At 45.8% G+C, this 121896-nt stretch overlaps 5 protein-coding genes and 1 pseudogene across 8 annotated transcripts; 4 read left to right on the plus strand and 2 right to left on the minus strand.

Moving 5' to 3' along the window:
* Nucleotides 1-16584: 16584 nt before the first annotated feature.
* LOC131421539 (cytochrome P450 2D14-like) lies at nucleotides 16585-20499 on the plus strand (annotated as a pseudogene).
* An 18170-nt stretch (nucleotides 20500-38669) lies between these two features.
* Nucleotides 38670-44619, plus strand: LOC131421544 (cytochrome P450 2D14-like). The gene is made up of 9 exons (XM_058568233.1): nucleotides 38670-38922; nucleotides 39627-39798; nucleotides 40451-40603; nucleotides 40694-40854; nucleotides 41206-41382; nucleotides 41567-41708; nucleotides 41937-42124; nucleotides 42590-42731; nucleotides 42823-44619. Exons 1-9 carry the CDS (start codon nucleotides 38734-38736, stop codon nucleotides 42999-43001), a joined length of 1503 nt encoding a protein of 500 aa, XP_058424216.1. The 5' UTR covers nucleotides 38670-38733; the 3' UTR covers nucleotides 43002-44619.
* A 27959-nt stretch (nucleotides 44620-72578) lies between these two features.
* Nucleotides 72579-79657, plus strand: NDUFA6 (NADH:ubiquinone oxidoreductase subunit A6). Its single transcript, XM_058568255.1, has 3 exons — nucleotides 72579-72738; nucleotides 78583-78698; nucleotides 79451-79657. The coding sequence occupies exons 1-3, from the start codon at nucleotides 72600-72602 to the stop codon at nucleotides 79580-79582; spliced, it is 387 nt and encodes a 128-aa protein (XP_058424238.1). The 5' UTR covers nucleotides 72579-72599; the 3' UTR covers nucleotides 79583-79657.
* Nucleotides 79658-80506: 849 nt separating this feature from the next.
* Nucleotides 80507-84538, minus strand: SMDT1 (single-pass membrane protein with aspartate rich tail 1). The gene is made up of 3 exons (XM_058568256.1): nucleotides 84252-84538; nucleotides 82574-82714; nucleotides 80507-80988 (listed from the first exon to the last, which is right to left on the minus strand). Exons 1-2 carry the CDS (start codon nucleotides 84435-84437, stop codon nucleotides 82577-82579), a joined length of 324 nt encoding a protein of 107 aa, XP_058424239.1. The 5' UTR covers nucleotides 84438-84538; the 3' UTR covers nucleotides 80507-80988; nucleotides 82574-82576.
* Nucleotides 84539-84712: 174 nt separating this feature from the next.
* On the minus strand, nucleotides 84713-87928 carry PHETA2 (PH domain containing endocytic trafficking adaptor 2). The gene is made up of 2 exons (XM_058568248.1): nucleotides 87860-87928; nucleotides 84713-87110 (listed from the first exon to the last, which is right to left on the minus strand). Exon 2 carries the CDS (start codon nucleotides 87040-87042, stop codon nucleotides 86263-86265), a length of 780 nt encoding a protein of 259 aa, XP_058424231.1. The 5' UTR covers nucleotides 87043-87110; nucleotides 87860-87928; the 3' UTR covers nucleotides 84713-86262.
* Nucleotides 87929-91359: 3431 nt separating this feature from the next.
* NAGA (alpha-N-acetylgalactosaminidase) lies at nucleotides 91360-99814 on the plus strand. Of its 4 annotated transcripts, none has more exons than XM_058568240.1 (10): nucleotides 91361-91461; nucleotides 91878-91969; nucleotides 93099-93234; nucleotides 93755-93926; nucleotides 94409-94586; nucleotides 94922-95016; nucleotides 95776-95937; nucleotides 97254-97451; nucleotides 98416-98667; nucleotides 99158-99814. In XM_058568240.1, exons 2-10 carry the CDS (start codon nucleotides 91954-91956, stop codon nucleotides 99290-99292), a joined length of 1344 nt encoding a protein of 447 aa, XP_058424223.1. In that variant the 5' UTR covers nucleotides 91361-91461; nucleotides 91878-91953; the 3' UTR covers nucleotides 99293-99814. The 4 variants fall into 4 exon arrangements, with proteins under 4 accessions (XP_058424225.1, XP_058424223.1, XP_058424224.1 ...); XM_058568241.1 differs by having other exon boundaries at nucleotides 98524-98667; XM_058568243.1 differs by lacking the exon at nucleotides 99158-99814 and having other exon boundaries at nucleotides 98050-98507.
* Nucleotides 99815-121896: the final 22082 nt, after the last annotated feature.

Below are 121896 nucleotides of genomic sequence, written 5' to 3' on the forward strand. Positions count from 1 at the left end.
AATCCAGTGGGTCATTCTCAGGCCTCGGCTCACATCACTTCTCTGTAGGGCACTACAGCATCTCCCTTCTGAATCACCTTCTCTGAGAACACTGATAGCAATATATTCAACAGTAAGCTTTGTTATTCATTAATAACTGGCTGTGAGTGAAGTTATTAGGCTTTTTCTGAGATGAGGTACAGTGGAGGAAAGGAGAGAAAATGAGTCCTGAGGGAGAGGAAAAGAGGGGAGAAGGGGATGCCAAGTAGGAAAAGATGCAGAAAAGGTACGCTAGGAGTCATAAACACAATTTTCACCTGCTTGGGTGGTTTACTGAGGGCAGCCTTTAGAGCCTGATTAGCAAATATGCCAACCCTGATGACGTTAATAATTTGTAGAATATCCTTTGACCATATCAGTGTTAAGGCAGCCTGCTCACCTCCCCTCAGGCTCCAGGACCAAGCCTGAGAAGGGCACTAGAGCCCAGCTGAGTCTGGAAGTCCAGTTCACAGCCCCTCCCTTTCACAAGGAGAGTGGTGTCTATGTGTGACATCATGTCTTAGGGGGCTTTATGACAGAACAACCTCTCAAACCTTCACCAGAGCACTTTATCACTTGCCTCAGGGTGGGTTTAAATCCACACCAGTCAGAGGCAGCACCTTTGTAGGTATCTCTTCAGTTCCATTCAATGCCATCAACATTGTCTGAGCACCTACAATGTGCCAAACTCTATGCAAAGTCCTGTAGGGACATAAAAACAGAAAGGTGTAAGACTTGGTCTTGTCACATAACAAATAAGCACATTTTCTGAATCCAAAACAAGACCACAGCCTGACAACTTCTAAGTGTCATCCATTCATCCATTGATTCAACCAGTGTCTGCTGAGCTTCCATTTGGAGCTAGGAACAATGCTGAGGGAACCGAAAGCTAAGCAGGACACAGAGCCTGCCCTTGAGGAGCTTGAAGACATCAAATAGACATCGTTTGACTCAAGACAATAGTTTCTACCATCCTCAAATTACTATAAACATAACCAAATAATAATTACAAAACTATGGATGGTTAAAACTGAGGAATGCCTTAGTTTCACAATCACATGAAACATTTACCAAGACAGACCTTATTCTCAGCTGTAAAACAAGCCTCAATAAACTTTAAAAGATTCAAGTTATTTCCAATATGTTCTTTAACTACAGTGGATTTAAATTAGAAGTCGGTAAGAGAAAGATCCCTGGAAAATCCCCAAATATTTAGAAACAAAACAAAACACCTTTAAATAACATATGGGTGAAATAAAAAATCAAAAGGAAAGTTAGAAACTATTTTTAACTGAATAAAAATGAGAAAACATCAAAATTTTGGGGATGCAGCTAAAGCAGTACAGAGAAGGAAATTCATAGCACTAAATATCTATATTAGAAAATAAGAAAGGTCTCAAATTGATGACCTCAGTTTCTACGTTAAGAAAGTAGAAATAGAAAAGCAAATGAACCCAAAGTAAGAACAAGAAAGAAAATAAAAAAAATCAGAGTGGAAATAAACAAAACAGAAAACAGGAAAGCAATAGGAAAAAAGCAATAAAACCAAAAGCTGGCTTTGTGAGATCAACAAAAGGTATAATCCTCTGGAAAGAAAAGATCAGGAAAAAAAGAAATAAGAAACAAATGATCAATATCAAGAATGATAGAGGTGACATTGCCACACATTCTATACACACTCAAACGATAATAAGGAAATATTATGAACAACGCTATGCCAATAAGTTTGACAACACAGATGAAATGGAGAAAGTCTTTAAAAGACACAAAGTACCAAAGCTCATGCAAGAAGAAATATATAACCCGAATAACCCTATATCTATTGAAGACATTGAATTTTTTTAACTTTCTCACAAAGAAAACTTCAGGCCCTTAAGGCTTCACTAGTGAATTCTACCAAACTTTTAAGGAAGAAATAATATCAATTCTACACAAACTCTTCCAGAAAAATAGCAGGAAATATTTCCCAACTCATTCTACGAGGGCAACATTATCTGATACCAAAACCAGACAAAGATAACACAAGAAAACTGCAGATAAACATCCTTCATAAACATAGGTGCAAATATTATTAACAAAATCTTATGAAAGTGAAACCAACAACATATAAAAAGGATAATACACATAGTTACAGAGACTAGACTGGTGTTTACCACAGGGGAAGTAGGGAGGGAGGAGGGCGAAAGGGGTGACAGGACTCATGTATACAGTGATGGATGATAATAGGTCTTTGAGTAGTGAACATGATGTAGCGTACACAGAAATTGAAATATAATGATGTACACCTGAAATTTATATAATGTTATAAACCAATGTTAGCTCATTTTAAAAAAGGGTTGCAGGGGGAGAAGAAGGTATAACTATCTAAATTCAGGAATTAAAAAGTGGGGGATCCTTACTTTATATCCTAATTCACCATTTGGCAACCTATAGTAATATTAACAATGTCATGTATTGTGGCTTAATTTTTTATTGTATAATAAAATAATTGTATTGTATATGATGCTCAGGTATATAACTTAGAAAAACAGATACCAAAATAAAATATAGTTCCACCACTTAAAAAAAATAAAAGGATAATACATTATTACCAAAAGAGTTTGTCCTCAGAAATGCAAGGTTGGTTCAACATTCAAAAACCAAAGAATATAATTCACCATATTAACAGACGAAAACAGAAAAACTATACAATTAATAGATGCATAAAAATCATTAGACAAAATCAACATCTGTTTCTGAAAAAAACTTTCAGCAAACTAGGTCTAGCTGGGAACATCCTCAACCTAATGAAGGGCATCTATGAAAAACCTAGAGCTAACAATATACTCAATGGTAAAATACTGAATGCTTTCCCCCTAAGTTGAGGAATAAGGCAAGGATGTTTGCCCTCATCACTTCTATACAACATTGCACTCCAAGTTTTAGACAGTGAACTAAGCCAAGAAAGAGAAGTAAAAGGAAACCAATTGGAAAGGGAGAAGTAAAATTGTCATTTGCAAACAACATGATTGTGTATAAAATCTTATGAGGTCATCCAAAAAGCTACCAAAGTATAGTAAGGTTGAAAGATAACAAGATCAATATGTGAAAATCAATTATATTTCTGTGAACCTAAAACCACTCTGAAAACTAAAGTCTGTTAAAAAATCAATTATATTTCTATATAAAAGCAATGAAAAATTGGGAATTGAAATTTTAAAAAATACCATTTATAATAGCATCAAAAATATGAAATACTTAGGGGAAAATCCGACAAAAGATGTGTGCAAGATCGTACACTAAAAACTATAAAACACTGCTGAGAGAAATTAAAGAAGATCTAAATATATGAAGAGATATTCCATGGTCATGGATCAGAAGATTTAACATTGTCAAGATGTCAATTCCACCCTCAAATTGATCTGTATATTCAGTGTAATTGCAATAAAAATTCCAGCAAATTTTGTTGTTGTTAAAATCAATATGGTATTTCTAAAGTTCATATGGAAATGCCAAGGACCTAGAATAGCCAAACAATTTTGAAAAAAATAAAGTTGGACAGTAATCGAGACAGTATGAGATTGTTGATGTCAGGACAGATGGAACAGAATAGAATCTAGATATAAACCCTTATATTGTTAATTGATTTTAGACAAAGGTGCAAATATGATTCAGTGGAAGAAATATAGTCATTTCAATAAATGGTCCTCGAATAATTGGATATTCATCTAGAAAAAAATGGACTTCAATTCATATCTCGCACCGTATACAAAAAGTTACTCAAAATTGATCATAGACCTAAGTGTAAAACCTAAAACAGTAAAACTTCTAGAAGAAAACATAGGAGAAAATCTTTCTGACCATGGATTATGCAAAGATATCTCAAATATAACATTCAAATCATGACCCATAAGAGAAAAAAATGGATAAAGTGGACGTCAACAAAATTAAAATCTTCTGTTCTTCAAAAGACATTGCTAAAAAATAGAAAGACAAGCCACAGACTAGAAGAAAATATTTGCAAATTATATATCTAATAAACAACTTGCCTAGAATATATAAAGTACTCCCAAAACTCAGTAATAAGAAAACAACAACCTAATTTTTAGAATGGGTAAAGATTTGAACAGGTACTTCACCAAACAAGATAAACAGATTACAAATAAGCACATGAAAAGAGAATCAACATCATTGTTCATTAGGGAAATACAAATTAAAACCATAATGAGACATTACTACACACGTATTAGACGGGATTCACGTGAAGCCAAAAGATGACTGGCTTCCCCTTTCCCCACCTGTGCCAGCAGACAAAAACAGATGCATCAACCACCAGGTGAGAGCAGTGAAGGTGAGACTCCTTGGCCAGAGAAGGGCTGGATGACTGGTAACACACAGCAGGAATGGGGACCCGCAGTGCCCAGAGTCTAACCATGAGTACCCCTTGCCTAGCAATGTCTTATCATGACCCTGCGTAGACTAATGGCACTCCACAGTAAATAAAATCATTCAAGGAGAGTCCAGCAGAGAATCTCAAATACAGACCTGAGCATTTAGCCAGAACTCACCAAACTTTTGAAGAAAACCAACACTCAGAAAGAGAGGCACCAAACTGTACAACAAACAAAACAACTAATGACTAAGGAAAAGAGTTAATAGAGAAAACCAAAGGAGACTTTAAAGCAAATATAATTAAAATCCTCAAAAAGATAAGAGAGAACATGGTACACATCAAATGTGAATTGTCTGTTAGGGAAAAGAAACAATTAGCTATTGTGGAAATGAAAATATAGCTGAAATGTTGGCTTCCCATTACACTTAGGCCCTTTGAGGACTCCAGGTTTCAGCCATGAGGGAGTAGCTGGTATTGGATTTACACTCCCGCAATAAACAAACGTAAAAGAACAAAATATGTACAACCACAACTATTTATAGGCATGGAGAGGAACCAATGCAGGCCTGTGATTCTTGAGAGGTGAGTCCCACATTCACCCAGGTTTTCTGCTGAGGATATTTTCCTCGGTGTGACCTGGAGAGGTGAAGCCAGGACAGAGATCAGCACTCTTATTGGGTACAGGAGGCAGTGATTAGAGTTCAGGGGCTACTAGTGTGACTGGGATTTGAGAGGCAGGGAATCAAAGTGAAGGCAATCACAGGCAAGGAGCCTGAAAGATCTGCATAAAGATGTTCCTCAGATCCCCGGCCGCTAGGTTGAGCAGATGAGACAGCCCAGCAGACAATAGCTTCTGGGAGCTGAGAGCTGAGAGGGAAATTCCAACTTCCCCAGTGCTAGAATGACACTGGAGATTGGGCCTGGCCAGAGTAAAGAGATCTTGGCGCACAATCCCTGCATTCAGTTGAGACTCCAGAAAAGCACCACCCTAGGAGTAAGGACTACACCTAGAAGTCTGGGCAAAACTAAAAGAGTTCCAACTGATTCAAGCCTAAATTCAAGCCTCAAAGCCTGCCAAAACAAAACTTACTATTCCTTTAGAAAATTAATGTAATGCACAACATATCCATGTTGTATAGCTTACAATAAAAAGTTACTAAACTTGTAAAGAAGCAGAAAAAATTACCCGATAGTTAAGAGATAAAATAGTCAAAGCTAACCCAGGGATAATCTAGATATTGGCGTTAGCAGCCCCAATATTCCCCACTTCCTAGTATTATCGCCCTGTGGAATGCCCTCCTTTTGGGTGTGGTCTGCATTTACTGACTCACTTCTAAAGAACAAATTTGGTAGAAGTGAGATGTCACTTCCAAAATAATATTACAAAAAGATAGTGGCTTCCATCTTGGATTCTCACTCTCACTCTCTGAACACTTGCCATGCAGGAAAACAGTTGCTATATAATGAGACAACCCTGTGGGGCGACCCACGTGATAAGGGACCAAGGCCTGCCAAGAATCATGTGAGTGAGCTTGAACGTGGATACCATGTGACACCACCATCACCCCTGCATTGCACTCTCCTCCCCTACCCCAGTTCACCCTTCAGTGAGATCACAGCACCAGCTGACTGTTTGACTGCCACCTCATGGGGGACCTCGAGCCAGAAGCACTCAAATAATCAAATCACCTGGATTCCTGGCCCACAGAAACTGTGACATAATAAATGTTTGTTGTTTTAAGCTGCTTAATTTTGAGGTAATTTGTTCACAGCAATAGATAAAATAGACATTCTAGAATACAAAATACAGTATCTGACATTAAGAACTCACTGCATGGGTTGAACAGTAGACTGGACACAGCAGAAAATAGAATTCATGTGGGGAACAGGTACAAGATGCTCTGTGAGTAATAAATGCTCTGTTCCTGAACCAGAGGTCTTGTGTGTCTGTTAGGGTCTGAATATACACGCACATGCTATGTGTAAAACACGCTATGTTCCCTGTTTGGAAGACTCAACAGTAGAAAGGTGTCATTTCTATATTCAATGCAATCTCAATCAAAATCCCATTCAGATCATTTTTTTTTAATTTTTTGTTTATTGCAGTAACATTGGTTTATAACATTGTATAAATTTCAGGTGTACATCATTATACTTCTATTTCTGCATAGACGACATCATGTTCACCACCCAAATACCAATTACAACCCATCACCACACACATGTGGCAAATTATCCCTTTCACCCTCCTCCCTCCCCTCTTCCCCTCTGGTAACTACCAATCCAATCTCTGTCTCTATGTGTTTGTTTGTTGTTGTTATTGTCTACTACTTAATGAAGGAAATCATACGGTACTTGACCTTCTCCCTCTGACTTATTTCACTTTGCATAATACCCTCAATGTCCATCCACGTTGTCACAAATGGGTGGATTGCATCGTTTCTTATGGCTGAGTACTATTCCATTGTGTATATATACCACATCTTCTTTATCCATTCGTCCCTTGATGGACACTTAGGTTGCTTCCAAGTATTGTGAATAACACTGCAATGAACACAGGGGTGCATGTATCTTTATGCATTGGTGTTTTCCAGTTCTTTGAATAAATACCCAGCAGTGGAATAGCTGGATCATATGGTAATTCTATCCTTAATTTTTTGAGGAATCTCCGTACTGTTTTCCATAGTGGCTGCACCAGTTTACACTTCCACCAGCAGTGTATGAGAGTCAACAAGACCTGCCGCCCACAGGTCCACACAAACAGTCAACACAGTCCTGCCCCGTGTGTGCGCCCTGACCTCCCAAAGTGGACGCAGTCTCTCCACGGTGGGAGCCCCACACACTCCACCACCGTCCCACGCTCTCCACCTGCTCCTTGTTCACGCCCTGCCCCACTGAAGTGGGCTCAGTTGCCAGGCTGCAGAGAATCCAGTCACCAATCTATGCAGGCCCACAAGTTGCCTTAGGGCTTGTTGTTCGGTGGGGCCAGTCTCTAGGGTGGGCTGCCTGCCCTGGCTGAGCTGGATTAAATCGGTGCTCTAGTGGGTGCGGCAGACCCTGGGCTAGCAGGCCCCAGGGAGAACGCCAATGGCCTCTGTGTCAGCACGCCCACACTAGGCCACAACAATGGCCGCCGCCAATGTCCCAGTCCCTGAAGTGGTCTCACCTCTCACTGCAATGCACTCAGAGCCTATCAGGTGAGTCTCTTTTCACCAAAGCACTGTGCACCTTTCTTTCTGGTGATTTTAGGTTGCTTTCTGAAACGAGTGAGTTTGTGCGTGGGCCCTTTAAGAGCTAGTTTTAATTTCTTTGTGAACCAGCTTTTCTGGGGGTACTCCCCAATGTTTTAGCAGCAGGCAAAGTCAGATATTATGCAACTCATCTCAATTGTGCTGAGTCCCCAAAATGCCCACAGCGGGGGCGCTCCAGTCTCAGGGCCCCGCTCCTCCAGGGAGGGCTGCGTACCTTTGGGCTGCTCCCTGGCGGCCGTGAAGTGCTGCTGCTTGTGAAGGCGGCGTTTTTTTCTCTCCAGAAGGGAGTTTCTGCCTCTTCCACCTCAATTAGGATTGTCGCTTGTTGCAGGAGTTCCTCTTATCCAGTTTTCAGTTCTGTCTCAGGGGTAATTTTTCCACAAGTAGTTGTAAATTGGCTGTGTCCACGGGAGGAGGTGAGTTCAGAGTCTGCTTACACCGCCATCTTGACTTGGAACCAAGATAATGTTTTTTAAGTGATAAGCTGATTTTAAAATTATTGCAGTTTTAAAAATGCACAAAATTGCCTAAAATATTTGAAAAATAAGACTTGTTCTAGGGATGTCAAAACATACCTAAACCATTAGAAATTAAAAGTGTGTGGTATTGACAGAAATAGACAACTCAATGAAACGGAAATTGATCCATGTGTCTTTAGACCCTTAGAAGATGATAAAGACATATTTTGATTGTGTGAGAGAAGATGTTAGGATAACTTATTATCCATGCAGAAAAAAAAAACTTTGATTCCTATTTACAACATTCAAATGCACAAAAACAATCTAGATGGATTAATGTAAAATGCTAAATGCTTTAAAACATCAAAATATTAATAAGAGAAAATATTAGTAATCTTGGGGTAGGAGAGACCTTCTTAAATATGACACAAATACTTATAATATATAAATATTCAAATTTCTATATGACAAAGCCATAAACAAAGTTGAAGCCAAACAAGAAATGGGGTAAGTATTTGAGGTACATATAGCAAAGGATTAATATAGAGACTATAAAAAAGCAGTCCTACAAATCAAAAAGACAATGAAACAGAAAAATGGGCAAAGAATGTGAAGAAATATATGTGGCCACATAAAAAGAAGCTCAATTCCATTGGTAATCATGAAAATTAAGTCAATACAAATGAAAATGAAAATACAACATGCCAGAATTAATGGGATACAGCAAAAGCGGTCCTAAGAGGGAAGTTTATAGCAATACAGGCCTATCTCAACAAACAAGAAAAATCTCAAATAAACAATCTAACAATGCACCTAAAGGAACTGGAAAAAGAAGAACAAACAAAGCCCAAAATCAGTAAAAGAAGGGAAATAATAAAAATCAAGCAGAAATAAATGAAATAGAGACTAAAAAAACAATAGAAAAAGTTAATAAAACCAAGAGCTGGTTCTTTGAAAAGATCAACAAAATTGACAAACCTTTAGCTAGACTCACCAAGAAAAAAAGAGAGAGGGCACAAATAAGTAAAATCGGAAATGAAAGAGGAGAAATTGCAACAGACACCTCAGAAATACAAAAGATTATAAGAGAATACTGTGAAAAGCTATATGCCAACCAGTTCGACAATCTGGAAGAAATGGATAAATTCTTAGAATCATACAACCTTCCAAAACTGGATCAAGAAGAAATAGAGAATTTGAATAGACCAATCACCAGTAAGGAGATCGAAACAGTAATCACAAACCCCCCCAAAAATAAAAGTCCAGGACCAGACGGCTTCTCTGGTGAATTCTACCAAACATTCAAAGAAGACTTAATACCTATCCTTTTCAAACTCTTCCAAAAATTGAGGAGGGGGGAAGCTCCCTAACTCATTCTACGAAGCCGACATTACCCTGATACCAAAACCAGAAAAGGACAACACAAAAAAAAAGAAAATTACAGGCCAATATCACTGATGAACATAGATGCAAATATCCTCAACAAAATACTAGCAAATTGCATACAACAATATGTTAAAAAGATTATACACCATGATCAAGTGGGATTTATTCCAGGTATGCAGGGATGGTTCACCATTCGCAAATCAATCAACGTAATACACCACATTAATAAAATGAAGAATAAAAATCACATGATTATCTCAATAGATGCAGAGAAAGCATTTGACAAGATACAGCATCCATTTCTGATAAAAACTCTGAATAAAATGGGGATATAAGGAAAGTACCTCAACATAATAAAGGCCATACATGACAAACCCACAGCTAATATCATCCTCAATGGTGAAAAACTGAAAGCTATCCCTCTAAGAACAGGAACCAGACAAGGATGCCCACTGTCACCACTCCCATTTAACATAGTACTGGAAGTCCTAGCCAGAGCAATTAGGCAAGAGAAAGAAATAAAAGGGATCCAAATTGGAAAGGAAGAAGTGAAACTGTCACTATTTGCAGATGACATGATTTTGTATATAGAAAACCCTAAAGAAACCACAAAAAACTTTTAGAAGTAATAAACGAATACGGTAACGTTGCAGGATACAAAATCGACATACAAAAATCAGTTACATTTCTATACACTAACAACGAAGTAGCAGAAAGAGAAATTAAGAATACAATCCCATTTACAATTGCAACAAAAAGAATAAAATACCTAGGAATAAACTTAACCAAAGAGGTGAAAGATCTGTACACCGAAAACTATAAAACATTTCTGAAAGAAATTGAAGAAGACACAAAGAAATGGAAAGATATTCCGTGCTCTTGGATGGGAAGAATTAACATAGTTAAGATGTCCATACTTCCTAAAGCCATCTATAGATTCAATGCAATCCCTATCAAAGTTCCAACAACAGTTTTCACAGAAATAGAACAAAGAATCCTAAAATTTATATGGAACAACAAAAGACCCCGAATAGCTAAAGGAATCCTGAGAAAAAAGAACAAAGCTGGAGGTATCACACTCCCTGATTTCAAAATATACTACAAAGCTATAGTAACCAAAACAGCATGGTACTGGCACAAAAATAGACACACAGATCAATGGAATAGAATCGAAAGCCCAGAAATAAACCCACACATCTATGGACAGCTAATCTTTGACAAAGGAGCCGAGAACATACAATGGGGAAAAGAAAGTCTCTTCAACAAATGGTGTTGGGAAAACTGGATAGCCACATGCAAAAAAATGAAAGTAGACCCTTACCTTACACCATACACAAAAATTAACTCCAAGTGGATTAAAGACTTGAATGGAAGACCTGAAACTGTGAAACTTCTAGAAGAAAACATAGGCAGTACGCTCTTCGACATCGGTCTTAGCAACATCTTTTCAAACACCATGTCTGACTGGGCAAGAGAAACAATAGAAAAAATAAACAAATGGGACTACATCAAACTAAAAAGCTTCTGCACAGCAAAGGAAACCATCAACAAAACGAAAAGACAACCTAACAATTGGGAGAAGATATTTGCAAACCATACATCTGATAAGGGCTTAATCTCCAAAATATATAAAGAACTCATGCATCTCAACAACAAAAAAACTAACAACCCAATTAAAAAATGGGCAAAAGACCTGAACAGACATTTCTCCAAAGAAGATATACAGATGGCCAACAGGCACATGAAAAGATGTTCAAAATCATTAACTATCAGGGAAATGCAAATCAAAACTACAATGAGATATCACCTCACGCCCGTCAGAATGGCTATAATTAACAAGAGAGGAAACAACATGTGTTGGAGAGGATGTGGAGAGAAGGGAACTCTCATACACTGCTGGTGGGAGTGCAAACTGGTGCAGCCGCTATGGAAAACAGTATGGAGATTCCTCAAAAAATCAAGGATAGAACTACCATATGATCCAGCTATTCCACTGCTGGGTGTTTATCCAAAGAACTTGAAAACACCAATGCATAAAGATACATGCACCCCTATGTTCATTGCAGTGTTATTCACAATAGCCAAGACTTGGAAGCAACCTAAGTGCCCATCAAGGGACGAATGGATAAAGAAGATGTGGTATATATACACAATGGAATACTACTCAGCCATAAGAAACGATGAAATCCACCCATTTGTGACAACATGGATGGACATTGAGGGTATTATGCAAAGTGAAATAAGTCATAGGGAGAGGGTCAAATACCGTATGATTTCCTTCATTAAGTAGTAGATAATAACAACAATAAACAAACCCATAGAGACAGAGATTGGATTGGTGGTTACCAGAGGGGAAGGGGGGAGGGAGGAGGGTGAAAGGGATGATTCGCCACATGTGTGTGGTGATGGGTTGTAATTAGTATTTTGGTGGCGAACATGATGTAATCTATGCAGAAATAGAAGTATAATGATGTACACCTGAAATTTATACAATGTTATACCAATGTTACTGCAATAAACAAAAAATTAAGAAAAAAAAGAAAATTAAGTCAATAAAGAGGTATTACTTTTCTCCCTTTAAATTGACAAAAAATTGAAACTGATAATATTAAGTGTTGAAGTGAGTGTGACAAACCAGTACTTTCAATCACCAATGAGAAGCCCCCTGCCATGCTTTCTGCTGTCCGCACCCTTACAATTCACTGTCTCTGGACAGAGCACAAGGGCAGTGCCCAAGGGTTTCTAATGACTGTTGCTTACTTGAGTCTTGGGTAGACCTCCCAGTGCATTGAGGTAAGAGCATGGGGACACTCAGGGAAGAAGTAGCCCCTCCACACCACTTTTGCCAGAGGAACGCCACCCAACAGCATCTGTGTCAGGGGTTTCACCAACATCTTCCAAGTGCCCTCATGACACAGATCTCCCAATTCCAGTATTCAGGGAACCGAGTCTGTCCGTTAGCACTGAGTAGGCAAGCCAGCCAGGGTCCCCTCAGCCTCTCCAGAGTACCCAAGGTCATGTCAGGGCTTGGTGGCAGGATGGAGTGTTTATAGTTTCTCAGAAGAGGCAGTGTGGATGGGTCCACACTGGGTTTGGGAAGACGTGAGGCCCCTGAGAGGAGGGAGGTGGGCCCAAAGAAGCAGCAATTCTGTGGATTTATTGGATATTTTGTCATTCGTGGGTCTGAGTCTTGGGGATGTCAGAGGCTGGGAACCAGCCAATCCAGAGCTTCTGCAGGAGCTGGGAGACCCAGCCATTGGGGTTTTATTCCACCCTCTCAACCTCGGAGGCCTCTAAAAAGCACAAGCAGGCATGCAAGGTGGATCCTTTGCTGGGAGGACATTTACCCTGGGCCAGGGTACCACATGATGTCAGGGAAGCAGATCAGCATGATAAAACGCTAGGTATTCCTGCAGCCCAAGAGGAATGGCCTCACTTCCTCCCAACCAGGAAGGAAGCAGGAGGAAGGGGAGGCTCATTAAGGAAGGTTGGAGCATCTGGCTATCTGGGCTTGTTCCCCACTCCAAGGGGTGTGACTCTATTTTTTGATGTTTGACTTCTGACAGCCGTTAAGCATGTTCTCCTTCTCTTCCTTTGACCCCCACATCCGGATAAGCTGCTAATAAATCCTGGTGCTCTCTCTTTTGGTTCTACTAGAGTTTCAAACCACCAGACCTCCATCCTTACACATGAGCCCTGACTCCAGCCCATCACCTAACCACAGTAAATATCCTGGCCAATCTCCTTTCCTGGCTCTACCAGGACATTATGGACCTGCTTGAGAGGTCAGTCCTGCTCTGCCCAGAGACCTCAATGACGCAAGTAGTAGAACTTTTCATACCCTCTTGTTGTGGGACTGGTGTCATCAGTCCACATCCACATCAAATTTTGTGTCTGGGAGTTCTCTCCTGCTTTTGCAGTGTGACCATAACAAGAACCTAAAGACTTGCAGGGTTATAAAGAAGAAAGAATTCTCAGTTTTAGAAATGCAACTATCATCAGACTTCTTAACATCAACTCATGAGGTAGAAGACAATGAGGAAGCTCTTTAAAATTCTGTGGGATAGTTATTTCCAATCTAGAATTCTATATCCAGCTGAACTATTACTCAAGTATGAATGGAGACATTTTGAGACATCTAAGCTCTCAGAACACCTCTCAGGAGACAGTGACATCAGCAAAAATGATAGGCCTATGAAAATTGGCCACTCTAGAAGAGAAATGAAAAAACGGGTAAAACGATAGACAACTTTTTCAGAAGTCTGAGCAATAACCAAAATCTCATGGCTACTCAGGAGCACTTTTTCAAGACAGATGGCTGAATCTCAGAATGAACAGCAAGTTCTGTGGCATTTCCACTTCTCTGGTCCTATTCTCCACTCTCCAGCTCAGCAGGAGCCTTGAAAATAACCGCCCACACCCAGGGAAGCCTCCTGAGGGAGCACAGGGCATGGAGCATTTTCAAAGCCTCATTCCCAAAGAATTGTTGCTATTTCCCTGGCTGGGGGTTCCCTGGAAGACCCCATGTGCAGGGCTGTCTGTGTGACCTGAGAGCTCCCCTCATGCAAACAACCTTTTCCTCAGGAGAGTTTGTTGAAGGTAATCAGAAGCCACTGTGGAAAATTAAAGCTTCCTGAGGGAATGGATAACAGTTGGCGCAAATGATACACTAACCACACAGCTTAAAAGGAGAACCTGGGCTTAAGGTGTCCACAGGGGCTTTGAAACCCTCTGACACATTTCTGGGCCATGCACATGTGTAGGGCTGTGTGCAGCTGTGTGCATACTCAGGAAAGACCTGGTGGGGGTGGGCCTTATCTCTCACCTCTGACTGACCTGGAGGTTCTGTGAAAACAGGAAGTGAAGGCTGAGGGAAAGTTGTAAACTCTAAAGCCAGTGCATGGCTGAGTGTTGAAAGTATGTCCCAACACACACAGAGAGCACCTCTGTGCAGCAAAGACTGGGAGAGTGATCAGTTCCAGGCATTTAAGGAAATTTCTAACCAATCTTCAGCTGACCACCAAGCTAACTGAGTATAGACTTCAGTTGCCACACACAACAAGGAATAGAGACTTTATAGAATTAGTTCAGAAAAGTCACTAAACAAAGAAACAACTACGATGACGACAAAAACCACAACACCAACCCTGGGGAGCAAAGAGAATCTGATTTCTGGAGTTACCACATTATCTGATTTGAAATGTCCAACTTTCAACCAAAAATTACAAGACATTCAAAGGAACTAGAATGTATGGCCTATTCACAGGAAAAAAGCAATCAATGGAAACTGTCCCTGATGTTGGAGCTGCTGGAAACAGACTGTATATCAGCTAATTCAATATGTTCACAGGAGTAAAAGAAAACATGTCTAAAGAACTACAGGGAAGTGGGAGAATGATGTGTCACCAACTAAAGAATGTCTGAAATGAGATAGAAATTATAGAAAGAAACCAAGGAGAAATTCTGGAGTTGAAAACTGCAATAACTGAAATGAAACTTCACTACAGGATCTCAGGAGCAGATTTGAACAGGCCAAAGAAAAGTCAGTGAACATGAGCACAGCTCAGCTGAGATGATCCAGGCTGAGGAACAGAAACAAGGATGAAGAATAATGAGCAGAGATTCAGAAACCTGTGGGGCACAATCAAGCATACTTCACACAAATAATGGGAGTCCAAGCAGAACAAGAGAGAGTTAAAGGACTAGAAGGAATATTGAAGAAATATTGAAAACTGAATACTCCCCAAATTTGATGAAAAACATTAATCTACACGTCCAAGAAACTCAGTGAACCCCAAGTAGGCAAGTAGGATAAAATCAGAGATCTATAACTACACACATCACAATCAAAGCGTCAAAGACAAAGAGTTTTGAAAGCAACAAGAGAGATGCAAGACGTGCATCATTATTACCCAAGGATCTGTCCTCAATAATATGTTCATCAGATTTGTAATCAGAAACCATAGAGGCCATAAAGGAGTAGGATGACAATATCCCTCAGGAAGTCACTGGAGGATGTCACAAGCTTGGGAAAGGGCCTCTGGGCTCCACCAGTTGTCCAGTCAGGGTAAATGGGGAGCTCAGAGAACAACCCTGTTGTCCCCCCGACACCCAGATTTAAACTTGCCACAGCTACACCAGAGTCTAGGAATCTGGGCTGTGCTGTAAGCCAGTGAGGACCCTGAGCCTCGCAGGGAGCAGCCTCCACCAGAAGAAGCCCCGCCCAGGCATCCAGAGCCCTCGCTGAGAACCAGGGCACTTGGTACTGGGTCTGCGTGTGTGTGTGTGTGAGAATCTGTGCGCCTGAGTGTAGTGTGACTTTCTGTGTTCATGTGAGTGTTGTCTGAGAGTGGCTGGCTTTGTGAGTGTGTCGATTTCTGTGTGGGGGTTCTGTGGGTGTGTGTGCATGTATGAGCATGAAGGTAAGAGTCTGGGAATAGATGAGTGGTTTGTGTGTGATTAGGTGTGTCTGTGTCTGTGCATGTCAAGTGGTCAGGGTGAGGTGAAGGGGACAAATGGAGACCCTCAGCCCCCTCTGTCTCCCTGCCACCCTCTACGGGTGTGGTCCTTCTCATCGTCAGGCAAGTGCCAATGACCTCCCAGGTGAAGGCCTCTCAGGAGGAGGCAGGTGAGGTAGATGAGCTCAAGAACATGTCGTCTCTCTGGAGACGAGATTGTGACCACATTAGGTAGTGTGAGGCTAATGTGACAGGTGGGTGGGAGGATCAAGTCCAAAGACCCCTGGTCCTCCTTGGAGCCTCTATAATGCTGAGGAGACAGGCTGGGGGTGGACACATCTCTATTACCCCCAACTCCACCCCGGGTAAGGACTTGAAGAGGGGGAAGGGACAGGACTTCTGTGGCCACCCCTGCGCTGACCTTCCCTAGCCCCTCACTGCACCCTCTGGCAGGACAGTCTTCCTGTCAGGTTGGCTTAGGGCAGAGGGCAAGGGCCAGTTTCAGCTTCCTTTATAAAGAGGACCCAGGCTTGTGAAACCCTCAGGGCTGGTGCGAGTGCCCTCCCTTGCCTGGTCCTAGATGCCTGGTGTGGTGAGTGTGCCAGTGTGTCCAGAGGAGCCGAGTGCCCACTGAGGAAGCCATGGGGCTGCTGACCGGGGAGACACTGGGGCACCTGGCTGTGGCTGTGGCCATCTTCCTGCTCCTGTTGGACCTGATGCACCGGCACCAACGCTGGGCCCCACACTACCCACCAGGCCCCTTGACTCTGCCTGGGCTGGGCAACCTGCTGCAGGTGGACCTCTAGGACACTATGTCCTGCTTTAGCCAGGTGAGGAAGGTGGGGGGTGGGCACAGAGGTTCTAGGGACCCCATGTAGCAGAGAAAGTGGGTGGTGATGAAGCCACAGGCTGGACAAGGAGCTGGGGGAAAAGGAGGAGGCAGATTTGAGAGGCCTCCTGGGGGAGGGCATCTGTGCAGGGCCTGAGGACAGTCTGAATTTTCCAATCAAAGGTCAGAGAGGGCAAAGGCCTGGAGGGGGTGAAACTTGACAGTGGGTTTGGGATGCAGTGAGACAGAGCTTAAGTTATGTGAGCCTGAGTCCCTTCTGAGGACATCAGGAGGAAAGGTCTTGAGATTGGGGGGTAGGGGGGAATCTGGTCATGAGCCCCATTTAATCAGGAAATCGAGGTTGAGAGGGACAGTGACCAGGTTCAAATCTTTTGCTGCTGTGAGACCTTGAGCCTCACTGCTCACCTCTGTGAACCTCAGTTTCTTCCTATAAATGGGATGCTAATTTGGCCTTCTGACAATGTTCGTGACATTTGCAAAATCATAGCTAGGTGATCTGGTGCAACATGAGGTCCTCGACCATAAAGGATGTGACCCTCAGGGTTACGAGGCAGGATCAAATCCTTGCACTTACTGCTGGTGGTCCAGGGGTCAACCAAGGCTAGCACCAGGAGACTGGGGCCTGCAACCTGGCAGGGGCCGGACTTCACCAATGCCCTTGACCCTCGGCCTGCAGCTATGGCGCCGCTTGGGGGCCGTGTTCAGCTTGCAGATGGCCCGGACGCCCGTGGTCGTGCTGAACGGGCTAGTGGCCATGCGCGAGGCGCTGGTGCACCGCAGTGAGGACACCTCCAACCGCCCACCAGCATCCATCTTCAAACACCTGGGCTTCGGGCCACAAGCAGAAGGTAAGTGGAAGATGGGGCAACACGGTTCAGTGGTCACTGGGCCCGCAGTGACCCGAGACCCGCCAGGGCCTGGCGGAAACAGGGTGGTGGACCTGCGGTGCAGAGAAGAGTTAGCAAATTTTAAGGGGTGGCAGGTGGAGGAAGGTGCCTGCGCCAAGGCTGGGGAGGTGGGTGTGTGCAGAGTGGAGGGCAGGGCCTTATGGGGAATGGGCAGGAGACAGTGCACTGTGAGCAGGAGGTGGATGTCCGGATGGCGGGAAGTAGGAGCACCAAAACAGTGTGAGCGAGGCAAAGGGCCGACAAGGGCCTTCAGTAACCCTGGAAGGGGTTCACAGTGGGCCGAGCCAAGGGTGGGGCCGAGACTTACATCCAGTGGAGAGAGCTGTGGATGGGCAGAGAGTGGGACCTGTCCCTAGCCGGATGGGGGTGTAAAGTGTCCTGGCCTTGGCGGGAAGGAGAACGAGGTTAGAGTGGGCAGAACAGGCACGAGGCTATGGGAACAGGGGCGGGATGCGGGGCATGTCGCTGGCTAAACGGAAGGGCAGGCGAGCCCTTGAGCTAAGTGTGCTCACAGAGGCAGGCCCAGGGCACACCCGAGCCACACCCACTACCGCCCCACGGCTAGGGGTGGTCTTTGCCCGCTATGGACCCCGGTGGCCGCAGCAGCGGCACATCTCCGTGTCCACCCTGCACAGCTTCGGCCTGGGCAAGAAGTCACTGGAGCAGTGAGTGACCGAGGAGGCCTCGTGCCTCTGCGCCGCCTTCGCAGACCAGGCCGGTGAGTGCTGGGCTGAGAGACAGGAGACAGGGATGGAGGCTGGCAAGAGGAGATGGAGGCGACCCCCTGACCTGCACCTTCCCCTCCCAGGACGCCCCTTTAGCCCCAATGCCCTCCTGAATAAAGCGGTGAGCAACGTGATCGCCTCCCTGACCTTCGGGCACCGCTTCGAGTACAAGGACCCGCGCTTCCTCAAGATGTTGGACCGAACACAGGCTTTGCTGAAGGAGGAGTCCCGCTTCCTGCGCCAGGTGCGGGGTGGAGGGGGCCAAGTAGCCCCATAGACGAGCTCCGTGGAGGAAGCCACCGCCCTGCAATGGGCCTCCGCGGAGGAGATGTGGCAAGAGGCATGTTGGGTCAGCTGGCCCCAGGAGAGCCTAAGGAACCTGTACTTCCTTCATTGGAAGCCACCAGAACCCATAAGATGTAGATTTTATGTTTATTCTTTCGGGGCCCAGGCGTGGAGAGAGGGTCGAGATCTGAACTTGGAGAGGAACCGCATCAATGGTGGGGACACCCTGGAGGATGCTGGGAACTGACTGGCCGAGGTGTACACTTGAGCACGAGGAGGACCCAGGGCCCCACATCTGTGGCCCACACAGGTGCTGAATGCCATTTCCATGCTCCTGCGCATCCCCAAGCTGGTCGCCAAGGCCTTTCCAGGGCAGAGGGCCTTAATGGCCCTGCTAGATGAGCTGGTTGCAGAGCACAGGGTGACCCGGGACCCGGCCCAGCCTCCCTGAGACCTGACCGATGCCTTCCTGGATGAGGTGGAGAAGGTGAGCTGACAGGGACAGGGACAGGGTTGTGGGTTGAGGGCCCCATGAGGGGAGCCCAGGCAAAGTGGCAACTATACCTGGGCTGATGAGTGCAGACTGGGAGGCCATTTGGGGTTTCCTCCCTCTGCCCCTGAGCCCGCCCTCTCTGCACGGCCCAGGCCAAGGGGAACCCCAAGAGCAGCTTCAATGATGTGAACCTGCGCCTGGTGGTGACTGACCTGTTCTCTGCCGGGATGGTGACCACCTCGACCACGCTGGCCTGGGCCCTCCTGCTCATGATCCTGCACCCAGAAGTGCAGCGTGAGCCCAGCCTGGGGGCCCAGTGGGATGGGCCAGGGAGGAGAGGGACAGGCTGGGGGCCCTGAGGTTGGTTGGCCACCAGGAGCTCTGAGCAGAGGCTGGGCCCTGGCTCAGTGATCAGAGGGACCTCCTCCTCCCCATGGGCACAGCCCCTGCACAGGAGTCAGGAGGAGGTCGGGGTCCAGCCTCCTGGGTTCTGACCACTGTGGGGATGCTTGTCTGTCCAGGCCGTGTCCAACAGGAGATCAATGAGGTGATAGGGCAGGCGTGGTGACCAGAGATGAGGGACAAGGCCCACATGCCCTTCACCATGGCCGTGGTCCATGAGGTGCAGCCCTTTGGTGCTGGGAAACTTCTTTGACTGAGAGTAACTTGAAAGAGTCCAGGTGTGTATCAGGCAGAGAGTGCGGCCCAAGCGAGTTTGGTCGCAGGGGTCCAGATGTCCCTCACCCTGGACGCCACTCATGCCAGGAATCTCCTGCCAGGGGACTATGCTCATCACCAACCTGTCCTCAGTCCTGGAGGATGAGACTGTCTCGAAGAAGCACTTCCGCTTCCACCCCGAGCACTTCCTGGACACCCAGGGCCACTTCCTCAAGCAGGAGGCCTTCATGCCCTTCTCAGCAGGTGCCTGTGGGGAGCCTGGCTTGCTGCCCCCTCCTGAGGGAGTCTTAGGGGCATGGAGCCCAGGACCCCAGGCTCACTGAGCCTGCTATACCCACCCACAGGCCGCCGCTCGTGCCTCGGGGAGCCCCTGGCCCGCATGGAGCTCTTCCTCTTCTTCACCTGCCTCCTGCAGCGCTTCAGCTTCTCGGTACCCACTGGACAGTCCCGCCCCAGTCACCACAATGTCTTTGGACCTCTAGTGAACCCATCCCCCTACCAGCTCTGTGCTGTGCCCCGCTAGAGGGGAACACTAACCGCCCAACCTGCTCCTCAGTGGGGGTCCTGATGTCCAATAAACCAGTCTGAGGGCTCCAACCTGGCTTGAGTCCCACCTGATCCCCCTGATCAGTTCTTGGCAGTGATGAAGCATTTTTTGGCTCCCCAGGGCCAGCTCCTACCCCTGCCTGATCCAACCTTACTTGGCATTTGACCCCATTTGAGAAGCAGATATACTGAAGATCAGAAGATGACAGCTTACCCTCTAGTCTCCCATGGAGACCCAGCACTGGCTGCCCTTGTTGGTGACTAAGTCCATGTAAAAGTCTTGACTCCTGGGTGTCAGGGAGCAGGAGGAGTGTGAATGGGCTTCTGATAGGAATCAAGCCCAATCCCTGGCTGGGTGAGCACCCTCAGCTTCAGGGATTCACTACAAGGACTCACAGGAATCAGAAAAGCTGTTATACTCATGGTTATGGTCTTTCCAGAGAAAGATCCAGACAGCATCAGCAGTGGTCAAAGGCACATAGGTGGAGTTCAGGAAGAGCAGGCACAAGCTTCCAGCAGTGTCTCCGGAGGATTCGTGCTGACAGTTCTCAGTTCTCCCAGCAATGATGTGTCACACAGCAGAGAGTATTGCTCACCAGGGAAGCTCACCCAAGTCTGGGTGTTCAGGGATTTTCTTGGGGGTCAGTCACTTATACTTGAAGAGTACATGGCTCAGTTACTCAGTCTTCAGCCCCTCTCAAGGTCAAACTGTCTGGCCTGAGGCCCCCCCCCATAAATCATATTGTTGGCATAAACTATGTGATGTTTATGCTCTGTACCCAGGCCCCAGGTACAGAGACACTCTTATCAGGCACGTCATCCCAAGAGTTTAGGGGATGTTTTCCCAGAGCTTGTCAAGGGCCAGGATTTTTTTTTTTTTTTTTTTTTTTTTTTTTTTGGAATGTGCAGGGATTGAAAACCCCAAACCTACTGAGTAAAGTTTTTACTGCACAGGCCACCCCCCTGGTTTGGGCTTGTACAGCAAAATGGTCTTATTTGTTTGAGTATCTACATTTTGTGTGTGTGTGTGTGTGTGTGTGTGTGTGGTAAAATACACACAACATAAAATTTTCCATCTCAATCATCTTTGAGTTTACATTTAGTTCAATGCTATTAATTTCTCGTATTGTTATGCAACCACCACCCCATCCATCTCCAGAACTCTTTTCAAAATCTTGTAAAACTGAAACCCTGTCTCCATTCAACAATAACTCCCCATACCCCCTCCCCTGGCTCCTGGCAACCACTGTTCTACTTTCCGTCTCTGTGAATTTGACTACTCTAGGGACTTCACATAAGTGGAATCATAAGTATTTGTCGTTTTGTGACTGACTTATTTCACTTAGCAATGATGTCCTCAGGATTCATCGATGTTGTAGCATGTGTCAGAATTTCCTTCCTTTTTTAAGCTGAATAATACTCCATTGTATGTATAGACCACACTTTGCTTATCTCTTCATCCGTTGATGGACACTTGGGTTGCTTCTATCTCTCAGCTATTGTGAATAATGCTATTATGAACATAGGGTACAAATATCTTTTTGAGACTCTGCTTTCAATTTGTGGATATATAAGCACCGGACTGTTTTCCACAGCAGTTACACTACTTTATTATCCCACAAGCAGTGCACAAGGGTTCCAATTCTCCACATCCTCGCCAACGCTTACTATTTTCTGTTATTATGATAGTAGCCACCCTATGGGTGTGAGGTGGTATCTCATTGTGGTTTGGATTTGCATTTCCCAAAAGGTGAGTGATGTTGAGCATCTTTTCACGTACTTATTTTCCATTTGTTTATCTTTTTTGCAGAAATGTCTATTCAAGTCCTTAGCGCATTCTAAAATTGGGTTGTATGTTCTGTTGTTATTGTTGTTGTTTTGAGTTTTAGGAGTTCTCTATATATTCTAGATATGAATTCCTTATCAGTTGGAGTCATGTGCCACATAAGGACCTGTCAGTCAATGACAGACCACATGTATGACGGTGGTCCCATACGTTTAGTACCATATGGCCTATGTGTGTAGTAGACTATAGCATCTAGGTTTGTGTAAATATGCCCTATGATGTCAGACAATGACAAAATCGTCTAAGGACACATTTCTCAGAATGTGTTCCCATCGTTAAGCAACGTGAGACTGCATATGATTTACAAATCTTTTTTCCCATACTGTAAGTTCTAGCAACAGGGTTTTACTCTGTTGATAGTATATTTTGGTGTGCAAAATTTTTTAATTTTCATGAAGTCCAATTTGTCTATTTTTTCTTTTGTTGCCAGTGCCTTTGGTGTCATATCTAAGAAATCACTGCCAAATCCTTTTTCTCCTATGTTTTCTTCTACAAATTTTCTAGTTTTAGCTCTTAGATTTAAGTGTTTGATACATTTTGAATTAGCTTTTGTATATGGTGCTAGGTGAAGGTCCAACTTCGTTCTTTTGCATTAAGATACACAGATTTCCCAGCTCCATTTGTTGAAAAGACCGTCCTTTCCCCACTGATCAGCCTTGGATCCATGTCAAAATCATTTGACTACATATGAGGGTTTGTTTCTGGGCCTTCTTTTCTCTTCCATTGGTCTATATCTCTGTCTTCATGCCGGTACCACAGTGTGTTGATTACTGTAGCTTTGTAGTAAGTTTTGAAATCAGGAAGTATGAGTTATTTTTCTTTTTCAAGATTGTTTTGGTTATTTGGTGTCTCTTGAGATTTCATATGAATTTTAGGATTGGTTTTTCTAGTTCTTTGAAGAAGTCATGGGGATATTGATCAGTCTTGTATTAAATCTGTGAGTCACTTTGAGTAGTCTTGACATCCTTACAACATTGTCTTCCAATCCATAAACGTAGGATGTCTTTCCATTTCCTTGTGTCTTTAAGTTCTCTCAGCAATGTTTTGTAGTTTTCATGGTACAAGTCTTTCACCTCTTTGGTTAAGTTAATTCCTAAGTATTTTATTCTTTTTGACACTATTGTAAATCAAACTGTTTTCTTAATTTCATTATCACATTGTTCATCAATAGTGTATAGAAATACAGCCAATTTTTGTGCATTGTTTTTGTATTCTGCTACTTTCCTGAATTTGTTTATGAGGTCTAAAATGGTTTTTTGTGTAATCTTTAGGTTTTTCTACGTACAAGATCTTATTATCTATGAACAGAGATAAGGTTACTTCTTCCTTTCCATTTGGATGCCTTTTATTTCTTTTTCTTTCCTTATTGCTCTGGCTAAAACTTCCAGTACTATATTGAATGGAAGTGGCAAAAGAGGGCATCCTTTCTTTGTTCCTGATGTTAAAGGAAAACCTTTCAGTTTTTCATCATTCAGCATCCTCTTTGCTGTGGGTTATCATATATGGCTTTTCTTTTGTTGAGGTAGTTTCCTTCTACTGCTACTTTGTTGAGTGTTTTTAACATGAAAGAGTGTTGAATTTTGTCAAATGCTTTTTCTGCATCAATTGAGATCATGTAGCTTTTGTTCTTCATTCTGTTAATTTGGTGTATAACATTGATCAATTTTCATATGTTGAATCATTCTTGGTTTCTATTAATAAACCGCACCTGCTCATAATCCTTTCCCACTTGTATAATCCTTTCAATATGCTGCTCAATTTGGTTTGCTAGTATTTTCTTGAGGACTTTTGCTTCAATGTTCATAAGGGATATTGGTCTCTAGTTTTCTTTTCTTGTAGTGTCTTTGTCTGTCTTTGATATCAGGATAATGCTGGCCTCCTAGAATGAGTTAGGAAGTGTTCCCTCCTCTTCAATTTCTTGGAAAAGTTTGAGTAGGATTGGTGTTAGATCTTCTTTAAATGTTGGGTAGAATTAAACAGTGGAGTCATCAGGTCCAGGACATTTCTTTGTCAGAAGATTTTTGATTACTTATTCAATCTCCTTATTATTTAAAGTCTATTCAATTTTTCTATTTATGATTTAGTCTTGGTAGCTTTTGTGTTTCAGGAATTTGTCCATTTCATCAATAGGTTATTCAATTTGCTGGCTTATAATTGTTCACCGTACTCTCTTATAATGCTTTTCTTTTTTCTGTAGAATCAGTAGTATTTCCCCGTGTTCATTTCTGTCTGATGTTAGTAATTTGAGTCTTCTCTCTTTTTTCTTTGTCCATCTGGTAAAGGTTTCCCAGATTTGTTGATCTTTTTGAAGAACCAACTATTCATTTAATTGATTTTCTCTATTATTTATCTAGTCTCCATTTCATTTATCTCTGCTCTATATTATTTCCTACTAGCTTTGGATTTAGGTTCCTCTTCTTTTTCTCGTTCTTTAAGATTCAGAGTTAGGTAATTGACTTGAGATCTGTTTTAATGTAGGCATTGACGGTTCTGAACTTCCCTGTGAACAGCACTATTGCTAGATTGCATAAGTTTTGGTATATTGTGCTGTCGTTTTCATTCATCTAAAGCTATTTTCTACTTTCTTTTATGATTTCTTCTTTGACCCTTTGGTTATTTAAGTGGTTATTGTTTAATTTCCACATATTTGTGAGTTTTCCAGTTTTCCTTCTGTTATTGATTTCTAGGGTCTGGTGGACGAATATCTTGATCATTCTCAAGTCAGTCCAGCATGACTTGCATGCACAGGCTATATATCAACCGCTTAATCTGGAAAGTTCTACATGGCGTTTAGAAGAGGGGAAGAATAATCCCCTTTCTCAGGTTGAAAGAAACTTTTCAGTAGTTTTCTGATTTTGCCCTTCCCCTACTTGGACTACGTTCTTGGTGACCAGATCATACAGGTGCCTTCTGTTGTCCCAACATAATCTTCCCCTTGAGCATGTTATGAGAGGTCCGGGGATTCGATCAGAGATGTAAAAGACACTCTCCACTCCAAACAAATGAACTGAAGGTATATTTTATTATATAGAGGATAGTAAAGGTGATAGTCTGCAAACAGATCCGAATAGGTCAAATATTAAGAGGGAAAAAACATCAGCTCGACTGGAAAGGGAAAACATCCACATCGACTGAAGAGAAATGACACAAACCAACCGGAAAGAGAAACACCAGGTTGACCAAAAAGAGAACACATCAAATCAATTACTTCACATCAAATCAATTACTTCACATCAAATCAATTACTCACAACATCCACGCCCCACTGCCGGGAGAGCCCTGTCAATCGACGCGGCTGGGCAAGGATCACTCGTCCTGGGCAAGGCGTCCCTTCCACAGGTGGAACTCTCACCAGGTCTCAGTTTCCAGCAGTTTTTATACCATCAATAATTTTCAGAGTAAGCAATTACAGAGTTTGCAGAGCAAGCATTTAGTGTTTCCATGCACAAATGGTTATCACTGGCGTATGTGCTCTGAGCCCCCTGGCTAACGTCCCAGCCCAGTAATTGTGTACGTGCATTGTTCTCTCTGGTTATCATCCTAGCCCGGCACAGATGGCCAGTCCATCCCACGCTACGACGCTCCAAGAGCCTTGAAATGTTACAACTTGCAACTCTCTCCGTGGGAGAAAGGCCAGTTCCCAGGAAAAGGCCAGTTCCCACCACACAGAAAGCAGCTTTATATTTCTTTGTGTGCTGGTGGCTATAGGTCAATGGAGCAGCCAAACATGGCTGTACTCATGTTAAGACAGAGCATCCCTGACACAAGTTGCCATAACTTGGGCCCAATGAAATCCCAGCTTGGTGCAGCGCCAGCAAGCCCCAAACTCTCCTCTATTTTCTTTCTAGCTAAAAACACATAGGAATAGCCTCAGGATTGTATATTAGCCTGTTTCATGGATTTTTTTTTTTTACATTTCCTTATATATTCAGTGAGCCAGCCCTCAGAGGTTAGCTTTATCATTTCCCGATTCCATTGGTAACTTTTACCTGCAGTAACTGACCACAGTGCAGCTGCTGTGTCACACCACAAGTGATGCAGTAACTATTCAGGAAAGAAGATTTGTCAGCCACCACCCCCCATTCTTCCTTTTCCTGAACTGTACCTTCACTACGTTCCAGTGAGGCAGGGTTATTCTAGTGAATGCCACTGTTGAAGCCAACTGTGTCGGGGGTCCCCAAGACCATCCTAGGTTCAATGATTTGCTGGAGGACTCACAGACTTCAGAAATGCTGTTCTATTCACAGTTACCATCCTAGTCTGTTGGGATGCTAGAACAAAGTACCATAGATCGAGTGGACTTTAAATAACAAACATTTATTTCTCACAGTTCTGGAGTCTGGGAAGTCCAAGATCAAGGCTCTGGCAGACTTGATGTCTGGTGAGGGCCTGCCTTCTGTTTCATAGACGGTCACCTTTTCACTGTATCCTCACCTGGTGGAAGGATCAAGGGATCTCTCTGGGTTCTCTTTTATAAGGGCACCAATCCCATTCATGAGGACTCCATCCTCATGACGCAGTCACCTCCCAAAGGCCCCACTAACAAATACCATCACACTGGGGATGAGATTTCAACATATAAATTTTGGGGGGACACAGACACACCATCTATAGCAGCTATGGTTTATTACAGTGAAAGGTTACAGATTAAATAAGCAAAGGTAAAAGACACATAGGACAGACAGACAGACACAGGAGAGCATGGCACAGGTTTCCATTTGTTCTCCTCCAGTGGAGTCATAGGGACAGTGCTTATTCCCCACCAACGATGAGTGACACACGCACAGAATATTGCCAGTTAGGGAAGCACAAAAGAGCCTCAGTGTCCGGGGATTTTACTGGGGTTGGTGTCGTAGGCATGGAGCACGTGGCAGTGTGGCTGCCAGGAGTGACTAAGTCTCCAGCCCCTCCAGAGGCCAGACTGATACATGGAGACGTAGTGTCCCTACCACATGTCACATTGTTAGCATGAATGATCTGGCATGGCCTGAGGCTCCAGGAAAACAAAGATGTGGTTATCAGGCAGAATATTCCCAGTGCATGAATGTCATCTCCCAGGAGCTGGTCAGGGGCCAGTCACTGCTTTACAAGGCGCAGGATGTGAACCCTCCAAACCTGCAGACTCTACCCTTTACTGAAAGGGACTCACTCGGCCTAGATGCCCACATCCCAGACCTGACTCCACCTACCCCACCATGGGCCAGCATCTCAGCCAGCACCATCAAGTCTGCTGTCCCACTTCATCTACGACACCCCCAATAGGAGGGGAACTCAGGGCACTGGGAAGGGATGTGCCAGGTTAATACCCAGGCTCAGTCTTCAGGTGCCAGAGCTCTCCCTGGGAAGCCTGATGGCAGTCCAGGGGTGAGCCACCTCCCTGAACCTTTCAGTCACCCCAAGATACAATGATCCCCCTTTCCTGGTCTCTTAGGGATGTTCTGTCCAGGTGCCTCCCCAGTATGGGTTGCCTCATGGCCAGGCATGCTGGAGGTGGACACTTGTATGAGCTCCATCCCAGGGCACTGTCCTCTATGAGCTGAGTCAGGCTGGGCTATGTGGAGGCTTGGCTAGGGGCAAGGAATGCTCCCTATGGGCTGCAGGCATGCCTGGGACCCATGTGACAGTGGAATGGCCATAAGAGGACAGGCCACATGGGGACCTTGGAGGAGGAAACTCTGGCTCTCCTCCTTGCTCTGCCACTACACTCTGTGACCCTGGGCCAGGTCCTCCCTGCCCTGGGCTTTGGTTTCCCCTTCAGCCAATGAGATGGTGTACCAGGTGACCTCGAGGTCCTGCCTTCCTCTTCTGATTCTGGGGCCATCACCTTGTTAGCCTGGAACCTCAGCCAAAGACAGGGACTGCCATCCTCCACCTGTCCCCACCCCCACAATTGACTGGCTCTGGAACGAGCATACAGGCAGTGCCCAAGAGTTTCTAATGACTGTCTGCTTACCCGAGTCTTGGGCAGACCCACTGGTGCATTTAGGTAAAAGCTTGAGGACCACCGACAGGGCGGAAGCACCCTTCCCTCTAGGCCTGATTTTCCAGAGGAGGCCCATCAACAGCATCTGTGACACAGGTTCCACCAGCGTCTTCCAAGTGCCCTCATGACAGGGAGTTCCCAGTGCTCAGGGCTCAGGGAACTTGGTCTGTCCCTGGGCACTCAGTTGGAAAGCCATCCATGGCCCCTTTCAGCCTCTCCAGAGTATCCACTGTCGTGTCAGGGCTTGGTGGCAAGAGGGGGTGTTCCTGCAGCTTTTCAGGACATGGCATGTGGATGGGGCCACACTAGGTTTGTGAAGACGTGAGGCCCCTGAGAGGAGGCAGGTGGGCCCAAAGAAGCAGCAACTCTGTGGATTTATTGCTACTTTGTTATTTGTGGTTCGGAGACTTGCGGATGCCAGAGGCTGCTAACCAGTCCAGCCACAGCTTCCTCAGGAGCTGGGGACCCAGTCCTGGGGCCTTTACTCCTTTCTCTCCACCTCAGAGGCCTCTAAAAAGCACAAGCAGGCATGCCCTGTAGGTCCCTTGTGGGGATGAACTTTCCCCAGGGCCAGGGGACCCCTAATGCCCAGGGAGCACATCAGCATTGATAAAAGGCTAGATATTCCTCTAGCCCAAGGGGAGTGGCCTCGAGTTCCTGCCACCAGGAAGGAAGCCAGAGGCAGGGGAGGATCATTCAGGAAGGTCAGGGCATCTGGCTTTCTGGGATTCTTCTCCACTCTGAGGGGTGTGACTCCATTTTTTGATGTTTGACTTCTGACAGCTTTTAAGCGTCACCTCTGTCTCTTCCCTGCTCCCTCATATCAAGACCAGCTGATGATAAATCCCTGGTGCTCTTTCCTTGATCCATAATAGAGTTTCAAACCACCAAGGTTCTACTCACACAAGCGAGCCCTCTCCCCAGCCCATCACCAAACCACAGTAAATATCCAGGTCAGTCTCCTTTCCTGGCCCTCCCAAACCACTTTGGACCTGCTTGAGAGGCCAGTCCTGCTTTGCCCACACACCTCAATGATGCATTCAGTAAAATATTTCATACCCTCTTGGTGAGGGAATGAATGGTGTCAACAGTCCACATCTAAATGAAATTTGGAGTGGGTGGTCTCTCCTGCCTCTGCAGGGTGACCATAACAAGAAGCTAAAGACTTGGATAGTTATAAAGAATAAAGACATCTTGGTTTTAGGAATTCAAGAGGCATCAGACCTATCAAAACCAACTCGTGAAGTAGAAGCAATGAGAAATGTCTTGAAAATTTTTCAGGAAAGTTATTTCCAATCTAGAATTCTATATCCAACTGAACTATTCTTAGTCAAGTGTGAATGGAGACATTTAAGACATCTAAGTCTCATAAACACCCTTAAGGAGAGCAAAGATATCAGCAAACATGGCAGAGCTCTGAAAATTAGCCACACCAGAAAAGCAATGAAAAAACTGGCAAAATGACCAGATACTTTATCCAAAGTCTCAGAATTAACCAAAAGCCCACAGCTACTCAGATGCATTTTCATGACAGATGGCTAAATTGCAGAATGAACAGCAAGCTCTGTGGCATTTCCACTTCCCTGGTCCTATCCTCCACTCTCCAGCTCAGCAGTAGCCTTGAAAATAACAGCCCACACCGAGGGAAGCCTCCTGAGGGAGCACAGGAGATGGAGCATTTTCAAAATCTCATTCCCAAAGAATTGTCATTATTTTCCCTGGCTGGGGGTACCCTGGAAGACCCCACATGCAGGGCTGTCTGTGTGACCTGAGAGCTCCCCTCGTACAAACAGCCTTTTCTCAGAAGAGTTTGTTGAAGGTAATCAGAGGCCACTGTGGAAAATCAAAGCTGCCTGAGCGATGGATAGGAGTTGGCGCAAATGATACACTAACCACACAGCTTAAAAGGAGAAGCTGGGGCATGAGGTGTCCACAGGGGCTTTGAAAAGCTCTGACACATTCCTGGGAATCTGAGGCCGTGTACGTGTGTAGGGCTGTGTGCAGCTGTGTGCATCCTCAGGAAAGACCTGGGGGGCCCTAAGGTCTCCCCTCTGACTGACCTTGAGCATCTGTGCAAACAGGAATTGAGGGCTGAGCGAAAGTTGTAAACTTTAAAGCCAGTGCCTGGCTGAGTGTTGAAAGTTTGTCCCAACACACAGAGAGCACCTCTGTGCAGCAAAGACTGGGACAGTTATTGGTTCCAGACATTTAAGGAAATCTCCAATCATTAGCTGACCAGCAGCTAACTGAGTAGAGACTTCAGTGACCACACACAACAAGGAATAGAGACTGTATATATTTAGTTCCATAATGTCACTAAGCAAAGAAACAACTACAACAACAACAAAAAACCACAACACAAAGACTTGGGAGCAAAGAGAATCTAATTTCGACAGTTGCCACATTATCTTGTTTGAAACGTCCAGTCTTCAACCAAAAATTACAAGACATGCAGAGGCACAAGAAAGTATGGCCCATATACAGGAAAAAGGCAACCATGGAAACTGTCCCTGTTGGTGGAGTTGCTGGACACAGACTGCATATCAGCTAATTCAGTATGTTCACAGGACTAAGAGAAACGTTGTCTAATGAACTAAAGGAAAGTAGGAGTATGATGTATCCCAATAAAAGAATATCCATGATGAGACAGGAATTATAAAAAGGACCCAAGTAGAAATTCTGGAGTTTAAATATAAATTAACTGAAATGAAATGTTACTGCAGGAACTCAAGAGCCGATTTGAACAGGCAGAAGAAGAATCAGCAGACATGAGGACAGTCAACTGAGCTGATCCAGGCTGAGGAACAGAAACAAGAGGAAGAACAGTGAGCAGAGATTCAGAAACCTGGGGGCACCATCAAGCATACCACAGACATGTAATGGGAGTCCTAGCAGAAGAAGAGAGAGATAAAGGAATAGGAGGAATATTGAAGAAATGTTGAAAACTGAATACTCCCCAAATTTGATGAAAAACATTAATCTGCACATCCAAGAAGCTGAGTGAACTCCAAGTAGGATAAAATCAGAGATCTACATCTACACACATCATAATCAAACCATGAAAAGACAAAGAGAATTTTGAAAGTAGCAAGAAAGATGGGAGGTGCACCTCACAATGAACAAAGGATCCGTCCTGAATAACATTGACATCAGATTTCTAACCAGAAAACATAGAGGCCATAAAGCAGTGGGATGACAATATCCCTCAGGAAGCCACTGGAGGATGTCACAAGCTCGGGCAAGGGCCTCCAGACTCCACCAATTATCCAGTCAGGGTTAATGGGGAGCTCAGAGAATAACCCTGTTTCCCCCCGACACCCAGATTTAGGCTTGCCACGGTTACACTAGAGTCTAGGAATCTGGGCTGTGCTGCAAGCCGGGTGAGGACCCTGAGCCTCACAGGGAGCAGCCTCCACCAGAAGAGGTCCCGCCCAGGCATCCACAGCCCTCGCTGAGAACCAGGGCACTTGGTGCTGGGTCTGTGTATGTGTGAGAGAGAATCTGTATGCCTTGAGTGCAAGTGTGAATTTCTCTGTTCACATGAGTGTTGTCTGAGTGTGGGTGGTTTGGTGGGTGTGTAGATTTCTGTGTGGTGGTTCTGTGGGTATGTGTGCATGGGTGAGCATGATGGTAAGAGTCTGGGAATGGAAGAGTGGTTTGTGTGTGATTAGGTGTGTCTGTGTCTGTGCATGACAAGTGTGCAGGGTGATGTGACAGGGAAAAATGGAGACCCTCAGCCCCCTCTGTCTCCCTGCCAACCCCTGCAGGCCTGGTTCCTCTCATCATCAGGCAACTGCCAATGACCTCCCAGGTGAAGGCCTCTCAGGAAGAGGTAGGTGAGACATGGGAAGTCAAGGATGTGTTCTGGGGACGAGGCTGTGACCACATTAGGGAGTATGAGCTTGTGACAGGGGGGTGGGAATATCAAGTCCAAAGACCCCTGCTTCTTCCTTGGAGCCTGTACAATGCGGAGGAGTCAGGCTGGGGGTAGGGACAGCTTGTCTCCCCCACCCCCCTACCCAGTGTAAGCACCTGGAGATGGGGGAGGGACAGGAGTTCTGTGCCACCCTTCCACTGACTTTTCCTTGCATTCTCTGCACCCTGTGGCATCACAGTCATCCCAACAGGCTCAGGGCGGAGGGCCAAGGCCAGTCTCAGCTCCCTTTATAAGGAGGGCCCAGGTCGGTTGACTCCTCAGGGTTGGTGAGAGTGCCCTACCTGGCCTGGTCCTAGGTGCCTGGTGTGGTGAGAGGTGCCAGTGTGTCCAGAGGAGCCCTGAGGCAGCCATGGGATTGCTGACTGTGGACAGAGGGGACCCTGGCCGTGGCTGTGGACTTCTTCCACTCCTGGTGGACTGACGCACCGGCGCCAGCGCTGGGCCCCACTGGACCCACCAAGCCCCATGCCCCTGCCTGGGCTGGGCAGCCTGCTGCAGGTGGACTTCCAGGACACAGTTTGCAGCTTTAGTTGGGTGAGGAAGTTGGGAGTTTGGCACAAAAGCCCTGGGGCCACCACTTAGCATCAGACAGTTGGTGGTGGGTAAAGCCACAGGCCGGACAAGCAGCTGGGTAGAAAGGAGGAGGCAGGTTTGAGAGGCCTCCTGGGGGAGGGCATCTGTGCAGGGCCTGGAGGACAGTCTGAATTTTCCAATCAAAGGTCAGAGAGGGAAATGCCTGGAGGGAGGTGGGACTTGGCAGCGGGTTTGGGATCCAGTGGGACAGGGCTTAAACTATGTGAGCCTGAGTCCCTTCTGATGACATTCAGAGGAAAGGTCTTGAGATTGGGGGAGGGGATTCTGGTCATGACACCCATTTAATCAGGAAATCGAGGTTGAGAAGGGACAGTGATCTTTTACTGCTGTGAAAACTTGGGCCTCACTGCTCATGTCTGTGAACCTCAGTTTCTTCACCTGTAAAATGGGATCTTGACTTGGCTTATTGACAATTTTGGTGACCTCTGCAATGTCATAGTTGGGTGGTCTGATTCCTCAACCTTAGAGGACGTGACCCACAGCATCATGACACCAGATACAGTCCATGCACCCACCTGCTGCTGGTTGCCAGGAGTCTGCCAAGGCAAGTGCCAGGAGCCTGGGGCTGGCAGTCTGGCAGGCGCCTGGCTTCACCAACACCCTCAAACTTCGGTCTTCAGCTGCAACACTGTTTCGGGGAGGTGTTCAGCCTGCAGCTGGCCTGGATGCCCGTGGTCGTGCTGAACTGTTTGATGGCCGTGCTGGAGGCGCCGGTGTACCACAGTGAGGACTTGCCCACTGCTCTTGGTTCCCACACTTGGGCTGGGGCCATACCCAAGGCATGAGGAGAAGGGGCTGACTGAGTCCTGCTGGGGCCTGGGCCCGCAGTGACCCGAGACACAGCCCGGCCTATCCCACACGGAACTCAAACGTGGGGCAGAGAGAATAACGATCGAATGTGGGCCCAGGGCATGGAGGAAGGAGTCTGTACCAGAGCTGGGGCAGGAGGCCTGTGAGCACAGCGAGAACCCGGCCTGTACTGAAAGGGGGCGGGACTGTCTGAGCAAGGACAGGAGGGCGGGCTGGGACCTGTTGGCAGTGGGACAGAGGGTCAAAGTGGGCGGGATTGGGGGCGGGGGAGACAAGACATAGGGGAGTGGGACCAGGTGGTGGGGCGTGTACCAAAAGAAGTGGGACTGTTTAAGCAGGTGCAGAAGGCAGGGTCTGCGTCAAAGAGGGTGGGACTGTGAAAGCTGGGCAGGGGCAGGGCCAGGACATATACTGACACATCAGTATCACCCAGAGTCCACAGGTTACATCAGGGTTCACTCTTAGTGTTGTACATTCTATGAGTTTAGACAAATGTATACTGACATATATCCACCATTATAGGATCATACAGAGAAGTTTCATTGTCCTAAAAATCCTCTGTGCTCCTCCTATTCATCCTTCCCTCCACCCAGCCCTCAGCAAACACTGATCTTTTGTCTGTCTCCACAGTTTAGCCTGTTCCAGAATGTCGTACAGGTGGATCACACAGCATATACCCTTTTCAGATTGACTTCTTTCACTTGGTAATAGGCATTTAAGCTTCATCCATGGCTTTTCATGGCTTGAAAGCTCATTTCTTTTGAGTGCTGAAGACCATTCCATTGTCGGGATGTACCACAGTTTATCCATTCACCTGCTGAAAGGCATCTTGATTGCTTCTGAGTTTGAGCAATTATGAACAAAGCTGCTGTAAACATCCCTGTGCAGGTTTTTCTGTGGACATAAATTGTCAGCCTCTTTGGGTCAATATCAAAGAGTGTGACCTCTTTGAGTCAGCATCAAGGAGCGTGATTGCTGGATCATATGATGAGAATGTTGAGTTTTGTAAAGTACCCCCAAACTGACTTCCAAAGTGGCTTTGCCATTTTGCATTCTCACCAGCAATGTATGAGACTTCCTGTTGCTCCACATCCTTGCCAGCATTCGGTGTTCTCCGTGTTCTGGATTTTGACCATTCTAAGAGGTATGTAGGGGAGATTTTTTTTTTTTTTTTTTTAAATCCTGGTTAAAAAAAAAAAACATAGAATTTGGCATCTCAACCAGTAAGTGTACAGTTCAGTACTGTTCAGTAGATTCTCATTGTTGTGCAGTGGGTCTCCAGAACCTTTTCCTCTTGCCAAGCTGAAGCCCTGCACCTAGAAACCAACTCCTGGAGGCGGGCCATGCCTAGCTACCCCTCCTACCCCTGTTCCCTCCTCCGCCGCGGCCTCCTGCGCCCCCCGGCGCCCGCCTGCGGAACTGCAGACGCGGCCGCCCTCCCTGGGCCCACACCTGGATCCTAGCGCTGCGCTGGGCGGGTCTGCACTGCGAGTCAGGTGAGGCGGCCCGGCCCGCGGCCCCACAAGCTGCACGCAGCTTCCCCTCTTCCCCTGTGTCCCCAGGGAAGAGCGAGAATTGGGAGTTTCCTCCGCGGGGCCTCCATACCGCGGGGTGAGGGGCAAGGCGAGTAAAATGTCACCAATTTTCCCAGCGCCCTGGCTGGGGCTGCGGTTCCTACCTGCTTTCTGGGGCTCTCTCCCAGGGTTTGCTCCGCATGGCGTTGGGGACCCAGGGCCGGCTCTTCCTGGTCCACCACCGTGCTGACGTCAGCCCTGGACTCTAAGTCTCAGGGCCCAGTGTCGAAAGGACCCTTCCCTGCTGGGTGAACACCTGTGACACGCGTGGTCCTTGGGGGGTGCTCACCCCTCCACCCCAGCAGCTTCACCAGAGCAGAAGTACAACGAGGGCGGGCTGAGTGTGTTTCTAAAATAAGAGATCTCAGTAACTACATGTAGAACAGCAGCTCAGAGCATGCGTTTTGAGATGGACCCGAATGCTGCTCTGTGACTTTGACCTCCTGATGTGACCCCTGAGACTCAGTCTCCTCCATGCCTTGGGGACCATAAAGCCACCTGCCTTACAGGGTTGTGGGGAGAACACGCAGAGTGAACCACAATGCCTGGCACTCAAGTGCCTGATCAATGGAAGCTGCAATTGCACAATGGTGGCAAAGGCCATCAGCTTCACAATTGTACTGTGTGCTCATTGTACTCACAAGGTTTCCTCAAGGCCATCCCGTCCTGGATAACAAACCCCTAGTATCAGGGGCTCTGCTTGAATTACAGGCATGTCTGTCCCTGCCCTTCGTATCCACATTAGGGTGACTGCTTGGGAGGTCGTGACACATCCAAAACAAAGGGTGGATAAAGACAGTTTATCTAGGGCCACTGTGTGACCAATACCCCGACCATCCTGCCTCCTGCTGACACCACCTGATTCTCTGACAGTCCTAAGCAGAGAGTTGCTGCCCAAAGGACAGGACATTCAACTGAGGCCAATGAGAAGCCACAGGCTGGATCTGGGATTTCCACAGGGAGCCTGTAGTTCTTGCCCATCTCGTCTGTTGAGTGGCCTCAAAACTGGTCTCCCTGCCTCCTGGAGGCCCAGTGACCACAGTTCCACCAGTCCATTCCTTGGCCATACTTGCAAAGCTGCCTCCCTGCCACTTCCCCTCACCCCCTGCACAGGACTTTGAGGTAGCCCTTTGGTCTCGCTGTCAGATCACCGTGGCTTGCAATGCCAAGCCAGCCAAAGTCCTCCAGGAAGTCTTCCCAGAAAGTCCTGCTCCAGCCTGGGGTAGTGTCCCCGCACTGCTAGCCTGGCATGTCAGCTCTCTGGCTTCCAACTCCTCCTCTTGGTCATGAGCACCTTGCAGGAGGTGCCCACCATCGTCTTTTGCTAGGCTGCAAGTGCCTAGCCCAGCACCCAGCACATGGTCTGACCAGTGGGGGTGGAACAGAATGCAAGGCCTGACCAAGGCAAGATGGAGGGAAGGCCGGTCAAACTGAGGAAGGCCCAGCTGGGCCCCAGCAAGCTATACCCTCTGGCCCTGCACCTGGCAGGAGTGTGGGGATATGGGAATTCAGAAGGGGAGGAGCAGCTTTCACAAGCCAAGCAGGAACTGCAAACATTGAAAGCCAATACCAAGAAGCCACAGCCCTGGGGAGCCATCTCTGTGTAGCCATCTCTGAGTCAGAGATGTCCAGAGGCACCCTGGGAAGAAGCTGGTCCTCTTACTGTTGGGAGTAATTGAGGGAGAGAACTGGGGGACAAGGAGATGGGGAGTTCCTCCTGCAGGCCCTGCTTCAGCTGGGGAGAGAATACTCCAGCTGTTTCCAGAATGGGAGCTTGCCTCAGATACCCCTGGGATGAGTTGAGGAGGCCTGACCCCTACCCAGGAAATGTCCCTTCCCCACCCTCTGGGCTCCTGAGTCTTCCCATTTGAGTGGGTTTTGGCCTCAGAGTTCCCATAAGCTTCACTGATTAAAAAACTCAGCATCAAATCCCACCCCTTTTTTTTTGTTGAAGTAGGAGGGTGGTGAGGCCAGTGGGCAGCGGCCCAGCCACGGCATGGTGTGGTCACCCCTGTGCTTGGAGGCTGAGCAAGAGGCTGAGCAAGAGGGAGGGCCTCGTAGCCGTAATTCCAGCCAGACAGTGGCATGCCCTGGAATGGGGTGATGCAGAGGTTTGAATCATTCCTTGAGGGACCACAGAGTCAGGGTTGGAAGGGATGGTGCTGGAGCACGGGGCACCTGGCCCAGGGAGAGGGAGGAGGCCAGCAAAGGGGGAGGCCTGAGAATCCATTCCTTGTGGTCCTCAGCAGACCTGTTGGGGTGTAAAGAAATTACATCATCCCCACTTGCTGTCCACTCCCTTGTCTTCCAGAAAGAGTTGGAGCAACTGATGTTCAAGGACAAATTATAATGAGGAGGAGGAAGCAGGCCCCCTCCTCTGGGGACAGGGTCACATCCTATGCTAAGCCACCCTAGTACCCTGAGCTTCCTGGCAGCTCAGTCAACAAGGGCAAGTGCCCACCCCACAATTCTCCAGGTCAGGAAAGTGGACAGAGGCACGAGGAGATTCATCACCAGGGTGGCCTCAAGAGTAGGAGACCCAACGACCAGTTTGTAATCAACTTAGGGTCTCCTGGTCTTCGAACTCGCTGGTCGGGTGACTAGGGAGCTCTGAAAACAGCCCTGCTGCCTCTCCATCCCCAGATTCAAATGTGCAATGGCCACGACCACATGGAAACCATGGAAGCTGAGCCAGCAGCCAGCCAGGTGAGGGTCCTCAGCATCACTGCCAGCAGCCTTCCAGCTGGGAGAAGAGGGGTCGAGTAGAGGCAGCCACTGAGAACAGTTGCCCTCAGGCTGGGTCTGCACGTGCACGCATGCAAGTGTGTGTAAGTGGTACATGTAATAACGTGTGTGTATACAGTTTTGTGGCTGTGTAAATGTGTGCATGTGCTGTGTGTTAGTATGTGAGCATGTGGGTAGTGTCTGATTGTGCGAGTGGTTTGTGTGTGATCTGTGTCTGTGTGTATTGAGTGTACTCATGTGAAGTGAGGGACAGAGAGAACCTCATACCCCCACCCCCTGCCTGTGATCCCTCTGATCATTGTGACCTCCCTGAGAGTGCCAGTAACACACCTGGGAAGTGAAGGTCACTGAGGAGGAGGCAGGTGAGACATGAGAAGTCAAGAATGTGTTTCAGGCATGAGGCTGTGACAACATTAGGAATGTGAGCCTTCTGTGACAGCTGGGTGGCAAGATCAAGTCCAAAGACCCCTTGTCTTCCTCAGAGCCTGTACAATGCTGCGGAGTCAGGCTGGAGGTGGGGCTTTCCCTTTTCTCTCTCCCTCACGCAGGATATGCACCTGGAGAGGGCAGCAGGGACAGGACTTCTGTGGCCACCCCTGCACTAATCTTCCCCGGCCCCTCCCTGCACTGTCTGGCAGCACAGTCATCCCAACAGGTAGGTTCAGTGTAGAGGGCAAAGGCCAGTCTCAGCTCCCTTTATAAAGAAGGCCCAGGCAGGTCAAACCCTCAGGGTTGGTGAGAGTGCTGGTCCTAGGTGCCTGGTGTGGTGAGGGGTGCCAGTGTGTCCAGAGGAGCCCAGTGCCCACTGAGGCAGCCATGGGGCTGCTGACTGGGGAGACACTGGGGCCCCTGGCTGTGGCCACAGCCATCTTCCTGCTCCTGGTGGACCTGTTGCACCGGCGACAACGCTGGGCTGCACACTACCCACCAGGCCCCATGCCCCTGCCTGGGCTGGGCAACCTGCTGCAGGTGGACTTCCAGGACACGGTTTGCTGCTTTACTCGGGTGAGGAAGGTGGGGGGGTGGGCACAGAAGCCCTGGGGACCCACCCGGCAGCAGACAGTAGGTGGTGGGTGAAGCCACAGGCTGGACAGTGAGCTGGGTGGAAAGGAGGAGGCAGGTTTGAGAGGCCTCTTGGGGGAGGGCATCTGTGCAGGGCCTGGGGGACAGTTTAAATTTTCCAGTCAAAAGTCAGAGAGGGTAAAGGCCTGGAGTGGGTGGGACTTGGCAGAGGGTTTGGGAGGCAGTTGGATAGAGCTTACATTATGTGAGCCTGAGTCCCTTCTGATGACATCAGGAGGAAAGGTCTTGAGATTGGGGGAGAGGAGTCTGATCATGAGTACCATTTAAATCAGGAAATCGAGGTTGAGAAGGACAGGGACCAGGTTCGAACTTTTGCTGCTGTGAGACCTTGGACCTCACTGCTCACGTCTATGAACCTCAGTATCCTCACCTGTAAAACAGGATGCTAACCCCGCCTTCTGACAATGTTAGTGACTTCTGCAAAGTCATAGCTTGGATGGGCTGATCCAACATAAGGTCCTGAACCATAGAGGTTGTGACCCCCAGCGAAACAAAGCCAGATAAAGTCCTTGCACCTGCTCCCTGCCGGCGGCTCAGGGGTCCCCCAAGGCTAGTGCCAGGAGACTGGGGCACGTAACGTGGGCGGGGGCCAGTCTTCACCATCGCCCTCGACCGTCGGTCTGCAGCTTCGGCGCCGCTTCGGGGACGTGTTCAGCCTGCAGCTGGCCTGGAAGCCCGTGGTAGTGCTAAACGGGCTGGCGGCCATGCGCGAGGCTCTGGCGTACCGCAGCGAGGACACCTCCGACCGCGCACCTGCACCCATCTTCAATCACCTGGGCTTCGGGCCGCGCTCCGAAGGTAAGCGGAGGAGTGGGTGACCACGCCCCGGTGGGGACTCCGCCCGCAGTGACCCGAGATCCGGCAGGGTCAAGCGCAGGCAGAGTGGTGGTGTTCCGGCCCAAGGAAGAGTCAACAAATTTGAAGGGGCGGCAGGTAGAGGAAGGAGCCTTTGCCCAGGGTGGAGAGGTTGGCGTGGGCAGGACGGAGGGCGGGGCCTTACAAGGAGTGGGCGGGCCCCTGGCCGCTGCGAGTAAAATGGGGATGTCGGAGAGGCAGGAATGAGGAGGACGGAGTGAGTGTGGGCGGGGCGACGGGCGGAGCGAGACCTTCCCTGAACTGGAAGGGTGTTACGGTGCGGAGAGCCGAGAGTGGGGCCAAGAGCTGCCGGCTGTGAGTAGAGCTGTCGAGCAATGTGGGTGGACAGAGGGTCGTACCTGTCCCCAGCCGGAAGCGGGTGTGAAGTGCGCGGGATTTGGTGGGGTGGGAGCGATGTGGTTTGTGCAGTGGGAGCGGGTGCCGGGCCTTCACCACAGCAGGCAGGACTGCGCGAGTATAGGGCAGGGGGCGGGACCGGGGCATGTCGCTGGTGTAGACGGAAGGGCAGGCGAGACTGTGAGCAAGGTATGCACGCAGAGGCGGGGCCACGACCACGTGCCCGCTTCGCCCGCAGGAGTGATCTTTGCCCGCTATGGACCCGCGTGGCAGGAGCAGCGGCGCTTCTCCGTGTCCACCCTACGCAACTTCGGCATGGGCAAGAAGTCACTGGAGCAGTGGGTGACCGAGGAGGCCTCGTGCCTCTGTGCCGCCTTCGCAGACCAGGCCGGTGAGTGCTGGGCTGAGGGACAGGAGACAGGGATGGAGGCTGGGAAGAGGAGATGGAGGCGACCCCCTGACCTGCACCGTCCCCTCCCAGGACTCCCCTTTAGCCCCAACGCCCTCCTGAAGAAAGCGGTGGGCAACGTGATCGGCTCCCTGACCTTTGGGCAGCGCTTCGAGTACAACGACCCGCGCTTCCTCAAGCTATTGGACCTAATGGACGGCTTACTGCAAGATGAGAACGGCTTCGTGCCCGAGGTGCGAGGGTAGAGGAGCCGAGGGAACCCTGCAGGCGAGCTCCATGGAGGAGACTCCCGCCCTGCAATGGGCCTCCGGGGTGGCGGATTTGTATAGAGGGGAGTTGGCTCAGCGGGCCCCACAAAAGGGCTAAGGAACCTGTACCTCTTTCGTTGGAAGCCACAGGAACCCAGGAGATGTAGATTTTAGATTTGTCCTTTTGGGGCCCAGGTGAAGAGGCAGTGCCGAGGCCTGAACTTAGGGAGGAACCAGGTCAATGATGGGGACACCCTGGAGGATGCTAACAGCTGACGTGGGGTGAACACCTGAGCACAGGGAGGATCCAGGACCCCACATCTATGGCCTGCACAGGTGCTAAATGCGATCCCCCAGCTCCTGCGGCTCCCGGGGCTGGCTGCCTCGGTCTTTCCAAGGCATAGGGCCTTCATGGCCCTGCTGGACGAGCTGATCACCGAACACAGGATGACCCGGGACCGGGCCCAACCACCCCGAGACCTGACTGACAGCTTCCTGGACGAGGTGGAGAAGGTGAGCTGCCAGGGACAAGGACAGGGACATGGGTTGTGGGGTGAGGGCCCATGAGGGGAGCCTGGGCAAGGTGGGGCCTGTGTATCACTTAGTGATCAGTCACCCTGGGTGATGGGTACAGAGAGGGAGGACATTTGGGGTTTCCTCCCTCTGCCCCTGAGCCCACCCTCTCTACATGGCCCAGGCCAAGGGGAACCCCGAGACCAGCTTCAATGATGTGAACCTGCGCCTGGTGGTATATGACCTGTTCACTGCCGGGATGGTGACCACCTCGACCACGCTAGCCTGGGCCCTCCTGCTCATGATCCTGCACCCGGACGTGCAGCGTGAGCCCAGCCTGGGGACCTGGTGGCATGGGCCAGGGTGGAGAGGGTCAGGCTAGGGACCTGGAGCTTGGGTTGTCCACCAGGAGCTCTGAGCTGAGGCTGGGCCCTGGCTCAGGGGTCACAGTGATCTCCTCCTCCACGTGGGCACAGCCCCTGCACAGGAGTCAGGAGGAGGTCGGGGTCCAGCCCCCTGGGTTCTGACCACTGTGGGAACACTTGTCTGTCCAGGCCGTGTCCAACAGGAGATCGATGAGGTGATAGGGCAGGCGCGGAGACCAGAGATGGGGGACCAGGCCCACATGCCCTTCACCATGGCCGTGGTCCATGAGGTGCAGCGCTTTGGGGACATCATCCCAATGGGTGTGCCCCACATGACATTCCGGGACATTAAAGTGCAGGGCTTCCTCATCCCCAAGGTAGGCCTCCGGCCCTCCTCACCCCAGCTCAGCAACCCCTGTCCCCTGGTAGCCCCAGTATGGCCACTGCCAGTTGGGGCCAGGCCTGGAATTCAAAGTACCTAATCCTCATTTCCACGGGCACCAACTGTCCAGCCTGGGTGGGTATGGGGAGGAAGCAGAGGCATGACCAGCCCTGTCTATTCAGAGCCCCCAGTGAGGGAAGGCTGTAAGACAAACTAAAATATGCTGCAGTGTGTTGGAGGAGCTGTTATGCAGGGACAGGTGGCAGTGAGGGTGCCCACGGGAGGCCTGTCACTTGGCCCTGCCATGGGGACAGGGAGGGTGCCATGAAGCTTCTTGGGCTGAGACTGACTTGAAAGAGTCCAAGTGTGTGGCAGGCAGAGTGTGGCCGATGCATGTTTGGTAGCAGGGGTCCATGCATCTCCCAGTCCAGACCCACCCATGCCAGTCATCTCCTGCCAGGGGACGACGCTCATCACCAACCTGTCCTCGGTGCTGAAGGATGAGACCGTCTGGAAGAAGCCCTTCCGCTTCCACCCTGAGCACTTTCTGGACGCCCAGGGCCGCTTCGTCAAGCAGGAGGCCTTCATGCCCTTCTCAGCAGGTGCCTGTGGGGAGCCTGGCTCGCTGTCCCCTCCTGAGGGAGTCTGGAGCCCAGGCCCCCAGGCTCACTGACGCCCCATACCCACCCACAGGCCGCCGCTTGTGCCTCGGGGAGCCCCTGGCCCGCATGGAGCTCTTCCTCTTCTTCACCTGCCTCCTGCAGCACTTCAGCTTCTCGGTGCCCGCTGGGCAGCCCCGCCCCAGTGACCACGGTGTCTTTGGCATCCTGGTGACCCCATCACCCTACCAGCTCTGTGCTGTGCCCCGCTAGAGGGGGACACCAAGCCCCCAACCCTATCCTCAGCAGGGGCCCTGATGTCCAATAAACCAGTGTGATGGCACCAACATGGTTTGAGTCCCACCCAGGCCCCCGACTAGCTCCTGGCGGTGATGTGGCCTCAGTAGCCTCCCCTGGGGCCAGCTCGTACCCCTCCCTGATCCAGCCTCACCTGGCATTTGAACCCATTTGAGATACAGACATACTGAGGTGAAGAAGGTGACAGCTTACCCCCTAGTCACCCATGGAGACCAAACACTAGCTACTCGAATTAGTCACAAAATCTACACATAGGTCTGGGCTCCTCCCAGGAGGAGCTAGAATAGGCTTCTGAGAGACATCATTGAGGCCCTGGTGGGGCTGGGGAGGGCCCCACTCAGTCTGGATACCCACATTTCAGGCCCAATGATACCCAATGCACAGCACATGCCAGCAGCTGAGCCAGCACCATCAAGTCTGCTGCCTCATTTCATCTAAGACACTCCAATAGGTGGGGAACTCAGGGCACTGGGAAGGGATGTGCCAGGTGAACACTCAGGCTCAGTCCTCAGGTGCCAGTACCCTCCCTGGGAAGCCTGATGGCAGTCCATGAGTGAGCACCTCCCTGGGCCTCTCGGTCACTCCAAGATAAGATGGTCCCCCTTTCCCAGCCTCTCAGGCATGCTCGTGTCCAGGCCCCTGCCCAGTAGGAGTTGCTCACGGCCAGGCTGGAGGTGGAGGAGGGCTGACTCAGGGCACTGTCCTCGGAGTGGCAGGGTCAGGCCAGGCTCTCCAGGAGGATCGGCCACAGGCTGATCCACAGGGAATTAGCCCTGTGGGCTGCCGGCATGCCCTAGGGACAGGGGTCAGCCTTGGACCCCTGTGATAGTGGGATGACCAGAGGAGGAGGTGGTCACGTGGGGACCTTGGAGGAGCACACCCTGGCTCTTGTCCTTGCTCTGCCATTCCAGTCCATGACCCTGGGCCAGTCTCTCCCTGCCCTGGGCTTCTGTTTCCTCTTCAGCCAATGAGATGGTTGTACCAGATGGCCGCTGGGGCCTGTCATCCTGCTCTGACTCTGTGGCTGTTACCTTGTTAGCCTGTAACCCAGGCTGAGGGCAGGGACTGCCATCCTCCGCCTGTCCCCACCTCCACAATTGACTGGCTCTGGACTGAGCACACGGGCAGTGCCCAAAGGTTTCTAATGACTGTCTGCTTACCCCAGTCTTGGGCAGACCCCCTGGTGCATTTGGCTAACAGCTTAGGGACCACCGACACTCAGGGCAGAAGCAGCTCCTCCAGGCCTGTTTTTCCAAAGGAGCCCCACCCAAGAGCATCCCTGTCAGGCGTTCCACCAGTGTCTTCCAGGTGCCCTCATCACAGGGAGCTCCAAACTCTGAGCAATCAGGGAACTTGCTCTGTCCCTGGGCACTGCATCAGAAAGCCATCCATGGCCCCTGTCAGCCTCTCCAGAGTATCCACTGTTGAGTTAGGGCTTGGTGGCAGGACAGTAGTGTTCCTGTAACTAGTCAGGACAGAGAGTCTGGACGGGGCCACACTGTGTTTGCGAAGACCTGAGGCCCCTGAGAGGAGGCAAGTGGGCCTGCAGAAGCAAGAACTCTGAGGATTTATTGATACTTTGTCATTTGTGGTTCAGAGTCTTGGGGACGTCAGAGGCTGAGAACCAGCCCATCGACAGCTTCCTCAGAAGCGGGGGCACCTAGCCCCCGGGTCTTTCCTCTTGCTCTCGACCTCAGAGGCCTCTGAAAAGCACAAGCAGGCATGCCATGTGGGTCCCCTGCTGGGAGGACCTTTCCCCAGGTCCAGGGGACCCCTGATGCCAGGGGAGCAGGTCAGCATTGATAAAAGACTAGGTATTCCTCCAGTCCAAGGGGAGTGGTCTCGAGTTCCTGCCAACCAGGAAGGCAGCAGGAGGCAGGGGAGGCTTATTCAGGAAGGCCAGGGCACCTGGCCACCAGGGGTCTTCCCTTCCCTCCCAGAGGCAGGAGCATCTGAGAGGAGGTGGGCTATCTGTGACCTCTGCAGGGTCACTGAGATTAGCAAGGGGGCACTCCTGCTACAGCAGGATGGGGTCCACTGTCTCACCAGAAAGATGTACAGCAATCTCCTTTCGGACCTTTTCACCTTCCTGGGAAGGAAGAAGGAACACAATGGTGGGATGAGACGGGTTCTACATTGTGCTGATGGGGAAACTGAGACCTCACTTCACGAGAAATCAGAGGAGGCTAGGATTCAGACCCTCTCTCTGCTCATACCATGTTTAGCACCTCTCAGCTCCACATGGAGCTCCTTCCTCCAATGAGATGGCAGTTTGGGCCAGCAGTCTGGGGGGTGCCCCCCGAACGTCCTACCCCATGGCCTCCCTGCCCTGCACTGCTCCCGGGCTTCTCACTAGGCCCCAAGCAGGGGATGTTCCAGTTGAGGCGCCAAGCTGCCTCACCTCTCAGCTTGGGGTCCCTGCCACCTCTTCCTCCTAAGCCACCTCCTTCCCAGCAGGAATGGAGCTGGCTGCTCCCTCCCCTGGGGACCTCACCTCCCCCTCATCCTGAGACAAGATGTCAGTCTCCTCCTTGGTGACAGCATCATTCAGTCTTCCCGTGGCCTTGGGGGTCATGACACGCAGGGAGGAACAAGATTGCGGAATATAGGCAGAAAGGCCCTCAGCATGCCTCCTCCCTCCCCCTGTGCTCCAAACTTGGACTATAAAAGCAAAGAACTATACAGTTCTTTGCTTTTAAAGACCTATACAGTTCTATACAGGGATGTCCTTCCCTTCTCAGCTCCAGCTGTGGTACAGTTGCGAGTTTCCTGGGGGGGCGAGGTGCCACTATCTCTGGGACTCGCTGCCATGAGCTAAGGTGTCCCTGGGTCTCATGGAGCTCTGACAGGAGACAGCCCCAGCCCTGGGCCCTTACAGGGGAGGCCTCACTTACCTCAGAGGCTTGCTTCTTCCCGCTCTTAACTCTGCGTCTCTACAGAGGGAAACAGGAGAGGTGACACACAGCTATGAGTGGCTGGGAGTCTTTCCCTGGCTGGCCCGTCCTCTTACTGTGCCTTCCAAGGGTGCCCAGGACAGCCACCCCACTCCAGGGGAAGAGGAGACCCCAGCCCTTACCCACCTGAGTGGTCACAGGGTAGCACTTATCCATCAGCCCCCACACTGGCCTTAAGGTCTCCCCTATGGGCTGCATGACAAGGAGAGAGAGGAGGGAGGGAGGGAAGGCTGAGGTGACATCTAAGGGCTCAGCTACGCACTAGCCCACCATCAATGCCTGCATCTGCAGACACGTGAAACTACCAGAGATTTAAGGAAAACTTCAAACAAGCAGTAATTGATGTCTTTAGAAAGATAAAACTTTGCAGTCATAAAACAAGAATAGGTTCTAACAGGGGCCAGCCCAGTGGCGCAAGTGGTTAAGTGCGTGCACTCTGCTGCAGGGGCCCGGGGTTCGCTGGTTCAGATCCCGGGCACACACCGACAGACCACTTGTCAAGCCATGCTGTGGCGGCGTCCCATATAAAGTGGAGGAAGATGGGCACGGATGTTAGCCCAGGGCCAGTCTTCCTCAGCTAAAAAAAAAAAAAAACAGGAGGATTGGCAGATGTTAGCTCAGGGCTGATCTTCCTCACACACATACACAAAAAAGAATAGCCTCTAACATAGAAATATTCAAACAACAACCTCTAATTTGCGAAAAACAAAAATATGATATGATAACGGGAATGAAAAATCTCAAAGTGTAGAAGATAAAAGTTGAAAAAAATATTTCCCAGAAAGAACAGAGAGAGATAAAGAGCTCCAGCAGCTAAATCACAGATCTTTCTGAAAGAGGGAACAGAGACTGGAGTGGCAGAGAGAGATACCAAATAAAAACATTGCTTTTTTATCAAGACAATCTCCCAAAGATGAGGGCAAATGAGTTTCCAGATGAGAAGGAATCACCAAGTGTCAAGGACAATGGATGAAAGAAACCCATCCCAGACTATGGCATAAATAATTTCAGAACACTTGAGGACAAAGAAGAACCTAAAAACTTCCAGAGATGCAAAGAAAAACGTCTGTTTCAGGAATTCAACTTTCACCAAACTTTTCAACACCAACCTGTGAAGACAGATTCTGTCTTCAGAAGACAATGAAGATCTTCAAAATCTGTGAGAAAATTATTTCTAGTCTAGAATTCTATACCTAGCCAAACTCTTAGTCGAGTATGAATTAAGACCTTTTCAGACATGTAATATCTCAAGATTAGCCCTCAGGAAGCAACTGGAGGTTATGCTCTACCAAAATGAAAGAGTAACATGGGCTCCCACACATGAGAGAAGTGAAGTGGTCCCCAGAACAACGGTGAAGGGAGATCCCAGGACAGCTGAGCATCCCATCCAGATGGAAAGAGGAGGATGGAGGGCTCCATGAGATGCTTCCATGAAATCAATCATACTGATAAATCAACTAATTTGTCTAAATGTATTGCAAGGATATTTATATTTCTGGCAGAGAGCTTGGATGAATTAATTATAGATACAGAGGAAACTAAAATTTAAACAAAGAGGCAAAACCAAAATTATACACAAAGAAGAGTAATCATGGTACACTACATGACTCAGCTAGGAATACTATTTACATTGTTTTAAAATGTAAACCTTCAATATTGGTCTAATAAAAATTATGACACACACCTACAACCATGCATCATTTAATGATGGGGATACGTTCTGAGAAATGCATCGTTAGGCAATTTCTTCATTGTGCGAACATCACAGAGTGTACTTACACAAACTAGATGGTATAGCCTACTACACACATGGGCTATATGGTATTATTCTTATGGGACCACTGTCATGTATGCAGTTGGTCGAAATGTCGTTACGTGATACATGACTACATTAGAATAGCTAAAAAAAAAAAAAAGGCAAGTGAGAGTGGATGTGGAACAACTGGAACCTCTCTTTCATTGCTGGTGGGAATGCAAAATGGGTACCAGCCACTTTGGAGAAGTTTGACAGTTTTTTACAAAACTAAACATACACTTACCACATGACCCAACAATCCCACTGCTAGATATTTACCTAAGTGAAAGGAACACCTATGTTCATACAAAAATTATACAAGAATATTTATAGCAGTTTCATTTATAATTGCTAAAAACTAGAAACAATCCAAATGTCTCAACTGGTGAGTGGAAAAACTATTGTACATCCATACAATGGATAACTATGCAGCAATAAGAATAAACAAATTACTACTACACTCAACAATTGGATGGATCTCAGATGCATTGTGCTAAGTGAAAGAAATCAGACTCAAAAGTCTACATAGTGGATGTTTTCATTTATATGACAATCTTGCAAAGGTAAAACTATAGGAACAGAAAACTGTTCACTGGATGCCAGGGGCTGGGAGTAGGGGAAGGGTTGACTACAGTGAGTACAAGGGAATTTTTTTAAGTGATGGAACTGTTCTGTGTCTTGGTTGTGATGGCAGTTACACAACTGTATACATTTATCAAAACTCACAGTACTATACACTGAAAAGGATGAATTTTACTCTATATAAATAATACCTTAATTTTTTAAAAAACTGAATAAAAAGCACCTACTGTGGGGGAGGGAAATTTAAAAGCCAAAATTATAAAAATCAGCAAAAATGATACTTAAAAAAGTTTAACAATTGAAGATGTCATTACTCAGATTTAAAAATTGACAACACCAAAAACTAGGATATAACTGTATTGGAAGACTGGAGAGAGGTGAAATGTGTATTGGAGGTGGCAGTAAGTGTACAGTTGTTACAAGAGTTAAATCCTGGGGCCGGCCCCGTGGCATAGTGGTTAAGTGCAGTTAAGTGCGCTGGCCGCCCGGGGTCAGATCGCAGGCGCGCACCAATGCACTGCTTCAAGCCATGCTGTGGCAGCGTCCCATATAAAATGGAGGAAGATGGGCACAGATGTTAGCCCAGGGCCAGTCTTCCTCAGCAAAAAGAGGAGGATTGGCATGGATGTTAGCTCAGGGCTGATCTTCCTCACAAAAAAAAAAAAAAAAAAGAGGGGCCGGCCCGGTGGCGCAAGCGGTTGGGTGCGCGCGCTCCGCTGCGGCGGCCCGGGGTTCGCTGGTTCGGATCCCGGGCGCGCACCGACGCACTGCTTGGTAAGCCATGCTGTGGCGGCGTCCCATATAAAGTGGAGGAAGATGGGCACGGATGTTAGCCCAGGGCCGTCTTCCTCAGCAAAAAACAAGAGGAGGATTGGTGGATGTTAGCTCAGGGCTGATCTCCTCACCAAAAAAAAAAAAAAAAAAAAAAAAAAAGAGCTAAATCCTTATGTTCCATTGTAGGAATTCATTGGATAATGTTTAAATCTAAAAAACCAAGACAAAGCAGGATAAGCTTTCTATTTAGAAACAAAGAGGCAAAATCAAAGGCTACAGCTGGAAAGGATGGAAGCTGGAAAAATTCCCCCCTGGGTTGCAGGAATCATGGGTGAGGAGGGGTGGAGCAAAAGGCAGCTAGTTTTTTGTTTCAAGTCTTAAAACTTGGACTCATCAAATTATGTACATGCATATATCTTTGATGAGAGTATAACTTTATAAAATGGAAATTTGACTGGTAAATATTAAAAAAAAAGGAAGCAGCATGGGACTCAGTGATCTTCAAGGCACCTGCCAACACGGACCTTTTTTTTTTTTTTTTTGTGAGGAAGATCAGTCCTGAGCTAACATCCATGCCAATCCTCCTCTTTTTGCTGAGGAAGACTGGCCGTGGGCTAACATCTGTGCCCATCTTCCTCCACTTTATATGGGACACTGCCACAGCATGGCCCGACAAGCGGTGCATCGGTGTGTGCCCAGGATCCGAACCCTGGCCACCAGCAGCGGAGCGCGTGCACTTAACAGCTACGCCATGGGGCCGGCCCCCAACACGGACCTTCTTAGTGGCTCCCCAGCCTCCAAACAGTCACTCCCACAGGTGCAGCCCACACTTCTCAGTGTTGCTGGGTCACAGACAATTTTGTCCCCACAGGAATCTCCTCTTCCCAATAGCACTGGACGGAGAGCAGGAGGCCTCCAGAGACCAGGTATGTTGTTCTGTCACTTGGGCAGCCTGGGTATAGTCACTGTCCCTCTGGGAGCCTGTTTCCTCATCTATAAAATGGGAGCTGCTGGTTGCCATGAGATTTAAATGACATTACAGATGGGCAGCACCTAATACAGCACATGTCACTCAGTGGGCATCCAGTCGGCATCCATTTGTGTTCTCATGACCAAGGGCTGGGAGTAGGGGCTTCTGCCATAGGTTCTTGCGCCTGACACATCAAAGAGGGTATGCAACACCAGGCAGGTGTCCTGCTCACCACCACTCCATTCACACAGGAGTGTAGAACTACATTCCAGGGCTACTCACATGCATTAGGGATCATCTGTTCCTTCAGGTTTAGTCTAGGCCACTGCCATGGAGCTCTGAGGTGACCACATAGTCAGCCCATGAGGGGTGGTCCTCTGTTTTGACACTTTGCCAGAAATACAAATTTACCAGATTCCTCAGGGAATTTCCCCAGAACCCTCACATTCACACACACACACACACACACACACACACACACACAGTTGGTTGACCATATGAGGTCAAGGAGCATGACCCCTATTCAGGCTACAGTGAGACTGTCCCAGCCTCTAGGCCCTGACAGAGGTCCCTACCTGTGATGATTCCCCAGCAATCTCATGATCAGGGGCTGTTTTCCCCACAGACCCATGAAAATAGTAGTACACCACTCCTGCAGGAAAGTGAAGAAAGTCTTGTTAAACCATTGAAAAGAGTGATGTAATTATTTTTAAACACCAATATTTATAATATTCCAGAAATCATATCCTTTTAAACTATTTAAGCTTGTGATGAAAGATATTAGGTATTAACTTAAAATGTGTGAGAGGATATATAGTTTTTCCAAATGTATGCAAGCAAAAATTTGAAGATCACTACTGTAGGACGTTATTAGATTGTGTGGGTTTTGTGGTTTGTTTGTGGGGGGTTTTTTGGTGGGAGGAAGTATGCGTTTTAGAGTTAGACATGGGTTCAAATCCCAGGTTCACTACGAAGGTTCAGAGGGAAGGAAGGGAGAAAGAAGGCCAGCTTTGGCTCTGAGCAGAGTGGAGCCCCTGGGGAGCTAGGTACATGGCAACCTCAGGAGGGGGCCTCTGGGAGCCCTGGTGGCACCTAGAGACTGAGGTAGCTCTGAGGGGAGAACCAGTTTCATCCCCAACTCACTCCAGCACCCAGGCCCTTACCTGCAAGAAGGGAGATCTGTACTACATACAAGGTCTTGTAGAGCCTGGAAGGAAAGCAGAGCTGAGTGGGAGGCTGGGGTCTCCCGTGCCCTCACCGGTGGTCCTGGCTTTCCTCCCCAATCTGAGCCCCAGGACCTACTCCACCAGGGCGTGTCCAATCAACACTGTGGATGAATAAATTCGTCAGCTGTAACAGGACTCAGCCTGGGCTCTCTGCTGACTGGCTGGCATGACTGTGTGTCAGCCTACTTCAAAAGCCAGACTGGGAGCCTGGAGCACACAAGGACCCCCTGATCCCCTCCTGTCTCCTTTCCTCCTTTACGTGTTTACATGGGTCCAGGTTAGTTGCTCATTCAGCACTGTATTAGCTCTTCCCCCTCAGCCCTCCAAAGCCCTCTCTACTCTGGAGTGACAGATCCCACAACCAGATTAGAAATAATATCCCATGACCCAACCTCCTCTTCTGGGACCCCCTCCCTCGGGACAAGCAGAGCATCTTGGCACTACCAGGATAGTGGCTACCTGCCTACACGCACACACAGGCATGTCCCACCTGCCAGGACCAGGCCCTCCATCCCGACCCTGAGACCCAGACACACCGTAACAGTCATGGAAAGGGGAATAGAAAACCCTATTTTCCCTGCCTCTTGGGCCCAAGTAGGGGTCCCCCTTTCTGATCATTCCAGGCATGGTAACAGGGCCCAACCACACTTTACCTCTCTCTCTGGCAGCATAGACCAAACACCATATTCTAAGAAGAGAAGATGGGCCACAGTCAGTGCATCACATGGGCCCAGGACCCTGGTGTTCCTCTACCCCGTGGCTTGAAGGGATCCCAAGGGGCCAGAGGCAGCTGGGGTAATGGCAAGGACCTCACTGGCAGGGCTAAGCCCGGGGGTGGCCTGCTGGAGGTCAGACTCAGGATGGAGTGGGACAGCACTAGGAGCTTGGAAAATGCTCAGGAATTTCTCCCAAGACCTCAGAGCCCCAAACAAAAGATGGTTTCAATACCCTCAGAGCTAGAGAGGTAGAGTCCAGGGAATCAGGATGGGAAGAGAGGGTCAGGATAGGATTAAGGGAAAAGATATAGTTCTATTGAACATTTGGTGTAAAATGTCCCCAGGTGTAGGTGGCTAATTATAATAGTAAATAATCATGATTAAAAACTGCTAACATTTTAAAGTATTTTCTGTGTTATGCAGCATTTTTGGAATAATTTTGGGAGTATTGGGGGAGATTCCCTAGCCTCTTCAAAATACCCTCTGTGTCTGGAATCCCCCAATCACTGTCAGAATTCCACACAAACTGACACCGTTGTTAAGTCCAGGTCTCCAATGTGAGCTGGACCCTCAGTGTGGCCTACCAAGCCTCCATTTCCCAAGTCATCTTCCCATCCTCCACAGGGACTATTTCAGAATCTCTCTTTAAACCTCCAACCCCATCTCTGCCTTCCTCACTTTCGGCAAAGAACACAGGCACCATCAGATGAGAGTTCCCTTGACTTTCTGCCACCAAATCCATCCCTTTTCTGCTTTCACCAGCCATTTCCTCTTCAGGGGAGGGGGATTCCCTCCCCACTCTGAGGCTAGCCCCACTCCTGCCCTCCATTCCATCTGGTCTTCTCACAACCTGGGTGCTTGAGGGGCCCCTCTCTCACTTGTGTATTCAGCCTTTCCTTCTCTTCTGGCTCCTTCCCATCAGTATTTAAACACATTGCTTGTCTCTTCCATTAAAAAAAAAAAAAAAAAAAAAAAAAGCCTTCTCCCTTGAACTCAAATCCCTTCTCCAGCTACTGTCTTAATTGTCCCTTACCCTTCAGACAACTCTCCTTGGGAGAGCTGTCTACCATGGATGTTTTCACTCCTCTCCACCTCTCTCTCACTCCACAACCCACTTCAGTCTGTCTCTGTACCTGTCAACCTATGAAACCTCTCTCACCAAAATCACCAATATACTTCTAGGTCATCAAATCCAGTGGGTCATTTTCAGGCCTTGGCTCACTTCACCTCTCTGCAGGACACTACAGCACCTTCCTTCTGAATCACCTTCTCTGGTAACACTGCTAGCAATGTATTCAACAGTAAGCTTTGTTAGTCATTTATAACTTGGTATGAGTGAAGTTATTAGGCTTTTTCTGAGAGGAGGTTTAGTGGAGGAAAGGAGAGAAAATGAGTCCTGAGGGAGAGGAGAAGAGGGGAGAAGGGGATGCCAAGTAGGAAAGGATACAGAAAAGGTAGGCTAGGAGTCATAAACATAATTTTCACCTGCTTGGGTGGTTTACTGAGGGCAGCCTTTTGAGCTTGCTTACCAAATGTGCCAACCCTGATGACGTTAATGATTTGTAGAGTATCCTTTGACCATATCAGTGTCAAGGCAGCCTGCTCACCTCCCCTCAGGCTCCAGGACCAAGCCTGAGAAGGGCACTAGAGCCCAGCTGAATCTGGAAGTCCAGTTCACAGCTCCTCCCTTTCACAAGGAGAGTGGTGGCTATGTGTGACATCATGTCTTAGGGGGCTTTATGACAAGACAACCTCTCCAACCTATGCCAGAGTAGTTTATCACTTGCTTCAGGGTTGCTGTCAACCCCCACCAGTCACAGGCAGCACCTCTGTAGGTATCTCTTCAGTTCCATTCATGCCATCAACGCCGTCTGAACACCTACAATGTGCCAAACTTTATGCAAAGTCCTGTAGGGACATAAAAACACAAAGGTGTAAGACTCAGTCTTGTCACATAACACAATAAGCACATTTTCTGAATCCAAAACAAGAACACAGCCTGACATCTTCTAAGTGTCATCAATTCATCCAACCAGTGTCTGATGAGCTTCCATTTGGGGCCAAGAATAATGCTGAGGGAATAGAAAGGTAAACAGGACACAGAGCCTGCCCTTGAGGTGCTTGAAGACATCAAATAGACATCTTTTGAATCAAGACAATAATTTCTAACATCCTCAAGCTACTATAACTAAATAATAATTACAAAAACTATGGATGGTTAAAACTGAGGAATGCCTTAGTTTCACAAACACATGAAACATTTACCAAGACAGACCTTATTCTCGACTATAAAACAAGCCTCAATAAACTTTAAAAGATTCAAGTCATTTCAAGTATGTTCTTTGACTACAGTGGAATTAAATTAGAAGTCAGTAACAGAAAGATCCCCGGAAAATACCCAAATATTTGGAACTAAACAACACACCTTTAAATAACATATGGGTGAAACAAAAAATCAAAAGGAAAGTGAATAAAATGAGAACTGAATAAAAATGATAAAAGTATCAAAATTTGTAGGATGCAGCTAAAGCAGTACAGAGAGGGAAATTCATAGCAGTTAAATACCTATTTTAGAAATAAGAAAAGTCTCAAATCAATGACCTCAGTTTCTTCCTTAAGAAACTAGAAATAGAAAAGCAAATAAACCCATAGTAAGAACAAGAAATAAAATAAAAAAGATCAGAGTGGAAATAAATGAAACAGAAAACAGAAAAGCAATAGAACAAAACCAATAAAACCAAAAGCTGGCTTTGTGAGATCAACAAAATGTATAATCCTCTGGCCAGAAAAGATCAGGGAAAAAAGAAATAAGACACAGATGATCAATATCAAGAATGATAAAGGTGACATTGATGCAGATGCTATAGATACTAAAATGATAGTAAGGAAATATTATGAACAATGCTATGCCAGTAAATTTGACAACACAGACAAAATCGAAAAAATCTTTAAAGGAAACAAAGTACCAAAGCTCATGCAAGAAGAAATATATAACCTGAATAACCATATATCTATTGAATTTATTTAACTTTCCTACAAAGAAAACTTCAGGCCCATATGGCTTCACTAGTGGAGTCTATCAAACTTTTAAGAAGAAATAATATCAGTTCTATACAAACTCTTCTAGAAAAATAAGAGGGACTATTTCCCAACTCATTCTATTAGGGCAACATTATCTGATACCAAAACCAGACAAAGATAACATAAGAAAACTACAGATAAACATCCTTCATAAACACAGATACAAATATTAATAATGAAATCTTATCAAAGTGAAACCAACAACATATAAAAAGGATAATACACATAGAGAGAGACATTAGACTAGTGGTTTCAGATGGGAAGGTGGGAGGAAGGAGGGCAAAAGGGGTGACAGGGCCCATGGATATGGTAATTAGTCTGGTAATTAGTCTTTGGGTGGTGAACATGATGTAGTATACACAGAAATAGAAATATAATGATGTACACCTGAAATTTATATAATGTTATAAACCAATGTTACCTCATTAAAAAAAAAGGGTGGGGGGGAGAAGGCATAGATAAGCAAATTCAGGAATTAAAAATTGGGGGATCCTTACTTTATATCCTAATTCACCATGTGGCAACCTATAGTAATATTAACAGTGTTGTGCATTGTGGCTTAACTTTTTACTGTATAATAAAATAACTGTATTGTATATGATACTCATGTATATAACTTAGAAAAACAGATACCAAAATAAAATATAGTTCCACCACTTAAAAAAAAAAAGAAAAGGACAATACATCATTACCAAAGGAGTTTATCCTCAGAAATGCAAAGTTGGTTCAACATTCAAAAACCAAACAATATAATTCACCATATTAACAGACTAAAAAAGAAAAACTATACAATTATCTCAATAGATGCATAAAAAACATTAGAAAAAATCAACATCTGTTTCTGAAAAAAACTCTGAGCAAACTAAATCTAGCTGGGAACATCCTCAACCTAATGAAGGGCATCTATGAAAAACCTAGAGCTAACAATATACTCAATGGTAAAATACTGAATGCTTTCCCCCTAAATTGAGGAATAAGGCAAGGATGTTTGCCCTCATCACTTCTATACAACCTTGTACTGGAAGTTTTAGACAGTGAATTAAGTCAAGAAAGAGAAGTAAAAGGAAACCAATTGGAAAGGGAGAAGTAAAATTGTCTTTATTTGCAGACAACATGATTGTGTATAAAATCCTATGAGATCATCCAAAGAGCTACCAGAGTATAGTAAGTTTGAAGGATAACAAGATCAATATATAAAAATCAATTCTATTTGCTGTGAAGCTAAAACCACTCTAAAAAATAAATATTAAAAAATCAATTATATTTCTATATAAAAGCAATGAAAAATTGGGAATTGAAAGTTTTAAAAATACCATTTATAATAGCATCAAAAATATGAAATACTTAGAGGAAAATCCGACAAAAGAGGTGTGCAAGATTGTACACTACAAACTATAAAACATTGCTGAGAGAAATTAAACAAGATCTAAATAAATGAAGAGATATTCCATGGTCATGGATCAGAAGATTTAACATTGTTAAGATGTCAATTCCACCCTCAAATCGATCTATATATTCAGTGTAATTGCAACAAAAATTCCAGTAAATATTGTTGTTGTTGAAATCAATATGCTATTTCTAAAGTTCATATGGAAACGCCAAGGACCTAGAATAGCCAAACAATTTTGAAAAAAGCAAAGTTGGACAGTAATCAAGACAGTATGAGATTGTTGATATCAAGATAGATGGAACAGAATAGAATCTAGATATAGACCTATATATTGTTAATTGATTTTACACAAAGGTGAAAATATGATTCAGTGGAGGAAATATAGTCTTTCCAATAAATGGTCCTCGAATAATTAGATATTCATATAGAAAACAATAGACTTCAATTCCTATCTCTCAGCATATACAAAAAGTAACTCAAAATTGATCATAGACCTAAGTGTAAAACCTAAAACCATAAAACTTCTAGAAGAAAACATAGGAGAAAATCTTTGTGACCATGGATTAGGCCAAGATATCTCAAATATAACACCCAAATCATGACCCATAAGAGAAAAAATTGACCCATTGGACTTCATCAAAATTAAAATCTTCTGTTCTTCTAAAGACACTGCTAAAAGAATAGAAAGATAAGCCACAGACTAGAAGAAAACATTTGCAAATTATATATCTAATAAACAATTTGCCTAGAATATATAAAGTACTCTCAAAACTCAATAATAATAAAACAACAACGTAATTTTTAAAATGGGTAAAGACTTGAACAGATACTCCATCAAAGAAGATAAATGGATGGCAAACAAGCACATGAAAAGAGACTCAACATCATTGGTCATTAGGGAAATGCAAATTAAAACCATAAGATATTACTACACATCTATTAGACTGTCTCAAATTTAAAAAGGCTGACCATACTAAACACTGCTGAGAAGGGGAATAACTGAAACTCTCAACCACTGCTGATGGGAATTTAAAATGATAAAACTACTTCTTGAAGTTTGGAAGTTTCTTTAAAAATAAAACTATATACCTACCCCATTAACTAGCCATTCCACTCTAGGTATTTACTGGAGAAAGAAAGCATATTCCATACAAAGACTTGTACACAAATATTCATAACAACTTTATTTTTTTTATTTTTTTGTGTGTGAGGAAGAGCAGCCCTGGCTAACATCCATGCCAATCCTCCTTTTTTGCTGAGGAAGACTGGCCCTGGGCTAACATATGTGCCCATCTTCCTCCACTTTATATGGGATGCCGCCACAGCGTGGCCTGACAAGCGGTGCATCAGCGCACCCCCAGGATCTGAACCCTGACCACCAGCAGTGGAGCGCACGCACTTAACCGCTACCCCACAGGGCCAACCCACAACTTTATTTTTAATAGCCAAAAACTAGAAACAACCTAAATGACCATGAACAGGTGAATAAATAAACTGTGGTATATCATTATAATGGAATATACTCAGCAATAAAAGGAATGAACTATTGATATCGGTAACAATAAGGATGAATATCAAAATAATCTTGCTGAGTGAAAGAAGCCAAACAAAGAATAATACACACTGTATAATTCCATTTACATAAAATTTTACAAAATGCAAATAAATTTTAGTGACAAAAAGCAGATCAGTGGTTGCCTGGGGATGGGGGTGCAGTAGGGAGAGAATGGATGGAGGGATTACAAAGGTGCATGAGAAACGTTTTAGGGGTGATAGATATGTGCATTCTCTTAATTGTGGTGATGACTTCACAGGTGTAAAATATGTTAAAACTTATCAAACTGTACATATTAAACACGTGCAGTTTGTTGTATGTCAATTATACATCAGTAAAGCTGTTTTTTAAAAAAGAGTAAAACTATATGAACTCTTTTATTTTCTCTTTCTCCAGACTTCAAACATTTTAAACATTCTTTAAACATTTAAACAGGTATTCACATAATCCCTAAAAGAACCCACCTCAACTCCCAATATAGAACAAACATGGATATTCTTTGTAAGGAGAAGAAACAGAGAAAAGGCCTGTGAAAAGCCATGGCGGTCCAAAAGGAGGAATTCAGCCTGATGATTCAGAGCAATGGTCTCCTATGTAACAGTTACAAAAAAAAAAAGAAGAAGAAGAAGAAAACTAGAAACGTTCTATTTTATATTCCCAACAATATTCAAGAAGACATTCTATTTATGAAACTGGAGCAGGCAGTAATAAAAATACAGCCAGATATAGGACAATAACTAAATTTTAAAATGGAATGGAAACAGTGCATAGCAAGTTGGATACTGCAAATAACTGAGTGAATTAAAAGAGAAGACACAGAAATTCTCCCAGAATACAGAAGCAAAAGATAAACAATAGAAATGTTGAGAGAAAAGATGAGTGATATGGAGGACAAACCTAGAAGACTGAATAGACATATAAAAGAATACCAGGAGGAGATATACAGATGGCCAATAGGCACATGAAAAGATGTTCAACATCAGTAATCATCAGGGAAATGCAAATCAAAACAACACTGAGATATCACCTCATGCCCGTTAGAATGGCTATAATCACCAAGACAAAAAACAACAAGTGTTGGAGAGGATGTGGAGAAACAGGAACCCTCATACACAGCTGGTGGGAATGCAAACTGGTGCAGCCTCTATGGAAAATGGTATGAAGATTCCTCAAAGAATTAAAAATAGAGATGCCCTATGACCCAGCCATCCCACTACTGGGAATCTATCCAACGCACCTGAAATCAACAATCCAAAGAGGCTTATGCACCCCTATGTTCATTGCAGCATTATTCACCATAGCCAAGAAGTGGAAGCAACCTAAGTGTCCCTCGACTGACAATTGGATTAAGAAAATGTGGTATATATATATACAATGGGATACTACTCAGCCATAAAAAAAGACAAAATCGTCCCATTTGCAACAACATGGATGGGCCTGGAGGGTATTATGTTAAGTGAAATAAGCCAGAAGGAGAAAGACAAACACTGTATGATCTCACTCATATGTGGAATATAAACCAACACATGGACAAAGAAAACTGTATTGTGGTTACCAGGGGCCATGGGGGTGGGGGGGTGGGCACAAGGGGTGAAGGGAGTCATATATATGGTGATGGACAAACAAAAATGTACAACCCAAAATTTCACAATGTTAAAAAAACTATTAAAACATCAATAAAAAATATCTTCTGATGTACATTAATGATGTACATTGTTAATGAGTGAGTTATTCTTAAGTTAAAAAATCAGGTCAGATATTATCTGTTTAAGGGAAATAAAAAGACCTGCAAAAATAAAAAATAAAAGAATACCAGGAGGAAGAGAGTTGTGGGAGAAGCAGTAAAAGAAATAAAAGAAAAATGTTCCTTGAAACAAATCACACGCTTTTAAGTTAACGTAATGAGGCAAAAGTAACACAAAGCGTTCCATATGTATACATAGCCAGGTGAGATTTTTTAATTTTAAGAATAAGGAAAGCATTAAGGCAGGAAAAAAAAAAAAAGAACAGGTTGGGACTGGCCCAGTGGCATAATGGTTAAGTTCATGCACTCTGCTTCAGTGGCCTGGTGTTCGCAGGTTCGGATCCTGGGTGCGGACCTACGCACCGCTTATCTGGCCATGCTGTGGTAGCATCCCACATACAAGATAGAGGAAGATGGGCACAGGTGTTAGCTCAGGGCCAATATTCCTCTGCCAAAAAAAAAAAAAAAAAGAGAGAGAGACTAGGTCACCTAAAAAGAATATAGAATCAGAATGGCATCAGAATTACCACATGAAACATTAAATGTCAGAGGACAATGGAATAATGTTCTACAGACTTCTGAGGGGAAATGATTGTGACTCAAGAATTCCATGCTGAGCCAAGCCAGCTTTCAGTGTCAGGACAACAGAACGGTTCTCAGGAGCCACTGAGTCCAGATGTCAGACTGCTGATTCTCTCCTACCTCAAACCACAAGATAAAAGAAAGTAGATCTTAAAATAAATCCATAATAGGGCCGGCCCCGTGGCTTAGCGGTTAAGTGCGCGCGCTCCGCTGCTGGCGGCCTGGGTTCAGATCCCGGGCACGCATCGACACACCGCTTCTCCAGCCATGCTGAGGCCGTGTCCCACATACAGCAACTAGAGGGATGTGAAGCTATGACATACAACTATCTACTGGGGCTTTGGGGGAAAAATAAATAAATAAATAAAATCTTTAAAAAAATAAAAAATAAATAAATCCATAATAGTACTGGAAAACAAAAAGTGGTGCCCTGTTGAACCAGAATAAAAGGAATCCCTCTAAAATGGAAGGCAGACAGGATGAGTTTGACAGAGGAAACCAATGCACAAAATGCAGGCAGGAGAGCATCATTGTGAAAGATGGAGGGTCTCTGACTGTCTCTGAGTGATCATCTACGTGACATCTGGGGAGGAGGAGAGAACCCTCTCAGGATGATTGATTGGGGGATTCACATGAAGCAAAAAGATGACTGACTTCCCCTTTCCCCACCTGTGCCAGGAGACAAAAACAGATCCATCAACCACCAGGTGAGAGCAATGAAGGTGAAACTCCTTGGCCAGAGAAGTGCTAGATGACTGGTAACACAGAGCAGGAATGGGGAGCCTCAGTACCCCAAAGTCTAACCACGAATAACCTTGCCTAGCAATGTCTTATCATGACCCTGTATAGACTAATGGCACTCCACAGTAAATAAAAGCATTCAAGGAGAGTTCAGCAGAGAATCTCAAATACAGACCTGAGCATTTAGCCAGAACTCACCAAACTTTTGAAGAAAACCAACATTCAGAAAGAGAGGCACCAAACTGTACAACAAACAAAACAACTAATGACTAAGGAAAAGAGTTAATAGAGAAAAGCAAAGGAGACTTTTAAGTAAATATAATCAAAATCCTCAAAAATATAAAAGAGGATATGGTACCCATCAAGTGTGAATTGTCTTTTGGGGAGAAGAAACAATTAGCTATAGTGGAAATAAAAATATAGCTGGTGAAATGTTGGCTTTCCATTACACTTAGGCCCTTTGAGGACTTCAAGTTTCAGCCATGAGGAGGTAGCTGGTATTGGATTTACACTCCCGCAATAAACAAACGTAAAAGAACAAAATATGTACAACAACAACTATTTATAGGCATGGAGAGGAACCAACGCAGGCCTGTGATTCTTGAGAGGTGAGCCCTACATTCACCCAGGTTTTCTCCTGAGGATATTTTCTTAAGTGTGGCCTGGAGAGGTGAAGCCAGGACAGAGAGCAGCACTCTTATTGGGTACAGGAGGCAGTGATTAGAGTTCAGGGGCTACTAGTGCGACTGGGATTTGAGAGGCAGGGAATCAAAGTGAAGGCAATCACAGGCAAGGAGCCTGAAAGATCTGCATAAAGATGCTCCTCAAGTCCCCGGCCAACCACTAGGTTGAGCAGATAAGACAGCCCAGCAGATAATAGTTTCTGGGAGCTGGGAGCTGAGAGCTGAGAGGGAAATTCCGAATTCCCCAGTGCTAGAATGACACTGGAGATTGGGCCTGGCCAGAGTAAAGAGATCTTGGTGCACAATCCCTGCATTCAGTTGAGATTCCGGAAAAGCACCACCCTAGGAGTAAGGACTACACCTAGAAGTCTGGGCAAAACTAAACGAGTTCCAACTGATTCAAGCCTAAATTCAAGCCTCAAAGCCTGCCAAAACAAAACTTACTATTCCTTTAGAAAATTAATGTAATGCACAACATATCCATGTTGTATAGCTTACAATAAAAAGTTACTAAACTTGTAAAGAAGCAGGAAAAATTACCTGATAGTTAAGAGATTAAATAGTCAAAGCTAACTCGGGGATAATCTAGATATTGGTGTTAGCAGCCCCAATATTCCCCACTTCCTAGTATTCATGCCCTGCGGAATGCCCTCCTTTTGAGTGTGGTCTGCATTTACTGACTCACTTCTAAAGAACAAATTTGGTAGAAGTGAGATGTCACTTCCAAAATAATATTACAAAAAGATAGTGGCTTCCATCTTGGATTCTCACTCTCACTCTCTGAACACTTGCCATGCAGGAAAACAGTTGCTATATAATGAGGCAACCTTGTGGGGCGACCCGCTTGAAGAGGGATCAAGGCCTGCCAACAATCACGTGAGTGAGCTTGAACGTGGATACCATGTGACACCACCATCACCCCTGCATTGCACTCTCCTCCCCTACCCCAGTTCGCCCTTCAGTGAGATCACAGCACCAGCTGACTGTTTGACTGCCACCTCATGGGGGACCATGAGCCAGGGGCACTCAAATAATCAAATCACCTGGACTCCTGGCCCACAGAAACTGTGAGATAATAAATGTTTGTTGTTTTAAGCTGCTTAGTTTTGAGGTAATTTGTTCACAGCAATAGATAAAATAGACATTCAGGAATACAAAATACAGTATCTGACATTAAGAACTCACTGGATGGGTTTAACAGCAGACTAGACACAGCAGAAAATAAAATTCGTGTGCGGAACAGGTACAAGATGCTCTGTGAGTAATAAATGCTCTGTTCCTGATTCAGAGGTCTTATTCCTCTGTTACGGTCTGAATATACATGCACATGCTATGTGTAAAACATGCTATGTTCCCTCTTTGGAAGACTCATCAGTAGAAAGATGTCATTTCTATCTTCAACACAATCTCAATCAAAATCCTAATGAGATTGTTTTTTAAATGACAAGCTGATTTTTAAAATAATGCAGTTTTTAAAATGCACAAAATTTCCAAAAATATTGGAAAAATAAGACTCATTCTAGGGTTGTCAACATATACCTAAACCATTAGCAATTAAAATTGTGTGGTATTGTGTGGTAAAATTGTGTGACAAAAATAGACAACTCAATGGAACAGAAATTGACGCATGTGTTTTTAGGTCCTTAGAATACAATAAGGACATATTTTGATTGTGTGAGAAAAGGTGTTAGGATAACTGATTATCCATTTAGAAAAAAAAGTTTGATTCCTATTTACAACATTCAAATGCACAAAATCTATATGGGTTAATGTAAAATGGTAAATGCTTTAAAAAAATCAAAATATTAAAAAAAGAATATGTTTGTAACCTTAGGGTAGGAGAGACCTTCTTAAATATGACACAAATACTTATACTATATAAATATTCAAATTTCTATATGAAAAAGCCATAAACAAAGCTGAAGACAGACAAGAAATGGGGTATTTGCAGTACATATGGCAAAGGATTAATATAGAGACTATAAGAAAGCATTCCTACAAATCAAAAAGACAATGAAATAGAAAAATGGGCAAAGAATACGAAGAAATATAAGTGGCCACATAAAAAGAAGCTCAATTCCATTGGTAATCATGAAAATTAAGTCAACAAAGAGCTATTATTCTTCTCCCTTTAAATTGGCAAAAATTTGAAACTGATAATATTAAATGTTCAAGTGGGTGTGAGAAACCAGTACTTTCAATCACCAGTGAGAGGGCAATTTGGCAATATCTTTTAGAAATGTACATACATTTTGCTTCAGCAATTCTACTTCTAGTTATCTGTTCCAGAGAAACACTCACCCAAGTAGGCATAAAGGAGACATGAATGAGGATGTCCCTTGTCTTTAATAGCATAGAGTTGGAAACTAGCTAGATCTATGAATAGGGAAACAGTTAAAATATGATATATCCATATTACAAATTCTTTCTAGAAATAAAATGAGGCAGATCTATAAAACCTGACAGAATGATCTTGGAGACATTTAGTACAAAAGATAAGTTGCAACACAACAGGTATGGTAGGATAGATAGATACAGATATAGATAGATACAAATATAGATATATAGCTATAGATATAGATAAAATCTCAGTCCTCCCAAAAATCTCAGTCCACAAACTCAAATGTGCAAGAAACAGTGAAACAGCAAAATTCTTTATTGTTACTTAAAACATTTTTTAACTCCAAGCCCTCTACTCATCAAACTGATGGGAAATGATTCATAAATAATTCTTGAGGACTTGTTGCCCCTCATTCCCAACCCAGAATTTTGTCCAGATTCCAGGAGTTTACGTATTGTCAAGGCTTATGAGAGTAAAGACTATGTCTCCCTCTTCTCTATGTCCTCTGTATTTGGCTCAATGGCTGACAGAGAACATCACTCAGGAAATGTCTGGGAAATACACGCCATGCTCACACAGTGGGTATGGTCAAAGACCCAGATTCCCATCCACTGCTCTCTGCTCCTGACGACTGTGATTTAGGCCCATCCTTTGTAAGATCTCCCATCTCCAGGCAGCAACCTGGAGTGATAAAGTTATTTTCAGGGCCAGCTTTACAGGCATGCAACCTCTGCAGTCACACAGAGCCCCGTGCTCAGAAAGGCCATACTTGGTACACCTCCCTCTCCTTACTGGGGAATATCAGAGGAGATCTAGTAGAGAGTCAATACTTTCACCTTTGACCATAGGTGAAAAGGCAACCTCCCTCCCACGGTGTCAGTGGAGACAGGGGAGGAGGAGAAGTAATAAGGCACTCCTGCCTCTGCCAACCAGAGAGGTATTAGGGGAAAACTAGTGGACAGCAGGCACTCCCACTCCTGCTAATTACCATGAGGGGCCCCCAGCCCTTAGTGTCAACTGAGGCTGAGTGGGGAACCTGGACTTCAACCCCCGCTTGCAGTAACAAGGAAGCTCTCCCACTTCCCCTGCTGGAGTGCTGTAAAAGGAAGCCAGCTAAAAGAGAAAGTTTAAATAAGATCCAGGGTCTCATAACATAATACCCAAAACGTCCAGGTTTCAATAAGAAATCATTTATCATACCAAAACCAAGGAACATCTTAAACTGAAGGAAAAAAAGACAATTACTAGGTACCAACAGCAGACAATAGAGATGGTAGAATTATCTGACAAAGATTTTAAAGCAGCCATTATAAAAATGCTTCAACAAGCAATTATATGAACATGCTTGAACCAAATCAAAAACAGAGTCTCAGCAAAGAAAACATTAAATATAAGGAAAAACCAAATGGAAATTTTAGAACAATAACTGAAATAAAAAGCTCAGTGAATGGGTTCAAAAGTAGAAAGGAAGGAAATAACCCATGAACCAGAAAATAGAACAGCAGAAATTACCCAATCTGAACAAAAGAAAACAGACTGAGGAAAAAATGAACAGAGCCTCAGGGACCTGTGGGACTATTTAAAAGATCAAGCATCGTGTCATCAGAGTCTTGAAAGGAGAGGAGAAAAAAGGCAGGGCTGAACAAATACTCAAAGAAAACTTTCCAAATTTGGTAAAAGGCATAAAATAACAGATCCAAGAAGCTGAGCAAATCCAAAAAAGACAAATCCAAACAAGTCCACATCAAGACACAGCATAGTCAAATTTCTAAAAACTAAAGAAAAGAAGAAATCTTGAGAGTAGCCAAAGAAAAACAAGACCTTTCCTATAAGGGAAAATCAATTCAAATGACAGCTGATTTTTCATCAGAGGCCATAGAGGCCAGAAGGAAGTGACACAACATTGTTCAAGTGTTGAACTGTCAACCCAGAATCCCATATCCAATGAAAATATCCTTCAGGAATCCTTGGGGAAATCAAAAAAATTCTCAGATGAAGGAACTAATATGTTCAACTGACTTCTTCTTTTTCTTTTCTTTTTTTTTTTTTTGTGAGGAGGATCAGCCCTGAGCTAACATCTGATGCCAATCCTCCTCTTTTTGCCAAGGAAGATTGGCCCTGGGCTAACATCTGTGCCCATCTTCCTCTACTTTATATGGAATGCCTCCACAGCATGGCTTGACAAGCAGTGCATCGGTGCGCACCCAGGATCCAAACCTGTGAACTCTTGGGCTGCTGCAGTGGAGCGTGTGCACTTAACCGCTGCGCCACCAGGCCCACCCCCTCAACTGACTTTTGATAAAAGTGCAAAAGCAATTCAAGGGAAGAAAGCTGGCTTTTCAACAAATGATTCTGTAGTAATCAGACATCCATAGACAAAAAAAAACAAAAAACTTAACCTAAATCTAACACCTTATACAAAAATTAACTCAAAATGGACTACATACTTAAATGTAAAACATAAAACTTTTAGGAAAAAAATCAGAAAATCTTCTGGACCTAGGGCTAGGCAAAGGGCAAAAAGCACAATCCATAACAGGAAAAAAAAATCTGATAAACTGGCTTTCATCAAAATCAAACACTTTTGCTGTGTGAAAGGCCCTGTTGAAAAGAAAAAAGACAGCTACAGAGTACGAGAAAATATCTGCAAACCACATATCTGACAAAGGACTAGTATCTAGAATATATAAAGAACTCTCAAAACTCCATAGGTAAACAATCTAATTAGAAAATGAGCAAAAGACTTGAAAAGACATTTCACTAGAGAGAATATAAGATGGAAAATAAGCCTGTGAAAGGACGTTTAACATCACTAGCCAATAGGAAATGCAAATTAAAACAACAATGAGATATCCCTACACATTATCAGAATGGGTAAAAAAGGTGCTGCAACAAATGCAGAAGAGGATGTGGAGAAACTGAATCTCACTCATACATTACTAATGGGAATGTAAAATGGGACAGTCACTCTGGAAAACAATTTGATAGTTTCTTAAACAACTAAATATGCAACAAACATATGACCCAGCAATTGCACTCCTGGGCATTTATACTAGAGAAATGAAGACTTATGTTAACATAAAAGCTGTACACAAATGTTTATAGTAGTTGTATTCATAATAGCTAAAAATTGGAAACAACTCAGATGTCCTTAAAAGGGTGAATGGTTAAACAAACTGTGGTACATCCATACCATGAAATATGATTCAGAATAAAAAGGAATAAACTATTGATACATATAACAACCTGGATGAATCCTAAGGGAATTATGCTGAGTGGGGGGAAAAAGCCTATCCAAAAGGTTACATACCGTATGGTTGCATTTATATAACATTCTTGAAATGACAAAATTATAGAAATGGAGTCCCCTTATCAGGGACTAAGGAGGGAGAGAAAGAAAGAAAACATGAGGGATCTTTGTGGTGATGGAAATGTTCTGTATCTTGATTATAGCAATGTCAGTATCCTGGTTGTGATATTGTACTATATAGCTTTACAATATGTTACCCTTGGGTAAAGGTACACCTGACCTCTCTATTTTATACATGTGACTCTATAATTATCTTAAAAGCTTAATTTAAAAGATAGTAGAATCTATGGAAAACGATATAAGCCACTTCTCTCTTCCCTATAGGAGCCAGAAATAAAAGGCCGAGTACAATGTGTGGCTGTGTATCTGGGCCCTGATGGGTGTGTTTCCAGTTCCTGATACTTCCTCCTTGCTTTTGCTTCCATCTTGGGATCTCATGATCCCATATGCCACCGGAACCCAAAAGAGTCTCTACTTTTATCTCTAATTCTAAGGCGATCTCAGGGAAGCAGAACGCAAATAGATGTTGACCATCTTAGACAGAAGAACTTTAAATCAAGGCCACAAGTGGGGTGAGAGGAGGGCGGGAGTGGAAGAAGGGATAAGAGGGAGTGAACCGGGATAAGAAATCCTGGGATCTAGTTTCTCACTCCACAACCAAGTGCACAAGTTTCTTAAATGCTTAGGGCTTCAATTCAACCCAATTTAACATTCTCTAGGCACCAAGGACAGTGACAAGAGGGGGTTGGGGGAGTGGTTAGCCCTTAGCCCATATCTATATCAACATCACCCACCAAAAAAAATAATATTCCTTGCTACAGAAATGGACATTTTCATAATCTTGGGTAAAATGTGAATAAACGCACTTTTAAAAATCTCTGTATTAATCCATAACATACAATGTAAGTAAAAAGTGGGGAGCTTAAAATACAAACACAACATCAAGAAAATCACCTAGATGCACTCCAACCCTCCTCCCTCAACAAGACTGCCACTCTTCACTGGCTCTTGGTCACTAGGATCTACTCTTTGTAATGTGTTATAGGGATTGAGGCTAAAGAAAGTTAAAAGGATTCTCATAATCTGATTAGTAGATAAAGGAAAGGAAAACACATTTATCAAACATCTGTGTGCAGCAGACACTCTTCTAGGCACTTATTATATACATTATCTCATTTAATCCTCACAACCTTGTGTGATGCCATCATTATCCCCATTTTACAGATGTAGAAACCAAAGTTCACAGAGGAAAGGTAACTTGATACACAGCTAGTAACTGGTATCAGAGACCAACTAAATTCTTTTCACTATATTCTACATTGCCTCTAATTCGATGGAGGCTATTTATTTTCTGTACTGTGCCGTTCTTTCCTGATTTTCTAAAATCATTGTTTTTAATAAGGACAAATAGGAGTTTTTTCCTTTTTTAAGGTGATAAGAGCAAGAAGGCATGATTAAAATACATTGTACTTTACACATTTGAAAAATCACTGGAGACCATTTTTTTTCCAACAGCTTTGTAGAGATATAATTTACCTGTCATAAAATTTATCCTTTACCCATTTTAAGTGTACAATTCAATGAATTTTAGTATATTTACAAAGTTGTACACTATCACCACAAACTAATTTTAGAGCATTTCCATTAGCCTAGACAGAAACGTCATGCTAGGTCCACTCCTCATTTCCGCTTCCAGCCTCTGAGAACCACTAACCTACTTTCTGTCTCTATAGATTTGCCTTTTCTGAACCCTTCATACAAATGGAATCATACAATATGTGTTGTTTTGCATGTAGCTTCTTTCACTTAGCATAATGTTTTCAAGGTTCATCATCGATGAAGAGTATTCCATTGCATAGATATACCACATTTTGTTTCTCTACTTTTTTTTTTTTTTTGTCCATCCAGTTGATGGGCTTTTGGGTTGTTTCTATTTTTTGGCTATTGTAAATAATGCTGCTATGAACATTTGCATACAAGTCTTTGTTTGGACAAATGTTTTCATGTTCCTGGGTAGATATTGGAATTGCTGGATCGTATAGTTAAGTCTATGTTTAAGTTTTTAAGAAACTGTCAGACTATTTTCCAAAGTGAATGCACCATTTAACATCACCACCCACAACGTATGAGGGTTCAGATTTCTCCACATCCTCGCCATCACTAACAATTGTCTGTCTTTTTCATTCTAGGCATTCTATTGGCTGAGAAATGGTATCTTGCTACAGTTTTGATTTGCATAATGACTAATGATGTTGAGTGTCTTTTCATGTACTTATTGGTCATTTGTATATCTTCTTTGGAGAAATAGCTATTCATATCTTTTGCCCATAAAAAAAAAAAGACTTTATTTTGTTTGTGTGTGAGGACTAGCCCTGAGCTAACATCCGATGCCAATCCTCCTCTTTTTTGCTGAGGAAGACTGGCCCTGGGCTAACATCTGTGCCCATCTTTCTCCACTTCATATGGGACGCCGCCACAGCATGGCTTAAGCGGTGCGTTGGTGCGCGCCTGGGATCTGAACCTGCGAACCCCGGGCCAATGAAGCGGAGCTCGCGCACTTAACCGCTGCGCCACCGGGCCAGCCCCAAGACTTTATTTTTTAGAGCAGTTTTAGGTTCACAGCAAAACTGAGTGGAGAGTACAGAGAATTTCCATATACTCCTTGTACCCCACCACTCACAGCCTCCTCCACTATCAATACCCCCCACCAGAGTGGTACGTTTGTTATAATTGATGAACCTACATTGACACATTGTAATCATCCAAAGTCCATAGTTTACATTAGGGTTCACTCTGTGGGTTTGGACAGCGTATAATGACATGCATCCACCATTATAGTATCATACAGAATGGTTTCACTGCCCTAAAAACCCTGTGTGCTGCACCTATTCATCCTTCCTTCCCCCCAGCAACCAATTATCTTCTTATTGTCTCCATAGTTTTGCCTTGTTCCAGTATGTCATATAGCTGGAATCATACAGTATTGTAGCCTTTTCGGATTGGCTTCTTTCACTTAGTAATATCCATCCAAGCTCCTCGTGTTTTTAGGCTTCATAGCTCATTTCTTTCTAGCACTGAAGAATATTCCGTACCACAGTTTATTTATCCATTCACCTCCTGAAGGAATTCTTGGTTGCTTCCAAGTTTTGGCAATATGAATAAATCTGCTCTAAACATCCATATGCATATTTTTGTGTGGACATAAGTTTTCAACTCATTTGGGTAATACCACAGAGCGTGATTGCTGGATCACATGGTAAAGTATATCTAGTTTTGTAAGAAACTGCTAAACTGTCTTCCAAAGTGGCTCTGATTCTGCATTCTCATCAGCAGTGCGAGTTCCTGCTGCTCCACACCTTCATCAGCATTTGGTGTTGTCACCTTTGCTCCTTTTTTAGTTGGGCTATTTGTCTTTTTACTATTGAGTTGTAAGAGCCTTCTATATATTCTAGATACAAGTCTCTTATGAAATATATGATTTGCAAATATTTTCTCCCAGTTTGTGGGTTGTTTTAGAGGCAATTTTTTTTTCAATGAAAAGGAAGATTAAACGCTAAATTAATGATAGTGGTTACTCCTAGAGGGGACAGGAGCATGGATTAGGTTAGAATTACACAGGAAGATATTGTATAGGTGCTGTGAGAGGTAGAGCACAGACTCTGGAGCCAGCTAACTGCGTCTCAACCCAACGCTGTCAAGTAACTTAGTCTATGTCTCAGTTTTCTCATCTGTAAAATGGGTATAACAGCATTTATCTCACAGGTGTGTTGTGAGGCTTAATTAAGCTAATGTGCCGGGAGAATTTACAACAGTGCTTACCAGAAACACAGTACCCTTTATATAAACCTTTAACTATATTACCACTTCTTAAGGTGGGTACTGAGGTTCAAGTTTCCATTTCACCATCATGCTTTGTAACATATATGTGACACGCTTTTATAACTCATTTAAATGTACAAATACATTTTAAAAGATAATAAAGGAAAAAGAATCCGATTTTTTACCCTTTAAAACTGGAAAGACCGGGCTAGATGCAGGGCCATACCCCATGCCAGCCCAGGTCCCAGAGCTCGTCCGGGGCCCTGGCCCCTCCTCCTGCCCCAGCACTCGCGAGGTGCCCGTCAACCGCACTTCCAGAAAACACCGTGAGCCCCAGGCCGGGGTCGATTTGGGGGGGCCACCTAACATGGGAAGTGACCTAGACTCTGCACCACCGCAGTTTCCTCACCTGTAAAATCGGGATGCTAACGGTACCGACCTGATCTGCGAGATTAAAGGCAGGTAAAACATCAGTGCAGGGCTGTGTGCTGCCAGCTGCTACCTCTCCCTTTACACTTCTAGGCTCCCCTGACGTTCAGAGAACTTCAGTAGAAAAACGCCCGGAAAGAGAGCGAGGCCCAGAATGGACGACTTAAGGTTCTTCCAGCTCCAAGATTCTGGGCTGTTTTTCCACAGAGATCCAGAGTTTGGGATGAAAATGTGTTTTTCGGAAATGGGGCTGATGATATAACCTACCTCCCGGGCTGTGGAGAAACACCGAGAAGCTACAGGCCGGGAGAGCGCTTTCATATCTATACCGCGCTTCAAAAAGAGTTGGTTTATTAAAAAAAAAAATGTTGTTGCGGAAAAGTTGCATAGGGGTCAGGACAGCGCCAGGCAGCCCAGGCGCCATGATCTGCCTCAGCCGTCACCTTGGGGCCAGCCCGGGGAGTGACCGAGGAAGCTCTGCGAGGCCAACGAGCCAACGGGCGCCACCAAACCAGAGCCGCGGAGGCCAGGCAGCAGCTCCACGGCACCGCGCCAGCTACCCGCCCAGCCGCCAGCCTACGGCCCGAGCGCCCCCTGACGACGGCGCAGGGCGACGGTCAGGACGACCAACGGCCGAGAGGGCGTTTCCGCAGATGAGCATGCGCAGCCGCCAGCAGCCGCTCTTCTCCCACCCATAGAGCCTCTCCAGCCAATCAGGGAGCCCCAGAGCCGTCCTCCCGCCCACCCCTGGGGCTTGGGGGCGTGACGTTTAATTTTAGCCAATGACAAAAGATATTCGTTCCTCCGCCACGCTCGCGAGTTGAAAAGGGGGTGGGGCTGGGAGGCGGTTTCTTTAGCAAGATGGCGGCGAGCGGCCTCCGGCGGGCTGCTGCTGCAGCCGGCACCTCGGTGAAGCCCATTTTCAGTGGGGACATGAACGAGGCCAAGCGGAGGGTGCGCGAGCTCTACCGCGCCTGGTACCGGGAGGTGCCGAACACCGGTGAGAGGCAACGGCGCACGCGGGGCCCCGGAGGCAGCCCCCCAAGGTCGCAGCCGTCCCGGCCCCCGATTTCTCCCGGGCCGAGCTGAGGTTACCAGCTTGGGCAGAGGCGATTCCGTGTGCTTCAGGGGAGGAGAGTCATTCGAGCTTTGGTGGACCCAACCTGGCGGCGGCGCCGGGGTCACACCAGCCGTTCCCAGCATCCGCACCGCGCTTCTAGGCGCCCTCGGCGATTTAGCTCCTATGATCCCCTGTAATTCTTAGTGAAACCCCGGGAGGGAGAGCAGGGACTGTCGGTGACATACTCATTTTATAGAGGAGGCAGCTGAGGCACCGAGAGGTCAAGTGACGCGCCCAAGGCCCAGAGCTACCCCGTGGTGGGTCGGTCTGGAACCCCAAGTCAACTCGAGAATTCCAGAACATATTTACAGACGCCCGTAGGTTGTATAACCCAAGAGGCTGTAAGATTTGAGCGATCATCTGGTTCCCACATCCCCCACAAAAAAAGAAACTTAACCGGAGAAGGGAAGTGGCTTTCCCAAGGTCATCCATAAATCAGTGGTGCCTTTACAGTCCCTGCAGGTGAGATGTCCTGCCCCTCTCTCCAGTCCCCCACGCCTTGCTCCCTATATTCTCCTTGCCCCTAGTATTCTTTAGGAACTCCTACTCCTATCTCCTGCTGGCTTGCCCCCTACTTCCTCAGAACCCCTGCCTTCGCTTAGATGTCGGAGAACCAGTCTGTTAACCTGAAGGATTAAAACAAGCTCCTCGGGTGCAGAGACTGTACTTTTTCTTATCTTGGCATCCCCGTCAGTGCTGCTCAGAGCACCTGATGAAAGAAACGTTGGGGAAAATCCCATCTAAACTGTCACGGGCAGTACCAATATCAGGGACTGTAGATATTGTGTTATTTTGTTGCTTTAGTGTGCTTTAATGTAGACCATCACTGCTAGTCTGAGAGAGAAGGTGTTTTTAAGCAAGCTGGAGCACCATAGCACCCCTCAGGGCTGCCACTTCCCTGCCTGTGTGTGAGAAGCCGTGGAATGTGGTGGTTGCATGGACTTGCCTCCAGGCCCTGCCCCTTACTAGCTGTGTGACCTTGGGCAAGTTATTTCATCTCGCTGTGCCTCAGTTTCCTCATCTGCAAAATGAGGATAATAATAGTACCTTCTTCAGAGAGTTACAGTATTAAGTAGATTAATGTATCTAAAGTGCTTAGGATAGGGCCTGGCACTGAGGCGTTCATTAATTGTGGGGTGCTACTGTTGTTTTTATCGTTATTATTATTGTCATTGCTATTTATAGGGCTTACCCTAGCAGGAGCCTCCTTGCAGAACCCAGTTCTCTGATGTATGAGAACTGTGTCTGCTCCACAGTGTCCCTGTCCTCAAGCTGACTTTTTGAGAGATTGCTGAAGACCAGAACTTAAACCCACAGGATACTAGGATGGGAGAGACTTAAGTGAACTGCTGGGTCAGGGACTGCAAATTCAAATGCCTTCAGAGGACAGGTGACAGTCGCAAGCGTGTGTTGGAGTGTGTATTCAAATTCAGATGTTTAAACATATAGTGTTTGCCTAGTAGAATACTTGTATGTGTGCCCAGAACCCTTTCTTGTTGCAGGGAGGAGCAGGAGGTGGGGAACAAGACCCAGACGCAGGAAGAGTAGTTTGTGAAGGGTGAAAATCAATGGCTAAGTTGAGGATAGAACCCAGATATCCACCGGCAGGAGCCAGCTCTTTCTAAACCATCTGCTCCCAGGACCTTCCCTCAAATACTGTTTGAGAAGATAATCCCAGAGTCAGAAGGGTCCTGAGAGGAGGAGGAAAAGGCAGGGGGTTACAGGATCCTAGAGAGCAGAGAAAAAATGGGGTCAGGGGGGCAGTATACCTTTATAGGAAGGATCAGTGATCTGTAGCTGGTCAGTTACTCAGGCCTGTGTCTACACTGGTGTCATGCTATCCATGATTGGGACTCCAGCTAAGGAACTGAACCGAGGATTGGGAATAAGTAATAGTATTGATAATAACTAACATTTATTGAAATGCATACATATGGCCCAGCACTATGCTAAATACTTTACATTGCCTTATTATAGGGTAGGCTCTAATGGTTTCCCTGTCTTACAGATGAGAAAACTGAGGTACATGAGCTTGTCTTATGTCACACAGTTAGTAAGTAGAAAAGCCAGACTTCAGAGGCTGACTGTCCAGCTGTTACACCTGGCTCTTAGCTCCTGCTGTAGTATTCCCTGAATCTCACAGAACCCAGTTATGCTGCATGTGTAGAGTGCCATTTGCCTGGGTGGTGGCTGCCTTGGCATGGGAACACAGGAACAGAACCGCCTTTGAATACCTCCTTTGAAAAAATTTTACATGCTGCTTGCTGGTTACAGCATAACAGGAGACTGTATAGAAACTATTCATTCATTTAATTTCCATTTCACTGAGTACCTCTTGGACTATAGGGTCAGTACTAGGTACCTAGAGAGATACAAAAGTGAATAAAACACAACCCTGCCTTCAAGGGTCTTATCATCTAGTCAGGAAGATAGGCATATAACCAGATCATTAGAACCCAAAATATAGTAGAGGTATGGGAAATAAGTGCTGAAATTTTTAACAGTTAACATTTGTATCAATGTTTTACTGTTTACAAGATGTTGTCACTTGAATTTCACCTCATTCCTGTGAAGGTTATTTTCTATTTTTTAGATGAGGAAACAGGCTGAAAAGCCTATACCCCAGACAAGGTCATAGCTCATAATGGTGTGGAGACCTTACCTCGCTCTTTGACCTCCATCCCATTCTCTTTTCCATTACACCATGCTGCCTTTGCATCTGAGGATCTCCCGGTGCCTGGTATGAATGCTACCAAAATGAATTGGAGCAAAGAGCTGAGAACCATATCAATGTCACCCTTCCTAATCTGTCAGAGCCTTCCTGACTCAGAAAAGCCTTAAACTTTGGGAAAACACATAGAGACCATGGTAAAGTCACCTTCATCCAAAAGGGGCACTTCCATATCTTCCTTTTGAGTGTCTCAGATTTTTTTAAATTGAAAGTTAAATATTCAGGGTTCAAAGAATAAGCCAGGAATCTGTGAGTTGAAGAACAGTTGGAATTGATTTACACTAGGGTTTCTCAACAGCTGCATTTGTGCTGAGTAAGTCTTTGTTATGGGGGCTGTCCTGTGCATTGTAGGATATTTACCAACATGCCCGGCCTTGACCCACTACGTGCCAGTAGCACTCCCCTCCTAGTTGTGACAACCAAAAATGCCTCCAGACATTACCAAATATTCAGGGGGAGGGGTGCAAAATCATCACTAGTTTGAGAACCACCAATTTAGACCAAAGAACAATTCAGCAGCTATAGCTTAGGCTGTTCCTGTTTGCCTTCCTGCAGCCTTTCTCACTGTGGAGGGGTGTTCAAGGGGGTTAGCATGGGAGGAGGGAGCCTAGGACAAAGCTATGGAATTTGTCTCTCTAGAGACAAGGGTTCTTAACCTTGGAGGAGAGGCATTCAGGGATCTGTGAACTGACATTGTAAGCAAAACTGCCTGTGAACATTTTCCTGAGGAGAAGATTCATACACCCAGTGCCCTTGTGTGTGGTTCAGGTCATGAGGAACAGGAGCGATGGGCACCAGTTCCCTGAGTATGCCTAGAGGCACCTTGTTTTTTCTCCCAAGGTTGGGCAGGAATCTAATATAAAAATGCAGGAAAAGTAAGCACTAATAGCAGGGAAGATTCCCCATATTCCTTTCCTTAAAACAGAACCAATTATAAATTTAAAAGCACAGTAAACAACCAGGATTCCAGGCCCACGTTTGCCAGGGACCAGTAGTATGACTTCAGGCAAGGCCCCACAGTGCTCTAGGCCTCACTCCTCTCAAGTGGTAAGATTCTAAATTCCAGGATCCATATTAGTTTGCATTTGTTTTTTGTGTCTCTCTTATTGTCCCTTTGTTTGCTCTTTTCTAAAATTCCTAATATGATTCTGACAGTAGCGTTTAACAACCAGCTCTCTGGAGGAAACACCCGATTGATAATGTTTACCATTTTCCATGGTATAAATCCTCCCACCCTAGTTGATTTTCAGCTACGAAAGTGAAGTCAGCGAGGGCAGATTTGGGAAGACCTGTGTATGATTGGCTCCCCATGAGAGCCTGCTCCAGCATACCACGGGATACTGAGCTCTTTCTAGTATGAGTGATCCTCTGTCCTCTCTGTTAACACTTGCCTACAAAGCTGGGATGCAATTTCTCCTATTATTAGATTTCTGCTATTGCTTATTCTCTGCTTGGATCAGAAACGTCTTTGCAGCATGGTGTGCTATTTCCCTCAGTAGAAGCTTTATTTTTCTATCACTGTCACTAAGTTATGAGTATAATTAAAGATTCAAGCTTTATTGTTTTTTGTTGTTGTTTTGGGTTTTTTTTGTGAGGAAGATCAGCCCTGAGCTAACATCCATGCCAATCCTCCTCTTTTTGCTGACGAAGACTGGCTCTGAGCTAACATCTATTGCCAATTCTCCTTTTTTTCCCCAAAGCCCCAGTAGATACTTGTATGTCACAGTTGCACATCCTTCTAGCTGCTGTATGTGGGACGCGGCCTCAGCATGGCCGGACGAGCAGTGGGTTGGTGCGCGCCCGGGATCTGAACCCGGGCTGCCAGTAGCGGAGTGCACGCACTTAACCGCTAAGCCACAGGGCTGGCCCCCAAGCTTTACTGTTGATTAATTCAGTCACTAAATAGCCCTAAATAGTGGTTTCAGAGCTGGTTGTGGTCATTCTCTGTCACAGGAATGGCCACAACACAAGGTATCCTCACCAGATGGGCACCCTGGTCTCCTTCCTCCCACAGTGCTCACCCCAGCCTGTGAGCCTTGCTTATGGTGTCCCCTCAGCCTAGTGTGCCCCTCTTGCTATCCTTATTCCACCTACAACACAAGGTTCTGTTCATGCCCTTGTTGTCATCAGCAAATTCACTGAGGGCTGACTGCCAGGGATGAGAATACGAATGACTAAAACCTCATTTTCAAAGGACATCCATATGCCTCATCCAAAGGCCAGGGGCACTATTTCAGGCACTTACTTCATCAGGGATTGCTGAATATTGTAATTTTATGTTTGAATTCATGGACAGCTATCCCTCCACTAGAATATAAGACCTAGAGGACACAAGCTACATCTTAAACTCTCTCCTTCCCCTGAGTAACCTAATATGTTAGTAATTGCTTGCTGGATTGAATCCTTCCCTACCTGCACAAACCCTCAGCAATCTTCCTCAACTGTAAGTTTGTGTGGTGCACAAACCTACATCACATCAGTTTATGTTAATTTCAACCCCATCATCTTTTGCCAATTGTTCCATATAATAATAATGCTAATTTATTGAGAGCTTTATTCCCTGCCAGGCACCATTCCAAGCATTTTGCGTTATCTCATAGAATCCTTACAACAGCTCTGGAGTTGTATGTGCTATTATTGTCCTCATTTCACTCATAAATAAATGCATTAAGGCACAGAGAACTTAACATACACAGGATTATAGCTGATAAATGAGAGCTGGGATTTGAACCCTTAAACTCTAAAACTCTGCTATACTGCCTCTTCAAACACAGTGGTCTTGTCTCCCCAAACAAAATGTAAGCTCCTTGAGAGCAGATGCCATGTCTCACACTTCTTTGCATCCTCAAGCATCTAGCTTAGGGTCAGGCTGATATTTGGTGAATGGAATGAATGGGCAACCTGTACATGTTCAATGAATATCCATTGACTCTGTTTTGAAGTAACATGTTTTAACCATATAATTTCTACCCTGAATCACATTTTCTCTCTAGTGCACTTGTTCCAGCTAGACATCTCTGTGAAACAGGGACGGGACAAAGTCCGAGAAATGTTTATGAAGAATGCCCATGTCATGGACCCCAGGGTAGTTGATCTTCTGGTCATTAAGGTAAATGACTCTCCCTGACCAATTTAAAAGAGCAGCCAACTTGTCTGGAGCTTTTCAGTCTCCTCAGATGAACATTTTGTCTCCAAGTTTAAAAAGAAACTACTGGATCAGCAACAGTTGCTTATTGTTTCAAAAGGAACAGTTGAACTTGGAGTTTACCACCTGGTTAAGCAGATTATAAGATAGTTCAAGGGAAAATCCATTGCGGCTTGCATTATATAACTAAAAAAAAAGATATAGAGAGGAAAATCTGAACTGTTCTTGAACCTCATCCTTTGAAGTGACTGCTTCACCTGGTTGCCAGCTTACAGCTAGAAGAGGCAGGCTGGTTGACTGAGTCCTGTATAAATGGGGTCAAATCCTGGCCCTGATTCTGTCTCTCTGGTCAGTCATGTTAGCATCAATGGGAGCTTCAGCACGGACCAGTACGTAACATGGAAGAAATGTTAAGCAAAAACATAAGTTAAGCCAGTCAGATTAGGCATTCATAAGGCAGAGGCCTGTTGACCTGGAAGTCTCTCCTCTTAGGACCAGTTAGCCACAGAGTTCAAGAATATATGAAAGGCCTCAGAGATCATTTAGTCCAACTACCTCATTTTCCAGATGCAGAAACTGTGTTCTAGACAGTGTGTTACTTGCCGAAGGTCACTCAACAAGTCAGTGCCAGAGCAAAGAATACAATGTTGGCCTTCAGTGCTGTATTCCTTCCACTTGACCATGCTGACTGAAGACCTCTCCCCTCACTTTTGCAGGGAAAGATGGAACTGGAGGAAACGATTAAAGTGTGGAAGCAGCGGACACATATTATGCGGTTCTTCCATGAAACAGAAGCGCCAAGGCCAAAGGATTTCCTGTCCAAGTTCTATGTTGGCCATGACCCATGAAGTCACTCAGTGGAAAGGTGCATGCTGATATTTAAATACTTTAGAGCACAAATAAATCAATATATGATGGTCATATATTCATGACAGAATTCCATTGGTGAACCAATGGGAAGCACTGTTTCTGCAGTCTCTCTCACTTTTTGCCTGAACGAGTGGGGTCTTGGCATACACACCACCTCTTCTTTCCCTTTTCCTGAAGTGTGGTGTTTCCTGTAAATTAGATTGGATTCTTTTTCTCAGAGCCTCGCATGTTGGTAAACAGGAAGGATGAGGCCATCTGCTCAGAAACTGTCATACTGGGTATGAGGCTGGATGATTTCGTTAATTCCAGGATTAGACAGCTTTGTGTCACAGCACACATTATCCACAATTAGCCAGCTCTTGCTGTTGGAGAGGCATCAGAGTAGTACTAAGCAGCACAGAAGTAGAGCTGACAGGCTGGGCTCTTTTTCCCTGGGTCCTGAAGGAAATGGCTGTTCAGAAGTCTAGTCCCTCTACTTGCAACAAGCACCGGCCCTTCAAATGAAATTAACTTCCTCCTCAATTAGGCATCCGGCTTGGGACACAGCTGTTCAGTGCACATACAGGGAACATAAATATTCCTACTGTTTTTGCAAGCTCGGGTGTAGCTCTAAGGTGACAGGAGAATAAATGTTGGCCCACGTTAAAGAATTGAGCTCTGCTTTGGATGGTAGTCTTCTCCGTTCTGTCCCTGGACAGTCTAAATGCTGGAGAAAGGGGTCAGTATCTGTAGGTACAACCACCCGAGGATTCCCAAATTTTTCAACACCAACAGTCCCTTTATTATCTTTTCATCTAAGGAAACCGAGTTTTGAAAGAATCATTCTAATAATGATATTTCTCAAGTAGTTTTAAACTAACAGTCAAAGCTCCTTATGATTGGCATGTGACAATTAGCCAGTGTTCCTCAACATAAAAAAAGCTTGAGCTTTATTGAGGGAAAACAGTTTGTGTTGCGCTTTTGTAAATAATGAGAATAGGTCCCAGGCCCCCATAATTATGGATCCATAGGGGCCAGGAGATCCAGGATTGTAAATCAAAGGCCTATATATCAGCTGAGAGAGAAAGGCCAGCCAAGACAAGAAACCGCAACAACTAGAGCCTGCTCATGCTGAGAAATTTCAGCCATCACTTAGTCATACAGAGCTGATGTTTATTCGTTCATTCATAATCTGATTGTGCTCAGTGGACAGCACATCTCAGGGAACCGCCTAGAGCCTGGGGATCTGGGGTGTGGTCACAGACCATGCAGGAGGCTTCACTGGAGTTGGGAGGCTGAGGGCTTTCCCTGTGCCCTTCTGCTGATAGGGGAGGAGGCGAGGCTGTGAGCATCACCATTTCTTAATTAAGGTAGGGTTTTCTCCCTTCTGTACTTCTTTCATGCCCTGTAAGAAAGGAAAGCAGCAGTGAAGTCGGCAACAGAGCAGTCATCTATCCACATACCCAAAGAGAATTCCACAGAGTGGTTCTACCAAACACGAGGAGAAAGGCAGTTTTGAGGACGTTTGATTATTCATTCATACATTACTGAGCATTCACCATAGGCCAGGCGCTTGGGGCCCAAAGGTATAAAAAACATGTTCCCTGCCACCAAGAAGTTCATAGTCTAGTGGCGTTTGGGGTGTGTGTAGGTGTTTAAGTACATAATACTGAGTGTCACAAGAGAGGTACTGGTCAGTCAGAGGAAGGAGCAGTCACTTTCTTTTTTTTTTTTTTGGTGAGGAATATCGGCCCTGAGCTAACATCTGCCAATCCTCCTCTTTTTTGCTGAGGAAGACTGGCCGTGGGCTAACATCCATGCCCATCTTCCTCCATCTTATATGGGACACCGCCACAGCATGGCTTGCCAAGCGGTGCATCGGTGCGCGCCCGGGATCCAAACCGGCGAACCCCGGGCCACCACAGCGGAGCCCGCGCACTTAACCACCTGCGCCACCGGGCCAGCCCAGGAGCAGTCACTTTCAAATGGAGGGATGCGGGAAGACTTCAAAGACAATGAAGAATTGGTGGAAATACGACAGAGAAGTGGGAAATAGCTTTCCAAGTGGGAGGAACAGTGAGCCAATGCTTGGGAGAAAGAGTATAGGTAATTCAAGAAATGGTGAAGGGGGCCAGCCCAGTGGCATAGCGGTTAAGTGTGCACACTCCACTTCGGCAGCCCAGAGTTTGCGCGTTCGGATCCCAGGCGCGGACTGACGCACCACTTCTCAAGCCATGCTGTGGTGGCGTCCCATATAAAGTGGAGGAAGATGGGCACAGGTGTTAGCCCAGGTCCAATCTTCCTCAGCAAAATGAGGAGGATTGGCAATGGATGTTAGCTCAGGGCTAGTCTTCCTCACCAAAAAAAAAAAAAAAAAAAAAATGGTGAATAATGGGGACAGGTGTGTGGTTGGGAATATAGATGAGGCTAGAATAACAGGTGCAACCAGATCAGGGCAAGCCCTGAATGCCAGGCTAGGGAGTCACGAGTGTCCTTATCTATGACAGTAATACAGCCATGCAGCACATCACCACCAGCAGTCAACACAAGGAAGCTGAATGGGACTGACACTGGGGGAAGGGTTTGTGAGCAGTGCAGGACCCAGGCTGCACTAGTGCAGAGCTTGGTAACCAGAGCTGACCATGGTGAGGATCTGCAGTTTCTAAATTTCAGTGTGGAACACTGAAATGAAGATGTTTGTGATGTGTATGTATGGCATATTGTCAAGAAAATTTGTGGGTTGAGAGATTGAGGGTACATAAAGGACAAATGAAAAGGCTGGCTGGGATCCAACCTAGTTGGAAGAGATCCAGTGATTTGTAAGTAAGATGGTTTCCTTCATCCAACATAGAGAAAATGCAAAATAAAAACATTAGCTACTTGCTGTTTCAAGTGTCCAAATGCTGCTATCAGGCCAAACTGCATCACACTTCAGATGCTCCACCCCACTTTCTGCTCCTGGTCCACGTAGGGGGAAAAGCAAGTCTTACCTGTTAGTCGTCGTCATCATCATCCTCTGGGACAAAAATGTCATGCTCCTCAAGTAGAGCAGCAAAGTTCTTGCTAATGAGCGTCCCGACATAGAGAAAGGGGATCACAATGGAGAACACGCGGAGGAGGCCGAAGGACATCTGCGGGGGGTCAGAGCAACGGCTGTGAGCTCCGAGCTGACAGCAGCAGGACTACAGAAGGCCTGGCCCTCTTAGGGGCATTCCCTCCTGTGGATCCCAGACCCATCATAAGCAACTTCATTTTAAAGTCCTTGGAAAAATTCAGAGCAAGAAAAATAAACAGAAGAGATAGAGTGACTGTTATGGCAATCAAAGTAGATACTGGAAAGAAAAGTATTAGGCACTCCAGACATCTAAAAATTTGGGCACAACCTGGTAACTACTCGCAGATACCTACAGACAAACAGGTGAGAAAGTACTAAGAGAGCTGGACTCTGCAAGTAGAGTTCAGCTCTACTTCAATTAGACACTAAAACACATGAAAACGGATTACAGAAAGATGTAGTATGAAGGGATATTCTATACAGTTCTTGAACAGGTTCCCCGGTGCCTGAGAAATTTGATTTCACCACATTAAATTTTAGAAACAAGTGTGTTTTGAAAAGTGAGCATGTCTTTACACTACAAGACTAGCTATTTAGAAGGACTGGGAGTTTCAGTAAAAGCTCAACATCTCGTATTTTCCTGGAGTTTCAAAAAGAAAAAAAGTTTAGCTACGCCTTTTTATAAGGCAGCTCTTCCCCAACATGGACCCCACACCTTCCTGCTTCTTGCTTTGAAACAACCCTGAACTCACTTGTCTGTGTGAGCTAGCCTATTTTTAAAAGAACTTGTTTTTGTTTTTCAACTCCCACACAGCTCTGGAGTCAAAAAGCAAATTTTTGTTGGATTATAAGGGAGTGTTTCCATTTTACTTAGAAAAACCCAAGGATACTGAGGGCATGTGATAGCATTCAGCGGCGGAAAAAACAGGACCTGGTGGGGGTTGTACCCCCAAGAACCCTGGATTCCAGGACCTAACTGAGCTGCTAGCTTTGGAAACTGGCTGGACCGCTCTGGCCCGATTCTTCATTTGTAAAAACAGTGACTATAATAATTCCCTGCACACCTCTCAGGATTTAAACCTCAGACGATTGCACACCTCTCAGGTCGCAAATCACATGAATTAAATACTAGGTCAAAACTCATAAAAAGATAAGGCCTGTCCTACGTATCCTTTATTTATAAAGTCCTTTCACAATTCGTTATTTCATCCCATCAACTCTTGAAGCAGACAGGGCACAGAGGTTATGTGACTTGTCTGTATTAGATGCAAAAAGCCGAGTCTTCTGGCTCCGCAGAACTAGGGCACCACGCTCCTCACGATAAGCTAGTGCAAAACCCCGTCTTTCTCGGCTCTTCCCCCATCTTCTGTCTCCAAGCACCCAGCTCAACACCGGGATCTCTCTCGTCCATTTCCTCCCGTCTGTCAAAATTAGCCGCACATTAGCGCAAAACTTTGTCCTTGATCCGTCTTCCGATCTAAGCAGGTAGTAGGATTGGTCTTTGCTCCTGTCAATCAGCGCTGACACACACACACACACACACACACACACACACACACTCCCCACAATGATTGGCCTCAGCCCCTTCGCCCCGCCTCCATGCAGACACTCACTTTCACCGGTTTGGGCAAAATGGCGCCGCTGCGAGTAACGATGACTGACCTCCACGGCACCAGGCTCCGACCTGGACCGCCTCGTCCGGCGGAGACATCTCCACCTTTCCTCCAGCTCGGCCCGCTCCGCAGAGCCCCGGATCGGACGGGTGCCAATGCCAGCCAGCGAGCCGCTCCAGAAGCCATCTCCCAGCTCCGCCCCTAGGCCCGGCTCCCAAACCCCACTGCCTGGCCCCGGTGACGCCCTCGGGAAGAACGCCGCCCCAATTCTCGCGAGGCTTTCGGGATCAGACGAGAGGCCCAACCTCCCACTTTGCGCAGTGCTCCTAGTTCCTGTTGCGATGGGAAACAGGCATTTGTCTCTGGCCCGACGTGGTGACGTCACGAGGATGGCGCCGATGCCCCAGTCCCACCCTCTTTCCGGGCGTTGGGTGGGGCCGTCAGCTAGTGTCCTGCGTGTGAAGCCTTGAGATTTCTGTCGTTGTTCCCCACCCAGGACAGCCAGGGCTTGAGAGAGCAGCCCTCAGGTGGCCGTTGAAATAAACTTGAGGAACCGAAATGAGTAAAAAAAAACTTAGTGTTTTAATCGTATAAAAAACACAGTAACAATAAGAAAGATAAAAGCCTGGAGTATCTGCGTATAAAACAAGGTGCAGTGGGCTGTGGGCTCCTGTACAGGGGTGGGAATGCGGCCCCTCTTTGTGGGAAACAAGCCAGGCAGGAACGGGTCCTGGATCCTGGGCCACATCTCAGCGTCCTGGCCCTAAGAGGCTCTGAGCCTCAGCCTCTAGGCCTTGATCAGGCTGCCTGTGACCCCCATAAGGGAGAGAGAGGCTAAGAAGGGGCAGGTTGTGTGTATTTGGGGCAGGGTCTCCGACCAGGTTCTGAATCATCCATTCAGCCACTGCCACCATACCCCTAGGGTGTCAAGCTAGTCTGGGCTCAGCTCTTTGGACCCAGCCAATTTGCCTCCCAGAACAAACGACAAAGAAAACACTTGGCCGATGCTGGTGAGAGTAGCAGTGAAAGGGTCTTGGCAGGTACACACGGGGTGACAAGCAGGCCTGTGAATGAGTTCCCAGGTAGTTTCAGGAGCAGTCAGGAGAGAATAGTTTATCACAGGGTACCGAGAATCCTGTGCCCAAGCTCCTAGAATGCCCAGGACTGGGAACCAAAGTAGCTTTCCCAGGGAGCCACACTGCCTCCCCACCTCTTCTTTAGCTTCCCACTTGGCAGCTCTAGGAGCTAGCTGCTGAGGACAGAGCATAAGGATTTCTGCTGACATACAAAAGCTATGAGCCCCTCCTGGGGCAACATCCAATACCATCTGTTAACAGGGCAGCCAGGGAGAGAGTATGGGCCCCAACACTTTCCGAGCAGAATAAATCCCTTTGTATTGGCTAAAGGCCCTCTCCGTCCAAAAGGCCCTTCCCAAACTGCAGAATGGGGGTCCCATGCCCCCACCCACACCCCGCATGAGGGACTGCAATCCCTTCTGCCACTCAGAAAGAGCTGGGCCCCAGAAACCCCCATGACACAATAAATCTACATTCTCTGATAAGGTCAGTCCCTCAAGTCAACAGTACAGCCAACTTGTAGTATTTAAATGCACACAAGACTCACCATGTTGGAAATTATGGCTGTAGTTTGGCGTGTAGGTGAAAGTCAGGGTGGCCTGTGGCCATGTAATATTCCCCACTTCCTCCATTTCATTAATATCCTCTGAGAGAGGGGCAGCGCAGCACAGAGTCAGGAGACTTGGGTCTTGCTCTGTGGCTGCTGAGCAAGCCACCTCTGGGCCTCAGGAAATAAAGGGGTTGGAAGTAATGATACCTCCGTCCCCTCCAGGCACAAGAGTGGATCTGGAACCTGGAGAAAGCCTAAAAAGCAGGAAGGAGAGAACCCCCCTCAAAAAGCAACTTTGGAAATGAGTAAACATTAAACTCCTGAAAAAGCACTGGCACTGGTGTCCTGACCAGCAGGACGAAGGCAGAATCCAAAGGACCAAGGCTCAGGGCCTATTCTGTTCCTCACATTCTGGCTGGGCCCCCCGGGCCCTCTGCAGCCATCCCTGCCTCAGCTCCATGATCTCTTGGCCATACCAGTCGTGCAGGGTAGAGAAGCAGGAGGTCTCAGGGGACACAGGGCTCTGTCCCCTCCCTAGGAGGAGGTTGGCAGGGCCCTGCAACTCCCACTCAGCCAAGCCCCGCCCTGCTGGCCTGCTGCTCGGTTCTTCAACCAACCCTGTGGGACTGCAATCCCTGGAGCGGGAGTGGCCGTTCTCCAGGCCCGGAGACCAGCGGTCAGGAGCCTGGGGCTTACAGCGGCTGGTAACGGCCCTCCAGGAGGAGTGGCGATGCAACGCCAGGCTCTGGCGGGCATCACGCAACTGGCTTTCCAGCTCGCGCACCACCAGGCGCATGTAGCCAAAGCTTGCCCGGGATAGCGCTTTCACCCACGCCTCCTGGGCCGCCGGCCCATCTGCCGCCAGCAGGTGTGGGCGCACACCAGGGGCGTCGAAGCGGATGGCGAAGGCAAACTCCTCAGGCACAGGAGCCTCAGCCAGCTCCACCGTGCAGCCTTCCAGCACCACCAGGCTCAGCGGGGCCCGGCCCTCTCGACTCTCGAAGGAAAACAGTAGGTTGCCCTTGAGGACAAACCAGCACCTTCGGCCAGTGCCACTGGGGGTGGGTGGAGTCCCTGGTCCCCCCCAAGTGCGCAGGAAACCCGTGTGGTCTGCTGGGGAGTCGCTCAGTGCGTAGTGGGCCACACTCCTCTCGTTCAGCTTCATGGCTCCCGTAAGAACTGTGAGGTGAGAGAGGTGGCTGCAGATCAGAGAGGGAGGCAGCTCCCTTGGCCCTGTGGGGAAAAAAGTGCTGGCTCTGGAAGAGACCTGGGCCCCAGTCCTGTGGCATCTACTCATTTGCTGTGTGCCCTGAGGCTCTCAGTGTCTCCATCTGTGAAATGGGCTAGTCTCCCCTGCCTTTTCTCTCAAAGGATTGTTGTGAGGGTCATGCAAAAAACTGGACATCAGAGGACCCAGAGAAGAGGGTACTATGATTGTATCAGACCAGGAAGTATGGCAGGGCTTTGACGTGGCTTGTAAAATCCAAAGAAACAGGCCTCAGCTGAGCTGAAATGGACTCCAAACCCATAGGAACCATTTTGCTCAAACCATCCCCTAATCTGGGGGCCCCTTAGCTCCAACTCTGAAGCCAAACCTCCAGGGTTTCCCAGACCCTCCTGGGCCCCTGCTGGCCTCTCATTTGTTAATGGCACAGTTGTCCTTCAGTAAGAATCTGCAGCCTTCAGGGCCAGATGCCAGTGGGGTGGGGCAGGCCTGCCTCATTCCTCCAGCAGCGGGGGCTTAGCTGGGGACCTGCTCAGTAAACGTGAGTATGGCACAACCTCAAGCTCAACCACTAAATGTTGGTGTCACACAGATCATAAGTGGCACCTAATCTAACTGTCCTCCTGACTCATGGAAAACTGAGGCCCAGAGCAGTGAAGGTGAACCATGCAAGGCCACATGGCCAGTGAGAAGCAGAGCTTCGTCTCCTGATTCCTTCACACATTCTGGGGACAAGTCTTGGCAGTGACCCACTTACCAGCATAGCTTGTTGGGTGAGGGCAGGGGTCTCTCTTGTCGGGCCACACAGCTCAACCCTTTGACCACGTGGTTCCCAAGGCACCTGCAAAACAATTCTCAAACCCAGTCAACCCATCCTAAAGGATGAGAACTAGTCAGCCTTTGGGGCCCAGTGAAACCACCACCTCCTCCAGGAAGCCTTCCCTGACCCCTCCACCCACCCAGCCACGCCAGGCTCCTAAGAGCAACTTTAGGGGCTGGGTCCCCTGGTCTTGACCATCAATCACTCTTCAGACCTCAGCTCCCTGTCCCCTGAGGCTAGGTCAGAGCTAAGTGGCCTCATAGCTTCCTGCTTTTCCCTTCTAGCACTTGTCACACTGTTTATTTGTGGGCTTTAATTTGTCACCTAATCTGAGAGGCCTGCCCTGATCACTATGTTAAGGTGGTCCTGATCACCAAGGGCCTGCATTTAAGATATGACGCAACCGGCAGCCCTCACGTCTGTTTCATTTCCTTCATCTGGCAAGGATCTTCTCTATGTTTACAGCGCTGTCCCCACCCCCAGAATGCCAAGGGCGGGACTCGACTTGGCTCTCTGTATAACCCCCAATAGCCAGCCCATGCAGGGCCCTGGGAGGCCCTCAGGAAGTATTTGTTGAAATAACTGCGAATACAATAGTGGACAAAACAAAGTCCCTCCCTCCCGGAGCCTACGTCCCGGGGGAGACACACTATAAACAAACAGACAAAAATAATAAATGAATTAATAAATAACGTAAGGACCAATAACGATAAGGGCTGTGGAAAGAAACAAGCAGGGTCCTGGGATGGGGGAGGGGCCGCTCTAGACCGGCGGTCGGGGGAGGAGGAGGAGACCACAGATGTTTGCTGCAGGAGTGGCCTCACCTCTCGTCCCGGGCCCAGCACGGGGCGCAGAGACGGGGTCGGAGCACGCGGAGCTGTCCCCCTCCCCCGCCCTGTGCCTGGGGAAGGGCGCTCCCCCAAACCCTCCCAGGGGTGCGAGGCCCGGACCGCACAGCCGGTGGGAGGCTGGTGCACCGCGTCTTTTCGCATCCTTTTGTTGAAGGAGCAGCGGGCTGGGGCGTGGGCCCTTGACCCGCTGTCGCCCTGAAACAGGGGTCGCCTGATCGGGAACTCCCCGGGGTGCAGCTGCCGCCTCAGTTTCCCCGTCGGCTAGTGGGGCTGTGCCGCCACGTCCCCGCGGGCCACGCCTTCCGCGGGGCCGCCTCCTCCCGAGCCCGCCGGGTCCGCTCTCACCTCCGCGCCGCCGAGCGCCGAAGGCCGGGAGGGCGGCCCGTCGGGTGGGGGCGGCCGCGCCCCGGGGCGATCCCGCCTCCGGACCCCGCGCCTCCGCCAGGCCGCGAACGTGGCGGCGGGAGCCGGGAGACCCCGCCCGGGCGGCGCCAGTTACCGCCCCCGCTCCTCCCCGCCCAGAACTCACCAGGCCTCAGGATCCGTGAAGCCGTCCCTTGATCCATGCGGGAGGGAAACTGAGGCCCGAGAGGCCGGGACCTGCCTTGAACCCAGCGCCCCGCCTCAGGCCGTCCGCGGGCCTCGAACCCAGCCCCCCACCCGGAGAACTCCGAGCCCCTCTCTTCCCCTCTCCAGTCGCCCTCTCCCCGCCCGGCCCACTTCTCCCACAGAGCCAAGCCTGGGACGGCCTCGGCCCCGGGCGCCTCCTCTGGGCGGGCTCCTATCCAGCCCGCGAGGCCCAGCCGAGCTTCCCACCAGGCCCCCGGGGTCGGCCCCATCTCTGCTTCTGGGCACCATCCATTTCTAGTTCCGCCACTCCCGCTGGCCTGCAGCCCACCCGCGGCCCCAGCCTCTGCCTGGATTTGGTCCGTGGGTCGGCCTGCGGTGAAGGTTGCAGGAAAACACAACCAAACGCAGGAGGCTGGGGCTTCCCGAGGGCCCTGGAGGCCGGTGAGCTCAGAATGTCTGCCCACGAACTCGCTGGCTCCCACCTCAGAGCTTCTGCCCTTGCAGTTCCTGCAGCCTAGACCGCTCTTCCTTGTCACCCCCACCTCTCAGCTCTAACTCCTCAGGGCTCCTTCCCATCAATTAGGTCTCAACTCAGATGTCCCCTCCCCAACCATGCATGTAAAGTAGCCTACTCTCTGGTCTCCATCACATCCCTGGGTTGTATTTTCATTATAGCACTAACCACTGCAGAAAACTTCCCTACACTCATGCTTTTATTGCCTGTTTATTACCTCTCTTCTACTAAATTTTATTCAATTGATAATATAAACCACAATAAATGTGTTAGAAAGTAATAAATGGTGTGGAAAATATAGAACAGGGTATGGGAGAGTGGGAATTGTGGGAGTGGGAAGGTTGCAGTTTTATACTGAAAGGAATTGAGGGAGCCAGTCATGCCAACATCTGGAGGGAGAGCATTCCAGGCAGAGGGAACAGCTAGTGCAATGGCCCTGAGGCCTGTTGAGTTTGAGGAACTGCAAAGAGACCACTGGGGCCTGGCAGTGGTGAGGAGGGGAGAGCAGTAGGAGACCAGGTGAGAATGTGCAGGGTGGGACTGTGTGAACCTGTGAGGGCTGTTACTCCAGCTGAGATGAACAGCCATCACAGGGTCTTGAGTGAGGAGTGACCTGAGCTGTGTTTTAAAGGAGAGAATAAATGTAAGTGGAAGCAGACCACTGAGGAGGCTGCTGCAATAATCCAGGCAAGATGTGGTGGCGGCTGGCTGAGTCGTGAGAGGTGGCCAGATTCACGATGGGTTTTGAAAGTAGAGAGTGCAGAGTTTGCCGAGAGATTGCACGTGGGGAGTGAGCGAAAGAGGAGGTAAGGAGGACTCCAAGGCTTTGGCTTGAGCACCTGGAAGGAGAGATGCCATTACCTGAGATATGGAAGGTGGCAGGTGTTCTGTTTGGGGCCCGTTATGTTTGAGATGCCCAGCGGCCATCCAAGTGAAGGTGCTGAGAATAAAGTGGCACCTAGTAGTTGCTCAATAAATTTTTCATGACTGAGAGAAGGAATATGCAGAGTGCCTGGGCAAGCATAAACGGTGGCCGGAGTGTCAGGTAGGGGAGGAAAGCCTCCTGGCTTTGCAAGAGCTGTGCCCTCCGCCTGGTTTGCTCCCCCGCACCGTTCCTCTCCGTGGGGTCTATTCATCTTCCGCTGCCGTTTTTGAGCTGTTACTACGGACCATGCTTCACAGCATTCTCATTTCCTCCTAGGAAAGCCCGCAGCGGGTATTCACGCCACAGCAAGTTATTGAGCGTCAACAGTGTGCCAGGTACTATCCTGACCCTCAGGGATCCCGCGGAGGTGAAAGGTCTAGCCTCGCGGGGAGCCGCGGCACGGAGGACTCCCAGTCCCGGAGCGCGCCCCTTTCGCGCCCGCCTCGGGAGCGCGCAGAGCGGGAGCTCCAAGGGGGCGTGGCTTTGGCAGGCTCGGAGGGCCTATTGGGCCCATAGAGGGCGGGGCACGACGTTGCTAGGGGGATTCTGATAGGCTCCGCCGGGGAAGGTTGGCCGCCGTCAGGCCCCGCCCCTCTAGAACGCGGTAGTCGAATCAGGTGACTACAGCGGTCCACTGCTCCGCAATCAGAAGCAGACGGCCGTCTCAGCGCCGTGGAAGGTAAGTTCCGCTGGCCGGGCGCGCCGGGGGATGCCCGCGCTAGGCTTGCCGTCCTTGGGGGCCGGGGACGGCAACCCAGACCTTGTGGGAGTCCAGAGCCTGGTCCCGGCCCGGCGCCTCCCCTCTTCCTGGGCGTCTTCATCCGGTCGCTGCCTCTTTCTGGCTCTGGCCCAGCGGAGGGCAGCCCTCGGGCTCTCGGGGCTCCCAGTACTGCAGAGGGGGTGAGATCTGAAATCCAAGACACCTTGTTTAGGATTTCTGAAGGAAGAACCCAGGCTCCGGGAAGTGATGGCTGGGGGAGGGGGGAGGGGTAGTGAGGGCGGCTTGGGGACCGACTGTGGGATCCACGCCCAAGGTTAAGGGCGGCAGGGCTAGCTAGTCAGTAGTGACCCCGGTGCTTCTCTAACGTTTCTTAGCTTCCAAAGCCCAACATATAAAGCTGATGAAAGCAGAGCAGATCTGGTCAGACCCTGAGACACTGAGTCCAGAACAATGTTGCTGAAGACAGGTACCTATACTAGAGGGGGTGGCTTTGGGAGGGTAGTTGGGGTGGGAGTTACCTGGAGGAAGTTCCAGCCCTCTGGTGTCTGGGCCTCCTTCTCTGATGTGGGTATGTGGGGAGACATGTTCCTCTTATTCTTGGAGCTGGACAGGGAAAGGAGAAGGAGGTGTTCCTCACCCAGGAATCAGTTCCCCTCCAAAGAGGCCTCTTCCTTTCTCACCCCTTCTCCCAAGAGTGCAGAGACCCTATCTTAACCAACCTGAGCTGAGAACAGCTCTGTAAAGTCGGTACAGTAACTCTGTTTTGATTTTTTTTTTTTTTGTGAGGAAGATCAGCCCTGAGCTAACATCCATGCTAATCCTCCTTTTTGCTGAGGAAGACCGGCTCTGAGCTAACATCTATTGCCAATCCTCCTCCTTTTTTTTCCTCCCCAAAGCCTCAGTAGATAGTTGTATGTCATAGTTGCACATCCTTCTAGTTGCTGTATGTGGGATGCGGCCTCAGCATGGCCAGAGAAGCGGTGCATCGGTGCGTGCCCAGGATCTGAACCCCGGGCCACCAGTAGTGGAGCGCGAGCACTTAAACACTAAGCCACGGGGCCGGCCCAGTAACTCTGTTTTAAAGTAAGGAAACTCAGGCCCGAGAGGAAAAGGGCTCACCCAGGTGAGCTGGCTGGGTGCAGGTCCAACCTGGCTGACATCTTAAGCACTTCTGAGACCTCTTGGGGGGTCTGTGGTGGAAAGCAAAGAGCCCTGGATGGGACTCAGGAGACCTGGAGTCTGGCTACAGTGTACTGTCAAGTTCTCTGTGAATGGGGTGTGGGGAGCTGGTCAGAGTATAGAAAGGATATGACCCCAAATGTTAGTTTTTGTTAATTCGAGCACTGCTGTGGCAACAGGAAGTGGGGACCCAGGCCTCAAACACATTGCCCTACCCCAGGCACCATCTGCCCACTCACTGCACTACAGGAGCCAGCAGTTGCAGGAAGAACCAATTCCACCTCAAGCCCGGGAGTCTGCTTTCCTTAACATGCCAGCCCACAACCTCTGCAAGACAGAACAGCATGTGGATGGGATAGGGTGAGGGCCAGAGCTATGGGAGCCACTCATAGTCGTCCCCCTAATACCCCCTGCAGTGCTCTTGCTGGCCCTGGTGGCCCCGGTGCTTGTGCTGGAGAATGGGCTCCTTCGGAAGCCGCCCATGGGCTGGCTGGCCTGGGAACGCTTCCGCTGCAACATTGACTGTGATGAGGACCCGAAGAACTGCATCAGGTGAGTAAGGTCCGCACCGCCTGACAAGCCTTGCCCAGGGCCCTGCAGTGTGGGGGCAGGGAGCAGAGAGTCAGCAGAAAAGAGGGCGGGGTCAGAGCCCTCCCATCCCAGAGAGACTGCAGCCAGAGGTGACTTTTGGGACATCTGCCATTCAGCCTCATGACCTGCTGGGGCCTCTGTGGAGCCTGTCAGGTCTGTGGGGCAAAGAGACCCTGTGGTTGACTCAACCCTGAGATAATCAAAAGGATATAACTGTTAAGGCCAGGCCAGATTCCACGTGCTTCCTCTTGCCCAGTCCTGCCCCTTTGCCTGGGGTCCAGACCACTCCTTTCACTCCACCTTGCTTAGGGGTCATGACACAATCCCTGGTGTCATTTACACTTTGTCTTTAGCTGACAGCAAGGCCATGGTTCTTAGAGCCTGGATTCACACTCAGAGCATCTGAGAAGCTTTGAGGAAGGGGGCGGGGGTCAGGGCCATGCTGAGCCTCTGAGCTGCCCCATCCTCTGCCCCTCGCCAGTGAGCGGCTCTTCATGGAGATGGCTGACCGGCTGGCACAGGATGGATGGCGGGACCTGGGCTACATATACCTTAACATCGATGACTGCTGGATTGGCGGGCGTGATGCCAAAGGCCACCTGCTGCCTGATCCCAAGCGCTTCCCCAACGGCATTGCCTTCCTGGCTGACTATGTGAGCTCTGCCCCAGCCCTGCCTCTCAGCCTGGGGGCCAGACCACTCTCCACACCATGCTGCTTAGGACTCATTTCCACAATCTCTGCTTGAGGACTGTCTGGTGGGGGAAACAGATAAATGAACAGCTAGTTTTGGCTCACTGTGGTGGGTGAGAGCCAAGAAGGGTACTTATCCAGCCTGGAATTTCAGGAAGGTTTTCTGGAGGAGGTAGTTCTTGAGCTGATACCAGAGAGATGGCATTTGAGGCAGAGGGGATGGCAGAAGCAAAGGCCTAGAGGCAAGCAACAGCCCATGGGAGATGTGTGTGTTGGAGGGAGAGGAAGGACCATAGTTGGCAGAGGCCAGGCAAGCAAGCTGAGACCCTTTCTTTTGGTCAATGGGAAGCCATTGAAGGTTTTAATGGGGCCTGGTCAGATGTGCCTGTGAGGCAGCTCTCTGAGGGTCCTGCCTGAGCCCACTGTGTCCTCCACCCACCACAGGCTCACTCCCTGGGCCTGAAGCTGGGCATCTACGAGGACTTGGGAAATTTCACCTGCATGGGTTACCCAGGCACCACGCTAGACAAGGTGGTCCAGGACGCTGAAACCTTCGCCAAGTGGAAGGTGGACATGCTGAAGCTGGATGGCTGCTTCTCAACCCCCGAAGAACGGGCCAAGGGTGGGTCCCACAGCTGGCTGGGGGCCATCAGGTAGACAGGGAGGGGTGGCCATAGAAGGCCCACCAGTGCCCACCTGGCTGAGCTTGTCTGTCTTTTGCCCCTAGGGGATAGTGTTTCCCAATTCCCCTCACCCAGGGGCTAGGGGGATCTTGGCTCCCAGGCTCCCTAAAAATGGGTTGGCACCATGCCCCACCCAGGAAGTGTTTGTGGCTCTGGGTACAGGGGCAAGCATCTCCTCTTTTGAGCCCCCGTTTCCTCACATTTGGTGGGATGAGGCCTCAGATTTCCTCCTGCACTCCTTGGTCCTGAAACATGGCGGCTTGGACTTCTCCAGGGTACCCCAAGATGGCTGCTGCCCTGAATGCCACAGGCCGGCCCATTGCCTTCTCCTGCAGCTGGCCAGCCTATGAAGGGGGCCTCCCCCCCAAGGTAAGCCATTCTGTGTGCCTGCCCAGCACTGCTCCCTACACCAGGCCGCCTTGCCTCTTGCACATTCAGGGCTTTGCTCACCATAGTTGCCCACATGCTGATTTTTAGGTCTAGAGAGAGGGTCCTAAGTACCCTAGAGGGGGCCTCAGCCAGCCCAGGGTCTTAGAAGAGGAGACACTTGTCAGGTGGGCTGAAGGGGTTGGCATCCAAGTCAGGGGAGCCACATGTGATGTGCTGACACACAGCACCCAGCAAGTGGTCAGAGTCCTGGGTTGTACTGAGTGGGCTAGGAGATCCAGAAGGCTGGTGAGGCCAGGCAGGTGGGGCCAACCCTCTGAAGGACCTTGTGGGCACCTCACCAGGGTCCTCTCAGCATCTAGGACACTGGAAAGGTGGGATCAGACTTGCGGACCTGAGGGAGAATGTGGGCAGGTGGTGGGACTCTTCCTGAGAGAACACGGGGGAAGGTGTGCGGCAGGGATGTTGTGGGTACACCAGCCTGGGCCCATAACCTGAGCTTGACCCCAACTGGCATGAAAGAGCAGGGTAGGCTTCTGGCACCAGCACACCTGGAGGGGAGGCCTGGGCAGCCCCAGAGCAGGGCCACTCTCTCTGAGGCCTTCCTCATCGTGAACAAGCTCAGGACCTGTTCTCTTCCTCCCCCTTCCCCACCCTCTGTGTCTCCTGCTGAGCCTCCCTAGGCCCTGTGCGGGCTTCTGGGCAGCAGGGTGCTGGACTTGCCCTTCCCCCAACATCCAGGTGAACTACAGTATGCTGGCAGACATCTGCAATCTCTGGCGCAACTATGACGACATCCAGGACTCCTGGAGGAGTGTGCTCTCCATCCTGGACTGGTTTGTGGACCACCAGGACATCCTGCAGCCAGTAGCGGGCCCTGGGCACTGGAACGACCCAGACATGGTACCCCCATGGAGGGGGATGTCCCAAGGCCCTCATCCATGAGGGATCTGCTCCCCACTTCCCTCGTGCTCTCTTCCGGGATGCTCACTGCCAGCTTCCAGATCAGCGTCTCTGAAATGTGTCCTTGAACTAGCTGCAGTAGACTCACCTTGGGAGCTTTTTTACAATTCTGTTCCCAAGGCCCCACCCCCACCTTCTGGATCAGAATGTTGGGGAAAGGCCTGGGAATGCCTATTGTTAACAATCTTCCCAGGCAGCTCTGATGTTTCTTGAAACTTGAGAGCTTGGTCTGTAGTGACTCTTGTGTGAGACATTATTCCTGTGCAGGGTGAAGATCATGAATATTCCACACTCTCTTACTACTGCCCTCCCTACACTGCCCTCACCCAGGCTGCCTCTGGCCCCTCTTTCAATGCCCTGTACCCTGTTACCCTCCTGCAGAGCCTCCACAGGCAGAACTGGCCCCTTATACCTACCACACTCATAGCCCTGGTGACTTAATATTTTTTGCAAATTATCTTATAGTATTATAGCTATCTCTTCACTTAGTCAATAAGCATTTACTATCAGTGATGATTAGAATAACTATAAATCCTAGGCCAGATGGAGGGATGCCTGGAGAAATAGAAATTGGCCTGCTTTGAGTTCCAGCTCCAGCTCTGCCATGGACCTTGGGCAAGTGACTCAGTTTTTCCTGTGCCTCAGTTTTGTCACTTGGAAAATGAGAATAAGAATAGTAGCTACCTTATAGAGGGTTGTTTTGAGGGTTAAATGGATGACCCTTTAAGCACAGTTTGGCATATATACAGTGCTTAGTAAAACTGGTATCACTAAGTATGTAACCATGTTGCATTAGTAATAATTGTTTGTGTCCCGTCTGTGGATAGGTTGCCCTGGGGTCAGGAGCCCCCCTTGGTCCAGTCAGCTGTGGTTAGGGCTGGTGTGTGGTTAGTGGCAGGAGCACGGACTCTGTCCAGGTCTGGTTTCCTACCATTGCCACCCTGGGTGTATTTCTTGACTTGTGTATTCCAGTTTATAAATGCTTTTGGCAACAGGATCCCATTGGATCATGTGACACAGCCAGAGCATATTGTCACCCCCTTCTTGGTGAAATAAAAAGCTGAGGCTCAAATGGAAAGTGACTCAACCCACCCCAAGACCACACCAGGGGGAATGGTGTTCAATGAACCAGGCCCCACATGTGGCCATCTTCCCCCACCTCCATCTTCTCTTGCCTTGGCTATAAGTTTAGGGTTGGTCCTTGTGCTCACGTCCCAAAGCGGGCAGAGCTCACTGCTCCTCTCCTATGCCCCTAGCTACTCATTGGGAACTATGGCCTCAGCTTTGAGCAAGCCCAGGCTCAGATGGCCCTTTGGACAGTGCTGGCAGCCCCCCTCTTCATGTCCACGGACCTGCGTACCATCTCTGCCCAGAACATGGACATTCTGCAGAATCCACTCATGATAAAAATCAACCAGGATCCCTTAGGCATCCAGGGATGCAGGATTCTCAAGGTACTGGGGTGTGGGAGGAAGGAAGGGGAGGATGAGGGACTGGGCTCCCCTGAGAACGTGGCTGCAAGGTTTGAGCCAAGCCTGGAGGTCACGGTGGGGAGAGGGTGCTGGGCCTCTGAAATCCACTCACTTCACCTGCTAGTGGCATTCAGTCAAGGACTCCATAGGGACCTGCTCCAACTGTCCTCCACTTGCCTGGGTGAGAGCAGGACAGCTCATGGAATTCGGAAAGGAGATGTGACCATGCAAGTGCACGTGGGAATAGTGAGGCCCCTTGGTTTGGAAGCACAAGACTTCTGCACACATCTGTAATGTCCAGCAGAGAACTAGGGCTTCCCTCCAGAGTTTAGGAGTTGTCTGAATCAAGGAATGCAACGACTACTAGTACTAGCATCTACTATTTTTTGAGTACCTGCTGTGTACTGGGCATTCTAGATACATTTTCTCAGAAGGTAGATACTCCTTCCCTGTTGCACAAATGAGGGAGCTGAGACTTGAAGAGTCTAAGTAACTTGAGCCCACAGCCACACCATTGACAAATGGTACAACAACACTTGGCTCTAACAGTGTTGCCTCAAAGCTTGTGCTCTTTGCACAGATCCTTGCCTCTCTAGTAAAAAGAAATCTACACAACCATAGAAGGCACCTGTAGAATAAGTGATGCCCAGAGGAGGTAAGTGATCCCTGCCAGAGGAGCTGATGGTGGAGCTGGGAGCTCAGGGCAGAGTTCATCGTTCCCCCTGACCAGTGCCCTTCACTCCAGCGCCAGCAGCTTCCATGTCTACCCCTCCCATTATCCTGTGAACTCTCTGAGGCAGGACCTCATGAAGCAATTTTCTCTGTGTCCTAGCACGGGGCATAGTGTCTGCTGGCTTTGGGGAGCGTCTGCTGAGTCGGGGAAGGAAGGAAAGAAGGAAGAGTTTGATAAGTTGGGTGCTGAAGGGCTGTGGTACTTCCCCCCAAGCATGGAACTACAGGCTGGGGAGACCCAGAGCTCAAGAGAGGACTGGGAAGGGGACATCAGGGCCTGCCTGAGCAGGGACCCCAGCCAGTATCCATGTTCTGTGCCCAGGAGAAATCCCACATTGAAGTGTTCATGCGGCCTCTGGCCAATAAGGCCAGTGCCTTAGTCTTCTTCAGCCGCAGGATGGATATGCCATATCGCTACCATTCTTCCCTCGCCCAGCTCAACTTCACCAGCTCCAACATGTACGAGGTGAGTGCCTCACTGCCTGCAGGGCTTCAGGTTTCCCTGGGAGGGCATTGCTGAGGGTGGTTCTCACTCACACATGGCTTCCCCTAAGCCGTAGCCCTTGAATCCTTTAGCAGGTGCCATGGGGCAGCTGCAGGCACTGAGGGCTGTGGCTGGTACTGTTCTCTGCACTGGTGTTTTCAAGCTATACAAACAGAACTACTGTGTATAAATGAGTCCTGTGGTCTGAGGCCATGTTCTTTCCGTCATTGGTCAGTCCTTGCTGGCATGTTCCTCAGGTTCTCTATGGGCTGGGGCTTTGGCCACTGCCTGTGTTTAGGCAACTGTTGGCTTTGCCAGTGGAGAAGTGATGGGAGAGTCAGGGTTCCCACTTCTGTGGGGCATACTGGAGGCCCAGGACAGACCTGCCAAAGTCTAGGCTTCTACATCCTCTGAGGGGGTCTCTGTGCAGCAATTCTTATGGTGGCATTGGTGATGTCCCTTCCCACTGCAGGCCCAGAACGTCTACACGGGTGATATCATCAGTGGCCTCCGGGCTGAAACCAACTTCACAGTGGTCATCAACCCTTCAGGGGTGGTGATGTGGTACCTGTATCCTGTGAGGAAGCTGGAGACACCCCAGCAATGAGGAGCTAGGATATGTGAGAGGCTGTGGTGGCATCACTGAGCCCAGACCGTGGAGCCTTGGCATGCTGAGGGCCAGTAGGTGGGGTTTTCTGCTACACAGGCCCACTCGTCGACCTGACCTCATTAGACCCAAAGTGCAATCTCAGGACCAGGTTCCACGCCCTGCCCAAGTGTGAACCCTCTTGGAAACTTGTCTTGGGGCAATTTCCTGTGGCCTTCCTGGCCTCTACCTCCACTGCACAGCTCCACAGATGTTGCTGAACAACTCAGCCAGCTTCCTGAGAACCGACAGGCAGGGGCACTGATACCCATCAGGACTCCAGCCTCTGACCTTCTTTTTGTTGACTCTGAAATCAGGATTTGGAATTTTTCTTATAATTAGGAGTGGAGATCTCACCTCTTATCAGGAACTTCCATGAATCGTGTGATTGGCTTTCCTGCCTGGAGAAGGCCTTGAAGGCTAACACCACCTGAGAGTGATCTTGGCTCCCTCAGGTCACCAATAAAGCTGTTCTTTAGTCAAGTAGTTGTAATATGGACCTGGGGCCATGGGCACCTTCAGTTAGGGACTCTGGATGGCAGTACACAGGGTGCTTGTTTCAAATCTCACCTCACAGGGAAGATATATGGCATCTTCTAGTCCCTCATTTTCCAAAGCAACCTGCAGATTGTACTTCTAGACATGCCAAACTTGCCTCACCCTAGGGAGCCATCCATACTCTGCCTTGTGGTGAAACACAGTGAGGCAGAGCAGTGATGTTCACAGGCCCTCTTTGTCTTGTACACCCCTTCCCCACCCCATTCAGATGTTACAGGGTCTGCCAGCCACTGCTCCCCTCTCCCAGCCCCCCTGCTGCACAGTGAAAGGCCCTGATCTGAGCAACTTGGCATCATTGTCTTAGGTGCCTTTCAGCTCATCTCCCCTTTCTGACAGGGCTTCATTCAGTGGCACCCTGCAGCTGGGAGTGGGTGTGGGGGTGTCAGCTCTGCCTTTCTCCCACAAGGTCCCTACAGCTTGTCCTCTGCCCAGCACTATCCTCTGGCCCCTCCCTTAGTTTCTCCTTTCCTAACTTGGCTACAGAGGAGATTCAAATTCCCCAGCTCTGTCTAAAGACAAGTCCAAGGGCTCTTTGTGTCTTAAAATATATTTCCTGGGGCTGGCCCGGTGGCGTATTGGTTAGGTTTGCATGCTCCGCTTCAGCAGTCCAGGGTGTGCAGGTTCGGATCCCGGGCATGGACCTACGGACTGCTTACCAAGCCATGCTGTGGCAGGTGTCCCACATATAAAGTAGAGGAAGATGGGCACAGATGTTATCCCACAGCCAATCTTCCTCAGCAAAAAAGAGGAGGATTGGCCACAGATGTTAGCTCAGTGCTAATCTCCCTCACACACACACTATATATATATATATATATATATATATATAATATATATAATATATATAATATATAATATAATATAACTATATATATTATATATATAATATATATTATATATATTATATGTAATATATAATATAATATAATATATAATAATATATATTATATATATAATATATATAATATATAATATATATAATATATATATTATATATAATATATATATAATATATATAATATATAATATATATAATATATATACACATATATATTTCCTGCTCCTCCTCCTAGGAAAAGGGGTATTAAAGTAAAAGAAGGGCAGGTTCTTGACTGCTTGCCTTTGTTTCCCATTTCCCAAGCCCTCTTTCTTTAGCTAAAGCCACAGGGCACTTGTCTTCCTGATGGCTCTTGTCCCCATTTGGAAAGCTGGCAGCAGAGCAGGCTAGGTAGGTTCTCCTTGGGCTTTGAACGTGACAGCACCCACTGCCCCAGGCCTTGCACTACCCTGGCCTGTGGGTGGATCTCCTGTGCTCCCTCCCCAGGGTTTGAGGGCCTTAAATTTAGAGTATGGTGTAAAAAACTTGCAAGTGCACATTTTATAGTGTCATTTAAGATTACTGGAGCTTCACTGATTGAGGCTAGAGTTATCAGAGAAAGCTCCCTTTCCCCATTTGGTGTCTTGAGGCTGTGGGTCACTCAGGAGGACAGAAGCCTACCTCATCCCAGGCTTCTGCCCTTGGAAGCCTGTCACCCTATGCATAACTCCAGCTTTGGGTCTTGGTCATAATGCTGTTCAAGCCAAATGGAATGGTCTCAGGTGGGAACACTTTTTTGCCAGCTCCAGGAAAGAAGTCTTTCCTACCCCCCTGGGATGTGGTGGAGTATAGTGGTTGAGACCATGGACTTGGGAGTTGGGACCAGGAATCAACCTGGACTAGACCAGTCAATTCCTTTGCCTTCCAGACTCAGAGATGGTTACATGTCTTTACTTGCTGTATAACTTCTTTTATTCTAGGGGTGCCTGATTGATTCTCTCTCTTTAGCCTTCATTGTCTCAACATACACACTGCCTATCTTCCAGGACATTGTTTTACTCCCTTCTACCCAAGGCTAGTTAGGGACTCAGTTATTTTTTCCCAGTTCAAGGCAGCCTTGTTTGGTACTCCCCCTCTTTTAAAAAAATTTTATTATAGAAATTTTCAAATACAAAAATAAAATGGTACAGTGAACCTCCATGTACCCATCACCCAGATCCAACAACCATCAACATGTGCCATTATTTCATTTCTCTCTTCCCACACATCCTTTTTTTTTTTTTTGCACGTGAGAGTATTTGAAAGCAAAGCAAAGAAAATTCTAAACACCACTATGTAGCACTAACAGATAGGGTTTTTAAAAATATGTATCACCAGAGTGACATCAGCATCATGACAGAGTGAGCTTTCCCCATTGAACTCTCCCCCACTAAAATACAACAAAAAGGACATTCATATAACAACAGAAGACATTCACACAACACAAAAGATATCTGAGAGACCCTCACAGCTGTACATCTAAGGCTGAAGGTGCTGGAACCCCCAGAGGAAGTGGAAGGAGGTAGGAAGAACTCCCCTCCTTCCCCAACGACAGCGACCCTGAGACTGAGGCCTTGTGGCTCTCAGAGAAGGGGGGAGGGGCGGCCCTCCATGGGAAAACTGTCACTCTCCAAGTTCCCTCACAGCCCATGGAGAACTCCCTCATGGAGGGAACGGAACCATTGCAGGGGTGCCTTCATCAAGCTAGCACCCCAGGAGAGCAGATAGCAAGGGGGCAGCAAGAAGGCCCTGGGATTGGGAAGGCGAGAGTGAGCACCCCTCCACCCCTGCTGGGCACTTCAGCTCAGCAGCGTTACAGCCTCAGCTCAGCCAAGCTCCAGCCCCAGCAGCTCTGGCCCGACCGCATGTCGGCCCCCACTGCTGCGGCCCCGCTGCTCTGGCCCAGCCACTGTCCAGCCCCAGCTGCTCCAGCTGGGCTGTGCTCCAACTCCAGCTGCTCCAGCCCGGCCACAATCCAGCTCAGCCACACTTCAGCCCAGCCGCCCTTCATCTCAGCTGCACTTCATCTCAGCCAATCAGCGAGAGCACCTGCAGGTAGCAGTGGGCTCAGAATACACAGATCTTGACACCCATCCCGTGGTAGCAGGTGGAAACCACGACCAGATATTTTCAGTATGAGGAAAAATAAGCCAACACCATCAGGCACTATGCAAAAATATAGTAAATCTCCAGAACAGAAGGAAAATGACAAGCACCCAGAAATCAATCCTGAAGGCACAGAAATCTATAACCTAAATGACGGAGAATTCAAAATAGCTATCATAAAAAAAGCTCAATGAATTACAAGAAAATACAGATAGACAATTCAGTGAAATCAGGAATTTCTTCACAAAAGAGATTGCAACTATAAAGAAAAACCAATCAGAAATATTGGAGATGAAAAACACAATGGAGGAGATAAAGAAAAATCTGGAGTCCCTAAAGAACAAAGCTGACAATATGGAGGAAAGAATTAGTAATATTGAGGATACAAATGTAGAAATGCTGCAGATGGAGGAGGAGAGAGAACTAAGACTAAAAAGAAATGAAGAAATTCTCTGAGAAATATCTGACTCAATTAGGAAATCCAACATAAGGATTATAGGTATCCCAGAGGGAGAAGAGAGGGAAAAAGGAGCAGAGAGCTTGTTCAAAGAAATAATAGCTGAGAACTTCCAAAACTTGGGGAAGGAGCTGGAAATGCCAATGAATGAAGTCAACAGATCTCTTAAATATATCAACATGAAAAGACCCTCTCCAAGGCATATAGTAGTAAAATTGGCAAAGGTCAGTGACAAATAAAAAATATTAAGGGCAGCTAGACACACACACACACACAAAAATAACATATAAAGGAATTCTTATCAGGCTATCAGCTGATTTCTCACCAGAAACTTTACAGGCTAGGAGAGAGTGGAATGATATATTCAAAATTCTGAAAGACAAAAACTTTCAGCCAAGAATACTCTATCCAGCGAAAATTTCCTTCATGATGGAAATGATGGAGAAATAATAACTTTCCCAGATAAACAAAAGCTAAGGGAATTCATTGCCACAAGACCCCCCACTAAAAAAAATGCTCAAGAAGGCCTTCATGCCTGAAAAAAAAAGAAAGAGGATACAAAGCTTTGAACAAGGAGAAAAATAAGTAGACAAAACAAGAAAAATTGCAGCTATCAGACTGGGTCAGCAAACACTTAATTATAAAAGCAAAGATTAAGGGAAGGAAAACACCAAAAATAAATATAACCCCATCACTTTAAACACAAACTCACAACACAGGATCAAATAAGTTGTGACAAAAATAACTCAGTAGGGGAAGAGGAAAGGGATCAAATCGACTTAGTCTAAATGTAATCAGATGTCATCAGGAAATGGTCTATTTCATCCACGAGATTTTTTATACAAACCTCACAGTAACCACTAAACAAACAATCAGAACAGAGTCACACACAATAAATAAAGAGAAAACAAGAAAATCACCATACAGAACTACCAAACTGAATGGATCATCCAAAACACATGGGACAAGAAACAAAAGAAATGCAAAAGAACTGGAAAATGAGCAATAAAATAGCAACATTAAGCCCTCATATATCAATAATCACCCTAAATGTAAATGGACTGAATTCTCCAATCAAAAGATGAAGAGTGGTGGGATGGATTAAAAAGCAAGACCCAACAATATGCTGCCTCCAGGAAACAAATCTCAGCTCCAAAGAGAAACACAGGCTCAGAGTGAAAGGATGGAAGACAATACTCCAAGCTAATGGCAAACAAAAGAAAGCAGGTATTGCTGTACTTATATCAGACAAAGTAGACTTCAAGATGAAACAGGTAATGAGAGACAAAGAGGGGCAACATATAATGATAAAAGGGACACTCCACCAAGAAGACATATCATTTATAAATATATATGCACCCAACACAGGAGCACCAAAGTACATAAAGCAACTATTAACAAACCTAAAAGGAGATATTAACAACAACACAATAATAGTAGGGGATCTCAACACCCCACTTACATCAATGGATAGATCACCCAGACAGAAAGTTAGTAAGGAAATAGTGGACTTAAACAAAAAACGACGAGGTGAACTTAATAGATATATAGAGAGCACTCCATCCAAACACAGCAGACTATACATTCATCTCAAGCACACATGGAACATTCTCAAGGATAAACCATATGTTGGTAAACAAGGCAAGCCTCTATAAATTTAAGACGATTGAAATCGTAACAAGCATCTTTTCTGACATAATAATATGAGACTAGAAATCAACCACAAGAAAAAAACTGGGAAAGTGACAAAGATGTGGAGACTAAACAACATGCTACTGAACAACCAATGGATCATTGATGAAATTAAAGGAGAAATCAAAAAATATCTGGAGACAAATGAAAATGAAAATACACCATATCAACTCGTATGGGAGGCAGCAAAAGCTCTCTTGAGAGGGAAACTCATAGCAATATAGGCCCACCTTAACAAACAAGAAAAATCCCAAATAAGCAACCTTAAACAGAATTAGACACCTAACAGAATTAGAAAAAGAAAAACAAACAAAGCCCAAAGTCAGCAGAAAGAGGTAAATAATAAAAAGTAGAGCAGAAATAAATGAAATTAAAACCAAAAAATGAGTAGAAAGGATCAATGAAACAAAGAGCTGGTTCTTTGAGAAGATAAGCAAAATTAACAAACCCTTAGCCAGACTCACTGAGAAAAAAAAAGAGAAGGCTCACATCAATAAAATTAGAAATGAAAGAGGAGAAATTACAATGGACACCACAGAAATACAAAGCAGTATATGAGAATACTATGAAAAACTATATGCCAACAAATTAGACAATCTAGAAGAAATTGATTAATTCTTAGACTTACACAACCTCCCAAAACTGAACCAAGAAGAAATAGAGAATCTGAATATACTGATCACAAGTAAAGAGATTGAAACAGTAATCAAAAACCTCCCAAAAAATAAAAGTCCAGGACCAGATGGCTTCTCTGGAGAATTTTAGCAAACATTCAAAGATTTATTACCTGTCCTTCTCAAACTATTCCAAAAAATAGAGGAAGATGGAACACTTCCTAACACATTCTACAAGGCCAACATCACCCTGATACCAAAGCCAGACAAGGAAAATACAAAGAAGGGAAACTACAGGCCAATATCGCTGACGAACATAGATGCAAAAATCCTCAACAAAACATTAGCAAACCGCATACAGCAATACATTAAAAAGATCATAAACCATGATCAAGTGGGATTTATACCAGGGACACAGGGATGGTTCAACATCCACGAATCAATGAATGTGATACAACACATTAACAAAATGAGAAATAAAAACCACAAGATCATCTCAATAGATGCAGAGAAAGCATTTGACAAGACCCAACATCCATTTATGATAAAAACTCTCAACAAAATGGGTATAGAAGGAAAGTACCTTAACATAATAAAGGCCATATATGACAAACCCACAGCCAACATCATACTCAATGGGGAAAAACTGAAAGCCATCCCTCTGAAAATGGACAAGACAAGGGTGCCCACTCTCGCCACTCTTATTCAACACAGTACTGGAGGTTCTGGCCAGGGCAATTAGGCAAGAAAAAGGAATAAAAGGAATCCGAATAGGCAACGAAGAAGTGAAACTCTCGCTGTTTGCAGATGACATGATCTTATATAAAGAAAACCCTAAAGAATCCATTGGAAAACTATTTGAAATAATCAACAACTACAGCCAAGTGGCAGGGTACAAAATCAACTTACAGAAATCAGTTGCATTTCTATATACCAACAACGAACTAACAGAGAGAGAACTCAAGAAGAAAATCTCATTTACAATTGCAACAAAAAGAATAAAATATCTGGAAGTAAATTTAACCGAGGAAGTGAAAGACCTATACAATGAAAACTATAAGACATTACTGAGTGAAATCAATGATGACATAAAGAAATGGAAAAATATTCCATGCACTTGGATTGGAAGAATAAACATTGTTAAAATGTCCATACTACCTAAAGCCATCTACAGATTCAATGCAATCCCAGTCAGAATCCCAAGGACATACTTCACAGAAATAGAACAAAGAATACTAGCATTCATATGGGGCAACAAAACACCCTGTATAGCTAAAGCAATCCTGAAAAAGAAGAACAAGGCTGGAGGCATCACAATCCCTGACTTCAAAACATACTACAAAGTGATAGTAATTAAAACAGCATGGTACTGGTACAAAAACAGACACACAGATCAATGGAACAGAATTGAAAGTCCAGAAACAAAACCTCATATCTAGGGGCAGTTAATCTTTGACAAAGGAGCTAAGGACATACAGTGGAGAAAGGAAAGTCTCTTCAATAAATGGTGCTGGGAAAACTTGACAGCCACTTGCAAAAGAATGAAAGTAGGCCATCTTCTTTCACCATACACAAAAATTAACTCAAAATGGATCAAAGACCTGAAGGTGAGACCTGAAACTATAAAACTCCTGGAGGAAAATATAGGTAGTACACTACTCATCATCAGCCATAAAGGGATCTTTTCGAATTCCATGTCTACTCAGACAAGGGAAACAAAAGAAAAAAGAAACAAGTGGGATTTCATCAGATTAAAGAGCTTCTACAAGGCAAATGAAACCAGGATCAAAATGAAGAGGGAACCCACCAGCTGGGAAAAAATATTTGCAAACCATATATCTGACAAGGGATTAACCTCCATAATACATAAAGAACTCACACAACTGAATAACAAAAAAACAAACAACCCAATCAAAAAATGGGCAGAGGAAAAGAACAGACACTTCTCCAAAGAACATATACAGATGGCCAATAGGCACATGAAAAGATGCTCAACATCACTAATCATTAGGGAAATGCAAATCAAAACCACACTAAGATATCATCTTACACCCATTAGAATGGCTATAATCACCAAGACAAAAAGCAACAAATGCTGGAGATGCTGTGGAGAAATGGAAACCCTAATCCACTGCTGGTGGGAATGCAAACTGGTGCAGCCTCTATGGAAAACAGTATGGAGATTGCTCAAAAAATTAAAAATAAAAATACCTTATGATCCAGCTATCCCACTACTGGGTATCTACCCAACAAACCTGAAATCAACAATCCAAAGAGGCTTATGCACCCCTATGTTCATTGCAGCATTATTCACTATAGCCAAGACATGGAAGCAACACGAGTGTCCCTCGACTGATGATTGGATAAATGAGATGTGGTATATATATACAATGGAATACTACTCGGCCATAAAAAAGACAAATCGTCCCATTTGCAACAACATGGATGGACCTGGAGGGTAATAAGCCAGAAAGAGAAAGACAAACAGTGCATGATTTCACTCATATGTGGAAGATAAACCAACACACGGACAGATAGAACTGTTTGGTGGTTACCAGGGGCTAGGGGGGTGGGGGGTGGGCACAAGGGATGGAGGGATGCACTTATATGGTGACTGATAAACAATAATGTACAACAAAAATTTCAAAATAAAAGAAAAAAGAAAAAAAATGGGTATAGAAAGAAAGTATCTCAACATAACAGAGGCCATATATGACAAACCCACAGCCATCATCATACTCAACAGGGAAAAACTGAAAGCCATTCCTCTCAAAACAGGAACAAGACAATGGTGCCCACTCTCGCCACTCCTACTCAACATAGTACTGGAGGTTTTGGCCAGAGCAATTAGGCAAGAAAAAGGAATAAAAAGAATACAAATAGGCAACAAAGAAGTGAAACTCTCACTGTTTGCAGATGACATGATTCTATATATAGAAAACCCTAAAGAATCCATTGGAAAACTATTAGAAATAATCAACAACTAGAGCAAAGTTGCAGGGTACAAAATCTTTGCATTTCTATATGCTAATAATGAACTAAAAAGAATTCAAAAAGAAAATCCCATTTACAATCACAACAAAAAGAATAAAACATCTAGGAATAAACTTAACCAAGGAGGTGAAAGACATATACAATGAAAACTATACGACGTTGTTGAAAGAAATTGATGAAGACATAAAGAAATGGAAAAACATCCCATGCACATGGATTGGAAGAATAACCATAGTTAAAATGTCCATACTACCTAAAGCAATCTACAGATTCAATGCAATCCCAATCAGAATCCCAAGGGCATTCCTCACTGAAATAGAACAAAGAATACTAAGACTCATATGGGGCAAGAAAAGGCCCCAAATAGCTAAAGCAATCCCGAGAAAAAAGAACAAAGCTGGAGGCATCACAATCTCTGACTTCAACACATACTACAATGCCACAGCAATCAAAACAGCATGGTACTGGTACAAAAACAGGCACACAGATCAATGGAACAGAATTGAAAGCCCAGAAATAAAACCACACATCTACAGACAGCTAATCTTCGACAAATGAGCTAAGAACATACAGTGGAGAAAGGAAAGTCTCTTCAATAAATGGTGCTGGGAAAACTGGACAGCCACGTGTGAAAGAATGAAAGTAGATGAGTTTCTTTTGCCACACACAAAAATTAACTCAAAATGGATCAAAGACCTGAAGCTGAGTCCTGAAACTATAAAACTCCTGGAAGAAAATATAGGCAGTACACTATTTGTCATCGGTCATAAGGGGTCTTTTCAAGTTCCATGTCTACTCAGACAAGGGAAACGAAACAAAAAATAAACAAGCGGGACTTCATCAGAATAAAGAGCTTCTACAAGGCAAATGAAGCCAAGATCAAAATGAAAAGACAACCCACCAGCTGGGAGAAGATATTTGCAAATCATATATCAGACAAGGGGTTAATGTCCATAATATATAAAGAACTCACACAACTGAACGACCAAAAACCAAACAACCCAATCAAAAAATGGGCAAAGGATATAAACTGACGCCTTTCCAAGGAAGATATACAGATGGCCAATAGGCACAGGAAAAGATGTTCAACACCACTAATCATCAGGGAAATGCAAATCAAAACTACACTAAGATATTATCTTACACCTGTTAGAATGGCTATAATCACCAAGACAAAAAACAACAAATGTTGGAAAGGTTGTGGAGAAACAGGAATTCTGATTCATTGCTGGTGGGAATGCAAACTAGTGCAGCCTCCATGGAAAATAGTATGAAAATTCCTCAAAAAATTAAAAATAGAAATACCATATGACCCAGCTATCCCACTACTGGTTATCTATCCAATGAATGTGAAATCAACAATCCAAAGAGGCTTATGCACCCGTATGTTCACTGCAGCATTATTCACTATAACCAAGAAGTGGAAGCAACCCAAAAGTCCCTCGACTGACAAATGGATAAAGAAGATGTGGTGTATATATATATATACAATGGAATACTACTCAGCCATAAAAAAAGACAAAATTGTCTCATTTGCAACAACATGGGTGGACCTGGAGGGTATTACATTAAGCAAAATAAGCAAGAGAGAGAAAGACAAACACTGCATGATTTCACTCATAAGTAGAAGATAAACTAATACACGGATGGAGAGAACTGTTTGGTGGTTACCAGGGGCAAGGGGGCTGGGGGGTGGAGATAAGGGGGGAAGGGATGCATTTATACAGTGACTCACAAACAATAATGTACAACTAAAATTTCACAATGTTATAAACTATTATGACATCAATCAAAAAATTATATATATATACATATGACCTTAATACAATTTTCCTATCCAACAAAATAAAATTTTTGATAATCTAATAACCAGTATGTGTTCAGTTTTTGCCAACTGTCTCAAAAATATCTTTCTATAGTTTAAATCAAAATCCAAGCAAGAGATCAACAAAAATGGTCCAGTAAGAACCACTGCAAGTTTGCTCCCTCCATAAAAGCAATGAAAAACCTACCACATGTCATCAGAATCAACTTTCACAGAACTCTAGGAATTAACCAAAGGCTTGCAGCAATGCAGAGAGTGTTCAGTTTAACAAGAGTAGTATCTTGGTAAGAACAGCAAGCTTTGTAGTGTTTTCACCTTACCCTAGTACCAGATTTTAAATCAGCTATTTTAAATGTGTTCCGAAGAGCTAAAGGAAATCATGGCTAAAGAACCAAAAGAAAGAAAAATGATATCTCGCCAAATAGAGAATATCAGTAAAGAGACAGAAATTATAGAGAGGAAACAAATAGAAATTCTAGAGTTGAAAAGTACAATAACAGATAAAAATTTCACTAAAGGAGCTCAACAATAGACATAACCAAGCAGTAAAAAATCAACAAACTTGAAGACAGGTCCATTGAAAATAACCTGAGGAACAGAAAGAAGAATGAAGAAAAATGAACAGAGGCTCAGAGACCTATGGGACACCATGCAGCATACCAACATACACATAAGAAGAAGAGAGAAAGGGCAGAAAGCGTATTTGAAGAAATAATGGCTCTAAACTTCCCATATTTGATGACAAATATTAATCTACATATCCAAGAAGCTCAACGAACTCCAAGTAGGATAAACTCAAAGAGATCCATACCTAGACACATCATCAAACTCTCAGAAAACAAAGACAGAGGGAGAATTTTGAAAGCAGCAAGACAGAAGTGACTCATCATATACAAGGGAAAATACTTTGAAATGAAGGAAAATTAATACACAACATACTAAAACACAATATACCAAAACTTATGGAGTGAAAGTAGTGATCAGAGGGAAATTAATAGCTATAATTTGCCTATATTATTAAAAAGAGTGAAAAGACAACCCACACAATGGGAGAAAATATCTGCAATTCACATCTGATAAGGGACTTGTATTTAGAATATATGAAGAACTCTTACAACTTAATAATAAAAAGACAAATAACCCAATTAAAAAATGGGCAAAGGATCTGAATAGGCATTTTTTCCAAGGAAGATATGCAAATGGCAAATGCTCAACATTAGTAATCATTAGAGAAATGCAAATAAAAACCACAATGAGATATCACTTCACACCCAAAAGGGTAGCCAGAATAAAAATTTAATAACTGTTGGCAAGGATGTGGAGAAATTTGAACCCTGTACCCTTGTACACTGCTGGTAGGAATGTAAAACTGGTACAGCTGCTATAGAAAATGGCCTGGCAATTCCTCAAGTGATTAAACATAGAGTTACTATATGACCTAACAATTCCACATCTAGGTATATACCCAAAAGAAATGAAAACATGTCCACACAAAATCTTGTACACAAATTTTTATAGCAGCGTTATTCAGAACAGCCAAAAGGTGGAAACAACCCCAATATCCACCAACTGATGAATGAATAAACAAAATGTGGTTAATCATAGAGTGGAATATTATTCAGCCACAAAATGGAGTAAAGTAATGATACATGCTACCTCATGGATGAACCTTGAAAACATTATGCTAAGGCCACAAAAGACCACATATATGATTCCATTATTATAAAAGTCCAGGATAGGGAACTCTATAGAGACATTAGATTAGTGGTTTCTGAGAGCTGGGTGGGGAGGATGGGAGGATAGGGGGAGGTACAAGGTTTCTTTTTGAGGTGATGAAAATGTTCTTAAATTAACTGGAGTAATGGTTGTACATATCTGTGAATATACTCAAAACCATTGAATTGTACACATTAAATGAGGGAACTGTATGGTATGTGAATTATATTTCGACGAAGCTGTTTAAAAAAAAAACTCATGGGGCCAGCCCTGTGGCATAGTAGTTAAGTTTGGCATGCTCTGCTTCAGCGGCCTGGGTTCGCAGGTCTGGATCCTGGGAGCAGACCTACACCACTCGTCAGCCATGCTGCGGCAGCAACCCACATACAAAATAGAGGAAGATTGGCACAGATGGTAGCTCAGGGCGAATCTTCTCAACAACAACAACAAAAAAAACCTCATACTCATGTCATTGCAGTATTATTCACAATAGCCAAGACACGTAAGCAACCCAAAAGTCCATCGATGGATGAATGGATAAAGAAAATGGCATATAGACATAAAATGAATATTATATAGCCTTAAAAAAGAAGGAAGTTTTGTCACATGCTACAACATGAATGAACCTTGAGGATATTATGCTAAGTGAAATAAACCAATCACAAAAAAAACAAATACCATATGATTCCACTTATATGAGGTAGTTAAAGTAGTCGATTTCATAGAAACAGAAAGTAGATTGGTAGTTGCCAGGGGGCTGGGGGAGGAAAAAATGGGGAGTTGTTCAATGCGTATAGAGTTTCAGTTTTGCAAAATGAAAAAGTTCTAGAGATCCATTGCACAACAATGTAAATATAGTTAACACTACTGACATATACACTTAAAAATGGTTAAAAAGATAAGCTTTATGTTGTGCTTTTTACTACAATTTAAAAAAGAGAGAGCAGGGCTGGCCCGATGGCATAGTGGTTAAGTTCACACGCTCTGCTTCAGTGGCCTGGGGTTCACAGGTTTGGATCCTGGGCACGGACCTACACACCACTCATCGAGCCATGCTGTGGAGGTGTCCTATATAAAGTAGAGGAAGATGGGCACGGATGTTAGCCCAAGGCCAACCTTCCTCAGCAAAATAGAGGAGGATTGGCAACAGATGTTAGCTCAGGGCTAATCTTCCTCACAAAAAAAAAATGAGAGAGAGAGAGAGATCCCTGAGGCTGAACCAGAAGATGCTCAGCATTTTAGGGATGGTAGCCATGGACAGGCCCAGGTCAACAGAGTCCAACATGGCTAGAAAATAGTCCATGGGCTCATGGAGACTATGCTCAGTCTGAATCACAAACAGGACAGCAGCATTCTCCAGAAATGCAACAACATACACAAAGAAAAGGGGAATCCAATCCAGATGCACACATCTTCCAGCCCTGGAATGCCCAAGAGGAGGAATGAAGAAGGATGGAACTGGATGTCATTAGGAATGGACATCCTCCCTGCCACTGTTGGTGATTGTGTATATCAGAGTTAGATGTCAACTTTCCATTAATGATTCTTGCTCTACTTCCTTCTTTTTCCAGATTCCAGGTAAAATGCAAAATAAAATTGTAATATTCCTTTTCTCCCATTCAATGTTATCCAAACTTTTTTGCCATCCTTACTTTGAACATCAGATGGCTCCAGGAACAGAGCCAGCCTCACTCTTCCCCAGATCATTCCCATCCAGAAAAGGGTGAACAGGAAGACAGGGGAGAAGAATATCATCTGTCAGTGGATATTCAGGGTAAGGAATACGAATTTTAGAAGTGGGATAATGTCAACAACATGGCTGAATAAGATATCCCTGGCGTATGGTTCCACTCAACAGCAACAATTTGGCATCCCTCCACAGACAAAAGTGCCTTGTAGGAGCTGTGGGATCCAGCACCATACACCAAGGGATGTGGCAGAAGTCTCATCCACTGTGCATCAGGTAATAGTCATACAGACGTTGGCCCTGGCTTTGGACCTTGCAATGGCCTGTAAACTGCCTCTCAGCCACAGTCTGGGAAACCCTAGAGAACACTGTCTTAGACAAATACCCACAAATGAGACAGCCTTCATGGAAGTCCAGGTTTCCAGTGGAGAAGTTCTAGCACACCGTTGGAGAAAGAAAATAGAAGTTTGGATGCACTGGAGAGGGAAAGAGGAACAGGTTGACTTTACCCACGTCACCCCTCCCCTAAGGCAGCACAGCTCAGTGCCAAGTGAGACCTTCTTGGCTCTTGATTTCTCCCACAGAGGAAAGTGAGAGCATGCGAGTGAGCACCTAGCTTCCCTAGCAAGATATTGCCAAAGAGGCCCATTTCTCACTCCATCCAGAGTACTGAGTCATGAGCTGCATGACTGGGGGGTGGGAAAATGCTGAGAGAGTGGCAGATAGGACTTTCTGAGGGCACTAGAGGGATGCAGATCCTACTAGCTGCATTGCCAACTCAAACAAGAAGCCCGCCCACAAGCTGTTGGGAACACAATTCCTACAGATCCCCCCTCAACTGGCTCACAGGCACCCCAGTGCTCTGCATACCTCACCTACACACACCCCTACCCTGTGGCCAGCTCTCTGCACACTCCTGATGCTTGGTGCTGAGAGTAAGCTTTGGCAGATGGCTAGTGAGCACACGTAGAAAGCCAGCCTGAGTCTGCAGGCCAGGGAGAGACCATAAACTTGAACTTTAGCTCTGCCCTTGGGAAAACAAAAGGGAGGCTGTCAGCACCCGGTCTGGTGTGTTGTAGGATCAAGAGAAAGCATACAATCTTAAGAATTCTGCCACAAGAGGAAGCAAGAAGTGTGAAGGTGGCATATCCACAGAAGGTCTGAGAAAGCCTCAGAATCCCTAGCAGGACTGATGGAAGGGATTTCTCTCCCAAAGTCAGTTAGCAAATATTGGAGGAGGTGACTGCTACTGCAAATGTGAAGACAGCAACACAAGACTTCAAGAAAAGTGAAAAATCAAGGCAACATGACACCACCAAAGAATCACAATAATCTTTCAGTAACCGACCTCAAAGACATGGAGATTGGCACTTTACCTGATAAAGAATTCAACATAGCTGTTTTAAGGAAGTTCAATGAGCTACAAGAAAACACAGAAAGATAATTCAATGAAATCAGAAAAACAATACATGAATAAAATGGGAAGTTTAATAAACAGATAGAAATCTGTTAAAATTTAAAAAAGAACCAAACAGAAATTCTGGAGATGAAGAATATGATGAATAAAATGAAAAATGCAATAGAGAGCATCAACAGCAAAACGAATCAATCAGGGGAAAGGATTTGTGAATTAAAGACATGAATTTTGAAACTATCCAGTCAGAGGATAACAAAAGAAAAAGAATGAAAAAGAGTTTTAAAAACCTATATGATCTATAGGATACCCTCAAGAAGAAATCTGCAAATTACTGGAGTCCTAGAAGAAGAGACAGAAAAGGAGGCAGAAAGCTTATTTAAAGAAATAATGGCTGAGAATTCCCAAATCTGGGGAGAGATTTAGATATCCAAGTTCATGAAGCTCATAGGTCACTAAACAAACACAACTTCAACAGATCTTTTCCAAGATATGTTATGATAAAAGTGTCAAAAATCAAAGACAAAGAATGAATCTTACAGGCAGCAAGAGAAAAGAAGCTTGTAATTTACAAGGGATTCCTCATAAGGCTATCAGTGGATTTCTCCACAGAAACCTCACAGGCCAGGAGACAGCGGGATGATATATTCAAAGTACTGGAAGAATAAAACTGCCAACCAAGAATACTCTATCTGGCAACGCTGTCCTTCAGAAATGAAGGAGAAGTAAAGATTACTCCAGACAAACAAAAGCTAATGGAGTTCATCACCACTAGATGTGCCTTACAAGAAATGCTGAAATGAGTTCTTCAAGCTGAAATGAAAGTACCCTAATTAGTAACATGAGCATATGAAAATATACAATACACTGGTAAAGGTAAGTATATAGTCAAATCCAGAATACTCTAATACTGTAATGGTGATGTGTTAACCACTTAACTCTAGTATAAAGGTTAAAGGACAAAAGTATTAAAAATAATTATAGGGGCTGGCCCGGCGGCATAGCGGTTGAGTTCACGTGGTCCACTTCGGCGGCCCAGGGTTTGTGGGTTCAGATCCCAGGTGTGGACCTACACACACACACACACACAGCTCATCAAGCCAGTTGTGGCAGCATCCCACATACAAAATAGAGGAAGACTGGCACCGATGTCAGCTCAGGGACAATATTCCTCAAGCAAAAAGAGGAAGATTGGCAACAGATGTTAGCTCAGGGACAATCTTCCTCACCAAAAAATAAAAATAAATAAATCTGATTTCTTTAAAAAAATAATTATAGCTACAATAATTTGTTAATGAATCCACAGTATAAAATGAGGTAAACTGTGACATCAAAAACATTAAAGGAGGGGGAGTAAAAGGGTAGAGTTTTTGTATGTAATTGAAGTAAAGTGGTTATCAACGTAAAATAGACTGTTCTATCTATAAGATTTTTTATGTAAGCATCATGGTAACCACAAAACAAAAACCTACAGTAGATATACAAAAGATAGGAGAAGGGAATCAAAGCATACCACTATGGAAAATCATTAATTCACCAAGGGAGGCAGCAAGAGAGGAAGAAAGGAACAAGGAAATTATAAAACTGTCAAAAAACAATAAGATGGCATTAGTAAGTCCTTACTCATCAGTAATTACTCTTAATGTAAAGGGCTTAAATTTTCCAATCAAAAGGCATAGAGTGGCTAGATGGATAAAAAAACAAAATCCAGCTATATGCTGTCTACAAGAGACTCACTTAGCTTTAAGGACACACATAAGCTCAAAGTTAAGGGATGGAAAAAGATATTCTATGCAAGTAGAAACCAAAAGAGGGCAGAGATAGCTATACTTATATCAGACAAAATAGACTTTAAGCCAAAAACTATAACAAGAGACAAAGAAGGTCATTATTATATAATGATAGAAGGGTCAATTCATCAAGAGAATATAACAATTATAAGTATACATGCACCCAACATCAGAGTACCTAAATACATTAAGAAAATACTAATAGATCTGAAGGGAGAAATCGATAACAATACAATAATAGTAGGGGAATTCAATACCACACTTTCAACAATGGATAGATCATCTAGACAGAAAATCAATGAAGAAATGTTGGACTTGAACTATACTTTAGAACAAATGAACCTAACAGGGATATACAGAATATTCCATCAAACAGTAGCAGAATACACATTCTTCTCAAGCACACATGGAACATTCTGCAGGATACATCATATAATAGATCACAAAATAAGTCTTAGTAAATTTAAGAAGATTTAAATCATACCAAGTATCTTTTTCAACACAATGAAATGAAACTAGAAATCAATAACAGGAGAAAAATTGGAAAAGTCACAAATATGTGGGAATTAAACAACACACTCCTCAATAGCCAATGGGTCAAAGAAGAACTCAAAAGAGAAACAAAAAATAATCTTGAAACAAACTAAAATGGAAAAAAAAAACATAACAAAACTTATAGGGTTCAGCAAAAGCAGTGTTAAAAGGGAAGTTTATAGTGATAAACACCTGCATTAAAAAAAATCTCAAATAAACAACCTAACTTGACAACTTAAGAAACTACAAAAAGAACAAACTAAACCCAAAGGTAGCAGAAGGAAGGAAATAACAAAGATCAGACTAGAAATAAATAAAATAGAGGCCAGAAAAACAATAGAGAAGATCAATGAAACTAAGAGCTGGTTTTTTGAAAAGATAAAATTGACAAGCCTTTAGCTAGACTAACTAAGGAAAAAAAGAGAGGAGACAAATAAAACCAGAAATGAGAGAGGAGACATTACACCTGATACCACAGAAATATAAAAGAGCATAAGAGACTACTATGAACAATCATGCACCAAAAAATTAGATAACCTAGAAGAAGTGGATAAATTCCTAGAAACATACAACCTACCAAGACTGAATCATAAAGAAAATGAAAATCTGAGCAAATGAATAACAAGGACGGACATTTAATCAGTAACCAAAAATCTCCCAACACAGAAAAGCCCAGGACCAGATTGCCTCCCTGCTGAATTCTACCAAATATTTAAAGAAAAATTAATACCAATCATTCTCAAACTCTTCCAAAAAATGGAAGAGTAAGGAACACTCACAAACTCATCTTACAAAGCCAGCATTACTCTGACACCAAAGCCAGATAAGGACACTATAAGAAAACTACAGACCGATATCCCTCATAAATATTCTCAACAAAATATCAGTAAACTGAATTCAACAGCATATTACAAGGATGATACCATGATCAAGTGGAATTTATCCCTGGGATGCAAGGATGGTTCAACATATGTAAATCAATCAATGTGATACATCACATTAATAGGATGAAAGATAAAAATCATATGATCATCTCAATAGATGCAGAAAAAGCATTTGACAAAATACAACATCCAAACATTGCCAAAAGAAACTGGAGACCTAAATAAATGGAAAGACATCCTCTGTTTATGGATTGGAAGATTTAATATTGTTAAAATGCCCCAAATTGATCTATAGATTCAATGTAATCCCTATCAAAATTTCAATGGCCTTTTTACAGAAATGGATAGCTGACCCTGAAATTCACACAGCAAGGGACTCAAAATAGCTAAAATAATCTTGAACACAAAGGAACAAAGTTTGAAGACTCACACTTCCAATTTCAAACCCTACTAAAAAGCTACAGTAATAAAAACAGTGTGGTACTAGAATAAGAATAGATGTATAGATCAATGAAATACAAGTTAGAGTCCAGAAATAAACCCATACATCTATAGTCAACTGATTTTGACAAGGTCGCTAAGTTCAATGAGTAAAAATTCATCCATTCAATGAGTAAAAACTGTATTTTCAAAAAATAGTGCTGGGACTAGAAATCCACATGTAAAAGAACAAATTTGGACCCCTACTTCACACCATATACAAAAATGAATTCAAAATGGATCAAAGACCTAAATGGGAGAGCTAAAATTATAAAATACTTAGAAGAACAGATAAGTCTAAACCTTAGTGACTTTGGGTTGGACAACAGTTTCTTAGATATGACACTAAAAGAACAAGCAACCAAAGAAAAAATAAATAAATTGGACTTCACGAAAATAAAAAACTTTGTGTGTCAAAGGACACTATTGAGAAAGTGAAAAGACAACACACAGAATGGGAAAATATATGTGCAAATCCTATATCTGATAAGGATCTATTATCCAGAATATATAAAGAACTCTTACAACTCAACAATAAAAAGACAAATAGTCCAATTTAAAAATGAGCAAAAGATTTGAATAGACATTTCTCCAAAGAGATATACAAATGGTCAATAAGGCCATGAAAAGATGCTCAACACTATTAGCCATCAGTCACTGTGGAAAACTGTCTGGTAGTTCCTCAAAATGTCAGTTACCATAACGACCCAGCAATCCACTCATACATATATACCCAAGAGAAATGAAAATATGTGTCCACACAAAGACTGATATGTGAATGTTCACAGCAGCGTTACTCATAATAGCCAAAAAGGGGAAACAACCTAAATGTCTGTCAACTGATGAATGGATAAACAAAATATGGTATATCCACACAATCCATACAGTACATCCATACTGATACATGCTACAACATGGATGGACTTTGAAAACATTTTGCAAAGTGAAAGAAGCCAGACACGGGCATTTGCATGATCCCGTTTATATGAAATATCTAGAATAGGCAAATCCATAGAGACAGAAAGTAGATAAGTGGTTGACAAGAGGGAATGGTTAGTGATTGCTAATGGGTATGGGGTTTCTTTTTGGGTGATGAAAATGTTCTGGAATTAGATAGTGCTTATGATTGCACAACTATCTCTCTGTTCAAATAACTGGTGTGGTTTCTGTCTCCTGGCTGAACCCTGACAGGTATACAGGGAGCCTGGAATCAACTGTGCAAGGGTCCAGGTGAGAGATAGGGAGACATGGACAGGGGGTGGTTGCAGTGAAGCTGAAGAAGAGAGACTGGCCAGACCTCCATGACTGAGTCACAATGGGGAGGGGACTGCTAAGGCAATATGCTCAGGCCAAAGACATGTTGGCGGCAGAATAAAGATGAAAGTGTTGGGGGGTTGGTTGATAAGTACCTATTTCACTACTCTGTCTCCAGCAACAGCCTAGCATTTTTAGACTCCCCTGAAAAAAAAACAACAAAAAAACTGGGTTTCTTTTTAAAGAAACTCAACCAGTTTTCAAAAACTATTGCCCCAAACAGTCCCTGAATAGAGTGTGTGTGGGAGGGGTCCTACAAAGACTGACCTCCTAGCTGAAAGAGACCCTGTACCTCCCCAGGTTGGAACAGAGGCATCTGTACTGACTCAGGATGTGCAATATAATAAATTGGGATGGTTTTCCTCATTAAAAAGACTTCCCAGTTTATAGAATGAGAACAAGCTGCATGTGGTGATTTACTTATTAGTTAGCTATTCTAACATCTAGATTGAAATCTTGGCTCCACTTACGACTGTGTAATCTTGAACAAGCTACTTCATTTCTGTGTGCTTCCACTTCCTCCTCTGTAAAGTGGGAATGTTACTAGTTCCTACTCCATAAGATTGTTCAAGAATTAAATTAAAGCCTGGGAGCCCTCTGCGGGAAGCTGTGGGAAATAACAGGTTCTCCCCCTTAATGGGCTTCTCGGTCCTCGTCTCTCCCCCTCCCACCCTTTTTTAAAAAGCAGTTTTAGGTTTACTGAAAAACTAAGCAGACAGCATACAGAATATAGTCAATAATATTGTAATAACTTTGTATAGTTATTTGTAACAACTTTGTTACTGTAATAACTTTGTATAGTTACAGATGGTAACTAGACGTATTGTGGTGATCACTTCATAATATACAAAAAAATCATTATGTTGTACACCTGAAACTAATATAATATTGTATGTCAATTAAACTTCAATTAAAAAGAAAGAAAAATTGAGCAGAAGGTAGAGTTTCCATATACCCTCTCTCCCCCCCCCAGTCCTTCTCCACTGTTTCCCCTATTATTAGCATTTTGAATTAATGTGGTACATTTGTTATAACTGAGGACAATATTGATACATCATTATTAGCTAAAGTCCATAATTTACATTAGGGTTCACTCTTTGTGTTGTACATTCTATGGGTTTTGGCCAATGTATGACATGTATCCACCATTACAGTACTGCACAGAAGTTTCACTGCCCTAAAATCTCCTGTGCTCCACTTACTCATCCCTGCCTCCCTGCACCTCAACCCCTGCAACCACTAAACTTTTCATTGTCTTCATAGTTTTGCCTTTTCTTAATGTGAGAGTTGGAATTACACAGTATGTAGCCTTTTCAGATTAGTTTCTCTCACTTGACAATATGCATTGAAGGTTCCTCCGTATCTTTTCAGGACTTGATAACTTATTTCCTTTTACTGCTGAAAATATTCCATTGTATGGATATACCACTGTGTATCTACTCAGCTATTGAAGAACAACATCTTGGTTGCCTCCAGATTTTGGCAATTATGAATAAAGCTGCTAGAAACATTCATGTGCAGATTTCTGTGTGGACATACGTTTTCAACTCACTTGGATAAATTCCAAGGAGTTCAATTGCTAGATCATATGTTAAGAGTATGTTTAGTTTTATAAGAAACTGCCAAACTGTATTTCAAGCACCT

This window comes from Diceros bicornis, chromosome 25 (genome assembly GCF_020826845.1).
Source record: "Diceros bicornis minor isolate mBicDic1 chromosome 25, mDicBic1.mat.cur, whole genome shotgun sequence".
Taxonomy (NCBI): Eukaryota; Metazoa; Chordata; class Mammalia; order Perissodactyla; family Rhinocerotidae; genus Diceros; species Diceros bicornis.

Bases quoted from the DNA above. Each gene is read 5' to 3' on its own strand.
- NAGA (XM_058568240.1), top strand. The intron at 93,235-93,754 runs GTGAGTAAGGTC...GCCCCTCGCCAG, and splicing joins GACCCGAAGAACTGCATCAG to TGAGCGGCTCTTCATGGAGA. The intron at 95,938-97,253 runs GTACCCCCATGG...CTATGCCCCTAG, and splicing joins ACTGGAACGACCCAGACATG to CTACTCATTGGGAACTATGG.
- NDUFA6 (XM_058568255.1), top strand. From the start codon at position 72,600: ATGGCGGCGAGCGGCCTCCGGCGGGCTGCTGCTGCAGCCGGCACCTCG. The intron at 72,739-78,582 runs GTGAGAGGCAAC...TTTTCTCTCTAG, and splicing joins CCGGGAGGTGCCGAACACCG to TGCACTTGTTCCAGCTAGAC. The intron at 78,699-79,450 runs GTAAATGACTCT...TCACTTTTGCAG, and splicing joins TTGATCTTCTGGTCATTAAG to GGAAAGATGGAACTGGAGGA.
- SMDT1 (XM_058568256.1), bottom strand. From the start codon at position 84,437: ATGGCTTCTGGAGCGGCTCGCTGGCTGGCATTGGCACCCGTCCGATCC. The intron at 82,715-84,251 runs GTGAGTGTCTGC...GACCCCCCGCAG, and splicing joins TTTTGCCCAAACCGGTGAAA to ATGTCCTTCGGCCTCCTCCG.
- LOC131421544 (XM_058568233.1), top strand. From the start codon at position 38,734: ATGGGGCTGCTGACTGGGGAGACACTGGGGCCCCTGGCTGTGGCCACA. The intron at 39,799-40,450 runs GTAAGCGGAGGA...CTTCGCCCGCAG, and splicing joins CTTCGGGCCGCGCTCCGAAG to GAGTGATCTTTGCCCGCTAT. The intron at 42,125-42,589 runs GTAGGCCTCCGG...ATCTCCTGCCAG, and splicing joins AGGGCTTCCTCATCCCCAAG to GGGACGACGCTCATCACCAA.
- PHETA2 (XM_058568248.1), bottom strand. From the start codon at position 87,042: ATGAAGCTGAACGAGAGGAGTGTGGCCCACTACGCACTGAGCGACTCC.